Genomic DNA, 144179 nt, shown 5'->3' on the forward strand with positions numbered 1-144179 from the left:
CGCTCCTTTCCTTCGGAGGCTTGCCCTGCGCCCACATGGCGCTTTATGTCCACATGTGGGGTATTTACAGACTCGGGGGAAATTGCTCTACACATTTTGTGTGTTTTTTTCTCTTTTAACCCCTTGTGAAAATGAAAAAAATCAAGACAAGATCAATGATTTTGTGTAAAAATTTTAAAATTTTTACACTAAATGTTGGTCTAGCCTTGATTTTTTCCATTTCCACAAGTGGTTAAAAAAGAAAATGAATGCAAAATGTGTAGGGTAATTTCCCCTGAGTACGAAAATACCCCACATGTGGACATAATGTGCCATATGGGCACAGGGCAAGCCACCAAAGGGACAGAGCGCCATTTAGAGGCTGGAATGGAGGATTGAGGCCATGTCGCAATTACAAAGCTCCTGTGCTGCCAGGACAGTAGAGCCCCCCGACAAGTGACCCCATTCTGGAAACTACACCCCTTAAGGAATCCAACAAGGGGTGTAGTGAGCATATGGACCCCACTGGTGACGGGCACATATGTAGAACATATGGCGTGAAAATAAAAAATACAATTTTTTTCATTTTCACGGCACAAATGTGCCCGTCACCAGGGGGCCATATCCCGGTTGCACCCCTTGTTAGATTCCTTATGGGGTGTAGTTTCCAGAATGGGGTCACTTGTGGGGGGTTTCTACTGTCCTGGCAGCACAGGAGCTTTGTAATTGCATCATGGCATCCTCTAATGGGAATGGTGGCCATGTCTATTTAGCTGGGGAAAAGGGACAATTTTAATTTATTTGGGGGTATTAAGCCAATTATTAGTTTATAAGGTTGAAAAGGACAGGTGTCCATCAAACTCAACCTATGTTGAACCAGAGGAAGGCAAAAAACCCTTGTGAGGCAGACGACAGCCTCATCACAGGGAAAAAATTCCTTCCCGACTCCATAATGGCAATTAGAATAATCCCTGGATCAACGTGACCCCTGAAATAGGAATAAGGGAAAGAATTTAGAAAATTAAGAACTCCAATGACGTGTGGTACGCCTTGAAGCGACGTTGACGTTTTCATTCTTTAGACGGACGTTGGAATCCGCCCGTGCATAGAATGGAGTCTATGACACAGGTGGAGACGCACGCCTGAATCAGTCCGCTGGTGGGTGCCAGCTGCGAAATGAACGTCACTGGATGATGAGGATGAATGGAGGAAAAAGGGATCCCCCCATTCATCCTCACTTGCTGTTTCGGTGTCGGAGGCAATAATAGTGTATGCCTCTGCCATCGAAAACACTTTGGGGGCCATCTTTATACGGGAATTAGTATATGGGGTATGTAAATGTGTAATGTAGTGTAGTGTAAAACTTTATTTCATGAAGTGTGGTGTAATGTAGTGTTTTTCAAGTTGTTTTTGACAGTAAGAAAAAAATATACCTACGCCAAGAAAGGAGTTGCTGATAAATGCTGCACTTATGTGCGGTACTTATCAGCAGACAGTGGCGGTAGGATATAGGGGGGAAAAACGCCCCTACGCCAAAGAGGAGGAGTTGCTGATCAGCGGCGCACTTACGTGCAATGCTAATCAGCACTCAGCGGCGTTAGGGCTCAAAAAAACCCCAAAAACTCTTTTTACCCCAAAGCAACTGATCAGTGAATAATATACACTGATCAGCCGCAAGGGGGCAGTAAAGTTAAGCTGCCGAAAATTACCGAAGCCCAAAGAGTCAAAGATTACCAAAGATTTCCGAAGTTAGACGCCGAAGACCCGACGGATTCCGAAATTAGACGACGCAGAGAAGAGACGCGGGACCGCCGATCTTCGCTCTGGACACCGGGATCAGGTGAGTATAGTGCACCTACACTATACACACCTGTTCTGCACCACTCAGCTACCTACGGGGGCGTACATTTACGCCCGATGTCGTTAAGGGGTTAAATAGGACACCCCAACTAATATACCAAGTAACCCAAAGTAAGGCACCCCCCCAAAAGTAAGGCTTTACACCACTACCCTCCACCACTCACCCCCTCCTTCATCATGATTGCCTCGTGCTCCTCACCAGTCTCCCCTCCCGTGCTGCTTAGCCCTGCGTCTCCCTCCTGTGCGGCTCACCAGTCTCCCCTCCCGTGTCAAGCATCCCTCCATCTCCCTCCGATGCCGCTAACCCCTCCTCTCCCTCCCGTGTCCCTCACCCCCCTCTATCTTCCTCCGTGCCGCTCACCACTCTGTTTCCCTCCCGTGCTGCTCCCGTGAAATAAGACACCTCCAAAAAATAAGACAGAGTGCCTCTTTGGGAACAAAAATTTATATAAGGCACGGTCTTATTTTTGGGGAAACACAATATATTATATATGTGTTTGATGTATCCTAAACAGCCAGGCACTGGTATAGAAGTGAATGGGTTCTATTCCCTGATTCTTTTCTTGATTTTCCACATGTTAGAGAGATATCAACTGGTCCTCTGCTGAAGATAGAACGAGGCAACATTTTATTGACGGACAGGTGTCAGGCTTTATGACTCTGCGAAGTGTAATGGATCCCCAACTCCCAAGCAAAACCAAAGAACACAAAATAATCACACAACACATTGTAATCAGGTGTCATATGGTCATAATTTTATTTAAAATCTTATGACGCTGAAAATGGCAGACCCCCGACTCATGAAGAGTCACCCTCCAGTACTTAGGCAAGGAAAAACCCCATGTGGAGGAAACCTCAAGGGAGCCATGGCTGGAGAGTAGCCCTCCCCTGGGCTTACAGAGTAATACCAATATAACATAGTTTAAGAATTTGTCCATTTTTTATATGATTTACAGACAATAACAACAAAAATGCATTATAAATATACTACACCGGCCGAATGTGAGAGAGATCTGGCTGCCATATCTGTCACCTTATTAATAGCTAGACAGACGTTCCTTTTCTCCCTTACAGATCCAGGTCCATCCCTTTTCCCCTGGTAGAACCTCAAATTGCATCAGGGGTAGGAGAAAGTAAAGTAGTCAAGCTCAAGGTCCTCTAGCGCATCCAAGATGGCACTGATCCAGGCAGCGTGTCTGTCTTTTACGGAACCTTCTTTCTGACATAAGCGATTGTTGTCACAGTTCATAGTTGCCATGGTGACTACAGGGGCACACAGTGATCTGTAACATTAACCCTTTAATGGCTGACACTATATAAAAAGCTAAGAGATTACACAGGTAGCTGTAGCTGTGATATAGACTGGTCCTATAACCAGCACAGACCTGGCAACTTTTTGAATTACCAAAGAGGGACAAATATGGTCACTGCACTAAACTGCACACTTCCTACAACAACTCTGTAACTGTCAGTGACTGCACTGCATACAGTGTCTGTGGTTGTCATGGTGATGCTGCCACAACTAAACATGGCTACTCTGCAGGACCTTGTGCTATTAGATTGCCCTTACTCGAGGTGGCGCATAGATAGATGAGAGATAGACACAGGGGTAGCTCTTGGTGTCAATGGGCCCTTGGGCAACAAAGCCTTAGTGGCCCCTTTTTGGTGCAACTCACAGAGCGGCAATAAAACAGCAGAAACTACATACACATCATCTGATTCCTGGGCACCTGCTTTAGTGGCACTAGGTCTCCTGCATTGCAAACATTAAAAGCAGTGGGTGAAACCTGCAAGAAAAGGTGGAATGCTGGGGGAAAGCTGCAGTGCAGATCACCTTGTACTATGGGTTCCGGTTGGTTGCAGCACTACGCCGCTGCTGTAGATTACACCGGGTTAGTTGCTGGCAAATCCAGGATACCAAGACCAGTATTACTAATACTGCCACACCATGTCCACTGTGATTACCACCATACCATTATTCAATAAAATCCAATATTAAGACCACTATCCCTCTTTCCAGTGACCATAAACTGGTGCATCCATAGTGTGTTCCCTTTTGTAATCCGTTTTTTTTGCAGATCCACAAATAAAGGTGTAGTGAAGGAAAAAAAAGGGGATGGCAATAATAATGTCATTAATTGTCCCAACCCCCTATGGTGCATCACATGTGCAGCTACTTCTTTCATAAAATGGCTGGCAGGAGGAGCTTGGTGATGTCACAAAAAAACTAATCTGCGATGCTAATGGTTTTGCGTATTGCAATGTACTCTCCGCAAATTTTGCACTCTCCATAGACTTCTATTGGGGTGTTCATTCCACAACTACGGACCGTATTACAACCTATTTTTTTCGTCACGGATTGCGGATCTGCAAATTTACTGGATGTATGAATAGACCCATCTAAATAAATAGGTTGTAATGGGTTCAGTATTTTCTACTCAGCAAATACTGATGAAAAATACTGACGTGTGGATGAGGCCTTACTCATTAGTAGTGCCCCCCAGGTAGTTAGCCCCCTGGGCTCTGATAGTAAGTCTCCACCAGTAAATAGCACCCCCATCCCCTGTAATACAAAAAAAAAACAACTCCCCATATGCAGTCCGCCAGTGTCTTCTCTACCTCCCCACTCAACAAGCGTGACATAACTCGTCAGCTTCAGCTCTTAGGGCAACTAGAGGCCGCAGACTCAACACTGCCTGCTGCCACAAGAGTGTCTGGCAGTAGCATTGACTAAAAGCGTAGTAGATGCTTGGAACTAGCTTTCAACAGAGGTGGTTGGTAAATCTACAGTAATGAAATGTAAACTTGCCTGAGATAAAAATATATCTATCCTATGATATTCATAAAGGAAATAATATAACTATATTGTTTACAGTCTTCTATATTTTTATATTTCGGATACAGACTGTCTAGTGCGCATCACACTGTAATTGGAATACAAAAATTGTGACTTTTTGTGTTCTCTTTGCCTGGAAATGGGTACAGAAGGAGACTATGCACTGAATACAAATGATCTCTCACCCATTTGCCCGATGCTTTCTCAGAAACAGGGCTGTTTATTTAGGAATGCAGCGAGATCAATGTAAATGAGAGTCATCGTCTGCTCATTGCTCTTCAGTGTGCTGTGTTTTTTGTGTCATCTGCGGAGGGAGCAGAGATAAACCTTAAATGACCCATATTCTATGGATTTCTCACATAGAGACTTTTGTTAAGGAGCCAAACTTTGCCTGTATATGAGAGAACATGACTTTTGGAACCATAATGTACAGAAATATTTTGCACAGAGGATTTTTTTATCATTGCCAAGGAACCATTGAAAGTCAAGTGAACTGACTGTTGCTGTTGTTCGTAGACTCCAGCATGGAAGTTCTGAGACTGGAAACCGCAAGACCTCAATAAACAAGCAGATTGCTCTCACCTTCCCAGTCCAATTTTGTGTAAAATCAAGTGCTTTAAGGGGTACTCCAGCAAAAAAAAAAAATCTTTCAAACCAAATGGTACCAGAAAGTGCCAGAGATTTGTAATTTACTTTTATTAAAAATCTAAAGTCTTCTAGTACTTACCAGTGGTGTATTCTTTCCAGTCTGAAGGGCAGGAGAGGTTTTCTACGGGGGTTTGCTACTGCTCTGGACAGTTCCTGACATGGACAGAGGTGGCAGCAGAGAGCAGTGTGTCAGACTGGAAGGAAAGCACCACTTCCTACAGGGCATACAGCAGCTGATAAGTACAAGAAGGCTGGTTTATTTTAAATAAACCACAAATGTCTGCCACCAGTTGATTTGGAAAAAAAAGAAAAAAAAAATCACTGGAGTACCCTTTTAATATCTCCCAATACAACTTATTTTTTTCCATTGTGTCAAGGTGATAAATTAAGCAAAACATAGCTTTTAGCTAGATTTGCAAAATTTCAATTACTTGAATGGGTCTGTTTGGCAACCCCCATGATGGTCTCTTGTAGGCTGGAGCTGAAGCTTGGTCTCATTGGGACAATGAGCCTCTTGGGAACAACCATGGGAAATGTTACAACTGCCCACTGCATCGTACAATGCAAACGTGTGGAGCTGTCATGCACTGGGAGATTTAGAGGAAATATTTTATCTACACTATCAGAGACCACAGATGGTATGCCAAGGCTCTTATACTGAGTCTGTATACACTTTGATAAAAGTATGTTAACTTGGGGATCATTTCTATTTAATATTAAGCTTACTTTTGTAGACATCTTTATAAAGGATAAAATAAGTTATGTAAGCCTATAATAGGGATCTGGCCAGGATACATGGCTTACCCAAAGACTAAGCATAACAGCAGGAAAGCCTCACTCCATAAGATATCCCTGTAAGTTTCACATTAATGTGCTGGACAGATAGGCGTATTTCCATCCTATAATGTAATAGCATCACTAGGATATGTAATAAAATGAAGATGGTGGGAACCCATGGAGAACAAAAATAAAGGAATAGTTTCTTCCTATACATCAACATTCACAGCCTCCCACTGTACAAGGACTGCAATACAGCTCTGTCCTCATGAATGGGCTGTGTTGTAGTGCTGTGCACTGTGGGTGGCAAAAAGTGTCAATATACAGGGAAGCACTGGCTTCAGCCAAGGATTCATGGGGTCCTGGCAGTCAAAACCTCAAGGTAAGTTAAAGGAGAAGTCCAGTCCAAGTCCAAGTTAAAGTATTGTATTGCCCCCCAAAAGTTATACACATCACCAATATACATTTATTACGGGAAAAGCTTATAAAGTGCTTTTTTCTCTGCACTTACTACTGCATCAAGGCTTCACTTCCTGGATAACATGGTGATGTCACTTCCTGGATAAAATGGTGATGTCACGACCCGACTCCGAGAGCTGTGCGGGCTGTGGCTGCTGGAGAGGATGATGGCAGGGGGACACTGAGGGACACAGGTCACTGGAGGGACACTGAGCATCCCCCTGCCATCATCCTCTCCAGCAGGCACAGCCCGCACAGCTCTGGGAGTCGGGTTGTGACATCACCATTTTATCCAGGAAGTGAAGCCTTGATGCAGTAGTAAGTGCAGGGAAAAAACACTTAATAAGCATTTCCCGTAATAAGTGTATATTGGTGCTTTGTATAACTTTTGGGGGCTATACAATACTTAAATAAAAAATTTTGCCGGACTTCTCCTTTAAGCCTCTATTACATGTTGTGACGAGAGGGAGCAAGTGAGTGCCGACCTGTCAGGTGAGCGCTCGCTTGCTCCTCGTTCCTTGCTCACTGCTGGTGCTATTACACGTGCCAGCAGCGAGTGGGTAAGTGCAGGGGTGCCGCGGCGAGCTGCAGGGGGGCTCCCCTGGGTGATCGCTAGATCGTACGGGCTGCCCATAGAAGATATTTGCGGTCTGCTGTCGTCGCTCCTATTCCTCGGCGAGACGGCAGCAATTCGCTGGCAACATGACTGTTGATTTTTCAACGTGTCAAAAGACGACAATCAGCAGACATCGTGCATATCGGCTGATCGTTGTCTTCTATTACACAAGACGATTATCGGCTGTAACAATGGGATATGATCAGTTTGAGAACTTTTGTGGTGGGTTTGTCATACTGCTGTGTGTCTTTTCCACCTAAAGACATACCTAAATGGGTATTCCCATCTGCACAACTATATGTAAAAAATCAAGTAATAAAAGTTAATAAACTTGGAAGTGGAGCAATCTTCATGCAGTGTACAAGGTAAAAAGCGGAGGTGGGAATAACCCTTTAAGGTGACCATCTGCTGGCATCAGAGCCATCTGGCTGCGGCTTACCCCTCTTCTCCCCATGGAGGAAACATGAACGTTTGGCTGTACTGATTGTTCATGAGTATGGCAAGATCAGGAGAGATCACTGTCAGCAGAACAATCACAGCAGCTATAAGGTTCTGATAGCGTACGACTACCTTTAGGTTAACTGGCACCTTGTCATAATAAAATACTGAATTGTAAGCCACGTGGTCGGAGATCACATTTTACTTCTGAAGAATATGGTAAAGACTTTTCCAGGCTTCCTACATAAAGATGGGCTAATAAAAAAAAACTAAAAAAAATAGAACATTGATCAAATAATCGATTTAATTTTGACGCAAGAAATTAAAACTTGGGGTTGGTTACAGAAACCGCACATTATGAGTATAATGGGGACATTACAGCGTTTTTGGGGTTGATGGAGAGACGCAGAGAGTCTTTGGTAAGAAGCAACAAGCTTTGTTGTGATGCTAGTGTGATTGCTGACTTTGAACAATGGAGGATTGAGCCTCAGGGTGCGTAGTCTGTACCATGAATAGCATCTCTCACACAGCCCCAGCCCCCACAGATGGCCCTATGATAGCTCAGAGAGATTTCCTGCTGTTCGGCCTTCAAGATTGGACTCTATTAACTACTTCTCTCCCAGAGAGACCACATTACATCTCCCCGGTGGCACCGAGCGCTCTAACTAAAACAAAATGTGAGTCTGTATAAAACTATTGACGACTTTGCTAAAGTTTTCTGCCTAGTGATGAGTGACATGATACATGTATTCTTTATGTATTCACCATCTGTCTTCACATTAGCCCAATGAATGATATCATAGGACCAGTGACATCACAGAGGTCATTACTGGCAGGGGTCTATAAATGGGGAGGGAGCAGGGCAGAGCAGTCAGTGCAGAAGAGACTAGGACAGAGGAGACACAAGGTATTGTGATTGTGCATATCATTTACCATGGGGATGTCGCTGAACCCAAAACACACAAAGAGATCAGAAACCCTGGTAGAGCTGTTTTGTCCTGCAGTCTCTGAGAAACTTGAGTACTTTATATACCACATAAGAGAACATATGGGGACACGGGACAATACACAGACATGGTTCAGACATACAACAACTAAACTCTTTGTATCCTTCACTTATTCTTGTAAATGTATAAATATTGATATTATTTGTTACCTATGTCCAGTATGTAATAACAAGCAGAGACTTCTAACAATAGAAGAACAATGACTCAATTATTACCAATACATCTCAGCTCCTAGATGAGGTTGTAAGCTGATTATTGGATAAGGCTATGTTCAGTTATGACTTTAGTTACAGAGTTATGACTCTGCAGCAGAGTCCATCTGCACTTTGATATGCTGCAGGTTCAGAAGGTTACATGCTATTTCTATTAAAATGAATTAGATGCGGATTACATGTGAGTTTCATGCAGAATACGCATCGAAATCTGCATGAAAAAAATCCATAGTGTAAACATAGTCTAAGAATGTTTACACTGTACTAGTAACAATTAGGTTCTATTCACACTGGCGTTATGGCTGTCATTTAAAACTAAGAATGATTTAAATGCATCTGCTTTTGATTTTTTTTTAACAGCAAGGATAGTCTGCAAACTGTGATATTCTAAAAGGGGTCTTCTAAAGATCCAAAGTTATCCCCTATATAGAGGATAGTGGATAAATAGCTGATGGTCTGACCACTGGGGTGCCCACTTATCTTGATGACTGCATGCATAGGTATCACTTCACTAGTTTTGTATAGAGCTTATAAAAATCACCAAGTTCATTTGTTCAGAGAACAATTGTTCTACCTTCTTGTGATCAGTGGAGGTCCCAGTGGTCAGACCCCCTACCAAGCAGCTGGATATGCCCTATCCTGTGAAGAGCGAATATCTCTGGATCTTAACACAACCTCTTTAAAGGGAAGGTGTCATCAGAAAATGACCTATTGCTTAAATTGTTTTTATGTTAAACATATTTTTTAGGAATTTTTCATTTTACTATCTATATTATAAAATAATCCTAAAATATTGCAGTTTCTCTTCTTACCACTAGGCCTAAAACTAAGCTGATACTTCCTGTTCTGTCTGTAATGACGTGGAGGCTGCTAGAAAGTTACCTGTATAGAATGACAATGAAAGGTGACAGCAGTATGTAGAGAAGATAGTAGCAGCTCAGCTTTTCTTCTCCTTAGGAATGACCACTTCACAGGTCACAGAGAATGCCCAGAAACCTTTCCCATTCATGTCAATGGAACAGCTTCTGTCAATTGTTGCCTTCGTCCATGAGGCTTGATGTAAAGGAAATCTGTAAATGCTTTAAAAAAAAAAATAAGAAAAGATGGCTGCCCCCATAATAATATACAAAAATGAAATAAAAGAAATTACAAATCGGAAAATAGAAACCAACCAGGAGAGAAGAGGATATGTCAGTATCTGGCTATAATCAGAAAAAAAAATCTTAGGTGATTCACTTTAATGTACACAAAAAAAACTGAAAAAAACAACAGTAAAAACCAGTAAAAAGAAACTCCCTCTATAAATCAGGTGTGAGCTAAGCCTTAGCAGTAGCTGTACAGGACTGGAAAAAAACATGGCTGCTTTGTTCTACAAACAAAGCGACACCTGTCTATGGGCTGTGTCTGGTGTTGCAGCTCAGTTCCATTTATGTGAATAGGGCTGAGCTGCAATACCAGACAGAACCTGTGGACAGGAGTGGCACTGTGTCTGGATGAAAGTAACCATGTCAGGGGCATATTATATTTGGATGGCTGCTGAGACCCCTACGATCAGGGGAAACCAAAGCTGGATTATCAGACTTTCTGGATATTCAAAGGCTTCACTGAAGAGATATTGCTGCTGTAATAATAATGATGCTCCTTTGACCTGGGTGCAGGATGCCAGGGCATGTGCCAACAAGATACTTAGTTTTGGCCACAGTGTATAGATACAGATCAGATTTATTTGCCCCGGGTGATAGAAAGCCTTATAACTGAGGGCTGCTAGGAAACCCTGGTATATAAATCTCAAGAACTGTCAAAGAAAGATCTGCCAGGTGTCTGGGTGTAGCAGTATTGGACTCTCTACAGTTAGTGTATGAGCCTTCTATTTGCTCACATTACGTACTGTACACGATTGTTTATTGGCTACATTTTTGGCATACACCGCTTAAACAGGGATGTCAAACTCAGGCCCTCCAGCTGTTACAAAACTACAATTCCCATCATGCCTGGACAGCCAAAGTTTTGTAACAGCTGGAGGGCCTGAGTTTGACACCTATGCCTTAAAGGGAGACTGTAATGCACCAATATAATCAGCCTCATGACGGCTGCTTAGTGCACATTACTACAGTCTTCCTCTACCCAGTCAAGTGACATTAACACAGAAACATAGAAGATTGTGCGTCAGAAAAAGACAACATTATTCTGGCAACCTCTTACTTTCAACACTGTTTGTGGCCTATGGCTGTAACCATGTTTTCCAGGATTCCCTAGGGCGGCATCCAATTTCTCCAGATGCCTAGACCTTAATGTCAAGTGTTTAGGTTTGACCACGTGGCTGAACCCAGACCCTTTTCTGAAGCTTACTCAACTCTAGTAGCTATATAAAAGGTATGAGACAGGCTGTCTGCACGCACATCCCTCATTGCTGTCATGGGTTTGGGGGGGGGGGGGGGGGATTTATCAGGTTTGCAGAGTTGCAAAAAGGACTGATTATTGACCTTTGGTTTGTGACTGTTCAAGTTCCGCTGTGGTGAAAGTGTATGGCGAGTGTACAAACATTACTTTTAAAATTGCAGCCCCGTGCCCTACGCGTGTATCTCTACCCTAACTTTGCACCACCCCTCCATCCCTCCTCCCCACCCTCCTCATCATTAGGAATGCTCCAGGCAGATTGCCTCCTACTCCCCACCTGTGTTACCACAGCACATGGGCTGGATCATTAAGACACCTGTGCAACGTTCAAACAGAAGTAAATGTTCCAGTGGCATTCCTAATGATGAAGAGGGTGGGGAGGAGGGACAGAGGGGTGGTGCATAGTTAGGGCACAGATACGCCTGTAGGGCACGGAGCTGCAATTTTAAAATTTATTTTTTATGACAATAACTGCGTCACCTGCCGAACGGACCGCAGGACAGATCTTGGATTAAAAGCAGCTATCCGAAGGTACAAGTGGTTTGTGGGGGTCAGATTGTGGGTACAGAGTCGCTTTGATCATTGTGTTTGCCCTGCCTATCAGCTGCTGTGGGATTCTGCAGTCACCATGGCTCCTGATACCTATGACAGCCTACTAGGACCTTATTGAGTCCACCCTAGTCTGTCTACTTGCTGTCAGTAATGAACATGGCTGTACTCTGGATACTTCAACTTTTTATTGTAGGATTCACATATCTATTAAACAGACACAGGGCATTTCGGCGCAAGCTTGCCATCTCCCACTTTACCCCTTTAGGGCAAAGTACTTCCCTGGGGCAAAAAAGTACTTCCCTGGGGGCAGCCATTGGTTTAAAAAACTTCCCCTCAGTATAATATTCTTTGTTTCTATAGATCCAGCATATGTATCAGCATTTTACAATACAGACATTACCTAGGAAGTGGATTAACAATTTCAACAAATGGAATGAGCACCCTGATCTCAACATCTTCCAATCTATTAGATTCATATAAAGGTCGACTAATCTCTAAATTCTGGAACACTTCACATCATCCGTGCACAGGAGCTATACCAACCTTCTTTGTAGTGTTCCAGTTTTAGTGTAGGTGCCGCTGAGGCGAGCACAAGTATTGGCTGTATAAACATTACAGCATACCGCATTGAATGGGAGTTAATAGACATAAAATATAAAAGACTAATACGGACATCAGGAAGTGATGAAATACAACCCCTTCCTTCAGAGAACAGGGAGTGAAATAGAAAACCATACAGAAGCGTATCTGTGAGTAAAATATAACCGTATTGTCTTATCTAGGCCCCCAGCAGTACAATGAAGCTGCCAGCCATCATAACTTGCAGAGAATTAGAAAACATGACTGTGTTCTTCCTAGAATAATCAGGTATTGTAGCTGATGCTCTTCCATTCTGGTGGAGCTATACTCCTGGGCAGGTGTAGGGATCCTTCTAGAAGAAAGCAGCCATACTATTCTAACCAAACTCTCATACCCTCCAGGGAATAATAATGATTGTGCTGAACCTATCCCAGAGTACAAAGCTGAAATATGAGCTGCAGAATACAAGAAGTGTCAGCTTATGAGTGAGAACACACCACTGCAGCTCCCAATATTGCAATAAAATGCTACCATTACTTACTATGAAACTAACATGATGTCATTACAAAACTGCTGCCTGAGGCTGTGTTATCACCCTGCTGTGTGCCCTGCAGAGGCAAGTGGAGAAACGCAAATATTTTAAGATTTTAAAAAATGGTTACACTAAATAGTGAGTGATAACAATTAGAGACTAGCAAACATACAGTAATAAAAAAGCGAATGGCTTCCTTAGCTCGGCAGTCGGCTTATCAGCCTGCTGACTTTTAACTCAGTGCCGTTCTGTGCCACTCCTACCCGGGTGCTGGGAAAAGCTTGATCCAGTCCCGGGAAACTAAGAGAAGTTTTCCAGGACTGGATCCAACTTTTCCTGACACCTGGGTATGACCAGCAATGAATTAAAAGACAGTAAACCGTTAAGCCGATTGCCGAGCTAAGGATGCTTTTCGCTTCCTTATTACTGTATATTCGCTCATCTCTAATAACAATGTTTTCACAGTCTAGAAAAAAAACAAACAAAATATTAATTTAAAAAATTTAATTATTTAAAAAATTCGACATTTCCTCATAGAACAGACCCCATTCATTTAAAAGCGTCTACCAAATTCTCATAAATAACCTCTTATTTAGGGCATCAAAATCATGGATCGTGGCTAGCTATATATATATATATATATCTAGATATATATGTTAGGGCACTCTTACACTCGGCTAGTGCTTGGGAGCTGTGGGCTGGGGAATGCATTGCGCTGCTGTGTCTTCTCCCCAGCTATATCTCCTGATCAAATCTGTGAATATGTCTGTTGACATGTCAAAAGTTCTATTTATAGAAAGGTACACTTTAGAGCTGCTAGTCTAATGGTGGTTTTACACGGAGCGATAATTCGCCCAATTGCACGATTAGCGATTTTGAATGAACAATTTTTTTTTTTCTAACGATCGGCGTTTACACGGAACGATACATCGTACGAAATATTCGTTTTGCGATCGCTTAAGCCTATCTCACACATAGGGGAAATCGTTGAAAGAATGTTTACACTGAACAATCTGCGAATTTTTTGCGAACGATCAACGACGATTTGAGAACTTGTTGAAAGAGCAAAATGAATGATTTTTCGCTCGTCGCTTGATCGTTCGCTGCATTTACACGTATGATTATCGTTCCAATTCGACCATTATCGGGCAAATTCGAACGATACATCGTTCCGTGTAAAACCACCATTAGTCATATCTGCAATTATCGCTTAGGCTGCATTGCCACAAGCTTTGAACACATGCGGCCAAAACCACAGCCCCATTTCTTCACCCTTGACCAAGATGACTCCCCTCACATATAATACAGAAAAATGAAAAACTGGACAGCACATCTAATAGAATTATAATAACTTTACAGACACACATTGCTGGATCCTACATTCCCAGAATTTGTAGGCTTGGTGTAGAGGCCATCCTGTTTAGGTCAGCTTACCATGGTGGGATGGTACACACAATTTGATCACATGGTATGCTAAGAATCTAGGGGGAGATTTATCAAAGGCTATGTTCACACTACGTGTGGGCAACAACGGCCGTACTTTTTGCAGAGCGCAACATAACCTTATCTGATATGGGATCCCGGCCGGAGCGTATACACATCGTATACGCTCCGGCCGGGATCACATACGGGGCTGCAAATAACTGACATGTCAGTTTTCTGCGGCCGGAATTCAGTGAACTCCGGCCGCAGAAAGACCTGTCAGTTCACACAGTGAAGCGAGCGGCTCCGCACGCTCGCTTCACTGTGCGCTATGGGAAGCTCTGATGTGGGCACACGGAACGGCCGGTCTGATACGTTGTGTGAACATAGCCAAAGGGTGTAAAATTTAGACTGGTGCAAACTGCCCACAGCAACCAATTACAGCTCAGCTTTCCTTTCCTTTCACCAGAGCTGGAAGCTGAGCTGTAATTGGTTGCTGTGGGCAGTTTGCACCAGTCTAAATTTTAGACCCTTTGCTAAATCTCCCCTCTAATCTTTTCTATAGCAGTATTGCAATTTCATAATATCTGTATTATGCATGTACCTTAGTATTTGCAGTGCACTGTTGTGCTTTTTGTCTGTGATATTATGGAAGCAAATCACCGGTCTGATGAGCTGTACTGACAGCTGTCAGTCAGACTGTGACTTACCGCAGTAATACAGATGCAAAACTGCAGCCATACTACGCCTGTGTGACACTGACCTTAAGAAGTAAAGTAAGGATATGTTCACACTGAGTAAATCAGGCGGAATTCAGCGGTGGAGCTTTCCGCCGCGGAATCCCACTTGTCTCAGTGTGACACTGCTTCTCTATGGGAGAGCGCACGCTCCTCCGCTGCCGCCGCACTCTGCTCAAAGTAGTGACATGTTACTTCTTTGAGCGGAGAGCTGCAGCAGCGGAGGAGTGCGCGCTCTCCCATAGACAGACTATGGCACACTGAGGCAAGCGGGATTGCGCGCGGGACTTTCTGGCTGATTTACTCATTTTGAACATACTTTTAATCTGAAATACTTGCTAGTTGCATGCAATTACATTTGTACCCATGGGTCAGATGTAAGCTTAAAGGGGTTATCCAGCACTACAAAAACCTGGCCACTTCCAGTTCAGTTTAATCCCAATACTTACTCATTTCTGTGAATGGTTTAAATAATGACTTTTGTTTGTTTTTCAGGTACAATATTTTAAGAATAAATAGAAAGACATATTAGTAATGTATGTATCTCATGCAGTAACACAAGGGTCACACTGCTGTTTTTTTTGTTTCTGTTTAATGGTTTCCCTTAAAAAAACAAAAAAACAAAAATGGATGCAATAACAGATGGAAAAACATAACAATAATGTGTGAATGTGTTAAAATTAAACATACTAAAATGGAAGTAATGTTTTTAAGACTAGGGCTATGTTCACACAACATCGTTATTAGGCAAAATAACGGGCGTTGTTTGATAATGGCGGACGTAAATAATGATCATAAAGACTGATTGTAAACTAATGGCCGTTATTTTGCCTAAAAAAAAGTGTGAACATAGCCTGAAACAGATTCACTATTATTAAAATTGGTTATTTTAATGAAAAATTTATATATATATATATATATATATATATATATATATATATATACACACATATATATATATTTTTATGATGTTATATAACTTTATAATATAACTGTACTAAATAAAATGTTATAATATCTATGTATACAGTGACTGGCTGCAGTAAGGGCTGACACAATGGCTGTGTCAGGAACTGTAGGGCTGCTGAAGCCCTGTGCCAGCACCTTACATATCACAGTGTTAGCAATGTCTATTTGAATGCATGATAGCATTAGAATAGACATTAGACTATGGAAGCTATCTGTGCCACTAGCACTGCAGGTGCATTACCCTTTAGCAGACCAAGCGGTGATTGATAGTTATCCCCACTCTCTTCACAACACTTTACTTACACAGACAGCTTACACAGGCAGCCTCCCTAAGTCTAACATCTATTATAATGCTAACTTGCATTAGAATGGACATCAGAAGATACACAGTATTTAACAGTGCCTGGATCGGGGCTTGAGCAACCCTGCAATTCCTGATACAGCCATTGGGGGCAGCAGAGGGACGTTGTCAACCTTGTTGTTACACTAATAACATATGTATGTCATACAGTAACAGACTCAGGAGGATCCACCATTAGTAAATTTTCATCTTATACAGTAACAATGTTTTGTGAATATATATAAAGCTATCCAGTACTATATAAGAGGTTTTGTGCAGGTGTGGAATAATGCTGGGCAGTAAGAGCGCTTTCAAAAACAGAAGTGTGAATTGTCTATTTTTATCAATAAACAAAATGCAAAGTAAATGAACAGAAGAGAAATCTAAATCAGGCTAGGGTCACATTTCTGTCTGGGCTCCTCCGACGGAAAGTCGGACCGGCACCACGGAATAGAGCCAGGTGGTCCATTCAATAACAGACACTAAAGCCCCTTTTACACAGGCCGATTATCGGTAAGGAGGGTTCCTAGAAACACTCTGATAATTGGCCCATGTAAAAGTGTCATCGATCAGCCGAGGAGCGATAACATGCCCGGTCCTTAGCTGGTTGCATCTTTTGGGCCATCAGGTTTCCATCTGTTGTCCGTCCCATGCAGTATTTTTTGTCCGCTCAGATCCTGCTAAATAAAACGAAACTTCTGACATAGCTCCCCAAATGGAGGCCCGGTGGGAATGTGAATCTGGCCTCATATCAATGTTTGGTGTGGAGCATTAATTCTTCTAGGTGGTACACATGCACACAATCTTTGGCTGACTTCAAACTGGTGTATCATGGCCCCAAATTTGTGTGTAGCGCTCAAAGGACATGCCAAACTGACACATCAGAGAGACATGCCAAAAAATGTTATCCGTCAGGGTTTCAGCGGTCAGATCGTGACTGATGAGTAGAATGAGTGGGGAGATGACCACGCTGCTCCGCACTACTCTGCCCACTCTTTGGCTGTGTGAGCAAGACATGTCCCATAGACTTGCATTGTGGGTCCTTATCATCACATGAAACAAAGCCGGGACAGGAAGTGCTGAGTGCAGGCTTCTCCCGGCACATTTGCCTGAACACTCAGACCCCAACCAATCAAAACTTGTCAAAAGTATTTTTTTTTCTTGGCAGTGCCTCTATAAGCCCAGATCTTTAGTGGTTGTGGCTGCTCAACCTCTTCTGTCTCTTCATATAATCCCAGAAAGACTGGGTGATCTGGGAGCTATATAACTATTTCCAAGACTCCTTGGCTGTAAAACAGATCTGAATGTAAACTGCCCACAGCGACCAATCACAGCTTAGCTTTCAGCTCTGGTAAAATGAAAGCTGAGCTGTGATTGGTTGCTATGGGCAGTTTACACCAGTGTCTATTTTACACAGAGAAACATATATATGTAGATCAGCTCACCCCAGATAATTAATGGCGCATGCAGGTACACGAGTCTCCGGGTTTGGAGTGGAGCACGTGGAAATATATGCGGGCCGTGTCCCGTATCGGCAAATCCAATGTAGAAAGAGATTTTCCACAGCTCCTTAGGATAGTGCAAATTCTTTATTGGTACATATACGGTGAAATTAAAAACTGGTTAAAATCACGCCGACGCGTTGCGGAGGCAGCCCTCCTTAATCATGGCAATGTAACTACTATACAAATAAGCCTTATATAATGTGTAGGATGTACCAAGTACCACTGACTCCACCCCCACAAAGGTGGGAGGGAGAGGGAAAGGGAGGGGGAAGGGGAAAGGAAGGAGAAAGGGGGGGGGAGGGGGGGGGGGGAAGGGGGAGGAAGGGGGAGGGGGAGGGGGGGGGAGGGAAGGGAGAGGGGAGGGAAGGGGAAGAAAGGAGTGGAAGGGGGGGGGGGGGGGAGGAACGTCCCACAGATCAACAACGGAAAAGTAGCTGCATAATAATTAATCAATATTCAGTGATATATATATGGTATACTGTGTGATAACAAAAGCAAGTATATGGTAATCCGTTGTGATACATTGTTGGAAGATAACCGAAATGACAGAGAATGAAAATGGCAAAAAAAAAAAAAAATTTCAAAAAAAAAAAAAAAAAATTTTTTATAAAAATTTTTCAAAAAAAAAAAAAAAAAAAAAAAAAAAAAAAAAAACACATATTCATTATTATTATCAAAAAGTATTATCAAAAAATGTAGAAGAGATCCGTTTTTAGGTTCATGCCCTGGGGAAAACGTGTGGCCAAGTTTAGGATCCAATATGCTTCCCGTTTTCTAAGGAGCTTGGCCCAGTCTCCACCTCTAGGGGGTTTATTCACTTTTTCTATAGCTATTATTTTGAGCGTGCTAGTGTCACCCATGTGGCATTGATGAAAATGTCTGGACAAACCAGACATAGATTTTGTCCCCCATGGTGCCGTTGTGGAACGGATGTCACGCATGTGCTCAGAGAAACGGACCTTCAGTTTCCTGATAGTGGACCCTACATATTGGACGAGGCAAGATGAACATTCCGCAAGGTATATCACGTGTGTGCTAGAACAATTGATGAAGCTCTTGATGGTATAAGAGTTTCCCGTAATGTGTGACAAGAAAGAATGGGTTTTAAGTGAAAATGTGCACATTGGACATCTGGGGGCAGCACATCTAAAAAAGCCAGTCATGTTGAGCCAGTTCTTGTTGGTCCTTGCTAGATGTTCAGTTTTAAGTGTGGATGGTGACAGGATGTTGCCCAGAGTTTGACCCTTCTTGGCCACACATTTAACCCCCCCTGTAAGTGCTTGTTCACACAGGGTATCTTGATACAAGATAGGAATATATTTAGTTATGATAGTCTGTATGTCCTTAAACTGGGGACTGAATGGGGTGGAAAAAATGAGTGGGACTATGCCATTCGTAGTGTGTTCAATTTTGTGTTTGTTATCTTTTCTATCCGAGAGATGATATGTGCGGTCATGGCTCTCGGCGATGTTGCGTGCCCGATTGATGGTATGGTCATTATAGCCTCGGTTACGTAGTCTCTCAGTGAGTTGCATGGCACTAGCCAAATAAGCTTGCTGAGTGGTGCAATTGCGTATTGTTCTTATGAATTCCCCGATGGGGAGATTTTTGGTAACATGTTTCGGGTGACTACTATGGGCGTGGAGTATGCCGTTGCCAGCAGAAGGTTTCCTGTATAATGTACTTGTGATTTTGTCTCCCTCCCAGGACAATAGAACATCTAAAAAAGGAATAGAGTGGATCTCGTGTTGAAAAGTAAATTTGAGGTTCAATGTGTTGCCATTAATGTAATTAACGAAATCCTTGGCTCTCTCAGCGTCGCCCGCCCATACCAGGAGGAGGTCGTCGATGTACCTCCCATACCAAAGGATAAAACCTCGGTATGGGTTGTGTGTATTGTACAGGACGACCTCCTCCCAGTATGCCATGTAGATGTTGGCAAGGGACGGTGAGAAAGCAGCCCCCATGGGGCAGCCCCTGACCTGCAAGAAAAAAGCATCTCCAAACTGAAAAAAGTTGTTGGGTAATAAAAAATGTGTGACTTCCAAAATAAACATACAAAAAGGATTGCTGTAATTCCCATATTTGTGCAGGTGGTAGGATAATGCTGTAATGGACAGGTCATGTGGCAAAGAGGGGTAAAGTGCCACCACATCACAGGATAGCCAAGTGGCATCCCGTATGGGTGGCAATTTATCCAAAGCAGAGAGGAGGCTCTTGCTGTCACGAATAAAGCCTATGCTGCGTGTAGCCAAAGGCTGTAACAAAGTATCAAGCCAGGTGCATAGGGGTTCCAAAAGGGAGCCAATGCCCGAAACTATAGGGCGAAAGGGTGGAGGAAATACTCCCTTATGAGTTTTGGGTAGAGCATGAAACACAGGAATTTTAGGGAAGGGGGGCAACATGTGTTTACATTGTTTAGTGGTCAGAAAACCCCCCTCCTGGCCTGTATCCAGGATGCCTTGTAGTTTTGTCCTGACTGTGTCCGTGGGGTCTGAGGAGAGGGGCCTATACGTGGAGGTGTCGCCAAGAATGGTGAGAACCTCACGTACGTAGAGGTCCCTGTCCAGGACAACCACTGACCCCCCCTTGTCAGATGGGCGTATGACAAGGTAGGGGTTGGACATCAAATCCTTAAGAGCAGATCTTTCACCTCTAGACAGATTGTCCTTCCCAGGTTCGGCACCGGACCTGTGTGCCAAAGCAGTCAGCTCCTGTTCAATTTTAGTTTGGAAAACATCCATACAGGGTGCCCTGGAGCTGACTGGGTAAAAGTCCGGGTTCGGTACTGGCATTCTATCAGTAAAGTTAACCCTTTCTAGGTGGGTGGAGCCCTCCCCTTCCAAATCCAATAAACATTGCACAGACATTTGTTCCTGGAACAACAGATTTAAAGGTATAACATTATTCCCAACCATATTCAGATTTTGTGGTGGAAGGGTAGGGGAACAAGGAACAATGGGTACTGTGTCTTCATGGGTTAGGAAATGTCTCTTGACCGTGACAAGACGCATGAATTTATTAACGTCCTGGAGTGTGGTATATAAGTCAAAAGGTCTATTGGGGACAAAGTTAAGGCCCCGGGACAACACTTTCAAGTGGTCACTCGAAAGGACAGTGGCAGAGAGGTTGTGTACATCGGCAAATGAAACAGTCTTTACCTTCTCTGATGTCTGCCGCGTTTTCCCCGAGCGGTGTTTCCTGCCGGCTCTGCGTGGCTTCGGTCGTTTTTTGGCTGTTCCTGGTGTACAGTAGAACGTGAGCGGGTGTTGGGAGGGTCACTGTGCATCTGCTGATTACGTCCGCGACCCCTTCCATTCCTCCTGTGTGGGCGTCCTCTAAGCGATGCAGGTGTATGGGGGAACTCCTGTCACCATCCACACTTAAAACTGAACATCTAGCAAGGACCAACAAGAACTGGCTCAACATGACTGGCTTTTTTAGATGTGCTGCCCCCAGATGTCCAATGTGCACATTTTCACTTAAAACCCATTCTTTCTTGTCACACATTACGGGAAACTCTTATACCATCAAGAGCTTCATCAATTGTTCTAGCACACACGTGATATACCTTGCGGAATGTTCATCTTGCCTCGTCCAATATGTAGGGTCCACTATCAGGAAACTGAAGGTCCGTTTCTCTGAGCACATGCGTGACATCCGTTCCACAACGGCACCATGGGGGACAAAATCTATGTCTGGTTTGTCCAGACATTTTCATCAATGCCACATGGGTGACACTAGCACGCTCAAAATAATAGCTATAGAAAAAGTGAATAAACCCCCTAGAGGTGGAGACTGGGCCAAGCTCCTTAGAAAACGGGAAGCATATTGGATCCTAAACTTGGCCACACGTTTTCCCCAGGGCATGAACCTAAAAACGGATCTCTTCTACATTTTTTGATAATACTTTTTGATAATAATAATGAATATGTGTTTTTTTTTTTTTTTTTTTTTTTTTTTTTTTTTTGAAAAATTTTTTAAAAAAAAATTTTATTTTTTTTTTTGAAATTTTTTTTTTTTTTTTTTTTTTTGCCATTTTCATTCTCTGTCATTTCGGTTATCTTCCAACAATGTATCACAACGGATTACCATATACTTGCTTTTGTTATCACACAGTATACCATATATATATCACTGAATATTGATTAATTATTATGCAGCTACTTTTCCGTTGTTGATCTGTGGGACGTTCCTCCCCCCCCCCCCCCCCCCCCCCCCCCCCCCCCCCCCTTCCACTCCTTTCTTCCCCTTCCCTCCCCTCTCCCGTCCCTCCCCCCCCCCCTCCCCCTCCCCCTTCCTCCCCCTTCCCCCCCCCATCCCCCCCCCTTTCTCCTTCCTTTCCCCTTCCCCCTCCCTTTCCCTCTCCCTCCCACCTTTGTGGGGGTGGAGTCAGTGGTACTTGGTACATCCTACACATTATATAAGGCTTATTTGTATAGTAGTTACATTGCCATGATTAAGGAGGGCTGCCTCCGCAACGCGTCGGCGTGATTTTAACCAGTTTTTAATTTCACCGTATATGTACCAATAAAGAATTTGCACTATCCTAAGGAGCTGTGGAAAATCTCTTTCTACATTCTATTTTACACACTTTGATATATCTAGACCTTTGTTCTTCTTTTTGGTGAAGATACAGTAGTTCCTAAAGGGGTTGTCTGGTGTTTGTCATTTTTTACATATGGCTGCTGGTGCATACAAAATAATAACCCTCTTATGCTTACGACTCCACCATGCTCCACAGGTGTCCCCTGGTGACCCTCCACTTGTGAGATGAACGTGTCTCAAGAGTGACAGCCCGCTCAGCCAATCACTGACAGGACAGTGTCACAGCCAGTCACTCCCGAGATGAGTAAATGCCTATTACACCAACGATTATTGGCCGCACTTGGCCCATTACCGACCAATAATCATATTGTGTAAAAGCTCATGTTAAAAGGCAACAATCAGCCGACGATGCACGATGTTGGCTGATCTTTGTCTTTTAGCATACTCTAAAACCATGATGATAGTGACGGTCTGCTGCCATCGCTCTGTTTAATAGCAGACCGACGATCACCTCTATGGATACATGGACAATTTAGGGATCATCCAGGCAGCCCCTCACTCCTCCCCACTCGATGTCTGTGTGTAATAGTACAGACAGCGAGTGGGGAACGAGTAGGAAGTGAGCGCTGACCTGAGAGGTCGGCACCTGCTTCCTCCTGTAGATCGGGCTGCGTAATAAGGCCCTTAGGCTGCATTCACACGTTTCGTGTTCTGCACGGAACACGGACGCGGAATGCCTGTAAAGGACTTCTCCCCCCCGCCCGGGCAGCATCTGTAATTAGATGGTGGGAGCAGGGGAACTGTACAGATATGCGCCGCACTATAATGAATCAGCTGCGCGGCTCTGTCATTATAGTGCGGCGCATATCTGTACAGTTCCCCTGTTCCCAGCATCTAATTACAGATGCTGCCCGGGCGGGGGAAAGTCCGTTACAGGCATTCCGCGTCCGTGTTCCGTGCGGAACACGGAACTTATGAATGGAGCCTTTGTCTTAGAAAAGGAGGCTCTGCTGTCAAATGACACCGAGGGAGCATGGACAGGTAAGGGTCCTTTTACGCATACAGATTTATCTGACAGATTATTGAAGCCAAAGCCAGGAAGAGACTATATACAGAGAACAGATCATAAAGGAAAGACTGAGATTTATTTCTCCTCTTTTTAAATCCATTCTTCGCTTTGGCTTTAGTAATCTGTCAGATAAATCTGTGTCAGGGTATGTGCAAACTAAGGAATCCACTGCCGGTTCTGCAGCTCGCACCCGCTTGCGGATTCTTGCAGCTTCCATAGACTCCATTTTATTGTTTGACAGATTCTGCCGTCTGCGGAGACGCACGCAGCCGCCAGAGTCCGCAAACGGGTGCAAGCTGCGGAATCTGCAATGGGTGTTCCGCAAGGATTCTGTAGTGTGCACATACCCTAAGGCTATGTTCACACTCTGTAAGAGACTGGACGTTCCGTAACCCTGTCCGGGTCACGGAACGGCCGGTCTCTGCACAGATCATCCCGGCCGGTACTGCAGTACCGGCCGGATGATCTTTATGGCCATAGTGTTCTGATACGGGCGCATCAGCGTGCGCCCGCATCAGAACACTCCACAGCACACAATGAAGCAAGCGGCCGGAGCCGATCGCTTCATTGTGTGAACTGACAGAGCTGTCAGTTATTTGCTTGGATACGCTCCGGCCTGGTTCCCATAGCAGATAGGGCAGTGTTCACAGGCGCATAAAGAATCGCCGTTGTTGCCGATGGCAACAATGGCCGTCATTTTACGTAGAGTGCACATAGCCTAAAAGTGTAAGAGGACCCCTAGGAGAACATGTTTGTGGTTTTATATGCAGCAGCAGCAATATATTAAAAAATGCAGAAAGCCGGACATCCCCCTTAGTGACATTGGCTGGATGTTTGGGATCATTGACCTATTGCAGAATATGGGATGGGAGGCGTCTTACTATGCAGCATTTTTCCACACCTGCCCAAAACTTCTGCACAGTACAGTGTAATATGTATCTATCAGCAAATACTGTATACACCTCACACTGTCATATATACAATGTATCTATCAGCAAACACTGTATACACCTCACACTGTCATATATACCATGTATTAGCAAACACTATACCTCACACTGTCATATACTGTATACAATGTATTAGTAAACACGTATACATTTCATACTGTCATATATATACAACTTTGTATTAGTTAACACTGTATACATATCACACTGCCATGTATACAATGTATTATTAGTCACTGTATACATCTCACACTGTCATATATACAATATATCTATCAGCAAATACTGTATACACCTCACGCTGTCCTATATACAATGGGGAAGATTTATCAATTTGGTGCAAAGTAGAACTGTCTCAGTTGCCCCTGAGCAACCAATCAGATTCCACCTTTCATACCTCACAGGTTCTTTGAAAAATGAAAGGTGGAATCTGATTGGTTGCTAGGGACAACTGAGACAGTTCTACTTTGCACCAAATTGATAAATCTTCCCCATTGTATATAGGACAGCGTGAGGTGTATACAGTATTTGCTGATAGATATATTGTATATATGACAGTGTGAGGTGTATACAGTGTTTGCTGATAGATATATTGTATATAGGACAGTGTGAGGTGTATACAGTGTTTGCTGATAGATACATTGTATATATGACAGTGTGAGGTGTATACAGTGACTACTAATACATTGTATATATGACAGTGTGAGGTGTATACAGTGTTTGCTGATAGATATATTGTATATATGACAGTGTGAGATGTATACTAACTGTATACTGTGACTAAAAATCTCCCCCAATATATCAGCAAACACTGTATACACCTCACGCTGTCCTATATACAATGTATCTATCAGCAAACACTGTATACATCTCACACTGTCATATATACAATATATCTATCAGCAAACACTGTATACACCTCACACTGTCATATATTCCATGTATTAGTAGTCACTGTATACACCTCACACTGTCATATATACAATGTATCTATCAGCAAACACTGTATACATCTCACACTGTCATATATACAATATATCTATCAGCAAATACTGTATACACCTCACACTGTCCTATATACAATGTATCTATCAGCAAACACTGTATACATCTCACACTGTCCTATACACCATGTATTATTAGTCACTGTGCACATCTCACACTGTCATATATACAATGTATTAGTAGTCACTGTATACACCTCACACTGTCATATATACAATATATCTATCAGCAAACACTGTATACACCTCACACTGTAATATATACAATGTATTAGTAGTCACTGTATACACCTCACACTGTCATATATATAATGTATCAGTAACCACTATATACACCTCACACTGTCATATATACAATGTATTATTAGTCACTGTGCACATCTCACACTACCATATATACAATGTATTAGTAGTCACTGTATACACCTCACACTGTCATATATACAATGTATTAGTAGTCACTGTGCACATCTCACACTGTCATATATACAATATATCTATCAGCAAACACTGTATACACCTAACACTACCATATATACCATGTATTAGTAGTCACTGTATACACCTCACACTGTCATATATACAATGTATTATTATTCACTGTATACATCTCACACTGTCATATATATAATGTATCAGTAACCACTATATACACCTCACACTGTCATGTATACAATATACTGTACACATGTAAGGTTCCCACACTGTGGATGAAAGCCCACCCCTGCAGTAGCGCCTCTTGCCCACTAGGGGCTGCCTCCTTCCTGCCGCCCGCACAGCAGCCTCACATGTCCACCACACTTTGTTAGCGCTGCTGGGGTGTAAGGTTTCCCTGGTCAGGAGGTGACTGATGTGATCCCCGGGCGGATCTGCAGCTCGGACAGGGGTGGGCACGCCGGGGGCATCAGTGCTGAGCCTGTCACACACTGGGTAAGCCTCTCCCCTCCTCTGTGCACTGTGTCTGATCTGTGTCTCCTCTCTCTCTCTCTGCTCAGCCTCTCCCCCTCCTTCCCAGACCTCCCTCCGCTCTCTCCCTCCTCGCCTGGCAATGAACAGCTGCCTTTGCATGAAAAGAAGGGACGATTTTCCACGCTTAACAGTTAAGTGTCCTCTGGAGCCTCCATCCCCCCTCCGCAGAGCTGCATTGCATTGTTGGTGTTGTAGCCCTGGCTTGCTGCAGGCTTTCTTGTTGTAGCTGAGTGTTTGCAGAGATGCAGCAGGCCTGAGAGCTCATTGGATCAGTGGCTGCAGCAGTTAACCCCTTCCTGGCACCAGCTGGCCTCTGGACTCCCTCACCTCTATGGTTACTCTATTACATCATGGGGGGAAGCAGAATGACAGAATTTCCTCTTGTGCATTATTTGTGTTCTTCTACATTCCCCTTATTCCCCCTCCTCCCTTCCTTCCTCTCTTCCATGGCAGCCATGCAGGTTTATACCATGATGGAGTATTGCTCACTAGATAATACCATCCTCTGCAGAAGATAATGGCCGGTGTGGGATGTTACTGAAGCCGGGAGGCCTTGCAGCTGCTGGAAGCCTGCCTCTAGTATATATATATATATATATATATATATATATATATATATATATATATATATATATATATACCGGTGCTGAAGTGTTGTGTTTCTGACATTCCATAGGTTTGTATGAGAGAGGGTAGAGCTGTGTGGTGGGCAGGGGCCTTGCTTGGTGATGCCCCCAGATATCATATAACACATGTAATGGTAGTGACACAGAGCTCTACTTGGCTGCTGCATCTCCATTAGTTGCACACAGGTGACTCAGGATGTCATATATAGCTCCAGGCAATGGAGAAGTATTAATTGTTTGTGTTTGCAACATTGTTTTCCTTATTGTCATGTTGCAGCCTATAGGAAAGACCTCAGCCCTATGGCAGCACCTGACGCAGCGCTAGAGGTGTCAGGTGATGGGCGAAACACATAGTGACCACTCAGGAACCCTTGGGTCAGCCCCTTATCGGATGTCCCCTTTAAATCTTTTATAATACAGTGTAACGTATAGATGAGGATTGTGGCTGGTTGCTGTTGACAACATGGAGACATTTTTATGTTTTTGTATGTGAAATAGAGATGTGTGCTGCTTAAAGGAGAACTCTACCTTTATAACATTTGACATATGACAGTGGTGATATTCAGAAAGGTGGTATTAGAATCCAATGTCTACATCCTCAGTTACATTATACCACAAGAGTATTGCTGCTTTGGCGTAGGACACAGGTGGCAAATTAGCAACCTATTAAACTGGTGTAAAACTACAATTCCCATAATACTTGTAAAGCCCAAGCTTTGTCTTTAAAGGCATGATGGGAATTATAATTTTGCAACAGCTGGGGGGTGCAAGTTTGACTTTATGGAGTACGGTAATCTCTAATGATAAGGCTATATTCACACTTGTATTGGCAATTCCTTCTGATCTGACAGCGGGTATTATGTGGCATACACTCTATATAAAGATGGTAGGAACAGCTCTGTAACCCCATCATTGGCATACACCGTACTCGACCTAGTAGAACGGTGTTCCCTGTTACGCAGTTCTCCAGCTGTTGCAGCTACAACTCCAAACATTCCCTAGCCATCAGGGCATGCTGGGAGTTGTAGATTTTTTAACAGTTGGGGAACGCATTTATAGAACTGGCTGTGTTCACATTATTTCCCCTCATGGGTTCCTGTATTTTTCATAGTGAAAGTAGTGCAGTCTACAGTACTGTTCTCGCTGTCACATATACAGATGATTACCATTGTATGTCAGGTTTGCACAGACATTAGTGCACACTGGGCGGTATAGTAGCAGAGCAGCCGCACAACACTCAGAGAGTATAGTGTATGGTCATAGTGTGCACTGGCGTCTCCCCACCCCCGATGTCACATCATAACTGGAGGTATTCTAGAAGCAAGTCACCACAGTCCATATCCTGAACCTCCTTGTGGACAGCTAATATACAGTAGCTCCATCTTCCCTGGAATAACACATATAGTTCTGCATGCCAGCCTTCATTGTCCAGCCGGCATCATGATACATGACATCAAGTCCATGTCACAACTTCGGGTTCTGTAAACCTCCATGGATTATGAAGTGTGGGAATAAGCCCTTAGGTTTTACAGAGTCCACCAGAGTGACCGTCCCTCAATGATGTCCCCATTATGCCCCGTCATAGACTCATACTAGTTCATATGGCTTACTGGAAATCCTCCCAGAATTCCAGTCACATTCTAATGTAAATCTGTATTTGGAATTCTGCTGGTTTCCTGTTCCCGAAGAGCAGTGCATTGTGGGAGATCAGATAACGGTTATCAGTAGGGTCACAGGAGATAAACAATTGTCGGTTTCCAAGGGCAACCAGAGATATGTTGAGATCTAATGCAATACTCATAAAGACAGGAAAGAATAAGCAGTCTTAGGCTAGTTTCACACTTACAAGATCCGCTGCAGATTTAACTTTACGAGTTACACAGCAAAATTTTTCATTCCATAACACTAAGGGTATATTCACACTGAGCAAATTAGGCGGAACTTTCCGCCGCGCTCAGTGTGTCATTGCCCGTCTATAGGAGAGCGCGCGCTTCTCCGCTCAAAGGGACATGTCGCTTCTTTGAGCGGAGAGGGGAGGAAGCAGACGCGCGTGCGCCCTCTCATTAACTCACTGTAGGACACTGAGCCCGGCGGGATTCCGTGGCGGAGAGCTCTGTTGCGGAATTCCGCTGTATTTGCTCAGTGTAAACATACCCTAATGCCTTACCTGGCTCCCGGCTTCTAAGGCTCCCGGCTCCCTAAGGTCCCACTCAGCCTATCGGCTTCTAGCTGACTATCATTCTACAGGGTCTGGGATGGAAGGGCGAGCGATTGGGTGTTATAGTAGTACTTCAGGGGCTTGGGGCGGCCTCAGTTTACACAGGAGAATAGGAACATATTTCTATTTTCTGGAAGCACAGTCAGCTATATGAAAGGAACCACGTGTTTCCTTGACCAACAGCTAAAATTGATGGGCCCTTTTACAAGGCCCAACACCACTGCATTCGGAAGTAGTAGTAGAAAGTTCGGGTTTGGCAAAGTTCCAACCCGATCGCTTGCCATTTGACTCCCGGCGTCTGAAGAAATTGCATGCCACCCTAGGGAGTCCTGGAAAACATGGATACAGCCATAGGCCTAATCCAAGTTTTCCTGTCAGCCCTAGGGCTGCATCCAACTCAAATGCCAACCATTCAGCTTTGGAAGAACATTGCCAATCCTAATTTTTGTGCATCACTTATCACTAGTGCTGACCAGCTAGATCACCGCTACACAGGGCCAAACTGGGACTAAAAAGCAGCCCTGTCATACAAAGCACCCTTCCAGTCCCCACAAAATATCAGAATTCCCCCCTCACCCCGTAAAAAGAAAAATGGTGGTGCAATGTGCACTGCAGTGAATTTCATTAATTTGGGTCACATTGCTCAACATTCTCTTAAATAGTAACATAAGGCTTGATCAGCAATGTGACTGGCTATATATCTGTATGAAAAGCCGATTATACACAGTCTCGTATATACAGACACAGATAAATACACACAAGCACACACGCATACATTCAGACACATACACACACATATATATATATATGTGTGTGTGTGTGTGCATATGTGCCTGAATGTATGTGTGTGTATATATGTTTTCTCTGGATATGTGTGTATATAACACAGGCACTTATAGTCACATATATACCCATACAGAAACACAAGCACATACATAGTCACCATACAGAGACACACACATGCTGCACTAGAGCGATGCAGACGGATCGGGCCGTCAGCACTCACACCACTGTGTTGCCTGCTGCTGCAGTCACTGCAATGATGTGTGACCACTGAGTGGCATCTGTGACTGCAAAGTGACTGTCAGCGGCCCTTAGTCCGGCAGTGGCCGTCAGCAGCTGCTTAGGCAACACAGGGGTGGCCCTGGCGCTTCCTGATACTTTCTTTTTTAACTCAGCATTTAATTTTGCATCCCAGACTGCCCCCATAGACTGGCAATCTAGGCAGCCCACCAGCATTTGCCTGGTCTGCCAGATTGTCAGGTCAGGCATACTGCTACAGATTAGTGAACCTGCCGAAAGCTTAGGTTTGCACAACCCCGAAGGATCAGCATTAGAATTCCTCTGCCTGGAGAAGGTGGATGCAGCCTGAGAAAGCCTGAAAAACATGAATGTTTGCCTATATCCATGTTTTCCAGGCGGTCCTTTGCATGCAGTGTCAGGATTCAAATGCTGATCATTCAGGTTTGCTCCTTTGCAAGGCTGTGCTAAACCAATGATTGGTGGACTGATAGTTTGGCCTAACAACTTCATCATATTCATCCACACATTCTTGTTCACATAGGAAGAAGTGCGGCAGGCTAACAATGATTTAAATGGGCACACAAAAAAAAATTATTTTCTCATTTGTTGGCTGATAGTTGTGAATTATCATAGTCAGCTTTCCTGCCGATAATCGGCCCATGTAAAGTGACCTTTATAATGTTGGCAGATTGGAATGTGAATTGCAGCTGAGATGTTCACTTCAAGGGTGATTTCACACCTAGCGAGTTTGCTGCAGATTTCACACTGTGTGAAATCCGCTACAATACTGAGCACCGTTACAGTCTGTGGCCCTGCATTCTCGCAGCAGATTTTCATTCCGCTGCAAGAATGTAGTGACAGCCATATTTGACTAATTAGCTGCTGGTAAAAATAATAAACAGCTAATGCTTACCTGTCTGTGCTCCCTCGTCGCTCTCCTGCTTGAGTCTCCGGGTCTCTGCTCTCCGATGGCCTGCTCAGTCAATCACTGCATGACGAAGGAACGCAGGCAGGTAAGCATGGCTGTTTAACTAATTAGCTGCCGTCTGGGTAAAAATAGTAAACATGGCCGTCACCACATTTTTGCAGTAGAATGAAGATCTGCTGCAAGAATTCAGACCCATAGACTATAATGGTACTAAGTATCGCAGCGATACTCGCAGCGTGAGATCGGCAGCAGCCCAGCAGTCAGACCCCCACCCCCTGCCAATCACAATCTTTTTCAGGATAGTTACAATTTGTTTTCCAACACCATTTTGTTTCTTAAAGGGGTACTCTTACACACTATGCAGAAATATGTAGCATTGCTTGCCTGTATACCTCACTTCTGAAACCCCCCAAAATACATTTGTTTTGGGGGTCTTAGTTCTGTACTTTGCTTACTACCTCAATTCCCTAAATTCATTGCTTTTCTTCATCTTGCCAGTTCCTTTCTCAGAGCTGTTGCAGAACATCTGATTTAACAGCAGAATATCTCACCATCAATGAAGTTGCAGCACCTGCTGTCTTCCCTCTCTGCTGCTTTTTCTTTGCCATTATTCATCACAAGGCAGCATGCTGGAGCAACACTCCTCATTCCCCCTAAATATTAATGTATATGACAGGCATATAGTAATGTAGGCTGGACATCATTCAAGGGGGGAGGCTAGAGCTCAGAGGCAAGATTCAGCCAAGTCTCGTGAGACAGAAGAGAAGGGAGGAGCTGGAGACAATACCACATTGTGTAGTTCTTCTGTTTTCCTGTTTGGGGCAAATCATGTAAAAGCACACTGAAGCCGGTACTGTTAGTGATAACACTATATTAGTAAGTTAGGGAGTTTTATTTAACTACCATTTTCTGATACCGGGATACCCCTTTAACTGGCTGTATGAGATCTTGTCTTTTGTGGGTGGAGATATATTGCTTTAGGAACCATTTTGAGGTACATGTATTGTTTTGGATAACCTTTTTTCCCTCCGAGACTAGTAAGAGCAGGGTCCTTTCCAGAAAGCTGATTCTAAAGTCCAGACTACTGTGCTGTACCCTGCCACCCAGGTTGTGAGAATAAGGAATAACGGGGGAAAGCACAGAAGCTCTAAACCACTGCTGAGGCCTCTAAATCTTTGGAGCATTTTTTTTTGCCATCACTTTATGAGCTGAGAATACCCCATTACTATGGTCAGTCAACCATAATTACAATGAAACAAAAAAACTTTTTCCTTTTCCCCCGCCTAATCCGTTCTGAGAACTCACAGCAGCAAATTCCTGTGTCCTTAGTAGACTACTCATTAAGCTAGAGATGACGACATCAAGCAGCTTATCTAGACTACACCGACCCCAAAATTAAACTGCAATCTCACTGGTACCAATTAATTGGTCTTTTTTTTTTTTTTTTTCCCGTTGCTCTGTGTATAGAGATGGTGAGACTTATGATATTTGCCCACATTCACACTTTAGGCATCGATAGCATAGGCTTTCATTTTAATATTTCCCTGTTGTTTTCTGTTGTTAGGTTCAGTCTGTCTCTAGTAACAGGGAGACCAGAATGGCAATTAGGGTGTGGCTTAGCTAGTGCTATGTGCAGGAAAAGGGAGACAGCCAGGGTTGTGTACATAAAATCTGTGAGTCTGTCTGCCTTCTCCGGAGCTGTAAATTAAAGGTAAATCTAGGCTTCCCTCCTATCTTTAACCACCCATACATTTCTAGGCAGCTGCCGCTTGTATTCTTACTACTGTATGTACACAGTGCTGCTTCCTGAATCCAATATACATTTAGCTTATCATTGTCCACATCTTCAGCAGCAGCAGTTCAGTTCTTAGTGTAAGATTTCTTGCTGTTCAGCTGCTGTCCCTCTAATTCCGGAACACACAACACCTTGCAAGGCCAGTGGACAGTACCCCCTTCTCCCTGCACATGCTATCCATAGTAGTGTACTGTAAATGCCCCAGCTCACTGCCATCCTCAATCCAGCACACTTTCACCAGTACTATTTTATGAAATGTCGCTGAGGAGAAGGTGCTGTGCTGTCATTGGCTAGATAAGTGAAAGGATGACTAGGTGTTAGCAAACAGCCCAGCTCAGGACTCACTCCTGAAATGAAGCGAATTGGAAATATTTGGGCACCACAGAATGTTATTCGTTCAGTAACAGCAATGAGAGCCTAAATATTATATTGACACCATAATAATGAGAGGTGGTTTTAGATTATTTTATGTGCAGCTCTGCCGCCGGAAGTGTGACGTCACGGCCGGGTTCTAGCGCCGCCATTCTGTATCGTGATGTCAGCTGAATGTCTCTTGTTCCAGGCTGTGCTGCCCTCCTCTTCAGACACAGACCTTATGTGCCATACTATCACGTAAAGTGAGAATACGGCTCTGCTCTGTTGGCTTTACTCTCGTTTAAAGTAGGGCGCAGGACTGCCGCAGTGCCGAGATGTCACGCTAATACCAGGAGAAGTAACAAGCACATTAACAATTATAGATGCCTATGGTGCATTTAGGCTAGGTCAGTAGACCACATGAAGCTAGGCTAAGGTGAGGTTTACATTCCATTTGGAAGATCTTTCCCTGGGCACTGTTTCCTCTTTTCCCTTGAGCCAGGCGTCAAGCCCTATATATTAAAAATGAAATACAAAAGTGGGTCTCCTGAATGTGATATGAGTGATTAGTTCTTTTACCTTGCAGCGCTGGGGTCTTGGGTTCCGACACCTGGAGTTTGTATGTTCTTCCCATGTTTGTGTGGCTTTCTTCCCACACTCCAAAAGACATACATGAGATATAGACATAAGAGGTAGGCAGGTGGATCTGGAATTTACTCTAATAAGCAAAGCACTCATCTAAACGAAGACAAGTGCTTTGTTTGATCAGCGCTCCACTCATCAAGCCGACTGCCCGCTTTCAGCGCTGCTCCTTTCAGGATGCAGGGAAAAGCTGGATCCAATCCTGGGAGAAGTTTTCCAGGATTGGATCCAACTTTTCCCTGGTATCTGTGGTGGAGTGGCAGGAAGCGGAGCAGCGCTGAAAGGTGGTGGGCTTGATGAGCGGAGCGCTAATCAAACGAAGTTTTTCACTTTGTTTACATGAGCACTTTACTCATCCCTAATTGGTCACTGTCCCTACCTGGGGCTCACAATCTGACGGCAGGCTCAGTACATGGCTGAGGAATAGGATGGTGCTATACAAAGAAATAAAATATAAAGAAAAGAAGCCCATTCTTGTACTACAGCATTTTTGGATTTCATGGTTAACAAATTCTCAACAAAACCCCATTGCCTTCAACTTGGCAGATCTTGGATGTTGGCAATGGATTGACTGCCTGCCTGCTGTGGTTTCTTGTTCCTTATTTTCTTCCACAGTTTGTGCTTCCCTTGTAAGACAGTGACTATGGACTCTGTTCTTCTCTGTGAACTGTCTGGCTGTATAGTTTTTGTCCTAAAAAAGTCTTTTGACATGCCGATCACACAGTGACCTACATTTTCTGGCATGGCTACTGAACATCTAGAACACTTATTTATCTACCTTCTACAGAAGTTCTAATATTATCCCTCTATAAATCTAATCATTGAGGTCAAGTCCCCTCTTTAGAACAAGAAGGTTGGCCCAGAAGTGAAAAAGTGATTTTTTATTTTATTTTTTTACTAAAGAACCAATCCCCATTGTTTAGCTGTGCACTTTGCTAAGTCATTCCACGAGTGGGATGTGTATAGAAAGTATGGGATGGCACATCTACCTATTTAAGCGATTGGGTCTTAGCATCCTTAAGGTGCCCATAATATAATTGGGAAGATATCGATTCATATAAGAAAGACAACAATCAGCCAAGAAGTGTGCAATTGTTTGCACGTTGGCTGATCTTTGCTTTTTAACATGCCAGAAAGTCATAAGCCGGTGGCTGCGCATTGCTCAGTGTAATAGGCGATGCCTGACCATTGGTTGATTAAAGGACAGCACTGGTATAAAGAAAATAACAGAGAAGTTTACCTCTGCTGTCCTCCTGCTTTGTCTCTGCATCTCCAGCTGACTGCAGCCGCTGCTGACACTTCTGAGCCCATCCCAGTTTGCTTACGCCACTTGTCAGGCCATGTAATACGGCCCTTAGACTAAAGTTGGCTGAACTGACGGTCTTTGTTGTATGGCGGCCTCCTGATAAAATTCATTACTGTAGAAGGACATATTGGATACTTGCCAAACAGTTATTGAAACTGTTTGGGCACCTTTACCCTCACCGATCAAAACATATGACGTGTTAATATGATGTCGGAATGTTTTTAAAACTTTAGGTATTCTTTAATTGTATATGGTCTGAAGTGCCAACCACAAAAATGTCAATTTTTTTTGTATCCTGAACATCTGCCTGCTCATGGGTAGTTAGAAGTCGTCTTATTAGAACATCTCATCGATATTACCTATTGGGCCCTCAGTTTATCACAAGAGGGTGCTGTATTAGAAAAGGGATTGCCTACATTGGACAAGGAATCTAAAGAAACTGAATCTAAAAATTTTTATTAAAGTATTGTGTTGACCCCCAAAAGTTATACAAATCACTTATATACACTTATTATGGGAAATGCTTATAATGTGCTTTTTTTCACTGCACTGCACTGCATCAAGGCTTCACTTCCTGGATAACATGGTGATGTCACGACCCGACTCCCAGAGCTGTGCGGGCTGTGGCTCTTTATGTTCATTTCCTGTAATAAGTGTATATTGGTGATTTGTATAACTTCTGGGGGGGCAACACAATACTTGAATAAAATTTTTCACCGGACTTCTCCTTTAGGCTGCAGTATGTTTACCATGTTTTTACCTCCTTGATCTCTTCAGGGTTCATTCACCGGTATAAGGTGTATAGGGCTCTCTCGAGCATCCACTGACAGATGGAGACATAAGGAGAGATAAGCTGCAGTCGGAGCTCTCCCCTCCTTACAGAGAATACAGGAACGCTCGGCCATTCTTTGTGTAATAGGGCCTTTAGTCTTCAATTGCATCTCCAACTAGTTCTGCTTTACAACTGGCTGTGGTATTGATCAGGAGTATTCCCTGATATTTTCCCCAATGTACAGTATAGCTGGCCAAAGGACAGGTCTTGTGGTGGGTGTATGGGTTGGTTTAAACTACGGAATAGAGGCGGATAACCCACCACGGATTCTGTTGCTTGCGCCCGTGTGCTTCTCCACCCGTGCCATATACTCCATTCTATCATTGGGCGAATTCCGCCATCCGCCTAAAGAATTGACACGTCAATTCTTTGGGCAGACTGCAGAATTCGCTCGACCATAGAATGGAGTCTATGGCACGGACGGAGCAGAGGCGAGCGTTGGAATTTGCTGTGGGTTATCTGCCCCTATTCCGTAGTGTGAACTTACCCTAAGGTTCCTAATAGATATATGTATCTGCAGCTTTCCAGGTGCAAAGACCAATTGTGGCGTAAAAATGGTGAACAGCCTAAAGGGGTATTGTGCTGAAATGTTCCTTGGAAAGGGGGGAGGGTTGCTTATACTTTTTGTAACTGAAAGGAAGCGTGTGATGTGTGATGACTTTTTTTTTTTTTTTTTTTAACTTTTTTAAAATGCATTTTGTTAAAGGGGTACTCCAGTGTGGGGGCTATTTTTTAGCTCTGTCTGGGGAGGAGGGGGCTGAAAGAAAAGACGTCCACTCACCTCCCCGGCTCCAGCGATGGCTCCCGCATCGCGGCGCTCCTGTGTCCTGTTCCCGGCCGCTTCTGGGTGTCTGACGCCGACCCGAGACGTGACGTCTCAGGTACGCTCAGCCACTCAGTGAAGGAGGCTGGAGTACCTCTTTAAAAGAACTTGAGTTCAGTGATAAATTTTACTTTTCTTTGCAGGATCGCACTATAATGCCTGAGGTTCGGGACCTTTCAGATGCTTTAACTGACCTGTCTATGGATCCCATCACTGGTGTTGGGGTAGTAGCATCAAGAAACAGAGCCCCTACAGGCTATGATGTGGTAAGTATTGGTTTGGTTTTAGGGCAAGTTCAGAACAGGATGATCTACTCCTTTACTGTTGTCTCCTGCCTACTTGTTGATTGTCAACCGTATGTTCTGTTGAACTGAACGAATGTCTTATGAAGAAATCGCACTCTGAGTGATGGATCCACCCAGCACACTTATAGGTGCATGGCCATATGTGCTTAGAGCTTAGAGTGGAACGAGTTCAATAGTCAGTTGACTGCTGGACGTGTTACATGGGGGATATCGGTCTATTGGGACAATAATCACCCCATGTAATAGGGCCCTAAAATATGGCAGCATAAATACTATATGGCCATATTGCTTTATTGACATTTACTACAGACATTACATTTTAATATCTTAAAAAAAAAAAATTTGTAATGAACAAATCTTTGCAACTACCTCAAATTTTCTTTCGTTGTGTTTAAAGTGTAAAGTCCGATATGATATTTGACCATTCAGCTATTTTGGGGTATCGAAGAACTGTAATATACCCCAGTGCATTTTAACATGTTACCATGTAACTAATATACCCCCACTGCTTTATCCTTTAGATCTCGCTTGTCTTTATATAGACATGCTTTACTGTTGTGCTATTTTTATGTCCTCTAATAAAGTCTACTAGCCCATATATACGTAGGCACTCTCTCCGTGAGGCACATTTCTCCACTGATTCATTAGACCTCAACAAAATAAATGAATAGGAATTTGTCTTTGACTGCAAAATATTAACAGATGTTCCCAGTCCTGACATTTGCCAAGTTGAGTAGAAGTTGCTTGTTTGTGAATTGAACTTGAAATGTCAACGTCTGCATGCGAAGGGGGTGCTTACCACTTTATGGCATCGAATTTCAAGCTGGATAGTCTGAATGGCTGCTGAAAATGTAAAGGAGGTGTTTAGTATAGAAGTATCACTAATACTTTCTGCCATGTCTCTATGCATCTTGTGTTTTTTTCCCCACTTCTTCATGGTTAAAGAATGTAAAAATAACTATACTAATATACACTAAATTGAAAAGAAAAAGGCCAGAAAAACTGCCTGAAAGCATGAAAACCTCCTGGCAGTTTTTGGATGTTTTTGTGGTACTTTTTCAAACGACATGAATAATTTATGTCTTATGGAAGTCCAAGGCCATGTTCACACTGTATTTTTTCATAAAACAACGGCGTTGTTGGAGGATGCAACCCCGGCCGTTGTTTACTAACAGTGCTCTATTGAATGTCAGTGAATGGGACAACGGCCGTAGAATATAATTGACATGTCTATATTCTAGAAACTAGTCTGTGCTCACCGTGTAAAGCACCGCTCCCGGACATACTTTATACTGTGGTTAATTGGATTGTGAGCACACCCAAATGTGCCTGCATTCCTAATCAAAATAAAATGATGTTCATACAGCCAATACTGCAGTATCAGCCGGGTGAACATGTAATTCATTGAATAGCGGCTGCAGAATATTGACATGTCAGTTGTTTGCGGCGCCGCTCGGGATCCCAGCCGGAGAGTCTACATCGCGGCCAGGATCCCATAGACAGCAATGCAACATATATTCTAGTAATAATCATTTGTACAACGCCCATGGTTTTACGAAAATATAGGTTGTGTGAACATAGCCTAAATATGTATTCTCACTGGGACCACTTTAAGTAGATTTATTTTTTTCACCCAACCCATCCCCAGGCATTGCAGAAAAAAGGAGTCCCGGACGGAGTACCCCTTTTTAAGTCATAAATTTAATAAATATCTCCCCCTATACAATATGAAGTTGTCAGATGGGACAGACCTATTTTTAGGCTACAAACCCACTTGGCGGGTCTGCAGCGAGTCCCCTTGGTGCGTATTTGCAGCGACACTCGCTGCAGATCCCGGCCCTAAACTTTTAATGGCAGACAAACACGCAGCAGGGATGTACATCCCTGCTGCGAGTTTGTCTGTAGCCCACCCCATTAACCCCGCCGGAGCTGATAACTCACCAGATCCGGCGGTTCCCGATGTCTTCAGCAAGCCGGAGCGGGGACCAGGTGAAGTATATGCTCCAGCCAGCCCCCCGCAGCACCGTTCGCACGCCCCCTCCCCCCGCAGCACCGATCACTTGCACGCCCCCCCCCAATCGCCCCCCGCAGCCCCGGCCGCTCGATCGCCCCCCCGGCAGCATTGATCGGCCCCCTGCAGCCCCCATCGGGGGGGGGGGGGCGGCCGGGGCTGCAGGGGGGCGTGCGAGCGATCGGTGCTGCGGGGGGGGGGGGCGATTGGGGGGCGTGCGATCGGTGCGCGATTGGGGGGGGGGGGTTGGCGTGCAAGCGATCGGTGCTGCGGGGGGGCGTGCCAACGGTGCTGCGGGGGGGGGGGCGTGCCATCGGTGTTGCGGTGGGGCGATCGGGCGGCCGGGGCTGCGGGCGGCTGGCTGGAGCATATACTTCACCTGGTCCCCGCTCCGGCTTGCTGAAGACATCGGGAACCACCGGAGCCGGGATCAGGTGAAGTATCAGCTCCGGCAGCCGGGGGGTTAATGGGGTGGGCTGCAGACAAACTCGCAGCAGGGATGTACATCCCTGCTGCGTGTTTTTCTGCCATTAAAAGTATAGGGCCGGGATCTGCAGCGACTCTCGCTGCAAATACGCAGCGAGGGGACTCGCTGCAGACCCGCCAAGTGGGTTTGTAGCCTAAAGTAGGATATCTATAAGCAAGAGAATACATACACTTGTGTGGACCATGTAGGAATAGGCCAAATGCCATGCCTCCCCTTAAAGGAAAAAAAAATTAAAAATGTGCCGTGATCACTTGGCCTGGTTCCTATATATATAAAATATTCCTGAAATCTTGTACTTTTTATTCTCCAGGCTAGGTCTAAATTTGAGACTTCATATTCTGTCTGAGGTGATTAGGGAAGGCTTTTATAAAGTGATCAATACAGTGTTAGGGTCCTTTAACGCATGCTGATATGGGGCGGTACACGGACACAGTGGCTTTAGAAGGCACAGTAAAAATGCGTCCGGACCACACCAATGATCCCTGTATCATTCGTGCAGCCATTTACATTCACAGAGTACTCTTAGTTATATCTAACATTTATCTTGAAGGAGAATTCTAAGCTGGGGAGGATGAAAGAAATGACATGGACTTACCTCCCCTCGCTCCAGCACTGATGTCGGTAACTTAGCTCTGGTCCCCAGCCGCTTCCTGGTTAGAGAGGGGACCTGGGACGTGATGTGCCAGGCTCGCTCAGCCAGTCAGTGCCTGAGACGGTACCACCCAAGAGCTGCTTAGTGGGCCTTGCACGTCACTTTCCAGTCCACATTCTAACCAGGAAGCGGCCGGGCACCAGGGAACCGTAGTTTAAGGGGGTTTTCTTATCATGCACAATGTCGGCTGAAACAGGCTGAAACGCCAACAATCAGTCTGTTAACGATCTGCAGTTGTTGCTCCGTGTAATCTGGGCATCGCCCCTGCAGCTCCCAGCATGTCTGCTGATCGTGGTCTTTTAACATGCGCTAGCTATTATAACAAACGATTATAATTGGCCAAGTACGGCCAATAATCGTTTGGTGTAATAGGGCCTTAAAAGGCATACTTATCACTCCCGAGGATCCAGGCCATGGATCCCTGAGCTTTCATCTATAAGGGAACGAGCTGTCAATTATAGGGGAAGAAAAGTGGGCCAAAAAACAAAAGTAAGCAATTTTGACGGATTTTTTTTCTGAGCCAAAGCCAGGAATGGACCATAAACAGAGAACAGGTAATAAAGGAAAGAATGAGATATCTCCCCTTTTCAAACCCATTCCTGGCTTTGGCTTTAAAAAAAAATAAAAAAAAATCTGTCAGATAATCTGTTGGTGTAATTACTCTCGCTTCATTTCATCAGTGGACTGTGTCACCTAGGCGGTGCTTCACGGCTGACTGGGGAGAGGCCCCTAACTGCTGTGAAGTCCCAACTAGAAAGAAGACACAGACAAAAATCCTTGTCCGTCAAAAATTCTGATATGGCTCAAATATCTTTCCTACTTAGATTTCACTTTGCTTTCTTTCCTCTCGATTTCTTTAAACCTACTATGCTGCCTCCCAACATATCGTATGGGTGGTCTGAATAAAGCATTCCACGTACAGTAATGACCAGTCCTGATTGAAGTAGTCATGTAAAATACACAAGCCTTTGTTTCTCAAAGCCCAATGCAAATAAACAAGAAAAATAAATTTCCTTCTCAGGCTGGGAGACATCTGGAGGTTGTACATCAGCAGCCGTGCATTTACTGTAGTTTTACATTCCTATAGTCACCCTTCTCCTTTATTGTCTTTTCTTTCTTTTCTTCTTTAACCTCCTTTACCCTCCGCCCTCATACATAATATAAACCTTGTGTCAGCATGTTTTACGAAGGCAATCCTAAAACCTGTAACACACATTTTCGTGACTTTGTGTCTTGGTTAAGCTTATTGTGTTGTTTCTTATGACTTTTAATTGCTTGTAAAAACTTTGTGTATGCAATGACTTAACTACTTACCAATTACATTCTGTATGAATCCATCCTGCTGGGCTGTTAGGACCCTATTAAATCACTGGGTATTCAGTTGTCTTAAAATGGCATTGGTAACTTATGGAAGAAGTTATTGGTAGTCGGGCACAGAAACTATGACATGAGGGTCATACCTATCAGATTCATCCTAAAAGGGGGTATCCAGGCATAAAAAAGAAATTATATTAAAAAATTATGGCTGAGAGTGCTATAAAATAAAAAAATAAATAAATGATACTCACCTCCCCCTATCCCATGATGGCTCAAGGTCATTGCTTGTCTTGAATTTGTTCTTATTTCTGTGACACCTCATCATCACAAGAATTGCCCCACTCAGTCAATCACTTGCCACAGTGGTGGTCTGAGGGGATGGCTTAAGTGTGGAGGGCGCAGGGACCTGCTGGAGCCCATAGGAGATAGCGGTGGTCCTCTGCCACCGTTCCTATTACACGGAGCGACGGCAGCAGATCATTGCTGTTGTGGTCGTTAGTCTTTCAACACTGTGCATGTTGGTTGATTGTTGCCTTTCATTACCCTAGTTGATTATTGGCCATATACGGCCGATAATCGCTTTGTGTAATAGGGCCTTTAGTGGGCAGCTCTTGCAGGAAGAAGAACTTGTGACAAGGATGGACCAAAAGGCAGCAGGACAGAGGTGAGTATTATTTCTCTTATTTTTTAGTGCTCCAGCCATAATATACATTTTTTTTTTTTAATCCCCAGACAGCCCCTTTAGCAGTGACGTTTAGGTAATAGGGATTGTGCACTGATACAATTTCTCGAATCGCCTGTGGTCAGTCCCTAGTTGCTAACATTTAAAACATTTTGTGCTATTTGTGTCTTGGATTGTAGGATTGTCCTAGAAAAGTCCACACAGTTAGCAAGTTTATCAGACACATCTAGCAGAAAACTTGTCTGTGTTCACTGGAGATTTAATTGTCTTGATTGTCTCTGTAATTACCAGTGGCATTATATGGCAGCCATTCATATGGATGAGCATCCGTGTAATGCATAGAACGGCTGGGTCTGCTGGAGTGGGAGCTGCTGTCCATTCCTTCTTATAGAGGTGGCTCCTGAATGTGGTTCATATGCCCAAACCGGGACTACAGATGTCTGTGCGGTGCCTGGTGTACTGATGCTTCTCATCATAATATTGGCCGAACATAGAATGCTGGTAGATCTTAGATCTAGGGTTAGCTTAAGAGCTTTATTCACCCTGGCACAATGGCTTTCATATTTACAGGAGCTATGAGTGATATGATGGATCCCTTATGATCTGTCACGTAACATTGATTTGCTCTCCCGATTTTTTTTTTTTTTTTTTACTAAATAAAGGAGTGATATGAATCAGTTATGCGTGTGTTTGGCCTTACATATGACTCCATGAACTTTCCTACCTCTCTAGGAAGAAAGCAGCATATGAGCGTCCCAGCCTACTTGTGTATCCAGATTTCTCTAGTGACCAATGCAGGAAGTGCTGACTGTTCTCTGTGACAGCTGCTTACTTGGATCAAAACCACTTTGGCTTAAATCTAAAGTTTGTTTTGTTGCCTTTTTTCTTTTTCATTTAAAAAAGAAGTCCAGCGGATTATAAAATCCGTCAGGGGGGAAACTGATCACAACTACTATCTTACCTCTCCCTATGCCCACAATGAGTGGCGGGACTAGCATTGGGACCCCCGCCGGGATCTGTAGAGCTGACACATCATGTCACGACCCGGCTAAGTGGCTAGGGCAGGACACACCGCTCCAGTCACTGATTGGCTTAGTGGTCAGTGAATCAACTTGAGGAAGGCTACTGTGTATAGCCGAAACGTCGCAACATTGAGGTGTGAATAAAAGTCACAGTTTTTCACTTTACAAAGTGCTGTCTCCTCTAAATTCATTGGATTATCCCGGACATTGAGCCCAGTCTGGTGAGGCGTGCACTAATTCATTTTTTCTATTTTTGCCTGTGCTGCTATATTATATTCAGTGAATCAGCTGGGTCAGGCCTTTTCCTCTGGTGGTGGGGGGGGAAGCCTTCCGGCAGGGGTCCCGTGGCCGGTCTTGTTGCTCACCACGGGCACGTTGTGAGGTAAGTTAGTGCTTTTAATCAATTTCCCCCTGCAGGCTGCCGGGTTTTATAATCCGCCGGGCTTCTCCTTTAAGTTTTGTTATCTTAGTTGTGTGTAAGACTATGTTCACATGGAATATTTTCCTCACAGAAAACCAAGTGAAAACTGCATTGTGGGGGGGAAAAAAAGTAGTAAAGTTTGTTATTTCTTGATGGCAGTTAAAGATCCACGGAATGGGAATCCCTGGCTGAAATCCAAGGGTCTACCTTGGATTTCTGCTGTGGACCTTCTTCAGTGTCTTCTATAGAATTGCTGAAGATAGCAGATTGCTGTTCTATTCTCATGGGATTTTATATGGGTCCATTGCCAGCTCTGTATCCTGTCTTTAAATGTGCTGCACAGATGCTACATTAAATATAAAATGGAAAATTGGAGATGTTTCCAGTCATGTTAGGAATGTGACACTCCTTGAGTACTGGATAACCTATAAAGAGGGGCTCGTACATTACAGAACTGTATCTGGTCATATAATACTAGTCTTGATAGTAGAAATATTTGGCTTTGTAGCCATTTGTTGCAAAGTGCCGCAATGTTATGTTCAGTTCAAGAGAAGTTGTGTCCTTCAGAAAACGCTTTCACGATCTCCCACAGAGAGCTGCAAATAGCTTTTCTGGTGGACATACCCTGTCCATGTATTGCATCAATGGCCATTCATTTGACTGACCGACATGTGATACAGCACTACATCTTTTTTGTCCTGCCTTTTGGTTGACAGGACCACTCTTGACTGTAGTCCGTCTGGTATTGTGCGCACAGACAAGAGTGCTGCAGTGGTTTTACTATATTGTATACTACTCCTTTAATACTTCAGTGTTGCATTAAGTTGTTTGTATGACACGCAACTTGTGTAGCCTCCTGATTGTAGTAGTTGTGTATGTATATAAACCTACGTAACCATTTTAGTTTCAGACAACCGCCTGTTCAGCTCTGGCGACTGCGGGTTACAAATCCACCACAGTCTTCCAGATTTTTGTCTGCCAGCCAGTTTACTCATGTTGTGGTTTCCTTATGCAGCTCTAGAGGTTTGCAGATTGTAGTGGTGCTCAACTCCACAATAATAGGGATGTTTTTCTAAGGAAACCTTAAAAATTATATACGAATGAAGACAGTTGGCATTGTTTTTTTAAGGGGACGAATGTTAAGTCACATACAGTGAGGGAGGGCTAGTGTTGCAGCTGGGTGCCAAAAGGTGCTCATACATTTTCAAAAATTCTCCCAGGTTTCCAAAACACAAAAACGTTCAACATGGCCGAACGTTCATGTGTTTCCTATGGGGAGAGGTAAACTGTAGCCACACAGCTCTGGCTTATCCAGTCCAAGAACTGTACAGTTAGGGATTTAATATCCATCATACTCGACCCTCATCTCCATCGACAGATGAGTCCACTATACACCTGAAACGAAAGATTACTTGGTATGATACCACTGTGTTGGGGAATGTTGTGTTTTGTTCTGATGCGTTTTCTCAGCCGAGCAGGGGTGTTTATTTTATTGAAGGGGGAAATAAGTTGCTGCCAGTAGAGATGAGCGAACCGGGTTCGGGTTCAAGTCCATCCGAACCCGATCGTTCGGGATGCTGAACTTGGATAAAGCTTTAAGGTTGTCTGGAAAACATGGATACAGCCAATGACTATATCCATGTTTTCCACATAGCCTTAGGGCTTTATCCAACTTCAGCAGCCCCCGCTAATCAAATGCCGAATGTTCGGGTTCGGATGGACTTGAGCATGCTCCAGGTTCGCTCATCTCTAGCTGCCAGATCCTCATCTTGATCAGGTGTGTTGAAATCCACCATTTCTGATCCTTCTTTCCCCCATTATAGCAATGCTTCTAGCTACTTCTGCAGGATGGAATGGAAAAATTTGTCAAGGAGCAATTGGTGGGGGTCCCAGCAGTTGGACCCCCTTTTATCTGTCAATGATGGTATAAGTATTGTTTGAATAAACCTTTTGAGCTACTACATCCAACTTCTTCAACCATCGGTAATCATTTGCGACAGGCTCGGGTTCGGACATCTCTAACGGAGATGTAATTGCAGAGCAATAGAGGCGATGTCTGGTCATAGTGGTATATAGCTTATATATCCCAGATACATGTGAGAAGATCACATGGCGGTAGTTTGTTCTAGACTTAGGTTTTTCTTTTGTAGCCTTTCCAGGATTTAGCAAGCAAGAACACATTTTCAGCCAAACCAAAGTCAAATCTTGTTAAACTTTTGTGCTTTTAAGGGGAAATGTGACTTTTTTTTTTAGGTTTTGAACTTGGCTGGTGTGTTTTGCAAACCATGTAAAATTATGGAAGTATATAATCTGCTAAACACTTCAGCCCTAAACTAAACCTCATAAAAATAAATGCAGGAGCTAGTAGTTTATTGTCTAAAGTAAGGTGGGAGCTTGTTCTTCTGGGTACTACGAGACCCGGTCCTTTCATTGACATAGTTAGGGCTCGTGCAGTGTGCAACCTGGATAGTGTGGGCACCCTGGGGCTAGTAGATAGTAGCAATATGCTAGTAGTTGTGCTTGTGGTCCCTCCATATGCTTTCACTATGTAGGTCTAGCAGATGGTAGTCTAGTGCCCGTGGTGTTCATGGGGCAGTGAAGTAACCAGGCATAGGTTTAAAACAAGCGCTGGCAAAGTTGTTTGAACTAAATGGGAGAAGATGTACATCTGAAAATACATGGCTCATGCATAGAGACACAATACTAGCATGTGCACATAGCAACATTTGTCTCTTTCTACTCAGATTTCAATAGCTGAGCCGATGTTGTGTAGCAGAATGCCATGGTGTTTTGCTGCGTAGAAGAGGGTGACAATTTTATCCTGTTTGAAGTGGTCACTGGAAGCTAAAACATGTTGTAGCTCCAAAGAGTCGCAGACTAAAGGGCTTCTTTTAAACATCTTTCAATGCTCTCATGGGGGTCTAGACGGTATATGATGATCTCCAAGTGAACAGTATGTTGTGTTCCCTTCAAAATAGAATTAGTTTCAAAAACGAAAAGCCAGTTTAATTTAATGGACCTCTCTACTTCCTAGTAGTACTCCATTATAATTAGTCTATTGTAAGCTCTGTTATAAGCTATGTGGTTTGCACACTTATAGCAAACATCAACCTGACATTCAAATAGGCATTGTTGTTTTACCAATCTCTGCTTTGTTCAATAATACAAGTGACTATAAGGAACTGTAATATATCTTATCAGACAAAAATGCTTTCCTCTTCTGCTGGCAAGCATCCTGCCCCCATAACCTGTGAACTCTCTTACATTCTGAACAGTCAGTTTCTAACCCTTGTGCATGGGACAAAGGAACACAAGCTAGTGTTGATGAGCAAGATCGGCGCACATTTGAAATCAATTGTGCATCCGCGATGGTTTGTGCAGTTCGGCTGCATGGCTTATGGTGGCCGATTGCTAAAGGTTCTCATGCACTTTATACTTTGCTGACAGTGGGTTTGACTGTCAGTATAAAGTGTTTGGGGGGGATAAAATTGATGGACATAGGGGTCGGGCGTGATGGATTTCCAATGCTTGACCCCTTCGTTTCTGCAGAGATAGACCACCGGCAAAGATTGAAGGTATAAAGGTCCTCATACACCTTATACTTTTGTTGGCCATACCCTTTTGCACAGTATAAGGTGTGTGGGGCTTTCCTGACCATCCACTGACAGATGTTGGTGGTGATATGGGTTGAGCCACATGGAACTTGTTATAATTATTATATACTGTGTATCCAATATTTCTGTAATGATGACACGTACTTTACTAACGAGTGTATATCTAGATACACATTGCAATATACTTGAGTTTATAATGAAAAAATATTTTGTTTTTGAAAAATGGAAAAAAAATTTCAATAAAAACTTATTGAACCGGGAAATTCACAGCTTAGCCCTGTTTGTTCTCGGACCGATAAATCAGAGCTGTCTGGCGGTGGCTTAACCCACCTCAGACCTAGTGCTATCATTATGTACACAAGAAATCTTGTCCTGAAAAGTCACCTACTACGACCAGTACACTTTACAGTCAATGATACTGTTACTTTAAAGGACAACTCCCATGAAAAACTTTTTCCCAGTAATGGAAGCACATTACAAAGTATTATAACTCTGTAATGTGCTTCAATCACCTATCTGCCTCCCTTCCCTGTCTTTTCCCCCCTCCACCCCCCACCAGGAAGTGTAGGAAACTCACACATACCTAATTACTGTGGTCACCAGTTTCTTCTCTCAGCTCCTTCTTGTGACGATGAGTCATCAGCAGGAGGGCTGCTCTAGCTCCTGTTACACCAGCCTCACCCTCCCCTGCCTTGTCAGGTGACTCAGCTTGCTCAGCTCCCATCTGAGTCCATATACCCTTGCTTATCTTCCCTAGTGACATGACTCATTCACTCACTGAGTCCACTCGGCAGCAGGAGAGAGTATGAGGGGAGGGGGGAGCTGCCTATGTGCTGGGAGTCTGTCAGGAGGGAAAATAAGCCAGTGACATGACTCAGATGGCTTGCAGTTGCTTTGCCAATGGGAGCTGAGCAAGCTGAGTCACCTGACAAGGCAGGGGAGGGGGAGGCTAGTGTAACAGGAGCTAGCCCAGCCCTCCTGCTGATGACTCATCGTCACAAGAAGGAGCTGAGAGAAGAAACTGGTGAAAACAGTAATTAGGTATGTGTGAGTTTAGTGCACTTCCTGGTGGAGGGGGGAAAAGACAGGGAAGGGGGGGGGGGAGATAGGTTATATAGAGTTATATAACTTTGTAATGTGCTTCAATTACTAGGAAAAAGGTTTTTTCATGGGAGTTGTCCTAAAACCCTGACCGTTTCCATTGTCTGGTGATGTGTTACTTACCAATGTAAACTGTTCAGTTTTATGGTCTGTAACCCGTTAAATGTCACGTCAACATTTGCTGTATCTGTACCTTATCAATACTTTGTAAACTTGCAGAGGTTTATCATTACATTCTAGAGGATTAGTTTCCATACAAATGACTTGACAGTCTGTTTCTCCTGTTTCACCTCATATTACACCTTGTATAATGATATTACGTCAGTCACCACCAGTGTTATGTTTGCACAATATTTGAGGTTTGTGCTGTCATTGCAGGGGAAACATATGAGTTTGATCAGTGAATTCCTTCTCGCAAGATAAACATTATGTCCTACCCTGTTATGTAAACTGTGGATATGGCTTTCCTCAAAAACAGAATTTCTCTTGACCGGCAATATACGGGTAGCCATGTCATATAGTATTCACAAACTTCATGTTCTGATTAGAACAAATATTATGATGATTTACTCGTTTCTGACCACTGGTAATAACAATTATGGTTATTGTAAGTAAAGTAGAAGATCTTCATTGATTGTCGGCCACCATTACTTTCTATTGCATGTACTGCTGGGGTTAAAGATGTGCGACATATAGCTTGGTGTTTTCAAAAGTTTACTTGCCAAATTTGACATGGATTTGCCGAGGGTCATTTTCAGTGCGAAGAGCGACATAAAACAGATGGCAGCTATGTTTTAGTCAGTCACTAAATTTTCTAAGCATAGCCTCACTTTTGGTTTCCAGTGTCGTTGAATGAGGTTTAAAGCTCCACATTTAGACCAGCAATCACTCAATGAACAACCGAACACTTATTCACTGGCTGATTGGATTTTTTGTGCAGTCCATTAAATGTATTGTTGTGGGCCGCACATTGCTCAGGTGATGTGTGTCCGACAATGATGCGTTAAATGGGCTGCACAAACAATGCAGCAATTGTCCGGCTCCACAATCGATTGTGCCTCATGAAGGCACAGCAAACGGGTGCCAATCCGAGTTCTGCCTTATACCAGAGTTTTACCATGTTTCTAGCCAACCTAACTGTCTAATACCTCCAGATCTCCTTCATCTCCTTGCCTAGGCTTAGTTCACAGGAGGAGAGGGATGTATGTCAGTGGAGCACATCAGCATGCTAGCAAAAAGGTATACTGATGTATACTGCCCCATTTATTTTAATGGATCACATTAAAGGAAACCTATCATCAGTGACCAGTACCCAGTGCCCTACCAGCATTAATTGATGGATATCTCTCTATCCCTAAACAGGAAAAAATCTCTTGAATCAATGCTGGTGGGGCAAGGAGAAGCTATACTTAAGGGGCCACACTGTTGACTCGCGATAAAAATGATGACCGGTTCCTACTTAAGTCCTGTTCTGAAAAGTATACTTTTTTTTTGCTGGACTCCAAAAGCATGGTGTACTGCATTTATAATTCCTACAAAATTAAAAGTGTACTTTTGAAAACGGACCAATGTTTTCATTAGTACATTTGGTCCAATAAAGGAAATAGGCCTACTGTGGTGTATGTCGGTATACTTTTTTCCCAAGGTGCTGATGTATAGCAAGACATACAGCGCTTTTTTTAATATGAAACTAGCCTTAGGGCCTTATTCCATGGGAAGATTGTTTGAAAAAACCTTAATCATTTGTAATTGAATGAGAATCGTTTCGTATAATAGCAAACAACGATTAAATGACCAACGAGGAATCGTTGGTTACTTGATAGAATTTGGACCTATTTTTATCGTTGATCATTTACAAATCGTTCACGTGTCGTTTGGTGTAATAAGACGTTGTTCAGTTGTTCGCATTAGTGGCGAACGCAGTAGCAAGGACAGGATGACCTCAAGAACGATCATAAGTAACAACCATAGTTCCGTGTAATTGGGTGAATGGTTTCAGGTTGTTTGCAATAGTGGTCGTTTTGAGTACGTTTATCGTTAATGATCAAATAATCGTTGAGTGGAATAGGAGCCTTACAGTGGTGCCGGATCCTTTTCCAAGCACCCAACCGTGAACTGGTTTGTGGTTGTGGGCAGTATTGCTTTGGATGTCGTCACAATCTTGTTGCCCCCCAAATAATCTTATAATACTATTGTCCATACTATGGTTGACATATGATTTATGGTAAAACCTTTTTAAGATGAACATTCAAAATTGCATGAAATAGTGGTCTTCTAGGTGGGTGGTCTTCTCCGAGACTATGATGAGCATGCATAATATATAATGGACCTGAAAATCTATTGCGGGAAATCTGATTTAGATAAGGGTCTTGATAAGAGGTAGTCTTTTAGAGAGTTTTACTGTAATAACTTGTCTTATTTTTTATCAGTCTTGCTTTTTTGTTCTGCTTTTGGTTATTGTTGTTTTTTTTTTCTATTATGACGGTCATTTCAGAAATTAAATTTCTCCTAGAGAACAGCGAGAGTTTATACACGTGCGGTAGCCAGCTCAGTACTAATTTCCTACTTGTCCTTGTCACGTCACAGGTTTCTCAGACAACAGATGGCCTGGATGCAGATCTTTGGAAAGATGGTTTATTTAAGTCCAAGGTGACAAGGTATCTTTGCTTTACCAGAGCCTTTTCAAGAGAGAATGTAAGTCTGAACCTCTACCAATCACTTGCTTGCCATTCATGATTTCTCATTTCCTCACTTTGTTCTTGTTCTGTTTATAGAGCCATTTAGGGAATGTCTTGGTAGACATGAAACTGATTGATATAAAGGACACATTACCTGTCGGCTTCATCCCTATCCAAGAGACTGTTGATACACGTAAGTTTGTGTCGTTGTAGGTCGCCTAAAAATGCTTTAATTAGATAGCAGCTTCCATTGAAGGCCAGAGTTACCATGTTGCTGAGTTACCATGGATGTTGCTGATAAGTCATGTTTTTAAAGGGGAACTATCTAACCTGCTGATAGCTCTGGGGGCAGGGAAGTGCTCCTTACGGGGCTCCAGACCTAAGATTACGCTGCTAACTGCATGGGAACGACGTCACCCTGAGCGCAATAGAAAGCTTTGTCTAGATTTGTCTAACCTGCTGATAGTTCCCCATTAGAGGGTTAGAAAAAAATGTCTTCTTAATTCCAAAAAAAGGTGCTAATCCTGTCCACTGGTTATTTAGGGTATTGTAACTCGGCCCCACTCACTTCAGTGGATTTGAGCTGCTGTTCAACACCTAACCCATGTACAGGAGTGGTGCTGTTTTTGCAAAAAAAGAAAAATATATACCTTTTGTAATCCAGACCATTTTTACATGGGGCGACTGGAGTGATGGCTAGATCATCCAGGCAGCCCATAGAGGATAGCAGCGGTCTACTGACGCCACTCTGATTCCACAGAGCGATGGCAGCAGATTGCTGCTATCACATTCGTTCGTCTTTCAACATGTTGAAAGACAAACGACAGCAACGATCAGCTGACATCGTTCATGTCGGCTGATTGTTGCCTTCTACCGTGTTTCCCCGAAAGTAGGACCCCCCCGAAAGTAAGGCAGGGTGAGGGTTTCGGGGGGGTCCGCCAATGTAGGGCACCCCCCGATTGTAGAGCAGGGTAGCTGGGAGGGGGGAATGTAAGGCCGCATATGGGTGGGGTCCCTGGGGAAAGTACAGGAACTGCTACGGTACCTCGCTCCATCCAGGAGCCGCCCGTATTCCGCCTTCAGTAAATGGCCTGCGGCGCATCCTGCTGCTCGAGCTGCGATTGGCCAGTCAGCTCGAGCTGCGATTGGCCAGTCAGCCGGCTCGCAGCTGATTGGCCGAACGTCACCTCGTCAGCCCGGTACCGCAGAGGAATCGCGTTGAGACAGAAGAAAGGTAAGGTGTGTATGTGTGTCTGTGGAATGAGAAGGAACAGGGGAAATGGAGGGGAATGAATAAGAAGAAGGATAGGAAAGGAATAAGGAGGAGTGGGAGGAAGCATGAGAAATCCAAAGGATCAAAGAGGAATAAGGGGGAAATGAATGGGGATGTATACAGGAGAGGAATATGGAGGAGCGAGAGGAAGCATGAGAAGTACAGGGGGAATGAGGAGGAATGACAGAAAAAAGGAAGGGGAATGACTAGGAGGAAAAACAGTAGAGGAATTTGGAGAAGTGAGAGGAGGCATGAGGAGAAGGCCATTTTTTTTCATTTTTTTTCCCAATGTAAGGCCTCCCCCGAAAGTAAGGCAGGGTGGGACTTTTGGGAGTAAAATTAATGTAAGACAGGGTCTTACTTTCGGGGAAACACGGTATTACACGGGATGATTATCGGCCCCTGCTGTGAAGATCCCACAGCACCCCATTCTTTAGCCCCTGCTTTGTTTACTTAAAGGGAATCTGTCAGCACCTGGTCGGGTCCCGAGGTGCTGACAGTGTAGTGAAGATGTGTTCCCCCCATTGTGTCTCATACCTTTCTTTTAGCCACCGGTGCTGTAGTTTTTCTACAATCTGGTCCGTTACATTGGAAGCAAGTGACAAAGCAGTAGAGGTTACTACTACTACCTCCTCCTATTGGCGTGCATATTGATTCGGCCCGGCCTCCTTCTTCCTCGTGACGTCATCTTCAGGTGCAACATGTTCTGGCACGTGCCAGTTTGTGCCTGCGCCCTTGTTCATTCCGGTCTGTGCGCTACTGCACTGTAGTGCGCCTGCGCTGCTCCTCCACACTACGGCGCATACGTGTTTCTGGAACACGCAGACTGGACAGATCCAGGGCGCAGGCTTGTCTGAAGATGACCTCATGAGGAAGCAGAAGGCAGCGCCGAATTAATATGCATGCCAAACAGGGAGGGGGTAGTAGCGGTGAGGCGTGCCGAAGTGCGGCACAAACGCCTCACCACTACTGTTCTTTGACACTTGCTTCCAGTGTATCAGGCTGGATTGTGGAAAAACTACAGCACCGATGGCTAAAAGAAAAGACACAATAGGGGGAACACATCTACACTACACTGTCAGCGCCTTAAGACACGACCAGGTGCTGGCAGATATAAGAACTTGAAAAGGACTGAGCAGCTGATAGCTGCAGTATCGGGCTTAACCACTACAGAATGCATGGCGCTGTGGATAAGTAAACAGTGAAAAGACCACAGTGTCTCATGGAGGAAGACACTACTTTGCCTTAATAAAATAAAATTTTTAAACATTGCCTAACAGTCAGAATGTGTTCAAGTTTTATTGGCCATGTCTTGGCCTCTAAACTAACTTTTGTGGAAACTTCTGTAGACCCTGTGACTTTATAAAAAAACTTTTCACATGTCCTAGAGACAGACCAAGGTTTTAATCTGGTCTGGTTGTTTAGATAGGAGAAGCATATATTTATGTGCTGTGAGGTTCTGTACATGTCAATTTTTATTTTTTTTTTATAAAGTGACAAGGACACTTTTAATTGTTTATTTCTAAAATTCTTCAAAAAAAATCGTGCCATAATTTCCTTTATAATTATGCCATAATGCTTGTTCCCTACTTATTCCCTACAGAGGAAGTTGCCTTTAGAAAAAAGCGTCTGTGCATTAAGTTCATCCCAAGAGACTCCACGGAAGCTGCTATCTGTGACATCCGCATCCTGAGCCGCTCCAAACAGGCCCCACCTCAGTATACCTTCATAGGGTGAGTGGGATCGGTTCTCTGGGTTCTGCGTTGTCACTGCAGTTTTTTTTTGTTCTCTTAAATTAAGCTAGGAGAACTTGATGTGCGTCTTCCTAGCGTCTAGGTGTGATCCAATAGCTGTTGGTCACTAGGCCACTATTCTATGTGATCTGTAAAAAAAGAACATTCATATTTAGTTGCTTGTTGTAATAATTCCAAAAAAACTGATTTGTCGTTATTTCCCTTTGTCTAAAAATCTCAGTTTGTTTAAAGCCTGGAGTCAGTCAGCTGTGACAGATATGCAAAAACAAGGAATTTTTCAAAAAAAGAAAAAAAAAGAGGGGGGTGGTACATACATATGTGGCCTTAGGAAAGAAAATTCTACAGTTTTATACATTTACACTTAATTCACCATGCACCATATCTTAGCTGTAATTTGTTTCTATTCTATTGGACAGGGAGCTGAACAGTATGGGCATCTGGTATCGAATGGGAAGAGTTCCACGAGCTCCAGATTCTCCACAACCTTCAACGCCTTCATCCCCGTCTGCAATGGTCACATCTGCTTCTGCCCCAAACCTCCCAAGGTAATCCCTGCTTTCCTTATTGGCTGTGTCATGTGATTAAAGGTCCCCATACACCTTTTTCATTTATTGACAGTACCTGTTGCTAGCGGCACATTTGGCGATCGGTATAAGGTGTATAGGGCTCTCGTGACCGTCCTCTGACTGATGATGTTGGTGGAGATTCGGGTTAAGTGTGATGGAAAATCACTACCCAACCTTTCTGTTCTCAGAGAGATAAGTCACAATCCTAGCATCCTGGCTGCGGATTACCCCTCCCTTCCCAATAGAGAACACAGGAATGCTCAGTCGTGCTGTATGATCCTGTGTATGGAGAGTTATGCAGACCTCCACTCCTAGAACAGACGGGGTATTTATTATTATCTTCCTTGGAGTGGCTGCCTCTGTGAAACCAGTCCGTTCTAGGAGTGGAGTTCTGCATAATTTTACCGCCCTGGCGTGGGTGCACAGAGAAGGCTGCACACCAGAGTTTTGGTTTTGCATAACTCTACCAGGTGAGGGGAATAAAAGCATTTTCCTACATCCTGGAAGCACAGATGGATTTATGAAAGGTATCTTGTGTTTCTTGGCCCTAACAGCTATCTAACAGCGTCAGCAATTCAGAACTTAAATTGCAGCTGACAGATCCTCTTTAAGGATTAAAGGAGAAGTCCAGGGTCCGACTTTGTGGAAACAGCCGGGGACGAGGTGGCCAAACATAACAACAGGCACTTACCTCCCGGCTCCAGCACTGGGGGCTGCTGTCCTTTACTCTGCTTCCCGGTCTTCCGGCTGCTTCCTGGTCTGAACAGGGATCCGGGACGTGATGTGTCAGCCCTGCTCTGGCAGTCAGAAGCTGTAGCAGGGTCCCGCTACGTTCACTGACAGGCTGAGCAGGCCTGACACATCACATCCTGGCTCCCTGCTCAAACCGGGAAGTGGCCGGCAGACCGGAAACCCCAGCGCTTGAGCTGGGGAGGTAAGTGCCTATTATGTTCAGCCACCTCCTCCCCGTCTGTTTTCAAAAAGTCGGACCCTGGACTTCTCCTTTAACCCCTGGGCGTACCTGTACGTCCTGGGCCGCCCAGTGGTGTTCAGAGCGGGGCCGCGGTCCTGGGTGCCCCATGTAGCCTGGGACCGCAGCTATTAGCGGGCACAATCCGATCGCCGTGCACGCTAATTCAGTAATCAGATGCGGCTGTCAAAGTTGACAGCTGCATCTGATTACCACTTGCAGCCTTATCCCTAGTGTCTAGTGAACATGGAGGGGCGATCCCAGTTTCCTTACCTGGCCGGGGTCTGCGCTGTAATGGCGCTCATCCCGGCTCGTCACTCGGTTGTTTTCGGCTGATCGAGTGCCGATCTCATCGATCTATGCAGTATAACTATATATAATCTATATCATAAAAATGAAAGTCTGTCTGTCCTTCTGTCTGTCTGTCTGTCCTCTATAGACTCCCAAACACCTGAACCGTTTGACCCCAAATTTGGCCCGCAGATACATTGGGTGCCCGGGAAGGTTATTGCGAAGGTCCCGTCCCCGCCATATGTACAGGAGGGGAGGGGAAGGGGAAAGAGAGGCGCCCCATAGAGATGAATGGGAAAATCTCCTTACTGCAAACACAGGTGATATAATTAGCTGCAGCAGACACGGCAGTTGGAGCCTTAGCAACCAATAGGATTACTGCTTTCATTTTCACAGGGAGCAATGGTTGCTAGGGAAGCTGCCTCACAACATCCACAGTAATAACTGGTAGACCCCCTACTCCATCTATACAGTACATGTATATACAGGACCCCCTACTCCATCTATACAGTACATGTATATACAGGGCCCCCTACTCCATCTATACAGTACATGTATATACAGGACCCCCTACTCCATCTATACAGTACATGTATATACAGGACCCCCTACTCCATCTATACAGTACATGTATATACAGGGCCCCCTACTCCATCTATACAGTACATGTATATACAGGACCCCCTACTCCATCTATACAGTACATGTATATACAGGACCCCCTACTCCATCTATACAGTACATGTATATACAGGACCCCCTACTCCATCTATACAGTACATGTATATACAGGACCCCCTACTCAATCTATACAGTACATGTATATACAGGACCCCCTACTCCATCTATACAGTACATGTATATACAGGACCCCCTACTCCATCTATACAGTACATGTATATACAGGACCCCCTACTCCATCTATACAGTACATGTATACAGGACCCCCTACTCCATCTATACAGTACATGTATATATGGGGCCCCCTACTCCATCTATACAGTACATGTATATACGGGGCCCCCTACTCCATCTATACAGTACATGTATATACGGGACCCCCTACTCCATCTATACAGTACATGTATATACAGGGCCCCCTACTCCATCTATACAGTACATGTATATACAGGGCCCCCTACTCCATCTATACAGTACATGTATATACAGGACCCCCTACTCCATCTATACAGTACATGTATATACAGGGCCCCCTACTCCATCTATACAGTACATGTATATACAGGGCCCCCTACTCCAACTATACAGTACATGTATATACAGGGCACTACAGGTATACCAAACTGTGACTGGGTAACACTGCCACACCAGACCTGACCAATAGCTCCATACTGTGACTGGATAACTCCTCCATACCAGACCTGACCAATACCGCCATACTGTGACTGGATAACACTGCCACACCAGACCTGACCAATACCGCCAAACTGTGACTGGATAACACTGTCATACCACACCTGACCAATACCGCCATACTGTGACTGGATAACACCGCCATACCACACCTGACCAATACCGCCATACTGTGACTGGATAACACTGCCACACCAGACCTGACCAATACCGCCATACTGTGACTGGATAACACTGTCATATCAGACCTGACCAATACCTCCATACTGTGAATGGATAACACCGCCACACCAGACCTGAAAAATACCGCCATACTGTGCTGGATAACACTGTCATACCAGACCTGACCAGTACCGCCATACTGTGACTGGATAACACTGTCATACCAGACCTGACCAATACCGGCAAACTGTGACTGGGTAACACCGCCACACCAGACCTGACCAATACCGCCATACTGTGACTGGATAACACTATATCAGACCTGACCAATACTGCCATACTGTGACTGGATAACACCACTATACCAGACCTGACCAATACCACCATACCGTAACTGGATAACACCGCCACACCAGACCTGACCAATACCGCCATACTGTGACTGGATAACACCGCCATACCAGACATGACCAATACAGACACACTGTGACTGAATAACACTGCCATATGGGTAAATACAACCCTGCAGGTATACAGGACACTACAGGTATACAGGACCCCAAAACTATACACTACAGGTGCACGGGACCTCCACAAAACTATATACTACAGGTATACAGGACCCCAAACTTTACAATACACGTATACAGGACCCCAAAACTATACACTACAGGTATACAGGACCTCCACCAACTATATACTTCAGGTATACAGGACCTCCACCAACTATATACTACAGGTATACAGGACCTCCACCAACTATATACTACAGGTATACAGGACCCCAAACTATACACTACAGGTATACATGAACTCCACCAACTATATACTACAGGTATTTAGGACCCAAAACTATACACTACAGGTATACAGGACCCCAATACACTACAGGTATCCAGGACCCTCAAACTATAAACTACAGGTATACAAGTCCTCCACCAACTATACATTACAGGTATACAGCACCAACTATATACTACAGGTATACAGGACCCGAACTATACAGTACAGGTATACAGGACCTTCACCAACTGTACACTGCAGGTATACAGGACCTCCCTCAACTATACACTACAGGTATACAGCCCCCCCCCAACTACACACTACAGGTATACAGAGCCCCCCCAACTATGCACTACAGATATGCGAGACCCCTATAAACTATACATTGTGGGTATACAGAACCCCTCCAACTATGCACTACAGGTATACACTAATTCCACTGATTTTTTTTGGTTTTTTACAATTTCACCACACATTTAATTTTTTCCTGCTTCTGCAGTGTACTTTATGAACAAATTCAGCCTGTCATTGCAAAGTACAATTAGTGGTGCAAAAAATAAGGGCTCATGTGGGTTTCTAGGTAAAAGAAATGCAAGTTGGGCTTTTAAGCACAAGGAGGAAAAAACAAAAATGCAAAAATTGAAATTGGCCCGGTCCTCTAAGGGTTAATCTTTAAAGAGGATCTGTCGGCTGCAATTTAAGTTCCAAACTGCTGACACTGTTAGATAGCTGTTAGGGCCAGGAAACACAAGATACCTTTCATAAATCCAGCTGTGCTTCCAGGATGTAGGAAAATGCTTTTATTCCCCTCACCTGGTAGAGTTAAGCAAGACTGCGGCACAACTCTCCAAATGTGTACATGGTTAACTCTGGTGTGCAGTCGGACCCTTAACTTCTACTTTAAAATGTTTCTGTCACCTTTTGACATGTCACACAGACATTTCAAAATATTAGATTGGTCAGAGTCTTAGCATTGAGACTCCTACCAGTCACTAGATAGATCGCCTGTCTTTACCTACTATTATTCTTATATCGCTGAGCATACTATGGATTTTCTGTATATAAGCAGACAAAAAGTTGAGTTAGCAACAGATTTTTATTGGCGGGGGTGGGGTTGTGCAGCTATAGGAGATGACTATAGCGCCATCCTATCATGGGGTAATCTTGTACGGCTAACGTACCTGCAATTTAATAGTGTATAAAAAGACTCATTATTCATCATTGATCAGTTAACGCCAGCTCCTAGCCCGGGAGTGAGACACACTATTCTCTGCAGGATTCAATTGGCATCTCTTTCCTCCTCAAATAACCTGATTCATCTTGGACTTCATGTCTCACCACAGTTTATGGCTTTGCAGGGAAATTGAATCAGTTTTGTTTTACTCGGCAAATAAAACAAGCGTCAGAATAAAATGTATTGTAATCTGGTTGAGTTAAAACGCACCGTGTTCTGTGGAATAATTGAAAGTTCAATTAATGGCGTATGGTAAAACCTGTCTGTCTGTCTGCAGATGTATGACATAGCTTGGCGTGTCTGTAATGAGCGGCCGGCTCCTCTGACAAGATGTTTATGTCTCTCCCAAAGTTATCATGATTTTATGAGCTGCATGTGAGACAAATCCTTGGTGCCACTTATCATGTTTGAACAGTGGGAAGAATTTACTAGTGAGCTGAAGCAGGGGGACTGTGGGTGTATGAATAGAGAAATGCTGATCTATATTATAAGCTCTCCGGCATCATAAAAGAAATCCTGTTAGTATAGGTTCAGATATAACAGTTCCAAATCTTTCTTCTGGGCCTTTGCGTTTTAGCTGGATGCATACATATAGTATAACATATAGCACCCTCTTGTCGAAAGGTGGAGTTAGGGGAGCGTTTCACTGTAATCTTTTTATTATTTCTTGCTTTGCACAGGTCTTTATTAAAATGTTTGCTTCTGCAGCCCATACTCGTGAACTCTATTTTCTCTCTTTGCCTATATGATTCTCCCTACTACAGTGCCTTGTACTTGCTCTCCCCATTCTTTCCAGCCTTAGTGAGCTGTCCTCCAAAGTTCTTTCCCCCTTCTCCTTTTTGAGGTGAGAGCAGGTCCATCAGACTCTTAACAGACGGCGGCTAAATGGTACAAATTTTCTAATCAAGACTGTTCAGAAAATTGTTTTATTTCACATTCAGGAAACAAAGGAGCAGTAAAGAAAAAAGAGTGTGATGGTGTCCATAGACTTTACCCTCTTTGATAAGGCAACCCTTCCTTTTTGCCCCAATGTCACTTGAACTTGTAATCTCTTTATATACTTGGTATATCATTTATTAGTTAAACTTTATTAGACCATGACTTAAATAAATGTCATTATTGATTATCTTATCAGCTGGTACCCCTCCTGTTTCTCAGGATAGGCAATCAATATCAGACTGGACCGGTAGGGGTCAGACGCCTGACAATTCCAGTGATAAGTATATTAAACTGAACTGCAGTACCAAGAGCAGCCACTACAGAATGAATGGAGCTATGCCTGGTTGAAGCAATGGGGAGAGTTCAGCCATCAATAACATTAACATTTTTAAAGAATTTCTGTAGGATTTTTTTTTTTTTTTTAAGATTTTTCAATTTTACTATTTATATTATAACATTATCTTGGAATCTTTATTCTCGCCACTAGGCCTGAAACTAAGCTGACACATCCTGTTCTGTCTGTGATAATATGTAGAGTGCTGCTGTAAAGTGATGTCTACATCATCACAGGAAAAGTTGACACCAGTAGATAGATGAGACAAAAAAAGCTTATCCTCCTCACACCTATAGAATCACCTCTGCAGAGGTCACAAAGCATGCTTACAAATGTACCCCGTACAAAGAATAAAGTGTAGAGATGTTTGTCTATGTCCATGGAGCTTGCTGTAAGGCATGTCATAAATGCTGTTAAAACCACTAAGATGGCAGCCCCCATAATAATATCTTAAAAATAAATGTAAAAAATCTGAACATAGGTATTTAGTATCTGCATCCAATCAGTAATATAAAAAAAAATATATAGGCAATATATTCACTTTAAACAATGTACAGTATATATTTTATTATCTCCTTTTGCTTGCGACTTGGACATGGAGAAGAACATGAAAACATGGATCAGGAATGAGTGTCTTTATAGTAGTGGTAAAATAGTCTTCCAAAGAATTTTCTATTCTTATAGTTTTTTTTTTTCTTTAACTTTTTTGGAGCAGCCCTTTTTTTCTCCATAGCTGCTGTGGTTCAATGATAGTGGAAGGAGTTATAGTTGAATGACAGGCACAATAGCCCCGTCCCTGAGGGTTCAATTACAATTTACATTGTCTTTATCCATGAACCCACAAAAGTCAGCAGGCGGGGGAAAAAATAATAAACAAATAAAATCACCCCTCTTCAAGATGGTGCTCCGGGGTCCTGTTCACTGCAGCCAGCATCCCCACAGCTGCAATGTCAAATCCCTGGCTGTGAACGAGCCTTGGGAGTGGCGCAACTGAGGCATGGGGACGGGTGAGTTCACTTGTTCATTATTTTCTCTCACCCACCCCCTGACTGCCGATTTTAGTGTTCATGGGACTTCTTTAATTTCCACCCCAAGGCTCTTCTTTATGGTACTTTTTGAAAATCAAATAAAATTTTTGAAGTTTTAAAAGTTTTTTTTTTTTCTTTTCTTTTCATCAAGTAGCGAATCTTCGAACGTCTTAACAATCTGTTCATATTGGGGTGACACTAACAGCTTATGGTGTGAAATCCCTTGTGCACTCTTGGAACAACTCTTCTGAATGTTCATGTTTGCATTAAGTTTATTGTAATTGTTTCCGTCTTCACCTAATTTGATGGAGTTTATTCTAATTACAAATGTAGAGCTGTTGTTTGTGTCAGTTTAGTTCCTCCAAATGATGATTAATTGTAAAGACTGTAATTTGAATGGAGACATGTCCCAGATTATTTCCTGGGGGGAACTAGTCTTTATACTGGTATTTGATTTGCCATATGCTCCTGCTCCATATGCGGAGGAACAATGAGAGCGGCTTCTCATCCTGCAATCAAATAGCTTTTTCTTTATGTATTTATAGGAAGCTACAACCTCTGCTAAACAATTGAGGAATCCCCACACCTAAAGGATGGTCACTCAGCTTTTTAAGTTTGTAGCAAATTTGAAGAAGAACTCCGAGCTGGGCTGATTTTGTTGGTCGTAGCGGGGTCCCACCTTGGCCGATGACTGGCTGAGCGGGCCTAACGCGTCACGTCCCAGGTTCCCACGTAGACTTAGAAGCGGCCAAGGACAGGGGGACCGGAGCTGCAGGATACCGGCACCAGAGCTAGAGCGGGGGAAATGAGAGCATGTTACTACTTTCATCCCCCCTCTTCCCAGCACTCTGCCAAAAATCACCCCAGCCCGGAGTTCTCCTTTAACCCCTAGATGACCCTGGATGTACAGTTACGCCCAGGGAGTCTGTCACCAGATGACCTTGGGCGTAACTGTATGTCCAGGGTGTTTATTTCGCTATGAAGCACGCTCCAGAGGGGGGGGGGGGGGCTGCAGTGAGTAGCCGGGCCCTCACCGTTAGTGACAGGCTGCAGTGATCACACTGCAGCCTGCCATTACCCCTTAAACACTGCAATTGCGGAGTTTGAGTGTAAGTGACACCCCTGTCCCCTACTGATCGTTTTAACGGACGGACAGAGGTCTCTGACCTTCCTCTGTGCGGTCCGTTCGGCGCTCTGTTGCTTGAGTCTGCCACAGGCACGCTCAACAAGCAGAACGCCTATAACACTGATCAATGCTATGCCTATGGCAAAAAAAAAAAGTAACAAAACACAGCAATCGCTGAACTCAGGGAGACCAGCGACAAAAAAAAAAAATCAGATAGAGTACTCACTAAAGAGTCTCCACTGATGCATTATAGAGGGCAATGCATCAGTGGAGACTCTTTAGTGAGTACTCTATCTGATTTTTTTTTTTGATTTTTTGAGTTCAGCGATTGCTGTGTTTTGTTGGTCTATTTTTCATTGCCCCTGTTAGCCAGAATCCTACTCCACACTGACGAGGGGCAATTACCCCGAAACGATCGTCTGTGGATGGATGCCTACCTTGGTAAACCCTTGTCATGTCGCAATACTCGCCACAGAGTTAGACTTTGACGTATAAGGGGCCACCCTGGTATTTCCCTATTTATGTTCCAATACTCGCAACCGAGTGGGACTTAAGGGACTACGTATCAGGGTGGTTTGGTGTTCTCCCCACTGGGAGGCACCCCCTTGGCAATAGGCTTCCCTCCCCTGGAGGGATATCTGGCTATTCCCGTGTTTTGAGACTCGTAACTGAGACTCCACGGACCCTTCTTTTGCATAAAAAAAAAGTAAAAATGCTTTTAAAAATACCCTCCCCAAATAAAAGTTAAAATCACCTCCCTTTCCCATTTATATAAATAAAACATATATAAAGAAATGAATAAATATTAAATAAAATATTATATACCATAGCGTGCGTAATTGTCCGATCTATTAAAATATAACAATCGCGGGAAAAAAGTGCCAGGAATGACTTTTTTTTTTTTTGTTAAATTATATATATATAAAAAATAAAAATAAAAAGTGATTAAAACGTCCGAGCTACAAAAAAATTGTATTAATAAAAAGATGATCATGGCACAAAAAAAGACACCACATACAGCCTCGTCGGTGAAAACCTAAAACCATTATAAGCGTCACAATAGGCCGATTTTATTAATAATTAATTGCAAAAAAAAAAAGGATTTTAATTAAAAAAATATATATGTATAACATTAGAGAATCTGTGTAAACCTGCATATGGTTGTGTTGGGGCTGACCAATAGAATAATGGTATAATGTTACTTTTACCATATAGTGCATTATGTAGACACAGGAACCCCCCAAAAGTTACCATATTGCATTCTTTTTAACGATTTCACTAATTAATATCTTTGTAAATAATAACTTTGGAATTCCATCATACATGTTATGGTAGAATGAAAGCCGCCATTACACAGTACACCTCTTTCTGTAAAAACAAGCCCTCACATGGCCTTGTAGATAGAAAACAGAAAGTGCTAGAGCTCTTAGAAGGGGAGGAGGGAAAAACGCGAAATGCAAAAATGAAAATTTGCACGGTTCACTGGTTCATTTTGGGCCTGGTCCTCAAAGGGTTAATAGCAACAGATAAAGTAATGGAGGAAATTCTGGAAATGCCAACACAGGAATCCTAGTTAGTACTTTGTTGCTTCTCCTCAGCTTTTATGACGCTTGAATTATTTGAGGTATTTACGAACAGTGAATAGTAGTCTATAAGCTGCTTCCAACTACGTAGAAGAGTAAAGACAGATCAGCTTTTCAGGATAGGCTGCCATATCATAAATAAGACCCTGTTTTTTGTTGGTTTGGTTGTTAGTACCACTGTTTATCTGGCATTTCTATACATAAAACCCATTTATCAACGGTATACAATAAGCTCCCTCTAGAGGTGGCTGCAGGTAGTCAGATGACTATCATTTAAAGGGGTTGTCCAGTGAAAATCTTTTTCTTTCAAATCAACTGATATCAGAAAGTTTATATAGATTTGTAAATTACTTCTATAATAAAAAAAAAAATCTCACGACTTCCCATACTTATTAGCTGCTGTATGTCATGCAGGAAATGTTGTATCTTCAGTCTGACACTGCTCTCTGCTGACATCTCTGGCCGAGACAGGAACTCTGTCTCGGTTCTCTATGAATCCCCATAGAAAACCTCTCCTGCTCTGGACAGTTCCTGTCTTGGCCAGAGATTTCAGCAGAGAGCACTGTGTCAGACTGAAAATAAAACATTTCCTGCATGACATACAGCAGCTAATAAGTATGGGAAGGCTTGAGATTTTTTAATAGAAGTAATTTACAAATCTATATAACTTTCTGATATCCGTTCATTTGAAACAAAGATTTTCGCTGGACAACCCCCCCCCCCTTAGGGTGCCTTCACACGTACCGTATCGCTGCGTATTTATCGCTGCTTTTTATTGCTGCGTGTTTGGTGCGATTTTTACATGCAAGTTTTGATTTTCACATGAAAATCATGTGAAAATCAAAACTCGCATGTAAAAATCGCACCAAACACGCAGCGATAAAAAGGCAGCGATACGGTACGTGTGAAGCTACCCTTAAGAGTACATAGAAACACTGAAGAATTGTGAGCAGCAATACCACACACAAACTAAGGACAAGAGTGGCGACTTTTAAGTTTACTATGTCTACCAGCTTGCAGTATAGATTTTACTGTGTCTTTTAGTTATTCCACAAATGGTAAATCTATTGTTCAATGGGCGTCCTTGTGTATCGTGTGTCTTCACCTAGTTCTTGAACAGACCCGTATATCATCCCTAGGCAGATATGTACCTTTCTGTCTGTACCCAGCTTAGGGAGATGCCGCAACTGATGTCACCAGACACAATATGGATCCTGTAAGAAACTATGGCATGAGTTTAGTCATTAGTTACCATCCAGGAAACTTTTTCTACTTTGCGAAAGGGAAAACATCTAGACGGGTTAGACATGTGAGTCCTAAGTGTTGGGTGGGGGTTTCTTTTCCTTTATGTAAGCTGCGAGGAGTTGGGGTTTGTCCTCCCTTTTGGGTTGGGGAGCAGGTGCAATGTTTTGGCGTTTCCTGTTGAATCCCTATACTAAATGGACTGTTGTGATTGCTAATATCTCTTGTATCTGGCACTGGTATCAGACTATATACTTCTTGTTTCAGACACATATCCCTGACCCTTCCTGCTACATTCCGAGGTAGAAATAATACCCGGCCAGACTTCGAGAATCAGCAGTCCAACCTGTATGCAATATCAGGTAAGCACAGGCTATCAGTCACATTTACCATTAGGACAGGCTCAGTGCTGAGTTACATGATTTGCTAGTGACTTAGTTTGTGTGTTTTTTGCTTTCACTATGTGTTTTATTGATACTTTGTGTTTTACTTGTTACCAGTTTATGCTAAATTCAGGAGGCAGTGAATGAATCCTTTAACTGTCTAAAAGTACATACTGTATGTCATTTTCATGATCAGAACCAGTAGTGGGGTACCTGTTGCTCCATTGACCAGTCCCAAAGTGGTGTAAGCCATTTGCCTTCTCCATTCTTTCTCCAGATATTCCACTGTCCAGTCCATTTGTTACTATATATTAAACAGGTTATACTTTTTAATATGTTGCGGCTCTTACATTAAACATAACAATTCTTACCTCTCCATGCTCCCCTGGTGTCCTTCTGCAGTGTCTCAGTATCCCCACAGCCACCTCCACTAACAAGACGAACTCATCTCGGGAGTGACATCCTGCTCAGCCAATCACAGACTGAGACAGGAAAGTGCAGTGGCCGGTGATTGGTTGAGCAGGCTGTCACTGCCTAGATATTTAGTCTCGGAAGTGGCAGCAGCTGTAGTCAGTGGCCTTTTATGCTGCAGAACTTTATTACCCATGCCTATGCTGCCCATATAGTGTCCTCCTGGTGCTGCAGAACGTATTGTAGAAAAATAAAGCTTCATATCATTCAGTTAGTAATTGTTGAGGAGTTGTCCTGGATTACTGAAAAATGTCTGCTTTCTTTTAAAAGCAGCGCCACACCTGTCCTCTGGTTGTCTGTGGTATTGCAGCTCAGTCTTTATCACTTTAATGAATTTAAGCTGCAGTACCAAACACAACTCATGGACTCATGGCTGTTTTTAGAAGGAAGCTACCATAGACTTCTAATTGTGGATAACACCTTTTTTCACTAGCTAGGGTGTCTATTCTTGGTCGTAAGATAAACTATTAGACATTCTAGAAGTCTCCATACAGCTCTGTGTCACACATAAACATCCCATGTCTGAGGTGACATGATTTTGTATGTCTTCTAACTCCTGATTTACTTCTGTCGTCCTGTATTTAAATATTGATGTTGGATTATCTGTTATGTACCTTATAATAACTCTGCTGAAGAATGAATGGCTTTTCTATAATCCAGCACATAAAATAGATTTTTGTTTGATGTGGTGATAATGTAGGGATAATAATCTTTATTATAGTTAGAACTATTGGGACATTTGTTACTTTTGGGAAAAAAAAAAAATAAAAATCACTTTTTGTGGGACAGTTGTGCAGTATTTAGATCATGGAGCTCCCCCTAGTGTATGGAGACTGGTAATTCTTCAGCTGCTTTATACATAGAATGCAGTAATGGAAATGAGCCTGGGGATACAGTATTTTAAGAAGTGCGCCGTAGATAAATAATTATATGCATTGCAGACATGTTTCTTAAAAGTGATCATCGTGTGTGTGTGTATGTATATCTATATCCTTTTATCCTTCGTGCAGCCCTAGAAACTGACAGCATAGATACCAGATTTTCCTGTGTATAACACTACTTTTTAACCCATCTTATAAACCGGGTGTCATCTTATAGGGTGGGTGCTGAAAAACTTCAGAACCGGACTGGGGAATCTGCGGTCACCGCATATGGCAGGGATGCGGCCACTTTAGAGCTCCGCCCAGCGTATGCGGCGGCCGCAGATTCCCCAGCCCGGTTCCGAAGCAACCGTATGAAGGGCAGAGCAAGCTGCAGGTGTCTGGGGTATTGAAAAAAAAGAGATACAGTAGAGTGGCGCTGTGCCCAGGAAAATACACCTCGTTCACCCGTCTGGCCACCCTTATATACTACCGTATTACTGTACCTCCTTCTCTGCCTTTCTGATCTCCCTGCTGTCTGATGTTTCTTATTATTTTTTTATTTGGTGCGTGTTGGAGAAGGGGTAGTCTTATAGGGCGAGTATATCCCAAACTCTATATTTTAACTGAAAAAGTTGGGGGTTGTCTTATACACTGGAAAATATGGTATTTATAATGCTGTTGGTTTCCAGATCACAAGCAGAAGTGTATACTTACCATCCACGCCACTTATGATCCAGTACTTGGCTCTCCAGTCCTCAGGCCACTGGCTGTATCTTCAGGCCTCACCTCCTCCGGCTTTTAATCATTAAGGAGAAGGCAGACCTGAAGATACGCAACAGAGTTGGTCGGGAAAGCTTGACGCCAGATCACAAGCAGAGCAGATGTAAGTATACACTGCTTTTTATGTAGAAACTGACAGCACAAATATATATATATATATATATATATATATATATACTGTATGTGCTGTCAGTTTACCTTTACCTATCGTTTTTGGACACACACAACCCTGTTTACACGGGAAGATAGCGATAAATTTTGAAGCAGGCTCAGCTGAGGTCTGGGCATTTTCCCCATCAGAGGCTGATTGCTGTCACTATTACATGGGCTGATACAACCATCAATCCATTAGCTTACTTCTCAGGGCATCTTTCATAGTCAGCTTTGCCATCTTTTTTGAGCCAGGGGAACAAAGGTCAAAATAGTGTCTAAAACACATAATAAAGTTTATTGGGCAAGGCATGAACACTAGTTTCTATTCCTTAAATTGTGCCAGAAAACTGGTAGATTTGCAAAAGTAAAGAAGCTTAGATCACAAGTTCGCTAATAGCTGCTGTCTGGATTTATCTCTCGCGGTTCTTGCCAACAAACTTCTGAGGGGCACCAATAAACGTTAGTGCAGTCCTATTGAATTCATCGCAGCATATATCCATCCTAATAATGACCACTGCTGATTGTTCCACCAGTCAGTCCCGAGTCTGAATTGAGAGGCGGCTGTACATGGCGGTCTCCATTCAAGTCTATGGGAGTGATAGGTGGGGCTCTTACTTAATAGACACGCTATATTCAATAAACTTGGCAGAAACTTCCCTGATCTGAACCCCCCTTTAATTTCTAGATGCTAGCAGTAGTATTACGGTGATCTTTAATCTTGTATGTAACTTTCCATATTATACCTGGTCTGAAAATTGAGAGCAGATTTGCTGAGTGAGCAGTTGGGCGAGTGTGAGCCGAGGACGTCACGGGCTTCGTCCGTAACGGGAGCAAATTTTGTTAGAGATTGAGTTGATCAGTTCTCTGTTGAAAAGACAAATTGTCTGTCAGCATAAGGTATATATTTCATATATAGAGGTGGTGTGAATGGGAAGGGAATTGGAGGGGCACACCGGCTCTATTGTGTTATTTATAACCTGTTTGGGAGAGTAAATTTAATCTCTTCTGGTTTGAGAAATGAATGAGGTTGACTTGCCTTGAAGGGTTGAGAAAGTGAGACGTTGGACCTGACTAATCGAATAAATGTAGGTGCACAAGTTGTCCTGCAGGAGCTGCTGGAGAAAGGTCCTTGTGTTACTAGGAAGGGCCATGCATACGCGCTCTATACACATCATTTTATGGTGTATCTGTCATTACTCAATTCTATTGAATGTGGAAAGCAACAAGCAAGTTAATGGTATGATGATGTTACCAGCGTTAATATCTTTGTCCTGAAAACATAGCTTTGGGCAAGGGTTGCACATTAGGATGTTTCTCCCAGTCAGACCATGGCCCAGTAATTCATTATCGGCACTACTGTCCACGGAGATGTTTTGCTCAATAGAAAAAAAAAGGTTTCTACTCTGGCAAATTAAAGTCCCCAAAGTTGAGTTCTTCTCCGATACTGGGTTGTTAGTGATTCTCGCTTGAGGTTGGCATTCGGAGCTGGCTTACAAGCCATGACTGCAAGACCGGCACCTCCAGCATGACTATTTACTAGAAGCATATATTACTACTTAACTCACTTTTTTACTTTATATTTAAAAGGGTTTTCCTAGAAAAATTAATTGGTGACTGATCCACAGGATAGGCCATCAACACCGGCTGCCTTATCAGCTGTTCTTCACACCCGGTTGTTACCAATGTTACGTAGTCAGAAGCCTCGGCTCCATACATTGTGTAGTGATGGTGCTTTACTTTATCGGGAGCTGCTTCTCATTATTACAGCCTGGCCATTATACACTGTGCTGAGCCAAGGCTTTCTGGATTTATACGTTATTTACATTGTCGCTGGCTGCATTGGTGTCCCATCTCGGACAGTCATTTGCAGGGATGCAGGTCTTAGAAGCAGGAAAAAAAGAATATTGGGAACCAGACAGAGATGAATAGGAAGCTGCTGGGGACCAGGGCTAGATAAGTATGTCTTTTGTTTTCTACCCCAACCAGCCCCACACACACTTACTAACACTGTTGTACAGCATGTGCAGGAGACCACAAGGGACTTGTGGTCTCTCTTGTGCCCAAGCAACAGCCATAGTCTTTCTGTAATGCCAACAATCAGGGATCCCTCCTGATCGCTGTCATTTGTCCCTTGGCTGCTGCGAATAATAGATTAATGGATTACTGTGACTGTGAGCTCCATGCTTGCCATTAGTGTGTCTGTTTGGCCATGCAAGGGGCAGTAGGTTGCCTGTTAAAGTAATACATGCTGACATATTCATCAATTGATATATATATTTTAGAAAGTCACCCCACAAAAATAACTTTTAATTGATATTTTTTTTCGGTTCATAAATCCGGTACATAAATATTCACTTTGCTAGAGAGACACCATCACGTGTTTCCCAACGTCAATGAATCTAGGGGGAAATGTTCCTTTATTCACCGACGTTGAGAAACGGGATGGTGTCTTTGTGAATGATGTCAACCATCATGCCTTTTAGGGGTGTGGCCTAATTGCACCAAAACTGCAGCAAAATGTTGGTGCCAAATTCTGGTTTGAAAAAAAATAACTGGTCTAAAATTAGACTAGACAATCTTCAGATACTATATTGGTATCAATCAGTCTGATGCATATTGCTAGATTTTGTGCAATTGAAGTCTCTCCAGTTCACACACAGTAAGACACTGGCCATTCTGTGATCCGGCCCGTGTCCGTGAAGTTCATCCTGGCTGGTACTGCAGTACCAGCCGGATGAACTTAATTTCTGTAGAATTGGATGCGGGCGCATTCGGGCTATGGCCATTTTCACACACTGTATTTCTATCAGTCTTTTTTCAACCAAAACCAGGAGTGGAACTGACAGGGTAAAAGTATAATGGAAAGCTGTGTTTTAAACCCACTTCTGATTTTGGTTTTAAAAAAAAGACTGACGGAAATACTGTTTGTGAACGTAGCCTCAAAAGGGATTTTGCACGCAGGCCCAGATTTACCAGATTCTTACACAGTGCAACTTATGGTGCATTTACCTGGCCGGGATTCCTCTGACTTCAATGCAACGTACGTTTTCTATTAATCACGGCTATGCTGCAATTTGCAACAACGGCCATGAATAATAGAAAATATATGTTGTGTGAACCTAGCCTTATGGTGCGTTCACACAGAGATATCTGTCTGACAGATCTTTAAAGCCAAAGCCAGGAACAGGGTATAAGCAGAGAACAGGTCATAATGGAAAAACTGAGATTTATCCTGTTTTCAAATCCATTCCTGGCTTTGGCTTAAAAAATCTGTCAGATAAATCTTTCTGTGTTAACGCACCATAAAGCTCCATTCACATGGAGTAAAACTGGCGCCAGCCTCTCTGTCATAATGACAATCTATGGGAGGCTTACGCACGTGCCATTATGACAGGTAGGCTGTCGGGATTGCCACAGAATTCCGCCAATTTTGCTCCTTGTGAACGGAGCCTAAGTTTGCACTGTGTAAGAATCTGGTAAATCTGGACCTGTGTGTAAAATACCTTTTGAGGCTATGTTCACACTCAGTATTTCCGTCAGTCTTTTCTTAACATATCATTAGAAGAAAAAGGATGCGCTTGAAGTAAAATATACAATTTTATTAGATATGCGTTAAAAATACATGAGGTATAATATTTACAATAAGTTTTCTCCGAAAAATTGTATATATTACTTCAAGCGCATCCTTTCTCTTCTAATGATTTGTATACACAAGGATACTTTGACCTAATTTTGGTGGGTGTACCATTGTTTACACTATATGTTTATACTTAGTCTTTTCTCAACCAAAATCAGAAGTGGGTTAAAAACACAGAAAACACATCTTTCCATTATAATTTTGCCCCGTCAGTTCCACTGCTGGTTTTGGTTGAAAAAAGACACAGGGAAATACCGTGTTTTAACATAGCCTAAGGCCGGAGTTTTTTTTAGAGCCAAAGACAGAGTTGGATTCAAAAGAAATGAGTGACATAGAGAAAAGACTGGATCCACCTATGGCTCAAAAAAAAGCATCAAAAACTGTGGAGGCAGGGGGGGGGGGAGCTCTTTATGACGACAGCTTTGAGGAGGCAAATAAAGATATCAGAGCCCTTGAATGAGTATTCCTAATAACAATCTGTACCATTGCAGCCACTTTCCCAGATTCTGCAGCTCGGTCTTTCCCTTGTGCCCGCACCGGTTGGCGCTCTTGTTCAGACACCAGACCTTACGTGGCTCGCTAAAGGTTAATGTCAGCTTCCGTGTCATTGTCATCAGAATGGCACTCACCAGATTGCTTCAACAGATTTCCATGCCCAAAATTGTTTTGCATTTCTACATCCGCTGCAGCGGCGCGACAACAATGACTGTGTACTTCCCGCGTCCTCTCGGAAATCTTTAATACGCCGTCTGCATCTGCTTTTAATTTACTCCTAATAATTGAAAGATGCAGCAGAGTTTTCCAATTAAAGCCCCGCTCTCTGCTGTTTGTGAACGCTCCTCCATATCGCTGATTGCAAACTGACAGGTGAACTTGCCCATGAATTATACATGAAGCCGGCGCGCGGCGTCCGCACTAAAATCTGTGCCATCATGGAGAATTTTAAATACAGGATGTCATTTGCATAATATTAATTTCTTTATCAAGTGTTCTCCTGTATTCAAAGCTAAAGTCGCTCTGACAAGTCACAGAAAATGGCTTTTCACCCTTTTACGTTTTTGTTTTTTTTAGTTTCGCTAGGATTTATTGCTTGTATAATTCCAGATCCTTAATAATATAATGTGAACGGCTCTCAGATTTCTATAGAAGACTTGTTAATTGTTCCAGATGGCACTTGCTGATTATGCAAAATTATTATAATGTTTTTTTTCTTCCCCTCTGGAGATATTTTGGACCAAATTAATTTTTTTTTTATATAATTTTTTTTTTCTATCTCTCTCTGTATCAACGTTGACTTTAATCTGTTCTAACATTTGTCTGGGCTGTGTTTCCTTGTTCCATTTTCTCTTGCTGACAAAGAAGGATTAAACCCATTTTTCCCCTTTTGTGACTCAGTACAATGAGCCGCGCTGTACGGCGAGTTCACTTCATTTTTTTGTATGAAAGTCGAATTCTGTTTAATTTACTGCAAAAGAGAATGGAAAGCAGGGGCGAGAACGAATCTCAATTCTTTAGAACGGCAATGAGAGGGATGTTGGCCATGTCTTCAGTCTAGCGTAGAAGAAGAGCTAGTAAAGCAGACGTTACAGTTGTATGGAGTGTATGTGCTAAAAGTAATGTGAGACCTGCTATGTGATGAATACACCCTATGTATAATTAACTAATACTACCATGATTCATTAGATCTGCCATACTGTCGTTATTTTTTTTTTGTTTCAGTTATGAAATCCATCAACAGCAGTTTGCTTATGGTTTACCTTTTCTGTAGATTTTTATATGCTGTACAGGGTAGAAACAAACTGAGAGCTAAAGAAAAAAGCATAACATATCTGAAATTATTGTGTGTACCGTTATTTAATAGTGCAAGTTAGACTGCCACAAAGTAAGCCGTAACTTTCAGAGTGCAAACAATGCAATAATTTTGGGTATTGAGGTCACTTCAGTGATAAATTTAGTGAATGACTATATTTTGGACGTTTTTGAGGGGTCTCTCTGCAGAAATACTCCCATCAGCATTACAAGGGGATGTTCCTAAACTAAACTAAATGATGCATTTGAAAGGATATCCAGTTCCTTAAAGGGGTAGTCCAAATTGTAAGTCTTATGTCAAAATGTGCTCAGTCTGGATGAAAACATTAAAAAAAAAAAAAGTTACATACATTCCGCCCTCTCCATTTTACAATAAAATTTACCACTCAAAATCCTCTTTAAAGTGACTATGACTTGTATAAATCAAGTTTTTATGGTAAACTGTTGGATTGTTTTTTATATTTTTCATTTATTATCCATATGATAGAATAATTTATAATTTTAGTCTGGCCGTTAAGCCTAATAATTAAAACCGATTCTATAGAGGAACTTTGTCAGTCACCTTATCACAGATAGGATTACAGTGTAAGGTGACACTAGGAGATAGATAAGAGCAGATCAGGCATTCAGCATTTTACCTCTTCTCCTCCCGTCATAAAGCATGTCTAGAAAACTCACCTATAGAAGTGAATAGGGTCCCCTCCAGTCTATTGTGCCTCTGTCCATGTTGCTGCTGTGAAGTAAATCTCTGAATTGCGTCAAACAGAGCCCAAGTAAGATGACTGCACCATAATAATGAAATTCAAAAAATTCACAAACTTGAAAGTAGCAATGGGTTAGGAAAAATCCTGCTTTAGTATGTAGCTGCAGTCAGTAAAAAAATATTAGGGTGATTCATTCAGTTTAAGGCAAATCTGTAGGCACCAATGACAAGCCCCTCAATCCCCTTAACCTCTGATACCATTGTGTTGCCAGCTTTGATTAATGCCCGGTCCCAGGGACCTAGAGCATCTGTGCTCTCTTCTTGAGAGGTTCAAAGTAATCCATCCAGAGGTGTGGCCAAGAAGATGAAAGAGGGGAGGAGAAGAGGAGAGAGGCGCTGCAGGCCTAGGGCACGTATCCTCTAGGCCCTGCCTCTTTGACTCAGCACCGCCAGAATTAAATATCTTTCTTATGCAAATATGAGAAGAAGCTGACTCCAGGACCAGACACGTATAGCCACTGGCAACGCAATGGTATGAGCAGTTTGGGTGGTGTCACCCATGGTTGACTTATTACAAATCTGTAGACCACAGATATGTTCTCTGTGCAACGCAATGGCGCGAGCTGTTGGGTTGATGTCACCCATGGTTGACCACAGATATGTAATCTGAGTCCTCTTTATTTAACTTCCCATTAACTAATACATAGATAACTACGGGATCCTTAGATAAATAGACAGATAAACTGTGCGTTAGAAAACTCATTTCCAAACATTCAGAACGTTCATCTCTTTCACAGGAGTGTCTCTTATTCTGGAGGGCCCAGCATGTGTGTGTTAGACCATTTAGTCTAGTAGTAACTGTGTATTGCTTCACTTACTCTGGTGGTAAAAAACATGGCCTCTTTCTTCCAGACACAACTTTTGTCTCCAGTTCAGGTTTGGTTTGCTATTAAGCTCCATTCCCCCGCCAAACTGGAAACAAGAGTTGCGCCATCTCTAGAAGAAAGTGGCCATGTTTTCCTATTGCTGGTAACCCTTATCACCAAGTCCCGCACCTTGACAAGGCTTGCTCCTATAGATGCTCCTTATATTGCTGTATATTCCCCATATATTTCCTTATTTTGGCGGTGACGATGAATGTGTTCCATCTTGCTCTAAAGACTAAAGAATTCTTCATGCATCTTCCAGGATGACACTCGCATACATTGACATTCAGCACTTTCTGTAGGGAACTGTCATCATCTTCTCATTTCCAAGTAAAGAGTCTTCACAAGTGCCGAGTGTATAATTATGTACTATGGTAAAAGAAGGTGTTATTAGAGCTACTTGTAGTTTGGTGAACGATCAGATCATTGGATCACTTGAGGCCCTGGAGAGGCTGAGGAGAACAATGTTACGAGCTGTAATTTGGATCAATCAGTCCACACTAAACTATAACAGGTTATAATGTTCCCCAGAAATAGCTCCTTAGCCGTCGCTGAAATGTGTTATACGTTTAGCACGTACACGAGGCTCTGGGACTATGTCAGACACAAACTGAGTAATTCATATGTATATATGCACGTTGAGTAACAATACATAGCAACCCCTATAGTTTAATTAGCACAATCTAACTTCTGATAATGTGCAAATATCCACACAATCCTAATGGTGTGAATGATCCGATTCTCACTCATGTGACAAGTATCCCAAAATGGGTCCTTTAGTGTTACCCTGTTACTTTCGTGATCAACAGGTTTATTTTACTTAGTAAGATCTGGACCCCTCGGATCGTTTCTGGAAATTTCATTGCCTCTTGTCGGTTTACATACTTGGCCAGATTGAGCTATGGTAGTAACAAGTCAGCAAAGAGTCCAGCCATAGTTCCATCAAGATAGTGACTTATATGCCATCTTAGGTCACATGGAGACAAGACATTGCAAAAAGTGGCTTTCCTTCTTAAGGATGGCCTGTATGCGGATTACATGGGATGTATAGAGACTTACAGGCCATTTATACTCCCCTGGGAAAAAGGAAATGCATAGTAGGGCTCTCGCATCAACCCATAAAAAATACTTTCCCATCATGTCAGTGTTTCACTTTAACAAGGGGTTTTAGAACATTGACATATGCCAAGCCAAAAATCTCTCCAAAAGGAAAGAATACCTATCTACAGCTGTTTCTTCATAAGTACAGAGCAGGGTGCTGGCTGGCTATAGAGAGACCTATTGTCATGGAACCAAATGGATTATAATTCTCATTGAGGAGAGCGTCATAAAGAAATGTGGACTTTTACAGGTCATTCAGGTCTACTAAGAATTCTAGGAAGTAAGGATATGAAGAGTAACCCTCTCACACCACCCTGTAAATTATGGAGGACATTTATCAAGATCTGCCCCCATCGTATTTACTAAGAAGTCCAGGCCTCCTGGGTAAATCTAGCACTACCTGCGCCTGCTGCATGGCGGGATCAGAAATCTACACCTCCTCCAGAGCAGGAGTAGATTTCTGCCACGATTCACGCCTGCTAGCAGGCATACATCATTGTGAATCAGGTGCAGGAGGAGGCCAGTCCTCTTCCTTGCCCTGCTGTGCGCCTGTCTGCCCATCAGATGAGTGGGGGTTACTTCTGGTGTGCGCTACATACAAGGTAAGAATCAGGGCCTTCTCCATGGTGTACGCCAGGGGTGCAAAAGTAATAAATGTCCCCCTGGAGTAGAGGTCTACTCCAGCCCCAATCAAGCGATATTCACGGTAGCCTTCCACAGGCCAATTTTTCTACAGCCAACCTCGAACTAGGTCTCTGACCTCAGTAGTCCTGACCTGACTGGGTATACTAAATGATTTCCTATACACATTTTAAGTGGTTCCTCGTAAGCAATGTCTAGGACTTCGGTGTACTAACAGATTACAGTACCATGCTATCAAAGTACCATGCTATCAAAGTACTGGGCGGTTTTCCCAGTTGGTGGAAGACGGGAGTTGTTGGGGTTAATGGCATGTCTTAAATAGGGTTTTCCAGGGTGAAAGATAAAATATAGCTGCCTTCTTTCAAACAACGGCACCACACTTATTCTCAGGTTGTAAGTGTTATTGACAACATTTCAATAGAACTGAGCTGCAATACCACTTACAAACTAAAGGCAAGACTGACGCTGTTTCTGTACTGTATTTTCTATCCTGGATTACCCTGGTGACTCTGTTCTAAAGTTTATCACATGCAGCCTTCCAAACTCTTATCAATACTGAATGGAGGACTGCTGACAGAGCTAGGCAACTTCACCAGGACAACAGTGACATACAATGTCCCTACACTTTGTTTCTGAGTAATGAAAATTTGTCCCCAATATAAGTGCTAGCCACAGTGTTATCCTTCTGGCCTCATAAACTCGTAAACCACTGCCTCCCCTAAAATTAGCAATCAGTGTGCCCCCATGATTTTAACCACTGTGTCTCTCATGCGACTCTGTACCCACATTCTCACCCCCCCCCCCCCCCAAACCGCTTTTACCTTCAGATAGCTGCTTTTAATCCAAGATCTGTCCTGGGGTCCGTTCGGCAGGTGATGCAGTTATTGTCATAACTGGCAGCCCCGTGCCAAACGGCCGTGGCCTAGATTGTATGTGCATTAGGCAGGCACAACCTCTCTGTCCCTCCTCCCCACCCTCATCATCAGTAGGAATGCTCCAGGCAGATTTTCTATTATTCCTCACCTGTGTCAGCATGGCACATGGGCTGGATCGTTAGGGCACCTGTGCAATGTTCAGAAAGGAGAAAATGTTCTAGGGGCGTTCCTAATGATGAAGAGGGTTGGGAGGAGGGACAGATGGGTGTCGCAATGCAAAGGCATGTGTACTTTAGGCCACATCAGTTTGACTCAGGGCTGCAAGTTTAAAAGTTGTTTTTAGGACAATAACTGCATCACCTGCCGAACAGACCCCAGGACAGATCTTGGATTAAAAGCAGCTATCTGATGGTACAAGTGGTTAAGGTTTTATAGATCTTTATATTTAATTGGGGATAGTATTTAAAAAAAAAAAAAGAGAAAAGAAAAGAGAGAAAACAGTGGACTCTCCTTCCTCAGTTCTCCTTATCTCTAGATCAGTGCTTCTCAAACTTTTTCTACTGGAGCCTCACCCAACAGACCAAGGCAATGCCTGGGCCTCACCAGACTGACCAAGAGGGTGCCTGGGCCTCACCATCTGTGCGAAAATCCATTTAAAAGCTGAAAATAATGCTAGGGCTACCTTTCACCCGTCTCCCAAGCTCTATATACTAATAAAGCAAGTAAGAAAAAGTTAATATTGTTGCTAAAATTAATATTTTTGCAAACAGCAAAATGTCTGTGCAGATCATAGTCACATTTGTGAAAACTGGCTCCTCAGCTGGGCCTCACCAACAACTAGGGGGTGTCTCACTGGTGAGGCCCGCCTCACAGTTTGAGAAGCACTGCTCTAGATGTTACATCTTTTGGTCCCCACTGATCCCTGTTTTTCCTACTTGAAAGAAGCATGCTCGGCCAATCACTGACTGAGGCAGGACACCACTATGGTGAATGATTGGCTAAGCGGGCATTTCCTGCAGAGATAAGTCTGTCCCAGAAGTAGAAAAGGTGGTAATGAGTAGGGACCAGATTATGTCACGCCTGGAGCTGTAGGGAGGGGGAGGTTGGTGAGAATTTTAGGTGACCTTTTTTTTTTTTTTTTTTTTTTTTTTTTAAGATTCTTTAAAAAAAAAAAAAAAAAAAGAAAGAAAAGAGCAGTGGGGGGCCATACATAGCATGATTCTGCAGGGAATAGTAAGTGAATAAATGCACTATTAGAGCACCACTTACTGTGGCTCGGCAGTCGTGCCTAGAGCATGGTACCGCCTGTGCTATAAGTTAGCTGAATGTGCGCCTGCTGCTAGTTCCTCGGTCCCGGCTGGCCAGTATCCAAACGAATTCCAAGGTGCTGGGGAGGATCCACAAGCAAACAAAAAGTAGAGAAACCCAGGTGCTTGATAGCAGAGATAAAAGTGTATGGCGTCACGGATAGGAGGTGTAGTACCACAGATACACTTGTATTTAATAGACATTGTGCTTTGAGGACAACTTCTCCTGTGCACCTTTTTGATTTTTTGATTTTTTTTGAATTTTATATCCCCCAGTAAATTATACTTTTTATTAAAAAAAAATGCCTAGAAAACCCCTTTAACAGTGCTGCCCCCAATGTCTCCCATCACCATTGTTATGCCCCGTGTCCCCCATAACGGTAGAATACATGGAGACGCTCCACTGACGTTTTGTTATAGCAACATCTAGGACCTGGGAGAGTTCTGTTTAAGTTGCATGCTTCTCCTATTTATGGTACATTATTTATGGTACAAGGATCAGATTCTGTCTGTATACTTGATGTGTTACAGGCAATGAATTTGAGGGGTCAGGTCCTGTAGAATAAGACGGATGAATTCACCCTGCTATTGATTAATCATAACTAATTACGCCCTGACAAGGTCTGCATTAATAGCGGAATAGTGTAACCTTTCTGGAGATTGGTGCAAACACTTTGGCCTTTTCTCCAGGGCTCTGCAACTGCTCCGCTAATAAAGAGAAAAATCTTTGATTTGCATTAACGAACGGGACTAATTGTTGTCTTGTTAATTGGCTTCAGGGACTGAGTATTATCTTAATTACAAGGCTCAATTATCCTAATAGCTCCAATGCCAGACAATTGAACATTTGCGCATGTAGAGCTGTTATTTTTATTGGGGCCAGTGCTCGCAGAATTCATTAATTAGCAGGGAAAATTATGAGCATTTCTGATGACTTATTAAATCTCACCATTCAGATCCAGACAATTATGATGCTCAATTTACTTATAAATAATGGGGTTCAGGGAAGAAACAGAGTGCTGCACCTCACACCTATGGCTGATACTAGTGCCGCTGGGCTAAATATAAAACACATCAGAATTTTGTGTATGAATTGATCAAGCCATACTGCCCCATGTACCTCGTGCCGGTATCTGATACACATGGGTCCCTACACTAAGTCCACACCGTGCCAGTCAGTGGCCACCAACCCCGCAGGCGTGCACAGCCAGGGAACGGGGGCCATGGGACGGCCCTGCGACCCCCATGCCACAGGACCAGACCCAAAAACACCACACCAGAACCCGGCCAGCACCGCCGGCGGAGAAGGTCGCCCCCAAGCAGCACAAGTCTGGATAAGGTATTGCGCTCACCATAGGTGCAGCAAACAGAATGGGAAAAAACAGGAGGGATTAAAACCATGTGCACTCAGGTGTCTCCTGCTAATTGCGGTCATGTGGGTCTCACCAGGAGGAGTGCAATACACGGAGAAAAGAGAGAAACAAAATGCGGTTCAGGGAAGAAACAGAGTGCTGCACCTCACACCTATGGCTGATACTAGTGCCGCTGGGCTAAATATAAAACACATCAGAATTTTGTGTATGAATTGATCAAGCCATACTGCCCCATGTACCTCGTGCCGGTATCTGATACACATGGGTCCCTACACTAAGTCCACACCGTGCCAGTCAGTGGCCACCAACCCCGCAGGCGTGCACAGCCAGGGAACGGGGGCCATGGGACGGCCCTGCGACCCCCATGCCACAGGACCAGACCCAAAAACACCACACCAGAACCCGGCCAGCACCGCCGGCGGAGAAGGTCGCCCCCAAGCAGCACAAGTCTGGATAAGGTATTGCGCTCACCATAGGTGCAGCAAACAGAATGGGAAAAAACAGGAGGGATTAAAACCATGTGCACTCAGGTGTCTCCTGCTAATTGCGGTCATGTGGGTCTCACCAGGAGGAGTGCAATACACGGAGAAAAGAGAGAAACAAAATGCGGTTCAGGGAAGAAACAGAGTGCTGCACCTCACACCTATGGCTGATACTAGTGCCGCTGGGCTAAATATAAAACACATCAGAATTTTGTGTATGAATTGATCAAGCCATACTGCCCCAACCAACCTTACTTATAAATAATTTATACAATTTTTTTTAAAAAAAATCCCGCCCCCAGTCACTAGAGTGGGCCTCATATACTGTTTAAGGCTAGGTTCACACTATGTGAAAACAACGGCCGTTGTTGTGCAAACAGCCGCCATTATTTTTGAAATAACAGCCGTTGTTTGCACAGCAGCCGTTGTTTTTACATAGTGTGGATCTAGCCTAAAAGAACACCTGGCCTTGTTACTAATAGCAACCAGCCAATCAGAATTCTTTAAATTTTTTAAACTGCTCTGGATAAATTAAACCACCTTTGATTTCATATGTAGTCTTGTTTTGATTTTTTTTTTCTGGGACAATTGGTTTCCATATGAGCAGATGTATTCTCCCATTGAAACTTCCAAACTGGGATGAACTGATACTGAAACTTTATTGAAAAAATAAAATAAGATTTATTTGTTAATCACGTAATATCCCTTTAAGGAAACAAATTGGACAGATTGGGTATGTTATGTAGAAAATGCTACTGTTACCTTTGACTCCCTGAAAGTCCTTTCCTTCCCAACGGTGCCTTGGCAAGACATTTATTTAAAACTTGTGCAGTTGTAAACTATCTGGTATTGCTGCTTCATCTTTTTCTAGTGAACGTGGCTGAGCTGCAGTACCACATGAAGCCTGTGGACAGGAGTGGCGCTGTTTGAGAAAAGAAAAAAAAGAATTTTTTTTTTTTTAACTTCAGAAAGAGAGAAGATTCTATCACTTATATTGTCACATAATGCCTTCTATAAATTGAATATACCTACAGTGGTCTGTTAGGAGCAGGGGTTTCCAGGGGTAGAATGCTGGCAGTGGCGCCCATAATTCATTGTACACACAGTTTGTGTTTATTTGGTTGTAATATGTAATGAGGTGTAATTTATATACTAATCAGTGTACGGTAACAGCAGGATGATTTCCATATTAATATAATATTTTATTATCATTTCGGGCAGAATTTAGCCATCCATGTAGGCAGTTCAATTTATGTGCCGGCTGAGCGATCGGCTGGGTGAGCGCTCTTTAGTGTGCGCCCTCCAATTACCAGACAAAACAATGCACAGTGTTGCTTTGTCTGCACAAAAGCAGAGGGTGCTTGCTTCTATTTGGGTGCCCTCTCTATTACACACATATATATATATATATATATATATATATATATATATATATATATAATATTTTATATATATATTGCAGATGAGAATAGGTGGCCAAAAAGTGTATGGTGACTCCATGATAGGAACCTTAGAAGTCTTAATTTTGCAAACAACGTGCTATCTGGTCACTCTATGGCTATGCAGGGGTACAGGAGCTTTGTATAGCGTCTACCACTGTAGAGCGAGATTAGCATAGAGTGGTGGACCTAACAATGATAAGGTGGATGCATATGACATTGTGAAAAGTGGGACATTTAATACAGTCATGATATGATGACTTTGTCACTTATAAGGAGGGACGTAACAATCGTATCACAGATCTTGGTCTCCAGGACACCAGGTGGTGGTGGTGGGGGTCAGCATAGCCGGCACAACTATGACTTAAAGTGTTCTGCAACTATGATAAAGCAGAACAGGGATGTATAACAGTGGTGTAAACCCAGTCTTAGGGTCCTATTACACGGAGTGATTTTTAACGATTAACGACAAACGATCGCAAACGAGACTGCTTATCGTTAACCTGAAATCGTTCACCATATTACACAGAACGATTATCGTTAGTTACGTTATCGTTATTGTGATCGGTACTATGATCGTTTATTCCTTCTGATCCCAGCAAAACAATGGGCAATGTGCAATTACACTGAACGATTAGTGAAAAAATGCGGAACTTGAGCAAACGAATGTGGAATTACAGCGAACGATTAACAATAATTTTAGGTTCAGATCAATGATCAACGACATACGAACAATTTTTCGATCGTTTCCTGCAGTTACACAGAACGATTATAGTTTATATTCGAACAACATAACGATTTTTCGCAAGATAATCGTCCCGTGTAATAGGGCCCTTAAAGGGAATGTCAGAAGTGATCTATTGACCATGAGGTTTGCAGTAAAGCAGATCACTAAACAGCATGGGCAAGATGGCTGCCCCCATAAGGCTACATTCACACATTCTGTAAGTTTCTCTGTAATTGGGTATCCTAAGAAGAAAGGCCTTGGACGTACATGTTCTTATGGCAACTCTCCTGGTCTTAGCTGTGGGAAAGTGATTTGGATCAAACCAGTATTCTGAAACGGAGTTGATCGTATACATCAGAGTTTGGCGTTTTGGTTTCTGTCAACCCTTCTTGGCAGGTGTTTAGACCAGAAGTGATTTATCTTGTGAAGTTGGTTTTCTTGGAAACGTGAATAAAGCTGTGACTTTGATGGATGCTAAATATTTTCCTCCTACTTTACTCTACACCTTGGATCTCCTATGGTCAAACTACATTGATGCTTTTCTAGATGAGACCAGAAGTGTTGTCATGGTGCACTTCTTGATTTCATGGTAGAAATCCTCCCCTAGTGTGTGTTCTACTGTGTGATATTCATGGCTGGCATACCCCATCTGTACCTTCTCCCCCACGTTCCTGATAGACAGGCCAAAAAAACCTGCACGCTCAGTCCATATTAATAACTCGCTTTGGAAACGCGCAACTTTAGTGTTTGCCAATCCTACCATAAAGTAATTAAATTTAACATTGATGTAGTTTCCATATTTATGCACAACACACGCACCCGGAATGTGTTTTCTAATCTGCGGAGGGAGCGAACGCGCTGACAGCCTCGGTGAATGTCTGTGATTTGACATTATCACATTAATAACACATCCATTCTTCAAAGCGTTTTTAAGCATGATCTGTATGATAAAGGGCATCTACTTAATTACAAGCTTGCTTAATTACAGCTGTGTGGAAACTCGTTTGTTTAGGAGGATGCTAATTACACTGCTGAGCCCTTGGCATGGGCTGGCGTTCTGTATTCCGTACAGTGGCAGAACGCCCAGATGAAGTGGCTTCAGCTTTAATGACTGCAGGTGACACGGAGAGAGCTTGTTATGCCGGAGCGCCGGTGCCCTAACTCATATGTGACAGACGCCCAGATGAGAGCCGCTCTGTGCAGACCCGGAGAAAAGGAGACATTTCTATGAATAACCGTCAGAACCGTATCCGCTCTGTCACGTAACAGGCGGTAGGGTTTATAGGATTTTGCAAAATGTATTGAAGGCGAACAAATGTAAAAAAAAAAAATGCTGACCTGATATGTTTTAGAAAGTGTCTTTTTTTAAATTATTTTTCATTTTATTTCTCTTTCAGCAATGGACGGCGTTCCTTTTATGATTTCAGAGAAGTTTGCATGTGCATCGGAGGCGGTGAGTGTACAGTCCGCACTAAAGCCCGTACATAGCGATCTCTCCTAGGTAGACTACTACTTATCACTTTACCTAGATTCTCCATATTCCCCTCGGCCTTCTAAAACTACTAAAGAAAAGTCTGCATTTCGGAAACAGCACCGTTCTAGTTCATGGGATGTTCCTGGTATTTCGGCCTAGCCGCATTTACTATAACAAGGCTGCAATACCAGATACAGCCCTTGGGCGAGAGTGGCAGTGTTTATGGAAAGAGGATAGTCCCATTTTTACTAAGCTTAGAGCAGCTGAGCAGACTGATATATAGCTTTGTGGGAAAAGTTGTCATTTATTTACTCAAATCTGTTATTTTGGGCTTGGTTGTCAAATATAAGGTGTTTTTGGTGATTGACAACTATCTCTGTATATATGTAAATAGAGAGTGCTGTCAGTCATGGAGTAAGGCCGCCCACTTGACTACTTAGCCACAAATAGCAGAGATTAACATGAATATTTTATATACGTGATATACTTTTGTGGGAAAAATTCTATTACATCAGTCTGCCCTGCTCCTCCTCCTCTATAACCTGCAGACTGGACTGTATTATTAACATGACTGGTTCCCTTTAATAATTTATCATTTTATTATCCATAAAGTTCCATTGTTCAAATCAATAATCTGCATCCATAGGCAATCACATATAGGAAAAGCTGATCAACCATCCAGAGATATTTCATGTAGAATTATTTAATGAGAATGTTAGAATGACCTATGTGATAACACCTACCCCCATCCCCTATATAGTGTATTCCTCTAGTGCTGTCAGTACAGACCACCCTTACATTGTCTGCTTTCTGGGCTCCATTACTATTTGTACTAGCCTTGTTGCACTAACACAATGTAATGGCAATATGTATGCTGCTTTTGTGTATTAGTATCCACTTTGTTTTAGCTGGAGTATTGCATGTTAATGTTCATGTAAGTCATGGTGTTTTTGAAATTTTTATTTTTTAACTAATAAAAATAATCTGGAAATTTAAGTAGCTTTTTTATGTTTACATACTTTTTTAAATTGTTTTATTATATTTTTGGGTGAAATATAGGAATATTACATTTTTTATATATGTTTGTATCTCGTGTACAAACCCTGTACAGTTAGAGTATGTGTAAGCCCTCAGTTTCTTTGGTTTTACTGCCATCATGTGGTCAGTAGTGGAATTACAAGACATTGTTATTTGCGGAGACTTGTATTGATCGTTGCTTGTCTTGAGAAAATGATGCAATCTTCACTTTTTGTAATACAAAGATTCCTGTTTCTTTTAATTGAACCTCTTAAATTCTGGTTAATCAGAAAGAGGTTTCTTTGTTTCAGATGCAGCAGGTTGATCTTTTGGGGATTACGATCAAGTCTCTGGCAGAAATAGAGAAGGAGGTAAGAGCAAAGCAGGACTGATCTCAAGAAAAGGGCATAGTCCTTAAAGTTTTACATATGTATCTCTTATATGTGGCTTCCCCTCCATTACTCCATATGAGAGTCAATTCCCTGATGGTCTTCCTCTTTCCTTACTGCTGACATTCTCAGTTTCTGTACTCACTGGGGGAGATTTATCAAGACTGGAGTACTCGTATGCCAGTCTTACATAAAGCCTCGGCCCCATTTACCCTGCCAGATTTACCAAGAGGCACACACCTTAGTAAATCTGGTGGGACCTGCGCCTGCCGCTCAGCGAGCTCCAAGTCTACAGATGCTTTAAATTTCTGCTGTGATTTACTCTTGTAAACCTTGGTGGAGGTCATGCCACCTCCTCACTCTGCCATGTCCCCTGTTCACCCATCAGGCACGAGGGGCTTACGCCTGCAGGACGTCTGCGTGCAGCTTTAGGTAATTGGTCCATTCACTTGAACCACTTAAAGAGGTAAAAGACATCAAGTCACTTTCTGGCACGTCAGAATAAAAAAAAAAAAAAACTGGTGATCCATACATCCGTGTGTGAGGCCATAATGCGTGTACGAGGCCTTACTGTTTTCCAAGAATGATGAGCAGATGTAGAATTTTACACTGGCCTCCATAACTTCCGCAAAATTGTCCGTGATTGCTAATTCGCAGTAATGGATCAACTTAGTGCCCATTGATTTCTATTGTGCTCTTCAAACATTGCGCGTTTTCACAGATCCGCAATCTGTTCCTTGAAAAAACAAGACATGTCCTAGAGCTAGAGATGAGCGAACCGGGTTCGAGTCGATCCGAACCCGATCGTTCGGTATTTGATTAGCGGGGGCTGCTGAACTTGGATAAAGCTCTAAGGTTGTCTGGAAAACATGGATACAGCCAATGACTATATCCATGATTTCCACATAGCCTTAGGGCTTTATTCAACTTCAGCAGCCACCGCTAATCAAATACCGAACGTTCGGGTTCGGATCGACTTGAGCATGCTCCAGGTTTGCTCATCTCTACCTAGAGCAGATTGTGATTAACAAAAGTCTACGGATGTCACATCCATGACGTCTAAGAAAAGCACGGATGAAATTTAAAGGGAACCAATCAGCCCTGATATGGTTCCCTTGAGCATTGTATAAAGCACCTGGAGCAGCGTACCGGCCGCGGCCGCAGCAGGTGCTTTATAACGGAGAAAATTACTTTTATTCCCCGTCTCGTGACTTGATACGAGCGGGGAAGTAGTCATGGTGGGCGGCTCCCCGCTCGTATCTAGTCACTGCGCTCTGCCTGTCAGCGCACTCAGAAGGGATGATTGACAGGCAGAGAGGTCCGTTACTGGCCTCTCTGCCTGTCAATCATCCCGCCGAGCGCGCTGACAGGCAGAGCACAGTGACTAGATACGAGCGGGGAGCCGCCCACCATGACTACTTCCCCGCTCGTTTCTAGTCACGAGCCGGGGAATAAAAGTAATTTCCTCCGTTATAAAGCACCGGCTGCAGACGGTACGTGTCGGGGCCGCTCCAGGTGCTTTATACAATGCTCAAGGGAACCATATCAGCCCAAACGAGCTGATTGGTTCCCTTTAAGCAAACCAGTTAATTATTATTATTATTATTTTTTTTAAGTAGTTTAATGTTTTTGCGGATGTACTATGGATGCAATTTCATACTATTTTTCATGGCTCATGGAGTAAAATAAGAAACCCAGCTTATTCGATAGACGGAATATACCCGTACTTGCCTATCCCAGTACTTCCATGTCTTTCTCTCCTGCCATCCTTCCTTTTTCTTACCCCTTTTTGTTTCTCTCTCGTGTTCCCCTATGGCTGGAGATTCGTCTTGATTATAATTGCTGTTAGCCACGCATATCTAATTTGTGTCTTCTTAAGAGCTAATTAGCGAGTCCTCGACATCTTTATGTCTTGTGCTCTGATCCAGTCGCCTCCTTGCTATTCAGCTCCAGGAGGTTTGTACTTGACAAACAGTCTCCTACTTGACTGCAGTAACCCCTTCTGTTCCCAGGATGACTTAGATTCTCTTTTAGGGGTGTAGTCGGCCCACAGTTATAATGTGCATTGCCACATGGGAAGTAACTTTTTCTGTGGCATTAATAAGATATGCAGACCGAGCCAGTCAGAGGGAAGTTCTTTTAATGATGTATCAATGGGACCCAGATATTCTGGTTTATTAGACAGTAGGAAGGTATATAAAGGTAAAATGATGACCTAAATGCTATTTATGATTAAAGGGCTACTCCAGCGGGGGGGCATTTTTTTGCTGGGACCGGGGAGGAGGTGGCTGAGGGAAACAACGTCTACTCACCTCGCCGGTTCCAGCCGAGACAATACGGGATCTGAGCCGACTTGAAACGGATCCCACCTCCGTCACTGACTGGCTAAGCGGACCTGAGACGTCACGTCACGACACCAGGAAGCGGCCAGGGACCGGAGCGATGCGGGACCCTCTGCTGGATCGGTCCCAGGAAAAAATGCCCCCCCCCCCCGCCCCGCTGGAGTACCCCTTTAAGGGCCCTATTCCCCCGGACGATTATCGTTCGCATAATCGTTAACGATAAACGATCCAAACGACCATTATTACGAAAGACCTGAAATCGTTCGCCCATTTAAATGGAAAGATAATCGTTACTTATGATAGTTCTTGTGGTCGTCTTGTCGTCGCTATTGCGTTCGTCACTACTGCGAACGACCGAACAACTTCTTATTCAATACGAACGATTTGCAAACGAGCAACAATAAAATAGGTCCAGGTCTTATTAAACGATCAACGATTTCTTGTTCAGTCGTTGGTCGTTAACTGCTATTCAAACGAACAATTATCGTTTAGATTCGAACAATTTAACGATAATCTGAACGATAATCGTCCGGTGGAATAGGGCCCTAAGGGTTTTACACCCCAGGCCATTGCAAGATTATAGTGTTAGCAGTTTGTCATGTGATTCCTCTTCTTGCAACCTTTTGTATGTTATATGATAGAGCAGCATTCTTTGACCTTCGGCTATCTTTTGCCATGTAAAAAGGCCCATTTCTTTATATCATACCCTAAGGCCTTATGCACACGTTCAGTATTTTTTTATCCACCCGTACAATCCGCTAAAAATTACGGATTGGGCATATGTAGTGCATCCGTATTTCTGTAAATCAATTTTTTTTTCAACATGTCAATTATAACTCATCTGTATTTTTTTTATGGAAATACGGATGCCAAACAGGTTACAATCCGTAAAAAAAAATAGGGGATCTCATTGATTTCTGTGAGTGGATCCATAAAAAAATCTAGGTCCGCACTAGGACATGTCCTTTTTTTTTTTTAAACATTGGTTTGCATCCTTGTAATCTACTGATGATTAGCCCAATAGACATCAATGTGCACTAACTTGAATACGAAAATACGGATCCGTAGATTACGGGGCGTGTGAATAAGGACTTGCCTCAGAGTGGGCCAGTGAAGGTATATATACACATCACCTTTTTCAGGCTTATTCTGTATTGGAAACCATGTACAGACTGTATGAAATTAGTTTCCCATTGTTTGCCACTTTTGTTATGCAGAATTCATGTAGTAGCCTGAATGCAGATAAGGCCAAATAAATCCGGCTACAATATTAAAAGCCACAACCAAATCCACCGGACTAAAAATAAAAATTTGCATAAAAAAAATCTGAGGGTGATGTCTCAGATTTCTGATGCCGACTCCCTAATGGATTTTTCCAGTGAAAAATCCATTGTGTGAATATATCCTGAGAACATCTGGAGGTTTTACTTCAGTATTATTACTAGTTGGACTTTGTTGTTTCCTTGTCATTAGAGAACATATAAAACCTTTGATCTCTTCCCGTAACACTGCCTCACCTGTCTACAGGTTTTGTATGGGATTAAGGATTCGGAGCAATTGCAGAGTATCACAATACAAAAAGGTGGACCTTCTCATAACAATGAAATCCCCAATCTAGTAATAAGCCCCTGGCTGAGTGGCTTGTTTCCTAGGAAAACAAGGAGGCTAACATCTTCCAACTCAACAAATGCAAGGGTTAAAGGGTTTGTCCAGGCTACGAAAAACATGGCCGCTTCCTTCCAGAAACAGCACCTCTCATGTCCGCTGTTTGGGCGTGGTTTTGCAGCTTAGTTCCATTGAAGTGAATGGAGCTTCTAGTCATGTATAACCCATTTAAGGCTGCTTACTCCATAAATATTAGTTTGTTTTCGAGTTCCACTAGCTTAAAGTAAGACATCCCCCCCCCCCCCAGAAAGTAAGGCTGCGACTTACCAGCTACTCACCTAATCCACAAGTGGACCCTCACAGCCAGCACTGTCCTGATGCACATCATCTGCTGAACTCCCCGCCAGCTGCTTGCTCCCATACGTCTTTCCAGCCACACGCTCCTGGTCCTTTCCTACACATTGGTGGGAGAGCCGGGGGCTGAGTACCAGGAGGAAAAGTCAGGGCGAAGAGAAATAAGACATCCCCCAAAAATAAGACACAGTGCCTCTTTGGGAGCAAAAAATAATATAAGGCACTGTCTTATTTTCTGGGAAACACAGCAGCTTATTAGCCATTGTCACCTGGGGGAACTCCTGCCACATGTTGTTTTCTCTCTCTCTCTCTCTCTCTCTCTCTCTCTCTCTCTCTCTCTCTCTCTCTCTCTCTCTCTCTATATATATATATATATATATATATATATATATATATATATATATATATATATATATATAGGTCACAAAATTTAAAGGGGTATTCCACTCAATTTTACTCTTTCAATATGTTGCTGCCCTGACGGAGAACATAACAAACATGCTAAGCTTACCTCTCTGTGCTCCACCGGTGTCTTCCTACACCATGTTCGGGTCCCCAGATAAACAGTCTTGGCAGTGACAGCCCACTTAGCCAAACACTGACTGAGATGGTACAGAGCCACGACCAGTCAGAACAATGAAAGCTGCACAGTGATTGGTTGCTATGGGCACCAATTTTATTACATCCAAATTTAGGCTCAATTCCTAATTTTCTAATCGGATTGGCATTTAAAGATCATGGCCAGAGTATATTCTTTCTATCAGTATCAGGCTATGTGCACACTTAGTATGAGACCGGCTGATTTCAGAAAAGATCATCCTGCAGTACTGGCCAGATGATCTTTAGCGCCACAGAGTTCTGTTGCGGGCGCATCCGTACGCGCCCGCATCCTAACTCCCCACTGCACACTATGGAGCGTGCGGCCGGAGCCGCTCGCTCCATAGTGTGCACTGACAGGGTTTTCTGCGGCTGCTATTCATTGAATGACATGTCAGTTCTCTACGACGGCTCTAGGGATCCCGGCCGAGGTGTATACCATGTGTATACAATCTGGCTGAAATTCCCTCAGCCTGCAGCACTACGTAAATACCACAGAAATCACGGCCGTTGTAACAACGGCCGTGATTTCTGCGGAACTTACGTAGTGTGAACATAGCCTCACACTGCAAACACTTATCTGGCTAAAGGGTTTAAGAGGCCGGCCATGTCCTTCATGTTCCTTTTAGTGTAGGCATAGCATAGAACCACAGTGTCTCATTTGCTGAAGTGGGCATCGCACTGCATGACAAACTTCTAAAGTAGAAATGGGGAACCTTTACGCCTCCAGCTGTTGCAAAACTACAATTCCCATCATGTCTGGAGAACCTAAGCTTTAGGTTTAGCAGACATATGGGTCTCCATGATGACAGATTACAAACAAACATTATGTAGTCTGATACTGCTGTCATGTGATACTCCACTCCTCCTTCACATGTTTCTGATAATCTTAGATTCTGTATAATATTCAGTGTCTGACATCAGAATGCCGCTGCCCATAAGAATGTACACTTAGATTGTGGATACAGTTACAGGAGACCCTGATGTGTTGCCACTTCTTGAAGGTTTTGCACTCCTGTGCATGTGGTGTCCCAGATTCTGTTTGAGCAATAAGATTGTTACCGGAGTTCTGTAGTGATTTTATCATTGGCCACAAGATGGCAGTGCTGAAGTATTGTTTGAAATATACGATTAAATCCAAAGCCTTATCTGTCTGGCCAGTTACTTGGTAATCTGTATGAATAATATCCATCTGAAAACCTTTTCCGCTTTGTCTTCTCACAGTATGACTACAGCTTCAGAACAGAACAGAGCGCTGCAGCCCGCCTGCCCCCCAGTCCTGCCCGTTGCCAACAGATGCCCCCACCATGAGATATAAGAAGGTGGCTAATTCATTTGGCGCGCACAAATACTACTGAGCAGAACCCATTGCTGCTAACCATAACTTCTAACCCCTGCCCTGCCGGAGTGGCAGACGTGAAGAGTTGGTGGAATTTTTTTCTAACGGAAGCTGTTTTTTGTATTGGTATTTTGTACATATAGCTACTTTAAAAAGCAAAAAAAAAAAATTTCCCATGTTGAGTTGTATTAAAGGTGCAGAGCTCTCCGGCTCGACACTCTCCAGTGTTAACCTATACTAAGTTTGTCTGCACACTTCCAGTGTCTGTAGAAGCGATCTCGATGAGCAGTTAGGGACAGCGGCACATGATGATGCTATATCGCTTTATCCAGCCAAACAAGGCGAACACAATCCATAATCTCGTAGCATTTGGTGAATGTTAAAGCCCAATGAAAAGTGCATGACAAATGGGGAGATCCTATAATCTTCATGCATGTGATGATCTTTTGATTATTCCATAGGATTTTAAAAGACATGTTTGAGGTTAGAAAAAAAAGGGGTCTTTTTTTTCTTTTCTTTTTTTTAAAGAAACAGCGCCACTCCTGTGCATGGTCTTGTCAGGGATTGCAGCTCAGTTTAAGTCACTCAAGTGGGAATGAGCTACAAGATTTCCTGGATAATGCTGGCCTTTTTTCTAATCGTAGACAACCTCTTTTACCGTAAAACGTGCAAATTCTCTTTCCTTCAGAAGGAAGAAATATTGGCCGACCAGATCTTCCTCTGAAGGAAAAATTTTGCCCCTCATCGATACAGGTCAGGTTCTTGTTGGCTAGTAAGATGCCTTAGGCCACATTCACGTGTTCCATAGTGCGCCCATAATTTCAGACCCACCACTATGGACCTATTCATTTTAATGGCCCCGTAAACACATTCTGTACCTGTAAGGGGCTGTGATTTATGCTGCAAAAAAACTGGCAGACGCACAATTGCAGCACAGATCACTAGTGGGGGCTTTGCAGACTACCTATAGATCCATTTCCATAGGCCTTCTGTAGCCATGGGGTCTGTGTTAGCCTACCGAACGGGTGAATGAGGCCTTACTCTGGTTTCTATTTTTTTTTTTCAAGCTGGAGGAGTACTAATTTGCATACTATTTTCCCATGGAGCTTTGCCAAAAAAAAAACAAAAAAAAAAAACACCTTTATACCACTAATCTCTGTACTCACCTTAAACCATACATACCTCATTATTGTGCAAGGTCCTTGTCTACATATAAGGTTCTTTATTATTCCATGCAACGCAGTTATGGTAGTTTAGACCTCTTCATAGGCTAAAGAAGACTTAGAAGGCCTCACACCAATGTAAAGGGAAGATGCAGCCAGTTTATATGTAGACATTTCTTAATGTGTTAAGAAGAATATTTGAATGTTCTTAGATGTTCCCCAAATAGAATAATAAAGGGGTGAAAAAATTTTCCCACTTCAATGCTCATGGCCAACTTGGTGGCCCTTAAAAAAAATCCTTCACAGTGAACTTTTAGGAAGTATAGCAAAACGCCAGAAAGGAATGGACTTATTTGTGAGGGAGTGAGAAAGTGGAAGTAGCCTAAAATGTGTGCTTCTCCTTTAAGCAAAAAAAAAAAAAAAAACATTTAGCCATAATAACTATGATCATTACAGTGCAAAACTTGTGACCATCATCCGTAATTATAACCAACCTAATTTAAAATTAAATTTAAGCTCTGTTGGGCACTATATAGGTAAACTTTTCACATGTAGATTCTAGAGTAAAGCGTATAGTCCTTGATCAGGCGTCAATGGCAGAGTGTATGGACACCTCTAAAGGGGTATAGTGATGGCATCTAACAAGGATATGCCATGAATTCATGATCATCAGGAGTCCAAACTACTATGACAGAGATGCACCACTGGTATATTTTCAGAGCTTTTGGCAACCTACAGAGAATTGCTGCGGGTCCTAGTCACTTGAATGGGGTTGTGCTAAAGTTCCTTGCACAACTGAGTGGCCAAAGCACTTCTATGCAGGGAACTTAAAAAAAGAATAAAGTGCAAAAACATTAAAGGGCTACTCTGGTGAAATTATTTTATCTTTTAAATATACTGGTGTCAGAAAGATATATAGATTTGCAATTTACTTCTATTAACAAAATTGCTGCCAGTACTTATCAGCAGCTTTAGGTCCTGCTGGAAGTGGTGTATTCTTTCCATTCTGACACAGTGCTCTCTGCTGCCATCTGTGTCCATGTCAGGAACTATCCAGAGCAGTAGCAAACCTCCATAGACATGGACAGAGGTGGCAGCAGAGAGCACTGTGTCAGAAAGAATACACCACTTCTGGAAAGAATACACCACTTCCTGTAAGACATAAATCACCTTATAAGTACTAGAAAGCTTGATACTTTTAAATAGAAGTATATCACAAATCTATATAACTTTCTGGCACTAGTCGATTTGAAAGAATATCTTTTTTTGCCGGAGTATCCCTTTAAAGGGAACACAGCACCGCCCCAGCACTGTATCCTCCTCTCTGTCAGAGGTTGGATTACAATCGATCATGGAGTGATTGCATATCCTAGTGATATGAGATAGGAAGACTACTTTAACAACAGAAGTAAAGATTCAACAATGGCAGACGATATGTAATAACTCATAATTACTTTTTGGAACTTCAATTATTTTTTTAATGAAATCCTGGTCACCTAATCTCCTTTTAGCACAAATAATTTTTTTTTTTTTGTGTGTGTGTTTCAAAGCAAAGCACAACAATGGTCATTTTTTGCTTTCTGATGCTAAAAGCAGATTAGATGTTAGACAGATGGCATAAACCAGATATTCAGAACTCTTTTTGTGTAAGACACATACAAGGATACATTTCATAACCAACAGATTTCTTGTAATTATTCTTTTTAATTAAAATTGCCGGAGGTTTATGAGAGGCAATTCTGCCGGGCTGTAATACAATATTGTGTGAGAGCTGGACTCTTAATTAAATATTAAATGGACTTTAGAAAAAATGGATTCTGTAATTTCAAAAAAGAAGATGATGATGAACCCGGCTGAGTTAGTCGATTGTCAAATATTTTAACTGGTTGTTGTCCCATCAGGACCAGAGATTTTCAAGGTTTATTTGAATAGTAAAATATTGAAGGGGTTTCCCAATTTCAAAAGTTTCTGGAATATTATTTAGGTCATCTCTCACACCCTCATCAGTAAGGGATACCTGGCCATCTGTAAGTGTCATAATTTGGAATAGCCATACAATACACTTACATCAATGGAAGTTATTTAAAGGGGAACTATCAGCAGGTTAAATGAGTCTAACCTGCTGATAAGCCCCCATTGCACAGGAGGCACCGAGAATGAAAGTATGTCTCTTCATCCTCTGCGCGGTTTACCTGCAGTTAGTCGTTTATTCCTTGGGGCACTGAAACACTGTTAGCAGCACTGGCCCACCCCATAGTACCAATTGGCTCCTGGCCACCCCCCCCCCCCCCTTCTAATGAATATCAATAGAGCTGGCCAACTGGGAGCAGGCTAAATCAGTGCTATAGGGATGGGCTAATGCCCCAGATGGTCTTACCGTACAAAGGAGTAAACGACTAACTTCAAGGGAACAGTGCCGAGGATAAAGAGACATGCCTTCTGCGCAGTAGAGGACTATCAGCAGGTTAGATTTGTCTAACCTGCTGATAGTTCCCCTTTAAGGGTATGTTCACACTAAGTAAATCAGGCAGAATTCCGCCTGCCTCAGTGTTCCATAGCCTGTCTATAGGAGAGCATACGCTCCTCTGCTGCCGCCGCCCTCCGCTCAAAGGAGTGATATGTCACTGTGAGCAGAGAGTGGCAGCAGTGGAGGAGCACGCGCTCTCCAATAGACGGGCTATGGCACACTGAGGCAGGTGGAATTCCACCTAATTTACTCAGTGTGAACATACCCTTAAAGTTAAAGGATCTGTCAAAAATAAGTTATTTCAGTTTATGGAGATCTCTATGTTTGTATGGAATAATGTAGTCTTTCAATATTCAAGAGGAGCATTAGTCAACCATATGCAATAAAATTTTTGGGCTGACCAAGGATCACCTAATATGATTATCAGATACGTTTGTAAGGATCACAAGCACTTGATGTTTCTGTGAGAGTCTTGTGATTTTCCAAGGATCAGTTCCCTTCTGCACTGACAGCATTATGTTCTCCCTCTGTATAGTATATAGTCTGGGAAAAGCTCCTGACATGTACGTTAAAGAGAGGCTGTGATGGATGCCTAATATTATCACCTATCACTCATAGAATAATATGGAATCTGTGTAATGGTTACATACATTAAGAATCCCTGTGATGGATGACACATAGTGGCATCAATCATAGATTCCTTTCTCTTTATTTATTTTTTTCTTCAACTGGATCCAATTGAATGTAAAGGTATAGTCTACTGTGCTTTTCCATCCTCTCTTTTTTTCAGTATACCAACTACATGGAGGCCATCATCTGTCAGCAGGTGTCAGTGGGCAGCATTAACATAGCCTTAGCCTCTATTCCCATTCCTACCTCAAACACGCTTGTTGAACAAAACAGTACACACTTGCCTAGTATTAATATTAGGGCCCATGCCAATCATCCTCTAGTGGGAGTCTGTTTCTCAAGCCTACCATAGAAGTGCCAGCTCTTTAGACTACTGTTTTTTTTTCCATGACCCTTCACCCAGTATTTCCAGGGCAGCATGGTTTATATAAACCTTAGTGGGCCCCTTCAGTAAAGGTCTCTAATATTAAAGGGTTTGCTCCTGGGCAGGGTGTTGTAGAAAAATAATAAATATACTATACTCACCGCCTTCATTCTCTACAGCTGCCTCGTCAAGTGCTTCTTGTGGGTTGTGTTCCATCCTGACCCCACAGAACCTGCTGGTCTTGTGGGGATGGGAAGGCACACAACATAGAAGAAGCAGAAGACTAGGAGCATGAGCTGCAGGTGACTGGAGGGGTGAGTATGCTATATTTATCCCCTTTACCAGACCACTTACCTGTTGCTTGCTCTTGTTTAGTGCCAGGAAACTTGTGGATGCATGCAACGGCCCTAGAGTACTTACCCTACGGACCTTTCACTTTTATGTACCATACAGTGTCAATACTATAAATCTTTGGGGTGCCAACTCTCCTCTAAGGAAGGGGTGGCCACATATGTGTTGTCACCCTCTCTAATGCACACTATGATAGACTCTGATGCATGTGGTGTCTACAAGACTATGAGCATAGCTTGTGGCCTTCCATTTAAAGGGGTTATCCAGTGCCACAAAAACATAGCCACTTTCCCCCGACTGTTGTCTCCAGTTTGGGTGGGTTTTTGAAACTCAGTTCCATTTAAGTAAATAGAGCTTAATTGTAAAGTGTACCTGAACTGGAGACAACAGTAGGGGGAAAAGTGGCCATGTTTTTGTAACGCTGGATAACCCCTTTAAGACAGCAGCTGTATTTGAGCCCCCCACAATGTGTCTGTGATTGTCCCATTCCTTACTATATTGCTCAAATGAGAGAGCGGATTTCTGGAATGGGATATAAAAGGGGCCCACATCAAAAGTCACAAAGTCATTTTGCTAGGAGCAGGAGCTCATACAACTTACCATCTCCTCTTCTTCCATAGTATTCTAATTCTTAAAGGGGTTGTACAAAACTTTATACTTAAAAATGGCTGCTTTCTTCCAAAAACATACCTGCCTATAGGTGTCGTATTTATACCGCCATAACACAATGATCACCAGGGTCCGTGATCTTCTCTTCTCTATGTTCTGTGAGACGGCCATTTTCACAGTGCCAGGAAACAATTCAAGGCAATCTGTCCCATAATGAGCTATTCTATGCATTTTCTGTTAGGATTTCTTGGAAGTGTGCAGTGTATGTATACATATTATTTTATATTTATTTAACACGACCCCTGTATTTTAAGAAGGGGAATTTTTCTTGTGATATTAGTGTGTATTCTTAATATAATTTGTTAAATAAAAGTTTGTCTTTAACCTCTCCTTTTGTTTTTTTTTTCTTTCACTAATTGGTAATAAATAATTTATTGAACTATTATAAATCTGCTTTTCCTCTTTATTATGTACTTAAGGGTCCGAGCCGGCCATTTGAATACCAGCAGATTACCGGAATGAGGGTATTTGTCATATCTATTGGAGATCAGACATGGGCCTTTGCATTTCTAGAAAAACAAATAGGCAATTTTATATATTGTACATTGGAATAGAATTATAAATGTAGCATAAATTTCATAAATTGAAATGGCATTCATCTAAAATGTGTTTTTCTTGTGTTTGGTAAAGCAGTGATGCCTCATTACTCCAATACTTAAAGGGCTACTCCATAAAAAAAAAAACTTTAAATCAACTGGTATCAGAAAGTTTTAAATAGATTTGCGATTTACTTCTATTAAAAAAATCTGTGTGTGTGTTCTTTCCAGTTTGACACAGAGCTCCCTGCTGCCACTTCTGTCTATGTCAGGAACTGTCCAGAGCAGAAGAAGTTTTTAGAGGGATTTTCTGCTGCTCTAGACAGTTCCTTCAACAGACAGAGGAGGCAGCAGAGAGCACCATGTCAGACTGGAAAGAACACACAACTTCCTGCAAGAACATGCAGCAGCTGATTACTAGAAAACGAGGTTTTTAAATTGAAGTAAATAAAAAATATGTAAAACTTTCTGACACTAGTTGATTTGACAGAAAGAATGAGTTCCCCCATTAAGTGCAGAATGCAATTTTTCCTGGTCCAGCATACCCATTGTTTTAAAACACAAAAACCAATACATATAACTGCCACTAGGGGGCCAATATAAATGCAACTTATTCCTATCCTGGGCTGTAGGTTTCTGTTATCAGTCATGCTCCTAGTGATAGTAACAGGTAAGTCGTATTACATAAATATAGTGGAAATGTGATCTAAATCATTTATCATTCTAGATTTTTACCAATTAATAAAACTAAAGAGAGCCTTATGTCCCTGTCACTTTAAAATAAAATATTTGACACACATTAAAAGTTTTGATCAGTTGGGGTCTGGGTATTTAAACCCCACTGGCAATTAGCTACAGTCTGGGGATGTACTTGGCTGAGCACTTCTTTCTCCAGCTTGCTGCAATCTGCATCTCACAGCAGGAGATGGTCTCCATAGACTTGGGCCTTATTCACACGTCCCATAATCTACGGATCCATATTTCCGTACTCGAGTAAGTGCACATTGATGTCTATTGGGCTATTTGCGTGATCAGTAGATTACAAGGACGCAAACCAATCCTGAAAAAAAAAAAAAAAAAAAAAGATTAATCAAAAAATTTATTGGAATCTGGAGACACCAACCTATTGTATGGAACGTTTTTGCTGATCCCTTGTGTATGCCATAAATGTCTATGGTGGGGAAACCGATTCAAAGAGAATATAGAATTGTCCTTTCATTTGCCCGTGTCTAATGATTAGCCGTGATTAGGAGTAGTATCCTCTTAAAACCTGTTGCAGTCTTTTATCCACCTGACTTTGTGTCACATGACCTTGATAGACTTCCAGTGCAAGTCTGTGGTGCTGTCCAGGTCCCAGGGTTAGAAAAAAAACACAGCTACTTTCTTGCAAAAATAGCACCACTCTCGTCTCTGGGATTGTGAGATTGAGAGCCCAAAACTAAAATGCTGCAAAACCTCATCCAACATGGGGTCAAGATTGGTGCTGTTTGGGAAGAAAGGCTATGCTTTTCTAAACCTGGAGAACCCCTTTAAGTGGTTGTAAGTATAACGTTTACCACTAGTGAGCGATGATGACACCATCTGTATAATATTTTATTGTATTCATGTGTTTTTTTGTTTTGTTTTCATCCATCTTGTTGTAATTCTCTTCCTGCCACATTGTATCTTTACCACATACGTTGCTAAAACTACATAAAAACTTCAGATGAAAAATGCTTCATCCCAAAGGATAAAAAGTTTCCTTAAGAGCACAAATATGAATCTGCATCCTCCTTCTGAATTACTTGCTCTCTCCCTGTCCCCTAAATGCGAATGTCCTTTTGAGGTTGAGCAGATTAATCATGTGGTTCTTGGCGTTCTTTTCTTTTTGTTTTTGTAACCTCTGGTTATTCAAAATGAAAACCACTTGTGGGACAGAAGAGGAGGGGAAGCTGGATTTGTCCCTGACCTCTAAAGGGTTCACCTGATGGAATATCAAGCATACATGCCACATCATTACCGACCATGCAATAATATATTTAGTTTTTATGGCCTTGTTGGAGGAAATACGTCTCATGAACTGGGTCTTGTGTACATCGTGGTCTTGGGTGAATTGATGGTCAATGAGTCAGGTACTCATGTGTTCTTCTTACAGGTATAGTGTAGAACTTTTTTCTAGGAGCCATTCCTACACTGTATAAGGCGATATTCATTCTAAAACAGTACCAATGTAGTGATGGAAAGTGGTAACAGCCATGTCTAGACACCCATGTTTGGTCAGATTTGCTCATTCTAGACGCTATGCTTCCCAGTTACAGTTTTGCATGTACAGTATATGATCTTCCTGTTTTATGAATAATCCTATTTGTTGCTATTGCTGTTGAGCGGACTTGAAGAAACTGTCAGGGTTCGGCAACTTCTCTGAATCCAAATGCTCGGCATTTGATTCCCAGCATCTGGAGAAGTTGGATGCTTTCCATGTTTTTTCCAGCATCTGGAAAAAGTTGAATGCTTTCCATGTTTTTTTGGCATCTGTAGCAATTTGGATGCTTTCCATGTTTTCCACAACTCTGTAGGACAGCATCCAACTTCCCCAGATGACATGAATCAAACGTCAAGGGTTTGGGTTCGGAGACATGGACTGTTCCTCTAGTGTGCTCAACGCTAGTTGCTATATTTCCATTATTTTTGCTGCCTGAGGCTCCTGTAAAGACGAATGTTGACTAAAGCCTACTTAGGTATGACTTCCCATGTGCTTGAGACTGGTTTTGCCCTGGTTACCCTACTTCAGGGGAGGGGAACCTGTGGCCCTCCAGCTGCTGCAAAACTACAAAGCCCATCATGCCTAGACAACCAAAGCTTTAGTTCTGGCTGTCCAGGCATGATGGGAATTGTTTTGGTAACAGCTGGACGGCTGCAGGTTGCCCATAACTACTCTAGGTCCTGAGATTTGACCCTAATCCCTTTGTGAGCACAGATAGACCCCATGCACAAATAGTATTCAGACCCCTTGTTATTAAATATCTCATCATAAACCTACCGTAACAATCCACCAGTAGTTGTAAGCCAACAAATTCATTGTCTTAGCTCATTTACATACTGTATAATCTATTGCAGGGGTCCTCAACTGGCGGACCGCGGTCCGAACCCGGACCGCGGAGGCCAGCTGTCCGGACCCCTGGTCAGACCTCCTAACCGCCCCGGATCCGGTCCGTCCCGCTCCCCACCGCACTGCCTCCTGCCCCATAGGCGTACTGTCCTTAGATGTCAGTACGCCTGTGGGGCTGGGGGCAGTGCCGGTCCGGCCCCCGGCTGATACGCGCTCTGTAGGGATGTCCCGGGGATTCCCTAGCAGAGCGCGCACCACAGACCTCGGTGTACGCTGCCGGCCTGTCCTTCCCGGAAGTGCAGGCCGGCGGCGTACACCGAGGTCACTGGTGCGCGCTCTGCTGGGGAATCCCCGGGACATCCCTACAGAGCGCGTATCAGCCGGGGGCCGGACCGACGGGAAGAGAAGAAGACAGCCGCAGCGGGGAACGAGGTGCTAGGTGAGTTGTTTTTGTTATTTTTTTTTTCTGTCTGGGGGGCATCTACAAGGGGAGAGCGCACAGGTGGACTATATACTACAGGGGGGACCTCACAGGGGGCTATATACTACTGAGGGGGCTATATACTACTGGGGGGAGCGCACAGGGGGCTATATACTACAGGGGGGACCTCACAGGGGGCTATATACTACTGAGGGGGCTATATACTACTGGGGGGAGCGCACAGGGGGCTATATACTACAGGGGGGACCTCACAGGGGGCTATATACTACTGGGGTGAGCGCACAGGGGGTTATATACTACAGGGGGGACCTCACAGGGGCTATATACTACAGGGGGAAAGCACAAGGGGGGCTATATACTACTGGGGGGGACCTCACAGGGGGCTATATACTACTGGGGGGAGAGCACAGGGGCGCTATATACTACTGGGGGGAGCTCACAGGGGGCTATATACTACAGGGGGACAGCGCACGGGGTGCTATATACTACAGGGGGACAGCGCACGGGGGGGCTATATACTACAGGGGAGCTCACAGGGGGCTATATACTACAGGGGGGAGCTCACAGGGGGGCTATATACTACTTGGGGGGAGCTCACAGGGGGCTATATACTACAGGGGGAGAGCACAGGGGGGCTATATACTACTGGGGGGAGCTCACAGGGGGCTATATACTACTGGGGGACAGCGCACAGGGGCTATATACTACTGGGGGACAGCGCACAGGGGGCTATATACTACAGGGGGAGAGCACAGGGGGGCTATATACTACTGGGGGGAGCTCACAGGGGGCTATATACTACTGGGGGACAGCGCACAGGGAGCTATATACTACTGGGGGACAGCGCACAGGGGGCTATATACTACAGGGGGAGAGCGCACAGGGGGCTATATTCTACAGGGGGAGAGCGCACGGGGAGGCTATATACTACTGGGGGGAGCTCACAGGGGGCTATATACTACAGGGGGAGAGCGTACAGGGGGGCTATATACTACGGGGGGAGCGTACAGGGGGGCTATATACTACTGGGGGAGCAACAGGGGGCTATATACTACTAAGGGAGAGCGCACAGGGGGGGCTATACACTACTGGGGGAGCAACAGGGGGGCTATATACTACCAGGGCAGTCACCCCCTTTGTACCTAATATCAAAGGCCTGGTGAGAGAGAAAAAAATGCCAGTTTTCCCGCTAATAAGCAGGAATTCTGTATATAAATAGTTGAACGTTTGTGACAAAGTAACAAAACACGTTTCCTACTGATGTTCAGCTCGGACCTTAACCTGACAATAGACCCCGGTAAGTGGACCTTCACTAAAAGTTGTTGAGTACCCCTGATCTATTGGCTCCCTTACCTACCCGCAGGGCCCCTTTAAGCTGCATAGGTTGCACCAATGATATATTTGCCCGCCCCGCCCCCCCAAAAATATTTCTGCGTTCATTGCAAGATACCTGCCAAGCAGTTGCCATCACTTTATAATATTTCCCCAAAGATTATATCAAATATTTTTTACAGTACATGTAGGCTACTAGATGTGTGGGTAAGGGTTCATACACATAAAAATATTATGGGTCTATGCAAGCCATGAGATGTACACAGCTGTAGTATGGTACTAATAGTGGTCTATTATGTAGGGAATTCTATGGAAAGAAAATAATGGCGTGCACCATTGTGTGCTATACATGATACGGTGCCGTATAGGGCCACAAGGACAGCTTACAGCCCTGTTGTTGGAGCTAAAATACTATATATACACCTGTATAGGCTCTGGCTTTGCCTTTTACATGTTAGAGTATTATTATTTTTTTTTTAGTACTATACCATGTTAAAACTGAACAATTCTTGAAGCTACAATATTTATACAGTAAAGAAATTACGACCCTGATCTCATAATAAGTGAAGCTGGTGCATGAATAGGATTGTGCTAAAGATAGGTCTTCAAAAGACTTCACAAAGAATTGAACTTTTCGACTGTCTGAATGTGAAAAGCAGCACCATCTTCCCATGACCCCAACCAGGGGAATCTCTGTCTTACTCTGAAACCTTCAGGGTAAGCGCTGAAGGAAAAATAAGTCAGGAGGATTATGATGGATTTATATTAGTAAGTACCAAAAGTGTACAAGTGTATCCTGTGGGGCTCGGGCAGACACATCCAGAGATATCTGCATTTAATGCACGTTGAGAGAACGAGGATAGATTCTTCCCCAGACAGTGATTTCTGAGAGATAAACTAAGCAAAACTCTTTAAGCTCCTTCACATGTTTTTAGTTTGTGACCTGCTCTAGTGAAAGATGGGAGAACTGGAAGCCCACCACATGTGATATTAACCCATCCAGAGGGGAAATGCCCGTCTATAGAAGATGCTTACCTTATTCATTGTATAGAATATAGTTCAAGAGTAAGGCTAACTTTTATTAACGATATGGGACTTTCATCGGCAGAATGACTTTCTCCGCCATGTTAAAGTAGTGAGTGACTTTTTAGATGTAACTTTTTCCTATCTTCTTTCAATATAGCTCCGTTCCATGACTGAATGCAAAGAACCCTGTCTGCTTCCTTTTCCATCCAACCTGAAGTATGATAACGTGTAAACGGTTTTTGACATGTCAATAAAGCGGCTATAGGAAATGGGAACTAAATCTCAACAAACAATGAAAAAAGCAAGAACACATATATCGCCAACATATTCCACAGCGCTTTACAATTCTAGGGGTACATATCTACAAAAAAATTAGACATTGCAGAAATACACATGTAACCATCAAATCCAACATGAGAAATGAGGTTCCTGTATGTAAGAGATTACGATATATTGTATACGGAAAGCGTTTAACACAAAAGGCAGAGGAGCAAAAGAGCTTAATTTCTACAATGGGTAGTGTTGAATGGTCGAGCATAGTGCTCAATAGAGCACCCCGGGGTTCTTTTTGAATATTTGCACTACTGTACTGACACAGCATGTCAGTACAGTAGCATGAATAATTAAACACAGTTTTTGAGCTCCTAGCATCAACATTCACTATGATGCTGGAAGCTCCGAAACTGTTCACATTATAAAAAAAACTGCAGCCATACCTACCTTCAGCCATACTTACCTGTCCGAAATTTTAACAATAACCATGTACTGCACCTTGTGTCGACCTACAAGGGTGTCCCTGACGACCCTTCATCATTGCAATCAACAACTCGCATGGGCCAAAGAAAGATGTCAATAGAACTTGGACATACGACTATAGCCTGAAGTGACAAATTCTGTGGGTGCACCATTGGGGTTCAACAGACCAGTCATGGTATCATGGTTGGTAAGCATTTTCCTGGTATGTCCTAGGGCCGATTACCATTGTATCATAATCCTTTAATGATTAACACTATAAAGACCTGATAGACTATCTGCACCCATATCCTCAGGAGGTCTTCCGTTAATCAAGACAATGCTATGTGTCAGAAAATTAGGGAGTGGTTAGAGAAACACGAAAAAAAAAGTCTATGGACCATGGTCCTCCTAAATAGATCATTATAGCTTCTAGCGATTGTGGGTTCTTGATTCTTGGACATAAAAACACAGAAAAATGCAACAGCTGACCGCAACAGCAAGATACAAACCCACTACAGACATGAAAATAGTTAAAAACAGCCCCCCCCCCCAACTGCCAAAAAAAACTTCCACAAAAATAATGAGTCTCTAGGTAACCATTTGAAAATGGTGTAAACTACCCCACCACAATGAGGTGGCCTCATGCTCGGGGCAGACCTACACTGTACTAAGGCCTTTCCATGGCATGTAATACGCCTATGCTCCGGGCATGCAAGATCCGTCTTATACCTGCAAAAATAATTGCACCACCTGGGTGGGATGGGTGGAGTGCACAACCAAGTAGAGGGAGCCGCTCCACCCATCTGGAACACAGAAAAAAAGACAAGTTTGGTGAGCTGACCAATCTTGTCTTTATTTAGTGTTCTAGATTCCCAAATACCAGGAGGAACTGTTCCTACCACAATAGAGTGGGTAGAAGGGTCATAGCCTGGATTGTATAAGGTATTTCTAAGAGGGCAAGATGTAGATCAATAGAAATAGCAGTGCAAGGTACCCTAGTGTTTAAGTTAAAGTAGTCAGATAATAGGCAATTGGTAGAGCAATATATGGCAGAGCAGGGTTAGATTATCCAGTGCAGTAGACTGGAACATATTGCTTCATCTATTATGTCAACTTCTGTCTTTCCAACGCATTTCCCTTGCAATATCAGGTTCCTCATGGAATGGTAAGTATGGTAGCCAACATATTGGGAAGATGACTCTGCTAGTAGTGATGACTGGCACCCTTCGTCCCCATGGTGGGTATGTGGGTAATCAGTATAGCCCAGATGTAAGCAGTGGGCAGGCCAGTCAGGAACAGATGTCGGTCCTGTGGCAATGATAATGCTTGTGGTCTATGCTGTGATGCCATTTGGAGGCATCCATGTGTCAGAAGTGCACTCAAAGCTAGTGCTAGTGGGGCAGTAGCTCCAATGCAAAGCGTAAAGATAACTAGAGACATTAGATGAGCACCAGCTGAAATTGCTGATTTTGGCAGGATCCGACAAAAATTTACCTGTGTCCCAACTCTTACACAATTGCAGATGTCGGAGGGAAATAAGTATAGGGCATATTAGATTTTTTTTAGAACACATATACAGGGACTTAAGTAAGAAAAGATGTTATATGACCAAGTGTTTGTCCAACAACTATTTATAGTGTATGGTTACTTTACCTGCCTCATCTTCTCCAGCATTAGGCTATGTTCACTACGTATATTTTCAGAAAACTACGGCAGTTGTTGCCAATTGCAACAACGGCCGTGATTAATACAAAAATATACGTGCCGTTGTCGCCCATGGAATCCCAGCCGGAATGTATACACATAGGGGGACATTTATGAAGTCCGGCGTTTTTTACGCCACTCTGGAGCTTAGGGGATTTATGTAGAGGCGCATTGCCTCTACATAAATCCAGTACGCACTAAGCCAGTCCGTGCAGACAATCTGAGACCTACACCAGCTTAGAACTGGCGTAGGTTTCAGTATCATTTTTCCCCCGGAAAAATGATAAATGCAGTGCATGCAGAGGTCACACCCCTCTGCATGCTGCCGCACCCCCTGTAACACCCCCTCTCTGCCCCACTGGCGAAGGTGGAGCAGATCGGCCCGATGAGAAAATATTCGCAAAAAGACCTTTTGCGAATATTTTTCCGCCGATTGGGCCGATCTGCACCTAAAAAAGGCATTTGCGCCTTTTAATACATGTCCCCCATAGTATACACTCCGGCCGGGATCCCTAGCGGTGCAGCGAGAAACTGTATTAAATGAATTCAATGAGTAGGGGGCGCAGAAAACCCTGTCAGTGCACACTGTGGAGAGAGCTGCTCCGGCCTCACGCTCCATAGTGTGCAGTGCAGAGTTCTGATGCAGGCGCGCACGGATGCGCCCGCATCAGAACTAAGCAGCGATAAAGATCATCCGGCCGGTACTTTATTTATATAGCTGCAACATACTCGGTGTACAGCGCTGTACAGAGCTTGTCATTGTGGTGCTTGTCCCCATTGGGACTCACAATCTAAATACTTTTTAGATACATTTTTAAAGTGATTGGCCACTTGACCAAGCTCCTCCCTCTGAATCCCCCACTGGACCTGTACGTGCCGTAATTCTGCTAAAATTAAAAAAAATTACCACCTTTAGTCCTCTCAGATATTGCCATCTGGTATTGTTCTTTCAGTCTTTATTTCAGTATTTATTTTTCCACCTCAGTAGGAATACACACATTATTCTAGTGAGTTCAGCCATGTGCTTGTAAACTAGAATCCAAATCTCACCTTGTTTCTCCTCTGCAAACTGGATGTCATGAAGTGCATCTACATGCACACAGCACAGGACAGTCTGATTCCCCTTAGGAGTACTCAGCTAATCTGGCGGAGTAAACTAGGGGTCAAGAGGTTGGCAATAATTCCTGTCAGTGGAGAATTCAGCAGAGGCCAATTTCTTTTCTAACCCCTAAGGTTCCTCCGGAGGGCACCTCTCCACCTTCATCACTTAAGTGTATAGGAATCTGGGGCAAGAGAAACACATTCAGTAGTGGAAGCTTTTTAACTCGTTGGAGACCAAGAAGAAATAAAGCATCAAGGATAAAGAAAAAAAAAAAGATAAATCTATACAAATAAGAAAAAAAAAGATTTATTAGCATTATTACAAATGAGGGAAATTTAGTGTACTTTTTTTTTTTTTTTATAGTTTGCTTTTGTGCCGTTTCCAATGTGTGGGCACCGGCAGTGTACTGTACATCACAGTCATTTCTGTGAGCAGGCTTAGGGCCCTTTTACACAGAAAGATTATCTGACAGATTATCTGCCAAAGATTTGAAGCCAAATCCAGGAATGGAATTGAAAAGAGGAGAAATCTCAGGCTTTCCTTTATGACTTGATCTCTGTTTATAGTCTGTTCCTGGTTTTGGCTTCAAATCTTTGGCAGATAATCTGTCTGTGTAAAAGGGCCCTTAGACAATGAGCAAAGAAGAGAGATCCAATGCTGCCGGTAAAACTGTGCTCCAGCCGTAATAAACAGAAATTAAAGTTAACCACTGTATGGTGCCTTGATATAATACTGTATTATGGAGATATTGTATCTCCTTGTATTTCTATGTAATATAGTATTGAATAGTATTCTGTATTTTGCATGCATTCTTGTAGAATTTAATGGTACAGTGTAATGAGTTAAAGGGGTACCCCAGAGCACAAAATGGTTTTGAAATCAACTGGTGTCAGAAAGTTATACCAATTTGTAAATTATGTCTGTCAAAAAATCTCGTCTTCTAGTACTTATCAGCTGCTGTATGTCCTGCAGGAAGTGGTGTATTCTTTCCAGTCTGACACAATGCTCTCTCTGCTGCCACCTCTGTCCAGAGCAGGAGATGTTTTCTATGGGGATTTACTCCTGCTCTGCACATTTCATTTCACAGACAGTGGGGGCAGCAGAGAGCACTGTGTCAGACTAAAACGTCACTTCCTGTAGGACATACAACAGCTAAACAAAGGTACTGGAAGATAAAAATAATTTAGAAATACATAACTTACATGATACCAATTATCTCTGAATTCCTTAGAATGCAGTATTTAATAAAACCAATAAGTTATAGAAATCTGAAAAATGAGAGGTGAGACAATGGTGGTTTCAGGGTAAGTATCACTTCGGGACCATGGCAAGATATACTGAAAAAAATCCTGCAGGTAGCTGGTCCTCTTATGATGAGAGCAGGGTAGGGAACTCCCAAAAGCATTGACGGCAATGTATTACACTTCAATGCAGTACATGGCACCTCCAGGAATCCTGTCCTTTGCCTGCAACAGAAGAGGAGTGCACCCTTAGAGGATTTTTTGAGCATATCCCGCCACAATCCCAAAGTGATAGGTACACTTTAGGGTGGCAATTCGTGTAAGACTAGAACAATCAATTGATTTCCAACCAGATGGAAATACTAGATGTTATTCTGCATATCTCTGCTCATCAGACCTCTAAGAGTTTCACTTTTGGAGGGACGGTTCAACCCAAGTTCCGTGGTCTTTTTTTGCTCCTTAGCCGTCTCTTTTCTTGACATGGAATATCAGTTGGCACCAATACATCTTCTATATTGCTCCAGGAACTGTCTGACTGGTGTCTAACAGTAAATCAGACCCCTTATTGCATATTATTTCATCATCTGGTGCACTTTGGATCCTAAAAATTGTTAAATTGTTAAAATTTGTGATAATATTTAAATTAAATACTCTTTAGGGGTAAAGAAAAGCACAGAGTGGAGCTTGTATACAGTGAACAAACCGAACATGTCCCTCTTTGGCTAGCCAAAAGACTGTGGATATGTATTGACTAGTATCCTAATACCTGTGCTAACTGTGAGTTTTTACCACCAGTTGTCGCCACTTTTTGCACCAGCCTAAAAAGATGACAGCCTATTGTTAACAAAAAAAAAAAGGGAGAAAAAATTCAAAATTTCCACTCAAGTTCACAAATCACATGTGCAGTATGGTTTCTAAATGGAGGCTGCACTTGTGTTGCTTCTCCTCTGTACTTACTTTTCATAGACAAAGTTCACACCAAATATACTATTATACCTACTATAGTATGTAGTCATTGAGCTACAGTACAGCGTATCTTGCCCATCCTTCGTGCAGGGGATAAATGTTTCTTTGCTGGAAGCATCATACGCCACATCCATATTTTATATCATTCGTATACTTCCATTCGCAATTACCAAGTTATTATATATTATATATATTATAATTACAAATGTTCATAAAATCTATTATACGAGCGATCATAACACCGAGTAAACAATGTGTACATACACCAAAAGATTTGCAAACGATTAATGATTACTTTATGGTCAGCTCAAAGATGCCATAAATGACATACAAACGGATTTTCATTGATCGTTTGCTCGCATACACTCGGAAAGATTATCGATTAACTTCAAACAATATAACATTTTATTGCAGGATAATGTTTCCATTAGAGATGAGCGAAGCGAATCTGACAAATTCCGATTCACAGCAAATCGGGCATTTAATTTGCTTCATTGTGATTTGCGAATTCGCCAGATTTGCTTCACAAATCTGGTAAACATGGCGGCGGCAATAGCGACCACACATGTTAGCTTATACTTAAGCAGTTGCATAAATTACGCAGTTGCGAATATTATGCAGTTGCTAACATTACGCACTTGCGAATTTTATGCAGTTGCGTACATCATGAGACAAACGCTAGCATGTTCGAAAATGATTGTTATAACCATCCTGATCATCAAACAAATTGTTCGTAACGGTAAAAAAACAGCTGAACTGTCCACTCTATCTCCATAAACTTTGGACAGAGCGCCATGCTCATCTGCTAGTCCATTACAAATTCGCTCTTAGGGTGCGTGCACGCTACGGAATCCGCGCATATGACCTGCGGCGGATTCCGTCGCTCATACCCGCACGCAGCGGCGTGCATCTCCGCCCATGCCATAGACACTATTCTATGCACAGGCGGATTCTGCATTCCGCCGAAAGAACTGACATGTCAATTCTTTTGGCACGGGCAAAAATGCCGCGTGCGGGTACGAGCGCCGGAATCCGCCGCGGTTAATACGTGCAAATTCCGTAGTGTGCAGGCACCCTTAGGTTGGATTCACATACTGTATGTCCAAAACATCAGTCTCAGTTTTTTATACAAAAATTCATCACATCTGATGCAAAATATCATCACTTGCGTCTGGAATTTCCAACTATTTTGCCATTATAGGAAATCATTATAAGACACATTCATCCATCCGAACCTGGAGTTAAAACTGACAAGCTGGATGTCAGGAACAGATTGACAACAATGGGATTGGTTTTGTTATCTGTTTTCCTATGGTGTTTTTTTTATCACACAGGAGAAGAACTAAATTGGATCATTGGGTAAATAAGAATAAGACCCTATTGTGGTTGTGCAATGATGAGGAACAGGGAAATTGGGACCCCCATTGTTGGAGCCCTGAGCAATATTACATTTATTACTTATTATGTGGATAGCTGATGAAAGTTATTTGAGGGGAACCCCTTCGAAATATAGATTTTTTAAGCAAAATACATATATAGCCCTACTGCCATTTTATGTATATGTCCATATACAGATGTAGTAGGGCTGAATTTGCAGTGTAGCATTATATCACGGACAACTCAAATTATTATTTTTTGTGATTGGCCAGTCTACACAGCTATACATATAGTATATTTATAAGTACATAATACATATATTTATAACAACACAAATATCTAGTTATGTAGACATTTGCACACTGGAACAGATAGGCGGACAGGTGAAGGTGTGACAATACGGCAAACCATAACATTTCATGAGCAGAATTATGATTTTTGCAGGGTTATTGGCAAATTACATCCCCGGTGATTGTGTCAGTTCATCTTTTTTCCTTGTTAATCTTAGTGAAATTACCTCTGGCCACATGAAACCAGTTAAGGTAATTGAGTTGAGTTGTATGAAGGTGCTACTGATATTCACAATTTTTTTTTTCCCGGGACAAGAAATAAACTCCCACTCTATGAGTCAGGTTCTGATCTTCCTCAAGCATCAAGGTTATAAAGTATTTTTTCCTCTTTCAAGATTTTAAGAGAAAACGTTTCCCCAATTTCCCAGATTTTATTAGTCATTAACCTCTTGACTGTCAAAGCAGCAAAATAAGGAACTAGCGGTTAAAGTGCCCTCTGGCAAGAAATGGGTTAAGTTTGTTAGAACTCTAGTTTCCTGTCACTGTCTTATTGGGAAAACACTGCTAAGATTTCATGCTGTCAGAGCTTAGTTAAAAGGCGCAAATCTTTTCTGAAATTAGACATTTGCAAAGTGGTGGTACTAAAGATGCATAGCACTAAATTCTCACATTGCAAGAGAAACAATCCACTAAAATAGTATTTTTTTATTTTTTAAAAAATTTGTAAATATTAAAAAAAAAAATACAAACAAATTTGCAAATTGTCAAATGGATCCATATCATGCCGAAGAATTTGGAAGTAAGACATATAGAGCTCAATTTAATACACTGGGAGGCCCTGGAGGATTCTGGGAATGGAACATTCAAACAGGTTGGTCTGCTCCAAAAGCATTCTGATATTGTGGCCTATATGGGAGAAAAGTGGAAACAGACATGTCATTAAGATGTTGGAAAGGCAAAACCATACATGATAACCCTACATGCTATTAAGGGTTTTACCTGACTGTTTAGGTTAAAAATTGCAAAGAAAAAAAAATATTGATTTTCTTATTTTATTTTTTTGCAATAATACATTTAAAAATTTACATCTACTAAATATCTTCATATCAACTAAAATGAGATCCCTGTTAAAACCTGAATATCATAAGAGGGAAATGTCAGTAAGAATGTGATGCAAGATGTGAAATACTTAGATATTCATAACAGTGGTTACTTGTACAAATAAAGCCCGCCAGCCGCAATGTTTGCTTTACCAAAGTGAAATATCAATAGTAACAGTATATTTCCGAAAATAACGTAATATTTTCAGTTTGCATTTATTGTCATATTTATTCATTTTTTTATCGCAATAGAATTTTACACATCAGTTGAAAGCTTTAAATGTGATTTCCGGAATCTGAGTGTATTTTCAAAAAATTTATTTGTATGCAAATAGTTTGTATCATTGCTCAATTTAGAATTTAACATTTTGATTATATATTTTACTTATTTATGCTTGTGTTTTTTGTTGATCCTTCCAGAATAGACATTTTAAAATCAATCTGGCAAAAAATAAATAAATTAAAAATTAGTTAAATTGTTTTCAAGTATTTGCTGCCAATGTAAATCATGTAGCCATTTTTTTTTTTTCAAAAAAGTCCTAACCTTTACATGTTTTTATTCTATTTATAAAGGCAGTGTTTTTTTTTTGTTTTTTTTTTATAGTCCATTGATTTATTAATCTTTATAATAGTAATATGAATTATTTATGTTCATTGTGTTCCATGTAAATCTTTTCAGAATCAAAATTCAATGCTTTGAAAATAGTTTGTGAAGAATTATTACTGTCAGTTATTAATATACTACTGGGCTTTTAAAAAAATAAATTAAAATATGGGTTAAATATTTTTGTGCGATTGTATGTATGGCTTTTCCCAAATTTTTATTTTTGTCATTTTACTAAATTTCACACAGTTAGTAGATTTTAGCATATATATATATATATATATATATATATATATATATATATATATATGCGTGTGTGTTAAAAAATTTCTTCTTAATAGCATGAAAACATTATTTTTATATGTTTCCTTAAAGTATAATAGGACAACTTAAAATAGCCAATTCCTCAAAAATGTTGGTGCTAAATAGTTTAATTTGTCAAAATAAAGTATAAGTTACATAAAAGATGTCAATCTTTTTCGACAAACATTTGTCTGTAAATTACCCTTTAGGATCACTAAATAAACACTGTAAATGTCAGTACAGAATTGAATAAGCCACAGTCCGTTTGAAAATAGAACCTACAAGAAGTTGGCTCAAATACAACCATTTACAGCCATGGTTATAGGGAGGGCTGATCAACCTATTTATTGTACAATATAAAGCTAAAACTGCTTATATTTGATTTATTAGAAACATTCACATCAACCATTTCTTACTTTTCTAAACTACTTATTTGAACGCTATAAATTCCCAATATGTTGTATACAAAATATAGTCATTGCTATGTTTTTATATATTATTTATATGGAATCTTTTAGATTTTTTTTTTAAGACAATGGTAAAAATTATTTACATTACTTCATATACATTGTAAAATAAGCTAAATTTAAAATGAAAATATTTTACGAAACAATACGAAAGTTAAAGTTGTCCAAAGTTATAGTTTTACCATAAACAATGAAAAAATATTATTTTTTCTATGTTTAAAAGAATTTTTTTTCAAATTTATTGTATGTGTATAAACATATGTAATATAAAATAGCATATTGTTTTAGACTTCAAAGTAAAAATAAAGTACATTGGTTATTTCTACTTCTTTAGAAGTCACAATTCTAAGCATTGCATAAATACCAAAATATGTGGGCCATTTTTTTCTAGTTCATTAAAAATGTATATATAAAAAAAGGCTTTCTTAAAATTTTTGTAAAACTGTATTATGACATCAATTCAATAACTTTAGAATGAATGTTATAACCGAACTAATTTAATAACATACATTATTTTTTTAGGCTGATATCAATTGTCAAATTTACAAAAAGAATACAATTTTATTAGTTTTACCAAATAGTTTTTAGTTATCAAACTACCTTAAAAACAACAAACATTTTTGATTTGGTGTTAGATTTGCTTTATTTCCTGCATTTTCACTCTTAAAAGTATGAACAAAAAAAAAAATTGTACTCATATTTAAATATGTCAATGTCCTTAGGACCATGGAAAAGTAATATCTGGCCACATGGATCCCATTTCACTGGCCTTGTAAATGCTACAATGGCAGTGATCTAAAAATGGAAATTAAATGATTTTTCCACTTATAATATGTTTCATGTGATTATGGAGCCTTGTGGCTAAAATAATAATGCAAAAATCTCTAAATGAGATTTGCACTTGCAGTTAAGACCAATCACTTAGAGGCAAATATTATCCTGGATAGACCAGATTGCTAAAAGTGTGAAATAGTTGAAATTCAATGAAAAGATAAATTCCTTTTAAGGAAGGGAAATTCATGATAGAAAAACATTTTTCCTTTCCTATATTTGTATAACTCTATTATCTATATCTTTCTCATATCTCATATGTATTGTCTATCTATACGTATCTATCTATCTATCTATCTATCTATCTATCTATCTATCTATAGGTGACCATAGAAATATATGAAAAAATATCTCTGTTTCAGCTGATGAAAGACAGCTCGATTGGTTAAAAAAGATTGATGGTACCCTCACTCATTCAATAGCTGTGGGTCTAACCTTCATTTGGCTGAAAACCATTCTCCTGTTCACCCATATACATGAAAGCTTTGGGGTTGCTGAACATTCATATATTAAAAACAAGGAAACGATTGCCAGACAGCTTTAGTAGTGGCTTATCTCCTTGGTTTTCTCCAAAAAGTTGCAATCCAACATGCAGAATGCTTCTCTCCCCTCACATCATGGGGTCCCATACACATTAAGGAGATAATTAGTTTTGAACAGACCTGAAAAACTGTTTGGGTTCACACCGTTCTCCGAACACTGGCCACTTGATTTCCACGTGGCTGCAGAAGATGGATGCTGCCTTAAGGAGTCCTGGAAAACATTGATACAGCCCTAGGCTGTATCCATTTTTTCCTGGCAGCCCTAGGACGACATCCAACTTTTGCAGCCATGTGGAATCACATGCCAAGCGTTTGGGTTTGGAAACATTGCCGAACCCGAACACTTTAACATGTCTGCTAACACTAGAGTTGATGCCTCCGAATGAGATTAGAGTGGTTGGCTAATTCTTAGCTAAAGTGTATGGGGACCTTTAGGCCTTGAGCACACATGATGTTTTCATGTGGATGCCAACACAGAACTTGTTTGAAAACAATTGGTATTCCGTCTTCCATTGGTTTAAATCTACTGTAAATCCGGGCCATAGTTCACCCCGTGAACTACAGGGTGGATATTTTCTGTGTCGGTAAGCCTAGATGTAGATTGGCCCCCATTGACTGGGACTAACCTATATCCAAAACCTCCTTTGAATCTGCAGTGAAACTTGGTGAAATGTGAAGGTATGCCTCAGATTTTTGCTGCAGATTTCAGGTTGGATAGTTGTTGTGTTTGGTTTATTATCATTTGAGGAAAATGCTATCTGGTCAACAAATGATATAAGAGAATGTACTAAATAAAATGCATGAAAACTGTATAGTAACCCTGTCCTGTGTATAGTTTAGTTTAGTCCTTATAAGTAGAGATGAGCAAACTTTCAGTTAGGTTCAACAGGTTCACCGAACTTCAACGTTAAGTTCGGGTTCTTCCGAATCGAACCTTAAATGAACTGCACTAAAACAGCTAAATGATTGCAGACGACTGGAGACACCGGAGACCCGAGGAGGATACCGGGGAAGTGCGGACAGGTGAGAAAAACATTGTGTTTGTTTTTTAGCTGTGTGGCCGCCATCTTTCCAAACTTGTTCCGAACTTTGCAGTTTGGTTCACTTATCTCTACCTATAAGTAATATAGTCAATGCATTGGTTACATTTGCATATAAGAATAATCATCATGGGGAGATTATACACCTATTTACAGTCATTCTCATCCAGAGTTATATTAATAATCAATCAAGCTTCTGAGCTCTAAAATATTTCAGCATCCCCTGCTTGAGTAGTTCCAGAAGCTATCACCAGTACTCTTTATGAAGGTCCCAACTATATTACAGGTTTGTACTATCAACTAGCACAATACATACTGTACAAGCCTCTTGGTACTTGGTTTAGGAAACTCACCCTGATGAATTCTAAGTTCAAAGGAAAGTTCACAATTTAGGATCTTTCTCTAATAGCTATACTGAATAGCATCTTCAAAGTGCATCTTCCACTATATGAGAAACCCATTGGTTCCATTGGGCACTGTGCAATGCTTTGCTTCTCCTGCAATGGTGCTGCAGGGAAATTGAACACTTAATGCCAGGTTTCCTCACATATCATACCTGATTGCTGGAGATTCCGGTGTTGGGGACACTCAGTGATCAACTGGTAAATCTAAAGAGGAAAAAAAGACAACAACTTTAGACAATAAACCAAATGGTAAAATGGGGTAAACAGCAAACCACATTATGGGATATTTGTACATGTAGGAAGTTCTAACATGTTGATATATTTGGGACTTATGCTTGCATCTTTTGGCTGGGTTCACACTACGTATATTTCAGTGAGTATTGTGGTCCTCATATTGCAACCAAAACCAGGAGTGGATTAAAAACACAGAAAGGATCTGTTCATACAATGTTGAAATTGAGTGGATGTCCGCCATATAACAGTAAATAACGGCCATTATTTCAATATAACAGCCGTTGTTCTAAAATAACAGCAAATATTTGCCATTATATGGCGGCCATCCACTCAATTTCAACATTGTGTGAACAGATCCTTTCTGTGTTTTTAATCCACTCCTGGTTTTGGTTGCAATATGAGGACCACAATACTGACTGAAATATACGTAGTGTGAACCCAGCCTTTAAGTGCATGTATTATAAACCTCTCAAACTAAGATAGTGTACTTGGGTTGTGGAGATGATGATATTAACTCTGATCTAAGATACCTCTGCATAACACTATATTATTAACTCTCTTTCTTACACTATAAAAAAAAATCTCTTCAGCTTAACAGGTTGATCCATATTTTGCAGTTATTGACACTATGGTGGCGAAAAGGTGGCGGCAGGGCCATTGTAATAGCATGGGCCCCTGGGCAGAGCTGTGAACTGACCCCCCCCCATGACCCCCCCCCCCAAACTTGCAACCCCTCCCCCCTTCCCAGCCACATTTGAATCCTCTCTTACTGCTATTGACGCCCTGCACAGCACATGCATGCACAATTATTATTAGGGCGCTAACCCTAATACGGGTGTGTGTACGAGCCCTAAGACAAGATCTATAATTATACAAGTGAAGAGGTGAGAGCAGGTAGCAAAAAATCGCTTAGGCTATCACATAGTGACTAAGTCTCAAATATACATCCACTGTACACAAAACCAGTATATTAGCAGTACGAAAATAACTTACTGATTAGAGATGAGTTAACTGGTTCAGTCAAAATTTCAGAAAAAAAAAATAGAATATGATGTTCTTTTGAAGAAGATTTTGGTTTGGCTAAGATAAGGTAGAATTCACAATGTGGCACTCACATATGAAACAGTATACTAGACGTAGTCCCGCCAGGGACAAACAGGGAAATGCAGCTGCACCTAAATTGCAGTTTCTCTAAATCCACTTCAATGGAGCTTAGCAAAAATTCCAGTTCCTACAAATCCCATAGAGCAGGGTCTAAAGATGCAGCACTCACCAGATTCAATTCAAAAACATTTATTCTATTTGCACACAGGATGGAGACTTGAGAGCAATGAACTGTTACGCGGCACACACACACACACACACACACACACACTCCCCTCTGCTAGCTCTCAGCCCTTCTATGGGCTAAAATAATTCTTCTGGAGCTAATTTACATATTTTTTCCCATAGAGCTATATTTTGAAATGTCTCCATTTTCCATTGGATCTCATCAATAAAAACCCTTTACCGCCTTCCCCTATTTCTTTTCAATAAAGAGAAAAGTCCTAGGTTATGTACTATGTGAGGATAATCAGTCCAAATTTTGGGCCATGTGAAGAAAAGTTGGTTTTCCAAAGGAATCCCACTAAAAAGTATACAAAAAACTATGCAAACTCTGTAGGTCCATAATGAATGGCAAATAGCTATTAGGCTTCCCATGATGACCATGAAACTTAGATGACCTATCGGAAAGAAACAATGATGTTTACCCCACAAGGACATAGTATTTGCTTTTGCATTCAACTCAACAACCCTTTCAAACTGACCCTGGTGTTTCCATGGCTTTGGCCAAGTATCCCCCCCCCCCCCCCCCCATCTATCTGTCCTTCTTAAACAGGTGCACTCCGCCATCCAGAGGTAGGTGGTACCTGTTCCTCTCTTGACGTTTATTAGCATGCTCTGCTATTGTACCCAAGCACCTGCATGCAATAAAAGCCATTACGTATGGGAGGCCATGAGGAAATTAAGTGACCTTTCCCAAGGGCTACATATTTCCTTAAGATGTTTATTACAGATGAAGAGGTCCCGAGGTAGAACATTAACAACTTGTAGAGTGATAAAAGGATTTTTTATCATTTCTCTCTGACAGAGAAAGGAAGAAACCTTGCAGTTGATCCATTAAAAAAAATATTTCCTAGTTGCTCTTTCCAGCAACTAGGAGAAAGCAATGTGGCCGGCATTGAGGGAAAATAAATATAGATTAAAGTCCTGCGGCCCGTGACATGCTGTCAGGTGTTGTGCTAATTAATAATTGTAGAGATTTAATAGGGACAAACTTCAGTGGTTTCAATGTGAGTCATTTGGAAACCAGATTTAAAAAAATACAAAAAAAAAAAAATCTGGAATAGATCTATTTCCCAACAGCTTGTGGAAAGATGCCGTAAATGTCTGGAAATCTGTTCCTTCTGAATAATTTGCAAACGCGGTATAACTTTTTGCATTTGGAATAGTTTGCTCCAAAGCTTTTATAGCATAAAGTCATCAATAAAACCTTATCCCCAAAAAATTTGCCGAGATTTCACCCAATGACACGGCTTCCTAAACCATTTATAAGAACAACTGTGTTTACAAAAATTATTGTCAATTTCATTATAAAATTCCATATTAAAACTGGAAAGTTCCGACAATTATGTCTTGAATTTTTTTCCTTCTCGGTTAAATTTCCTTTTTTTTTTTTTTTAATTCTATTTTCAATATAGTTGACCAAAGGGGCTTTTACAGGGGAACAATTTAGATCTTTACTATAACTATACCATACCAGATTACATTTTTATTGTTTTAGATTGTTTCTGTATAAATCTAAGGTTTCATTGTTTTATATATTTTTTGTTATATTTTCCCAAATTTAATTTATCTGCCAATGTTATTGTCACTAGTATTTTTATCCCATAAAATACGTCTGCTTTACAAATTCATTCCTGCCTTTAAAAGTCTTCAATTATTTAGACAAATAGCCCTGACATAAATATGGTAAATCTATGGTTTATCCATCATCTCTCACTCATTGGTTAAAAACATGAGCAAATATCATTCCCTATACCCACTTAAAATTTTTTATTTAATTTTAATGTCATCAGGCTAGTATTCCACTCATTCCGCAGTGCGCTCTGACAGGCAGAGAGCGGTGACTCGTGACGGACGGGGAGCCGCCCAGAAAACTACCTGCCTGCCTCTGCCTGTATTGTGCCCGGGTTATTAAACCACTTTTTCTCAGTTATACAGCTCCTGCTGCAACCAATTGGGCTGATTGGTTCCCTTTAAGTATTTATTAACACCTGCTGTTTTGAAAGGTGCTCTGACCATTTAGCCCTTACATTTTGGCTCTTGTCATATTGTCTGTGATCTAGTGCTTTGTTGAACGTACTTGTTGAACTGTTCAGGTTAGGCAACGTTCTCCAAACTCGAACGCTCGGCATTTAACGTCCAACGGCTAGGGAAGTTGGATGCCGCCCTGGCTAAAGCCATAGGTTGTATCCATGTTTTTCTGGCTGCCACTGGGAGTCAAAAGACGAGCATTCAGGTATAGAGAACATTGCTGAACCCGAACAGTTCGGCAAGTCCACTCAACACTACTCAGGTTCTTATGGCTACACACTTTTTTTGTGCAGGCATACATGGTGATTTGGCCATGACAAGGGTCCTGTAACCAAAAACACTGTGTCGCACCCCTGTGTTCATACTGAGTTCTTGCAACTGCAAGGGTCCGGTCTCGGACGCTTGTGTTTTGCAATGCAACCCCATGTAACTCCGACACAGCTCATGATAGCAGTGTGACACAGTAACAAAAGTGCCATATAACCCCTGCCTTTGTGTGACCTGTAGGGGAAGTAGCTCAATTTGATACCATTCTTACATTTAGGGATGTAAGTAGCAAGAAGGCTCATGCACAAGAGTTTCAGGAGGAATGGATTGAGCCCTAGTGACTCTGAATGGATATGTCATGGTGGAAAGGGCCTATGATAGTTTTGTAATGAGAGTTCCGATCATGTGGAAATACTGTCACCAACAATTTTGATGGTCAAAGAACTTTCAAAACACTAAAAGTTGCTTGATATGGTGCAAAGATCTATGAAAAAAGGATATAATATAAAATATATGCAACTTTGTTTTCTGTTTTTTTCTGTTTTCCAGTCTCTACAGTAAACACTGCACAGATCCTAGATCTAGAATCTAGATGATTCTAGTCATACTACAAAAACTCTACCCAAAGGTCTGGGCTATCTGCTTTAAATAGTGCCTGGTAGTAATAAGTACCCTTCATATCTGGTGGACCTGGAAAAAATGTATTTAATTCTGTAATTCCCCAGTTATCTATTGAACTGGATGTATGATCTGAACATATTTTAGCAACCATGTTCCTTATAAGAGACAAACTACTAGTGACTTTCCCTTCCTTCCATGCAATACTTTCATCACAACCAGGGTGGTAAATGCCCCCATGTTGTGGCTTACTGATGTATCTGTAGTATCCTGATGAATCTGAAACAGAAAAGGGGGAAATGTCTTTATGATTAGTGATGATTTATGATTAGTGATGAGCAAACATGTTCGTAAATGTTCGTATGAACATGACATTAACTGTTTGATGATCGGAATGGTTATAATCATCATTTTCGAACTTATTCGAACTTGCAAATGTACGCAACTGCGTAATTTAAGCATTGCACCTGATAATCTGTACGCATGTGCGTACACTGAAATGTACGCTTTTACTGTACGTTCGTTATTTATTCGTGATTGTTCGTCGAACACGGACCGATGACGATAATTTTTTTAAATGTTCATGTTCGGGATCTGAACCGAACATCGGGAAATGCGCTCATCACTATTTATGATACGTGAACAGACTGTTGAGATAGACTGATACATATATTATTTTAAAGGATGAAGAATTGTTTTCATTCCCACAAATAGGTGCTAACACACAGTGCTCCGCTGATCAGCTGGTTGCTGTAGGTGTGGCCCTGGCATACGCAGAGGTTGGAGCCGGAATCAGACATCCATTCATTGAATAGTGAACTTGCTAGTAACCTCACCTCACCTCCAACTGAAGAAGTGAATAGCTGATTGGCGAGGTTGCCTGAGCATAGTCTCAGAAATCATATCACCACTTTAAATTGGAATCAAAGATGCTTGTAGGAACGATCCAGGGTGACTAGAGGGGCCAGTGGATGATTAAAGTGGGAGGGCCCTTTTCAGGGTGGTTCATCAGTTGTTCAGTAGTACAGGATCAGGTATACAGTTTACGGTTATTGTCCTACCCATTGGATAACCAACATATAGACACTTTTCCTGATCGTTGAATCTACCTCTCTATTGTAGGAGGACGTCCTTATGGACAATTTGAGTGTGAGGGGGAGAACCTGTCAATTTTTCTTTCCGCTAATAAGTTGTAAGAAACAATGGGTGTGGACACACTAAGTTACCCATCTGGTTTGACTTTGGGCCAAACTCAGGGGTGGAATCTAAATACTCTCTGTTTTACCCTTTATTTCAATCCAGTATATAGAAGCTAGACCTAGTTGCTAAATTGATGGTAGCAGGCCGCATCCCAAGCGTCCCACTGTGGGTTGCAGCTGGCCCAGCAGACCAGATACACTAGTACATGGCACTGAAGGGTCAGGCAATGCCATTGAAGGCCCGGCTATAGGTTGTGGGCAGGCAGAAAGGTAGCGGAGTCAGACACAGGCAAGAAAATAGGTTAGGTAACATAGGTACAGGGTGAGCAATCCAGGTCAAGCACGGGAGAGAGGGTACAGTAAGTATACAGGGGTCAGGAGTCAGATTGAGGAAATCAGGAACGCATCCGACACAGGAAATAGAGTCAGAAAACTTCTTAGAACACCTTCACTATAAAAAACTACAATGTTGCTCAGGCACAGATGACCAGGTGAAACAGCTTTAAAGTGAATGTACCACCAGGTACATTGCTATAAATGTGTTTTACATTAACAGACCGTCGTGGAAATGCTGGTGGCGCTGTCCTTTTTTTGAACTCTTGCCCGATTCCTGCGCACAGCGCTGGTCTGTTCCTGAGCACAGTCCCATCCCGAGGCCCGTCGGTACCTGGTGTGACAATCTTCCCTCCCCTCCATTGACTCTGCAGAGAGAGTGTAGTCATGTGTCCTTCAGGCCAGACTGGGAGTCCCAGTAGGGAGAGAGTCAGCATGTTGGTGGCTGGGGCAAGGGGCAGTGCAAGGACCAGGAGGTTATGGTCAGTCATAGTAGGCTTAATTTGCAAATATATAGTTACATAATTACATAGTTACATAGTTAATACGATTGAAAAAAAACACATGTCCATCAGGTTCAACCAAGGAGGGGATGGATACAGGGAAGGGGGAGGGGTGATAGGTTCTATACATATGCATTTATATTATTTTGCTCTAAGAACTTGTCTAGCCCTGTTTTGAAGCCCTCTACTGTTTTTGCTGTGACCAGATCCTGTGGTAGACTGTTCCACAGATTCACAGTTCTCATGGTAAAGAAGACTTGTCGCCTCCGGAGATTGAACCTTTTTTTCTCCAGTCGGAGGCAGTGCCCTCTTGTCCTTTGAGGGGGTTTTACCTGGAACATCTTTTCCCCATATCTCTTGTAGGGGCCATTTATATATTTAAATAAATTAATCATATCTCCCCTTATACGTCTCTTCTCCAGACTAAACAAATTTAATTCTTTTAATCTCTCCTCATAACTAAGATGCTCCATTCCCCTTATTAGTTTAGTTGCCCGTCTTTGTACCCTCTCCAGCTCTAGAACGTCCTTTTTATGAATCAGTATACTGGACAGCATACTCCAGATGAGGCCGCACCAAAGCTTTATAAAGCGGTAATATTATATCCCTGTCCCGTGAGTCCATGCCTGTTTTAATGCATGACAATATCCTGCTGGCCTTAGAAGCAGCTGACTGACATTGTGTGCTGTTCTGTAGTCTATTATCTACAAGTACACCCAGATCCTTCTCTATCAGTGACTCTCCCAGAGTAACTCCCCCTAGGACATATGATGCATGTGGGTTATTAGTACCCAGGTGCATAACTTTACATTTATCCACATTGAACCTCATTTGCCAAGTGGACGCCCAAACACTCAGAGTGTCTAAGTCATCCTGTAACATCTGCACATCCTCCATAGACTGTACTGTACTACAAAGCTTGGTGTCATCTGCAAAGATAGAAACATTGCTGTTAATTCCATTCTCAATATCATTAATAAACAAGTTAAACAGAAGAGGGCCCAGTACTGACCCTTGGGGTACACCACTTATTACCGGGGACCATTCGGAGTAGGAATCATTGACCACCACTCTCTGGGTACGATTATTAAGCCAGTTTTCAATCCAGTTACACATTAAACTTTCCAAACCAATAGACTTTAACTTACCCATCAGACGTCCATGAGGAACTGTGTCAAACGCTTTTGCAAAATCCAGGTACATGATATCCACAGCCGCGCCGCCATCCAGGCTTCTACTTACCTCTTCATAGAAACATATTAGGTTGGTTTGACAGCTTCTGTCCTTAGTAAAACCATGCTGGTTAGCACTTATAATACTATTAGCCACTACTTATTCCTGGATGTAGTCGCTTATAAGCCCCTCAAATAGTTTCCCCACAATGGACGTTAAGCTTACGGGTCTATAGTTACCTGGGGAAGTTCGAGAGCCCTTTTTGAAGATCGGCATTACATTTGCCTTACGCCAGTCCCTCGGCATTATACGAGTAAGCAAAGAATCACTGAATATTTCATACAAGGGTAGAGAAATTACAGAACTGAGTTCCCTAAGAATATCTAAATCATTGACTAATATTTCATTTTTGACTGCTCCAATATCTACTATCTATTTCATGTTTTAGACCTATGTAATGTAACAAGCTACTCTATGTTATATATATATTTCTCCTCTAAACTCCTTCATAGGGCTGCTAGAATACATGTTGCTGCTAAAAAGGGATCCAACATCTTAATGCTATTTTTGATAATAGAAATCACTTTGTCACAGTATGGACCCCATGGATCACTAATGTTCTAACTTAACCTTATATATTGCTGAACTCTTTAACCTTGGGATCTAATACTCTTTTACTCTCCATCCTTTAAATAACATCCAATAAAAGTATACAGCTTCCATCTTTTTCGCACATGGTTGACCAAGAATACCTCCTTGTTGATATTTCTTTACTCTCTCTTAGCTACGTCTGTTATATCTTCATGTAAACCACACGTTTTTTCTTTATGTTTTTATATCTGACAAATGTATTTCATTTGTATAACAGATGTCAGAAGAGATTTTTTTTGTATAGGCTGATAAAATATTGTTTTATGTACATTTATACAATACCTTTATCTCAACAATGTCTGTTAACCCCTTAATGACATCGGGCGTAAACTTACGCCCTCGCGCCCTGGTACTTGGCGCATCAGGGCGTAAATTTACGCCCAATGTTTCCCCGATCGCTGCGTGTTCGCACACAGCGATCGGGGAAGATGGCCTGCTATAAATCATAGCAGGCCATCTTAGCTTCACGGCACGGGGGGTGGTTAACACCCCCCGTGCTTACGATCGCCGCTATAGGCTGATCAATTCAGATCAGTCAATAGCGGCGATCGGAACCTTTCCGGGTCATCGGCGACCCGATGACCCCGAAAAAAATGGCGGTCGGTGCTGTCCGGTGCTGGCACGGCGATCAGAGTCCCACAAAATAGTAAATACCTGCCCTGGACCCCTCAGCTAGGTAGCCGAGGGGTCCAGAGCAGGTATTTGTACATTACTCACCTGTCCCGGGCTCCTGATCGGCGTCTTCCGGGTTCGCGGCGTCCTCGTCTTCGTTCGGGTCTTCGGCTTCCTCAGTGACGTCACGTTCGGCTTCTCTCGGCTATTTTCGGCTCCAGCGTCGGCCTTTTCCGTATTTTGCGCTCTGCTGCCCTCTAGCGGCTGATATGTGTAATACACTTATCAGCAGCTACAGGGATGTTCAGAATGTAGAATTTTTTTTTTTTTTTTTCAAATTTTTTTTTTCTATTTTCCGCACCCTATCGCCGCTGAGTGTTGATCAGCATTGCACGAAAGTGCGCTGCTAATCAGCAACTCCTCCTTTTTGGCGTAGGGTGTTTTTTTTCTATATTCTACTGCCACGGTCTGCTGATAAGTGCCGCACATAAGTGCGGCATTTATCAGCAACTCCTTTGTTGGCGTAGTTTTTTTTTTTATACTTACTGTAAAAAAACACGTAAAAAACACTACATTACACCACACTACATTGAATAAAGTTTGACACTACACCACTACATACCCCATATACTAGTCCCCGTATAAAGATGGTCCCCAGGGTGTTTTCGGCGTCAGAGGGATACGTTATTATTGCCTCCGACACCGAAACAGCCAGTGAGGATGAATGGGGGGATCCTTCTTTCCTCCATTCATCCTCATCATCCTCATCATCCAGTGACGTGTCTGGGGGTAGCGTAGCGTACGCTGCCCCCCAGACACGTCTTTTCTGCCAGTACCGTCCCAATAAGAGATGACGGTATGGTGTGAAATTCTACAAACTCTGTGAGAGAACCTCTGGGTACACTTACAGATATAGGGTACGTGCACACTGCGGAATGGCAAAGGATAACCCTTTGTGCATTCCGCAGCTGGCACCCGCCGGCGGACTGATGCGGGCGCATGTCTCCACCCGTGTCATAGACTCCATGTTATGCACAGGCGGATTCCATCGTCCGTCCAAAGAATGAATACGTTGGACGGAGAGCGGAATCCGCCCGTGCATAGAATGGAGTCTATGACACGTGTGGAGACGCGCGCCCGCATCAGTCCGCCGGTGGGTGCCAACTGCGGAATACACGAAGGGTTATCTGTCGCGATTCCGCAGTGTGCACGTACCCTTAGAGTCTATGTAGGAAGGGACACCCGAATCCAGCCCCAGATGCCCCCAGATGCCCCCCATCCTCGGAACAAGTGGGAAGATCGTCCGGGAACTGATCTTTCCACTGCTGGATAAAGGTTACCACCTGTACGGGGATAACTTTTATACCAGCACCCCCCTCTTCCGGCCCCTCGCTGCCTGAGCTACTGTAGCTTGCGGCACGATACGAAAATATCAGAAGTAGTAATAGCGCCCTAAGATTTAGCAGCCATGGAGCGGACCCAGCGCTTCTGGATATGAAGGACCCCGTATCGCACCAGGACAACATTTTCCAGGTGACGTCCCCCACACTGGAAAACAGGAGACCCCAGAAGAAGTGCAGAGTGTGGCGTAACAGGGGGATCAGGAAGGACGCCATTTTCCAGTGTGACACCTGTCCTGATCCCCCCGGCCTCTGCATACTGGATCGCTTCAAGGCATACCACACGTCACTGGGGTTCTACATTATCTAAATTCTGTCCCTTATTCCTATTTCAGGGGTCACGTTGATCCAGGGATTATTCTGATCGCCATTATGGAGTCGGGAAGGAATTTTTCCCTGTGATGAGGCTACTGTCGTCTGCCTCACGAGGGTTTTTTGCCTTCCTCTGGATCAACACAGGTTGAATTTGATGGACACCTGTCATTTCCAACCTTATAAACCAATAATTGGCCTAATACCCCAAAATAAATTAGAATGGTCCCTTTTCCCCAGCTAAGTAGGTATGGCCGCCATTCCCATTAGAGGATGCCATGATGCAATTACAAAGCCTCTGTGCGGCCAGGACAGTAGAAACCCCCCACAAGTGACCCCATTCTGGAAACTACACCCCATAAGGAATCTAACAAGGGGGGCAGCGGGGATATGGCCCCCTGGTGACGGCCACATTTGGGACGTAAAAATGAAAAAAATTGTATTTTTTATTTTCTCGGCACATGTTCTACGTAAGTGCCCGTCACCAGTGGGGTCCATATGCTCACTGCACCCCTTGTTAGATTCCTTATGGGGTGTAGTTTCCAGAATGTGGTCACTTGTCGGGGGTTTCTACTGACCTGGCAGCACAGGAGCTTTGTAATTGCGACATGGCCTCCATCCTCCATTCCAGCCTCTAAATGGCGCTCTGTCCCTTTGGTGGCTTGCCCTGTGCCCATATAGCACATTATGCCCACATGTGGGGTATTTACGTACTCAGGGGAAACTACCCTACACGTTTTGTGTTCATTTTCTTTTTTAACCCCTTGTGGAAATGGAAAAAAATCAAGGCTAGACCAACATTTAGTGTAATTTTTGTAAAATTTTTACTCTAAATCATTAATCTTGTCATGATTTTTTCATTTTCACAAGGGGTTAAAAGATAAAAAAAAACATTTAATGTGTAGCGCAATTTCCCCTGAGTACGGAAATACCCCACATGTGGACATAAAGCGCCATGCGGGTGCAGGGTAAGCCTCCAAAGAGAAGGAGCGCCATTTCGTTTTTGAAGGCTGGATTTGGATGGAATGGATTTCGAGGGGCCATGTTGCATTCAAAAGGCCCCTGTGTTGCCAAGACAGTTGAAACCCCCCACAAGTGACCCCATTATGGAAACTGCACCCCTCAAGGAATGTAACAAGGGGTGTAGTGAGCATATGGACCCCACTGGTGACGGACACAAATGTGGAACAATGTGGCGTGAAAATGAAATATTAAATTTTTTACACTATAATGTTGGTTTAGCCTTGAATTTATCATTTTCACAAGGGGTTAAAAGAGGGAAAAAAAACAAAATGTGTAGAGCAATTTCCCCCGAGTCCGTAAATACCCCACATGTGGACATAAAGCGCCATGTGGGCGCAGGGCAAGCCTCCGAAGAGAAGGAGCGCCATTTGGATTTTGGAGGTTGGATTTGGCTAGAATGGATGATGAACGCCATGTCGCATTTACAGAGCCCTCGTGCTGCCAAAACACTGGAAACCCCCCACAAGTGACCCCATTCTGGAAACTGCACCCCTCAGGGAATCTAACAAGGGGTGCAGTGAGGATATGGACCCCTTGATGACGGGCACATTTGTGCCATGAAAGTGAAAAAATGAAATTTTTCCCTTTCATGTCACATTGTTCCACATTTGTGCCCGTCACCAGTGGGGTCCATATGCTCACTGAACCCCTTGTTAGATTCCTTGAGGGGTGTAGTTTCCAGAATGGAGTCACTTGTGGGGGGTTTCCAGTGTCTTGGCAGCACGAGGGCTCTGTAAATGCGATATGGCCCTTGAAATCCTTTTCAGTGAAATTCAGCTTCCAAAAGCCAATTGGCGCTCCTTCCCTTTGGAGGCTCGTCCTGCGCCCCCTTGGCACTTTATCGCCACATGTGGGGTATTTCCGTACTCGGGAGAAACTGCGATACACATTTTTTGTCTTTTTTTCCCTCTTATCCCTTTAAGAAAATGAAAAATTGAAGGCTAGAACAACATTTTAGTGTAAAAAATTTTTTTTTCTTTTTTCAAGCCATATTGTTCTGAAAATCTGTGAAGCACCTGTGGGGTCCAGATGCTCACCGCACCCCTTGTTACATTCCTTGAGGGGTGTAGTTTTCTAAATGGTGTCCCTTTAGGGGTGTTTTTTAGGTTTTGGCACCCCAGAGCCTCTGCCAACCTGAAGTGGTACAGTCAAAAATGACCAAATATAACGGAGGCGTTGAAATTCACTAGGCGCTCCTTTATATCTGAGGCTTGTGGTTGCGTCAAATAGCACAATAGGGTCACATATGGGGTATTTCTATAAACTGCAGAAACGGGACAATAATTATTGGGGTGCATTTCTCTGGTAATAGGTTTATAATTATGAAAAATATTGGATTACAATAAAATCTCTGCACAGAAAATTAAAATTTTAAAATTTCTTACACACTTGGCTTTTATTTCTGTGACTCCCCTAAAGGGTTAAAACACTTTCTGGATATGCTTTTGCAGAGTGTGGGGGGTGCAGTTTCTGAAATGGGGTGCTTTGTGGGGCTTTCTAACATACAGGCCCCTCAAATACACTTTAAACCTGAACAGGTCCCTAAAAATATCTGATTTTGAAATTTTACTGAAAATTTGGAAATTTGCTGCTAATGTTTTAAGCTCCCTATTGTCTAAAAAAAATGAAAGATAGTTTAATAAATGCCGCCAACATAAAGTAGACATGTTGCTAATGCTATTTAATATATAATTTATGTGGTATAACCACTTTCTGTATACGCAAAAAAGTTTCAAAGTTGGAAAAATGCATTTTTTCAAATTTTTTCACATTATTTGGGTTTTTTTCATAAAGATTTGTTATGAGTATCGACTCCAATTTACCAGAAATGTAAAGTACAATATGTCACGAGAAAACAATCTCAGAATCAGCCGGATAGGTAAAAGCATCCCGAAGTTATTAATGAATAAAGTGACACTGGTCATATTCATAAAATTTGTCTCTGTCATTAAGGCCATTTCAGGCTCTGTCCTTAAGGGGTTAAAGAGGTTTTCCAAGTAAACATTTAAAAAAAAAAAAAATATATATATATATATATATATATATATATACTGTATATATATATATATATTGGTTAACAGTTACTGATCAATGAGGTGCTGACACCCATAACCCATGTGGTGTTGGGCACTTCATCTGTGGTCTCCTGGCTTTGTCACTTCACAGGGAGCAGAGCCAACTACTTCTGTCTACACTCTCAGTATAGTTTGGGTGCTGAACAGCACCCCACCAATCAACTATTGATAGCCTAGCCTGTGGATACGCTATGAATACTTTTTCTTAAAAGATCTTTAGCCTGTTATCATATTACCAATAAATATATTTTAATAATAAAAGAAATGTAGGGAACAATATCGCCATATTATTAAGTAAAAGAAGGAGCCTTTAAAGAGCTGCTGAATTAAAGGGAATCTCTTACCCCCTGACTGCTTACTGAGCTAGCGGCACTGCTGGATAGATATTAATGAAAGCATACAGAACGTAACCTTCTTGCCTGTGTCTGTTTTTTTATTTTAATAAAAAAACACCTTTATTTGAGCAGTGAATAGTGTCAAAGAGATGGAGCCTAGCAGGGGAACACCTCACTGTGCTGTATGACCATCCCTTGTATAATTATAATCAACGTTGTTCACTGCGCATAAAGCAAGTATGGCAGTACAAGGCCCAGGGAAAGTTAGGGTCCGCCACTTTGACACTATTCACACTCATATAATATATATGTGTACACATATATATATATATATATATATATATATATATATATATATATATATATATATATATAAACAGTCACAGGCAACAGATTTATGTTCTAAATGCTTTTTTTTAAATCCATCCAGTGGTGCCACCAATTTGGTAAGTGGTCAGGGGGTCACAGATTCTCTTTAAGCCAGAGTCCCCTGGTAGCACCACATGGGACCATAGCTGTCTATGGAAGCCATATTGGGAATCCATACCTAATTGGCATATGCTTTTGTGGTGGCTTGGCGCTGTAGTTTGGTTGTAGCTGCCCTGCCAGTGAGCAGTGACAGATGGCCGGTCACAGGTTAGCTGGTACAGAGTGACTCCACTGATGTAGTGCTTGACCGAGGTATAGCCCTGTGTTCTGTCGTGATGCCAGTGCCGGTTGGGCACACAGGTATGGTGGCACACCTGCTTTTATGTTGAGCGGGCTGGCTATACCTTTTTCCCCTGTGGACAGTGACCTGTCAGGCTGTTGCTGGGTCCCTTGGGCAATTATCACATTGGTCCGGAGTGGAGTAGTGACCCACCCGGGCTATTGGCACTGCCATCCACAGAAAGGGGAGATAACCCAAGAAAGTTATTACTGTGTCTGTGCTTAGTGAAGAACCACAGAGTCCCGTTAAAATAAATATAATCTTGTTACTGTGTAGATACTTGATACAGGAGAGTACAGTATACTTATCATCTTGATAAGGCTCTTAATACTTTAGAGTCCAGATCTGTACTGAGAGTAGAAGGAGTGACACAGCCAAGCTGTGGGTTGCAAGCTGAGAGGTAGAAAAGGATCAGAAGAGCAGAGAGGAGGATGTCGAGAGAGTCCCAACCCAAGTAGTACTGTGCTCTGCCGGAACTTCAGAGGTAGAATAAGTAGAATATTCGAAAGTAGAGAGAATACTTGTGCCCGTGTTTTGACTCATTGGTCTTTGCACCACCTATTGCCCACCAGTGTCGGGTGACCCATCCTAGAGGGTGACACAAGCCCCAGACCTTGTTACCTGGGATGAGCAGAGTGGTCAGAGTTCTTAGGCTTCTAGCAACTTTGTTCTATCCGGATCAGTTCCTTTACTTCTTTGTGGATACTGTTCTGCACTGTGTTCCTCTTGTCCATGGTGGGGGTTAGGATGATCCCTGACTTGTCCTCTCTAGTAGTGACTTAACACTGCATAGTGCATAGTAAGAGTGCTTGAGGGAAAACTGTGTCTAGATACATGTGCTCAACGCCTAGACTACATTGCTGTAGGCAGACTTGATTGCTGTAGGCAGCGTTCTAGCTTGCGTCCTTCCTCTACAGAATCCGAGCTAAAAGACCTCAACCTTCCTCTACCCGTGTGACTTCCTTCCTATAGCATGTGTAAACTGTGCTGTGAGTGGGTAAAGAGTGCGTATAAAAAAAGTAAAGAGAGAGATGATAGGTTAAGAGAAGAAAGAACTCTCATTGGTGTACAGACCCATGTGATACATAAGCAAAACAATAACCCTTTAGTTCATACAGCTGTGCAATATCGGGATATACATACTTATAACAATGACATTTTGTGGCAAAACTCTGGTGCTGCTACATTACCACCTACACTTAAAAGTACAGGCTTTTGCGGAGGGTGTAACTAATAGCAACACCTGTGGTGGGCCACCACACTTTGGCCATACTCATTGTTTGGGTATTTTAAAGATGATAGAGGGGAATTTATCAAAGTGGGCCTGTCAGCAGGCATACAGAGGTAAAAATAATCCCTTGGCTTAATGGGGCTTCTCATCAGGATACTGCACATACTCTTTTAGTAATCTTCATACTCCTTTCCAGTGCTGCAATATAAGGTTTTGGTTGATATGTAATGGAGTCTCAAGTCTTCTTCATGGCAAGAGCCAGCCCATCTCCTTGTGAATCAAAGAGGGGGGGGGGGGGGGAGTGGACATACACAAGTGAGCAAGCGGAGGGGTGGTGAATAAGACAAGATGGATTGGTTAACCCTTGGCTTTTGCTGTGCTAGGGAATGCTGTGCTACCGAAGGGCACTTAACCAGCAGGACATATATATACTGTTATATAAAACAAAAAATAAATAAATAAAAGAGTATACCTAGAATCATGATGAGAAGCACAAGAAGCCAAGGGCCAGTTTTTACCCCTGTTTAACTGCTGACAGTTCCACTTTAAAGAAAGAGAGATTGTGTCTTCTAATAAATTTAGTGCATCTTCCTCCTATGTACTTTCATTTTAGAGTGACATAAGAACGGCAACAAAATCTGCTGCCTGTTGTCACCTATAAGTTTAGGTGGTTGCGGGTTTTTTGTTCTGTAACCGGTTGCTTTTGATAATAGTCTGAGAAGGCTATAACCACATGTTCCCCCCAGAAATTGTTCTAAATATAAATGTACAGTATGTTAAAAACCAATAGTGAAATATAAAACATACTCCAAACAACACTTTCTCGGTGCATTTTTTTATGTGTACGCCTTTTTTTTTTTTATTCAATATGCTCTGGTCTGGTGTATTTTCAGGCATTTTGGGGGAGGTTTATCAAACTGGTGTAGAGTAGAATTGTCTTAGTTGCCCCTAGCAACCAATCAGATTCCACCGTTCATTTTCCAAAGAGTCTGTGAGGAATGAAAGCTGGAATCCAGGGCCGATTCTGGGGTCCGTGCCGCCTGAGGCAAATCTCAGGCCGCCGCCCCCCTCACTGGCACCCGAACCCCACCCCCACCCCCCGCGCACGCACGGCAAGCCCAACAATCATCATACATTACCAGCCCCACTCGCGCCCCCACCTCCCTGGAACACCCAGGGGCCGCGGCCACCGGAGCTCTTCAAGGCTGCTCTGCCCCTTTAAAAGCAGGGGGCTCCGCTACCACTAGCTGTTCTAACCAGTCCACTGAGCTTCCGGGACCGGTCACCTGATGCACGCTGGCCCCGGAAGCTCCAGCCCCGCGCACCACATCAGGTGACTTGTCCCGGAAGCTCAGTGGACTGGTTAGAACAGCTAATGATAGCGCAGCCCCTTGCTTTTAAAGGGGCAGAGCGGCCTTGAAGAGCTCCAGCGGCCGTGGCCCCTGGGTGTTAAAGGGAGGTGGGGGCGCGAGTGTATGTTCCGGAGGGGCCCAGGTTGGCAGAGTGGTAAGCGGCCCTTCAACTGAGAATCTGGGCGGCCCAGCTAGTATTTGCCTGGACCGTCAGATTATCAGTCTGGGCATGATTATGCCGCCCCCTGCAGGACCGCAAAATCTGCCGCCTGAGGCGGAATACTCATTCCGCCTCATGGCAGAAGCGGGCCTGCTGGAATCTGGTTGGTTGCTAGGGGCAACTGAGCCAGTTCTACTTTAGACCCCTTTGATAAATCTCCCTCTTTATTTTTATTTCAGACATAAAAAGTCTTTGAATCAAAATCACGGGAAAAAACACTGTTAAAATATGTTTAAAAAAATAAATAGATAAACAAAGATAAATGTTTACAAAAAAATAAAAACCCAAAGGGGCAGGGCCGGTAGCCATATCCCCTGGGTGGTGATCGACGTTATTGAAGGAATGGGGTACTAACAAGTCACCATGTTTTAGCATGGGTATTTGGATAAAGGGTTGGAGTAGCAGACTGGATCTTTTCTCCAGGTGGAGGGATGTGTGCGCACAGTGCTATCAGATAGATATGGAGAAGCGTGTGACTATGGGCTCTGCTGCTTTATCAGCTGTTTTCTGCACTTTATGGCCTACAGATGTTCTATCAGATGTGAACTGATGATTACAGCAGTTCATGAGGCGCCTAAACCCTCCAAATCTAGCAGATGTTTTTCCATAGGCTGAGACCTCCTTACCGAAGTTGCCGTCACATAGTGACCCATCAGTCACCATCGCTGTGCCCTTTTAATTCACATTGTTTTCCATCTGAAATTCTCTCATACATTCCTTATTGATCCCAATTGTTAAAACCACAGAATCCGAGGGCATGGGGCAGACAGATTTTCCGTCTGGTTCTGCTTTGAAGAAGATAGGGAAAAAAAATAAAGACATATCCGCAGGGTGAATTCATGAACTTGAATGCAAAAAATGCGCAGAATGTGTCCACTTGTGCCTGGCAACTTCCTAATGCTTCATCCGTTTCCCTAAATAAAACAACCCCATATGGGACATGTTTCCCTGTCTGGGAACGTGAAGGATAATCTCTTGCCCCTGAACTTAAAAATCCAGCTAGATGAAAAGCAAATAATGGCATTTACACAAGTAAGGTCAGAGGAAGAACAAGCGGAATGAGCAGGATAGGAAGAGTTAATTGAGCTACAAGTAGAAGGTATTTCTTGTATAATAGATACAAGCCGAGTGTTTCTAATGCACACATCCTCTGTGTACAGTACAGTCACTCACACAGGTTTGTGGATAATAAGGTGACTGTATAAACTCTGCCCGCTGTTTATTGTAGATAATCACACTACGCTGTATACTATACACAGACCAGTTCATATATATATGATATCAATCTACAGTCTACATAGTGCTACTCTCCACTCTAACAGGTGCTGGAACCAAAGAATATCTACTCATACACCACTCAAACATGCACAGGGTTAATGTCCAGTATTCTAACTGCACACACATAAGGCTTCTATATAGTTACATGTAGTGCACCATGCTTGCTAGGAGTCTAATGATCGTGTGCATACTATTAGATCAAATTGTTCAGTAATAACACCTAATGCTACCAATATATCATAAGGATACAGTGAATCTAGCAAAAATGCAAAAATGATATATTAGTTGGCAATAAAAGCCTTATACTAACCTTCCTCCCCTCTCATTTACGATAGGAGTGCAATTGGATGTATCGTATATAAATAAACACGGCCATCTTCGGTGATATCTTCTCTATCCCAAGGCTAGGGCTTTAGGTTGCACACCAGGAACTATCGTGTTGCACTGCGGGTGCCACAACTCCATCACTCATACAAGTGAATGGGGTTGCATTGCGACCCATAATAGGCTCCAACACTGACCCTGCAGGTGAAGAAAAAACATCCAGGGCTGACTGTGACTGCGAAGTCACAGTCGTGGCCACTGGTCGGTCGCAACGTGACTAGCAGCATTGAGTTTAATGGACTGGACCTAAGCCACTTCTGCTATGTTCAGGCCATTTCCTGAAATTACTTTGTAAGAGGAACATGCAAACAGCTGTAAATATATGAAATGTCTATAGTCCTTCAAACACACGCACAAAACGTATACAACAGTAGTATAATAAATGAACTGCTTGGTTTCATATTTTAGAAGGAAGTAGAGATTATTTGCATTGAAGTTGTGCAGTGTCCCAGAACCCTGCTTTATATGCTGCTGAATTTACTCATTCTCAGGGGTACTCTGTGCAAAGCACAGTCACTGTGCTGTATTTATGTGCTGGTTTCTATTCACTGACAGGTAGCAGGAGCTCAGGATCATGTAAAGGATTAACTTATTGTCTGTATTCTGCACATACTTGTCTGCCACCTGCTTGTTGGAGTTGATCTTCTAGGTTTCCTCCCCTATCTCAGCCTATCAAGGCCTAGTAAGCAACTCACTTGTATTCTTCTGTTCCCTGAGCCAATCAACTTCTGAGTTACCTCAGGCCTCTCTCCACCAATAGGGAACAAGTCCCTTGAGTCTATAAGTAGGGATGAAGAGGGCCATGTTCTGAGTGTAAACTCTGGTGTTATGTGTTCCTGTCTTCCTGAGCCACAAAAAGATGCAGTGCTAAAATCTCAAGGGGGCAACTGCCGCTGAGGTATCCAGCATATCCACACTGAGTGGGTCATTGTCTTCAAGTCAAGTCCTGCAAACCACAGAGGTACTATAAGTCTAATCAGGGGTTTGAGAAGTTGCATCTCGTCGAAGAGCCCCCCTGCTTTTGTCCAGTCCTGTTCCAGCTAATGGCAAGGTTGGCTCCTACCAGCAGTCACTTTGGTGTCAAGTAGTGATGAGCAAGTACTAAAATGCTCGGGTGCTCGTTACTTGAGCCGAGTATTTCCTGATACCCGAGTGCTCGTTTCGAGTAACGAACCCCATTGAAGTCAATGGGAGACTCGAGCATTTTTTGAGGGGACCCAAGTTTGGTAGAGGGAAGGTCGTGTGAAAACCTGTCAACCTCAGAAATTGATGGAAACACAACGGAAATGGACAGGAAACAGCAGGGGCAGCATGTATGCATGCCACTGAGGCTGCCTAATGGCACCATTATTCCTAATTCTGTGCAACAGCCTGGTTAAAACAGAGGTAGGCATAGGGACCACCCAAAAACTTAGCCTGACACAGCATGGCATTGAGAACACAGGGAACCATTAAAACAGAGGTAGCTTATGATGACCACCCATAAATTCAGCCTGACACAGCATAGCGGTGAGGACAGAGTGAACAAGGTAGAAGCGGTAGCCAGTCAGCCTTCCAAAAATTATACCAGACCTAGCATGGCAGTGAGCTCACAGAGAACAATTAAAAGTGAGTGAGGAAGAAAGTGAGCCTCCCCAAAATTAGGCCAAACACTGCATGGCATTGAGCACACAGAGAACTGCCGGGATCAGCAGTAGCCAACATGGAGGCCAGGCAGGAGCAACAGTAACCAACATGGAGGCCAGGCAGGAGTAACAGTAACCAACATGGAGGCCAGGCAGGAGCAACAGTAGTTAACATGAAGGCCAGGCAGGATCAGCAGTAACCAACATGGAGGCAAGGGCAGGCACACCAGTATTCAGCAGTAGTCAACATGGATGCCAGTTAAGGCCCAGCAGTAGCCAACATGGATGCCAGTAAAGGCCCAGCAGTAGTCAACATGGATGCCAGTTAAGGCCCAGCAAAAAGGAGGCAAGGGCAGGCCCAGCAGTAGTCAAAATGGATGCCAGTAAAGGCCCAGCAGTAGTCAATATGGATGCCAGTTAAGGCCAAGCAAAAAGGAGGCAAGGGCAGGCACACCTAAAACTAGGCCAGACACAGCATGGTATTCAGCACACAGAGAACCATTACAAGTGAATGAGGAAGGAATTGAGGCTCCCCAAAACTAGGTCAGACAGTGCAAGGCCTTGAACACACAGAAAACCATTACAAGTGAGTGAGGAAGCAAGTGAGCCTCCCAAAAATTAGGCCAGACACTGCATGGCATTCAGCACACAGAGAGCCATTACAAGTGAGTGAGGAATTAAGTGAGCCCACCCAAAAATTGGAGTGAGTCCAGGGGCTGGGATATGTAGTGGACATGAACCCGGGTGCTGACAGCTAACTGGCTAGGCCTGCTCTCACTCACCATCAAGAGTACACTTGATGCCTCTCGACCGGGGGTGGTGAGGCCCCGGCCACGGCTAGACCAAAAAAATAAAAAAAAACAGCAGGCTGGTTGGCGGGGGCGCGATCGGCGGGCCCCCGGCAACCAGTCGCGCTCCTCCGCAGACGTAGTGTGACGTCAGAGCATGGCAGTGAGGACACAGATAACCATTAGAAGTGATACAGAAGCAATACAGTGTAGTGCCCACTAGTTTAGGGGGGGCTTGACGGTGCTATCTGGTATGGGCAACAACTGTACACACTTTTTTTCATCCCAATACAATGAGCAGTGAAGTAAGTTCTATGCAGGATGCACTACAAATCCCAGCTATACAGTGCAGTACACACTAGTTTAGGTGGTGCTATCTGGTATGGGCAACAACTGTACACACACTTTGTCACCCCAATACAATATGAGCAGTGAAGTAAGTTCTATGCGAGATGCACTACAACTCCCAGCTATACAGTGCAGTACACCAGGACCACCAGCCCCAAAATCAAAAAGGAGTACACTGAGCACTTCTTAGGGGTGTGTATGCAACACCTAATGTCCCCTTTCTGCCAGCAGCCGGTCACCACAGTGTGCTGGTTAAATCGCGGTAGCAGCACTGCAACTCCCAGCCAGCAGTCTGTAGTAATAGTATTAATAAAAGCTTTTAAGCCCTGAAAAGAGCTGTTTGTTTATATTGCTAGTATATACCCTGCCTACTGGAACGCTAAATCCTACACTGACACTCTCCCTGACCAGCAGCAGCTCTGTCCCTGATCTCTCACAGCATGCGTCTGAAGCGAGCACTGCCGGCGCCGAGTTTTATATGGCAGGGTCATCTTATCTGGCCAACCAATCGCTGCTATCGACATGTATGGGTCCCACGTCATCGCAGGATGCACCAAAGAGTCTCCTGCATGTTTATTGGCTGAGAAATAGTGCCCAAACTTACAGGAAACGAATGATGAGATTTCCTCGCGTATCGCGAGATGCTCGTCCGAGTGACGAGTACCATCGAGTACCCTAATACCCTAGTACCAAGCTCGGACGAGCACGTTGGCTCATCTCTAGTGCCAAGTACTCCTGCATGTTCCCCCCTGTGGCAGCAAGGTACTCCATGAGTACTGTTTTTTCTCTTCACTTCAAAATTGCAGTGCAAGTAAAGCTGTAAAGACCCTCGCCACTAGAGTCCAATACTTATTGGACAGTGTCCCTCATGTAGTCGCCCTTCTCCTAATGCTGTAAAGCCTTCTTACCTAAGTCAGAGACTGTATCCCATATTCAGTAGCTAAACCTACATACAACATAGGTACTTTCACTTAAAGGGAACCTAGCTGACAGACTTGCTCCCAAGCTATGGCATCTTGGGAAAAAAGACTGTATTGTATTGCAACAAAAGACTGCTCAGTAAAAGTTTTACAGTTTTTCCCTGACTTCATGTGATGATGATGTTCTCCACCAACACACCATAGCAAGGGGTGAACCGGGTTTATTGTCAGATTGTTTGATAGGACTGTAGGAGAAGCTAACATACCACTCAAGCCCCATGACCTAAGGACTCATGACCTAACACATGACCTAAGGACTCTTGTCCATGATGTTTGTATGTACTGGGCAGAGGGTATAGTTATAGGATTACAGATGTAGCAGTCATACCTGGTTCCAGGCTCCTCTCCCATGGAAGGAGATGACAGTATTATAAATTAGGGGAAGCTGTAACAGACTTTGTATGGGGACCCTGGAGCTTCCAGTAAGAGCTCTACATGTATGATATGACTGTACCTTAATGACAATCTGACCTTATGATTTATTTGGTTGCACTGTACTGAAGGTGTCCTTCTAAAATGGTCTTCAACTACAAAGGTGTTATGAAATATAATCTAAAGTGACCATCACAGGTGTTATTAAATACACTATTGTATTGGTGTATACAGTATCACGCTAGTATTACCAGGTCTAGTATATTTTGCCTTGATACCATCTCTGGCATAAGTTGTTATAATGTTGATTATTTTGATTTTATCAGTAGTGACACCCACTGGCAATGTTATAATGTTATTGTATCTTGTAATACTGTCATTAGTAGTGCCTAGTCTGGTGCCATTTGAGGTGACCTAAATTATTATGATTTATGACTTTAGACTAAACATCTTCTGTACCTGTAATGTCACTTGTGTGGTGTGTGCTCGACCGGTCACTTGCTAGATGGTGCAGTGTGACACCACTACTGTGGTGGTTGGTCGGTAGAATATAGCTCAGCCAGATGGTAGGTTGTTGTGATGCCAGTGCTAAATCAGCACACAGGTATGAGGCACACCTGCTTTTAATTTTTTTTTTTGGCTGGCTATACCCTTTCCCCAATGGTTGTTGACCTGCCGGGTTGTGATGGGTCCCTTGGGCGCTTAACACGATGGTCCAGAGTAGAGTTATGACCCACCCAGACTGTCGGTGCCACCACCCATAAAAAAGGGGAGATGACTAGAGATGAGCGAACCGGGTTCGAGTCAATCTGAACCCGAACGTTCGGCATTTGATTAGCTGGGGCTGCTGAACTTGGATAAAGCTCTAAGGTTGTCTGGAAAACATGGATACAGCCAATGACTATATCCATGTTTTCCACATAGCCTTAGGGCTTTATCCAAGTTCAGCAGCCACCGCTAATCAAATGCCGAAAGTTCGGGTTCGGATCGACTTGAGCATGCTCGAGGTTCGCTCATCTCTAGAGATGACCCAAGGACGGTGTAGCCTGTGTGTAAGTGCTGGTGCAATAATTGTCCCAGTAATATAAATAAACTTAATTTTTACTTAAGAATCTTCTGTGATATAAGTGAACAGTATGATACAATTTGGACTTGACTTGACTAGATCCGTACCGAGAACTGTGAGGTAGAAGCAGAACAGCAGTGCTGGCTTGGTTGCGTGCTTACAAGAGTAGAGAGAGTTGAGAGCAGTGGAGAAGAGTAGGTCATATACGTTCAGAGTATTGGAGAGGAGTCTGTCTTGAGAGTCCGAACCCAATTTAGTACTGTCGCTGTACCACCTGTTGCCCTAAAGTGTCGGGTGATCCGTCCTACTAGGGTGACACAAGCCTAGTCCTAGTTACCTGAGTTGAGCGAAGTGACCGAGGGTGTCCCGGTGTCACCTGCTTTGCGAGATAGAGTACGTAGGCTTGTAGCAACTTTGCTCTATCCAGATGAGTTCCTCTGGTATAGGATACTGTCCTGCACTTTTAGAGATGTTCACGGCATGGGTTGGGGTGATCCCCAACTTTTACTCTCTGTTAGAAACTGGGAGAAGTTTCCCTGGACTGGATCCAGCTTTTCCCAGTACCCGGGGAAGAGCGGCAGTCAGTTAAATGGAAGCAGCCTGATAAGCGTATTGCAGTGGTTTGCATTGTTATTACTGTAAATTGGCTCATCTCTAGTTACAATATTGGGATAGGGTTATTTATAAATGTCATTAGTTGTGATGTAATCAGTGATGTCAGTTGAGATTATATCATAGATTCCCACTGTGATGTCATTAGGGACATTAGCTAATGGGATTCCCTAATACCTTTCCCAATGATTACAGTTACAGTCTCTGATAGCTTTCATACACTTCTTTAGCTGTTGTATTTTGTGTTATAAGTCTGTACCTCCAACTGGTTCTCTGGCTATGTCAGAACTACAATTTTCATATAAGGAATAAAAAAAAAGAAGCTTTTGTGAAAACATAAAATATATATTAACCATAAGAGCAGCGAGCAGCCAACAGACAGCAGCTCTCACACTAGCAGACATAGAACATATGGCTGCCCACTGTCTTTATTATAATAGTTTACTTAAATATAAATTATAATTATCAAATCATGTCCTGCTTCTTTCCACCAACTTAGTATTGTGTGTTAATTTATTTTTCCTGTAGATGGTGCAATTGAGTTAGGTGTGGACTTTTCACTACCTAAACAGTATAGACTAGATACAAACCCATACAGTTAGAACAATCTCTGAAAGCTGAAAACCCTTTCCATCCCAGCCACTGTGTATTCTGTGTATTCTGCTCTGATTAGTAACTGGTTACTGTTGGTTACATTATTTGTTACTACTGTACGTGAAATACAAGGCATCAAGTATTCACTGAGTATGAACATTGGATAGAAATACCAATTCTCATATATTGTGGCAACTGTGTAGGTAAAGCATAGAAGGTGTTTCAATAAAGTTAATGGTAATCTCTCCCATAGACTTGCAAAAACAGAGGCCTAGAGCTACTTAAAGGGCCACTATAGATCTGCCTGTAGTCATTGGCTCGATACAATGCAGTAAAACAATAGGCAGGTTATGTAAACATGAAGAGGATGAAAATAATGTCATAAGATTACTATACTTTCTGAAATAATTTGTACCATTAGTATCATCTTCATATGTGGCATTCAGTAGTTAAAACATAGATTCTGCAATCACTGAGGCATCTTAGGGGTCAAACAGCCAGGATGGGAGTTATCGCCGATCAATGCTATTGTCTTGGGAAGGATGGCAATTAGAGATAAACCAAGCGAATTCACGCAGATTCGTTAAGAAATTCGCAAACAACATGGTGGCCGCTGTTGGCTGTTTAGAGCAATGTATAGCTGGGAGGAAAGGGTGTGGAAGTCGGCACTCCAGGACGTAGAAACTTAATATTTAACTTTTATTCGTGCATTTAAAATTCTGTGGTGGGCATAGCAGGACCTACGCGTTTCGCGCTACTGCGCTACTGCGCAGACCATGATTAAGCGCAGTAGCGCGAAATGCGTAGGTCCTGCTATGCCCACCACAGAATTTTAAATGCACGAATAAAAGTTAAATTTTAAGTTTCTACGTCCTGGAGTGCCGACTTCCACACCCTTTCCTCCCAGCTATACCTTGCATGTGGCGTCTGGCCAACGCCCTGAAGATCGAGTACCCTTCCTAATCCTGCCTGCTGCCACTACATTCATCTACTGGTGAGCTGTATCTCCTTCTTTTTATTTTTTCTTTCACGTTTGCTAATTTTGTTTAGAGCAATGCTAGGCGG

General features: G+C 42.6%; 1 protein-coding gene across 3 annotated transcripts; it reads left to right on the forward strand.

Annotated features, from left to right (window-relative positions):
* Positions 1-26251: 26251 nt before the first annotated feature.
* On the forward strand, positions 26252-95663 carry MVB12B (multivesicular body subunit 12B). Of its 3 annotated transcripts, none has more exons than XM_069986668.1 (10): positions 26252-26366; positions 37096-37218; positions 51151-51258; positions 51339-51435; positions 54119-54248; positions 54686-54814; positions 66169-66263; positions 84970-85025; positions 86354-86434; positions 92575-95663. In XM_069986668.1, the coding sequence occupies exons 2-10, from the start codon at positions 37108-37110 to the stop codon at positions 92659-92661; spliced, it is 894 nt and encodes a 297-aa protein (XP_069842769.1). In that variant the 5' UTR covers positions 26252-26366; positions 37096-37107; the 3' UTR covers positions 92662-95663. The 3 variants fall into 3 exon arrangements, with proteins under 3 accessions (XP_069842769.1, XP_069842767.1, XP_069842768.1); XM_069986666.1 differs by lacking the exon at positions 26252-26366 and adding an exon at positions 26487-26535; XM_069986667.1 differs by lacking the exon at positions 26252-26366 and adding an exon at positions 26487-26535 and having other exon boundaries at positions 86375-86434.
* Positions 95664-144179: the final 48516 nt, after the last annotated feature.

Source organism: Dendropsophus ebraccatus, chromosome 10, assembly GCF_027789765.1.
Source record: "Dendropsophus ebraccatus isolate aDenEbr1 chromosome 10, aDenEbr1.pat, whole genome shotgun sequence".
In the NCBI taxonomy this organism is placed as follows: Eukaryota; Metazoa; Chordata; class Amphibia; order Anura; family Hylidae; genus Dendropsophus; species Dendropsophus ebraccatus.

What these genes read in the sequence shown, in the direction of transcription:
- MVB12B (XM_069986666.1), top strand. Translation starts at nt 26,503, where the DNA reads ATGAAAAGAAGGGACGATTTTCCACGCTTAACA. An exon ending in GAGCCTTTTCAAGAGAGAAT is followed by an intron (nt 51,259 to 51,338) that starts GTAAGTCTGAAC and finishes TTCTGTTTATAG; the next exon opens with AGCCATTTAGGGAATGTCTT. An exon ending in CAACCTGTATGCAATATCAG is followed by an intron (nt 66,264 to 84,969) that starts GTAAGCACAGGC and finishes TTTCTCTTTCAG; the next exon opens with CAATGGACGGCGTTCCTTTT.